General features: G+C 36.3%; 5 protein-coding genes and 1 long non-coding RNA gene across 7 annotated transcripts; 2 read left to right on the top strand and 4 right to left on the bottom strand.

Annotated features, from left to right (window-relative positions):
• Positions 1 to 39,106: 39,106 nt before the first annotated feature.
• Positions 39,107 to 41,128, top strand: LOC114533096. The gene is made up of 8 exons (XR_003688028.1): positions 39,107 to 39,215; positions 39,292 to 39,472; positions 39,575 to 39,664; positions 39,904 to 39,981; positions 40,127 to 40,193; positions 40,330 to 40,392; positions 40,513 to 40,700; positions 40,817 to 41,128. It is a non-coding gene; the product is annotated as an uncharacterized LOC114533096 (long non-coding RNA).
• Positions 41,129 to 43,825: 2,697 nt separating this feature from the next.
• LOC114533097 lies at positions 43,826 to 47,418 on the bottom strand. Its single transcript, XM_028554678.1, has 8 exons — positions 47,278 to 47,418; positions 46,252 to 46,393; positions 45,537 to 45,733; positions 45,102 to 45,252; positions 44,938 to 45,006; positions 44,766 to 44,810; positions 44,278 to 44,322; positions 43,826 to 44,082 (listed from the first exon to the last, which is right to left on the bottom strand). Exons 1-8 carry the CDS (start codon positions 47,416 to 47,418, stop codon positions 43,850 to 43,852), a joined length of 1,023 nt encoding a protein of 340 aa, XP_028410479.1. The 3' UTR covers positions 43,826 to 43,849.
• Positions 47,419 to 48,852: 1,434 nt separating this feature from the next.
• On the top strand, positions 48,853 to 64,514 carry LOC114533070 (heterogeneous nuclear ribonucleoprotein L-like). The gene is made up of 14 exons (XM_028554655.1): positions 48,853 to 49,172; positions 50,970 to 51,057; positions 51,578 to 51,645; positions 51,778 to 51,871; positions 52,634 to 52,722; positions 53,743 to 53,839; positions 55,332 to 55,395; positions 59,402 to 59,673; positions 60,282 to 60,403; positions 61,157 to 61,249; positions 61,830 to 61,861; positions 62,035 to 62,108; positions 63,815 to 63,869; positions 64,465 to 64,514. Exons 1-14 carry the CDS (start codon positions 48,985 to 48,987, stop codon positions 64,512 to 64,514), a joined length of 1,386 nt encoding a protein of 461 aa, XP_028410456.1. The 5' UTR covers positions 48,853 to 48,984.
• Positions 64,515 to 69,317: 4,803 nt separating this feature from the next.
• On the bottom strand, positions 69,318 to 87,910 carry LOC114533058 (ATP-dependent RNA helicase HAS1-like). 2 transcript variants are annotated; one of them, XM_028554644.1, is made up of 15 exons: positions 87,811 to 87,910; positions 87,043 to 87,099; positions 86,813 to 86,929; positions 86,690 to 86,740; positions 86,290 to 86,431; positions 83,816 to 83,916; positions 83,000 to 83,199; positions 80,894 to 81,008; positions 80,121 to 80,260; positions 79,434 to 79,595; positions 78,745 to 78,897; positions 72,943 to 73,056; positions 72,548 to 72,604; positions 72,010 to 72,187; positions 69,318 to 69,532 (listed from the first exon to the last, which is right to left on the bottom strand). In XM_028554644.1, exons 1-15 carry the CDS (start codon positions 87,866 to 87,868, stop codon positions 69,384 to 69,386), a joined length of 1,794 nt encoding a protein of 597 aa, XP_028410445.1. In that variant the 5' UTR covers positions 87,869 to 87,910; the 3' UTR covers positions 69,318 to 69,383. The 2 variants fall into 2 exon arrangements, with proteins under 2 accessions (XP_028410445.1, XP_028410446.1); XM_028554645.1 differs by lacking the exon at positions 86,690 to 86,740.
• Positions 87,911 to 92,425: 4,515 nt separating this feature from the next.
• On the bottom strand, positions 92,426 to 98,071 carry LOC114533057 (tax1-binding protein 1 homolog B-like). Its single transcript, XM_028554643.1, has 4 exons — positions 95,909 to 98,071; positions 94,081 to 94,307; positions 93,244 to 93,431; positions 92,426 to 92,614 (listed from the first exon to the last, which is right to left on the bottom strand). Exons 1-4 carry the CDS (start codon positions 98,054 to 98,056, stop codon positions 92,454 to 92,456), a joined length of 2,724 nt encoding a protein of 907 aa, XP_028410444.1. The 5' UTR covers positions 98,057 to 98,071; the 3' UTR covers positions 92,426 to 92,453.
• Positions 98,072 to 109,595: 11,524 nt separating this feature from the next.
• LOC114533068 (alpha-1,3/1,6-mannosyltransferase ALG2-like) lies at positions 109,596 to 135,427 on the bottom strand. The gene is given in 5 exon segments (XM_028554654.1): positions 109,596 to 109,706; positions 111,691 to 112,118; positions 133,009 to 133,026; positions 133,029 to 133,310; positions 134,964 to 135,427. Coding segments are annotated over 5 exon segments (1,296 nt in total). The 5' UTR covers positions 135,421 to 135,427.
• Between the last annotated feature and the right edge of the window lie 8,752 nt (positions 135,428 to 144,179).

Below are 144,179 nucleotides of genomic sequence, written 5' to 3'. Positions count from 1 at the left end.
TTCATCTCCTTTGTCACCATCTCCATAACTTCCTTTTTTTCTTACTGATTATTTTCAGTGATATACCTTCTAGACTTGTCCAACAATTTTTGCAATATACCTTACCTTCCCATACCCATCGGCTCCCATGTCGGAAAATTGAAGAGGTACTTCCGTCATTTCCACCATGTTGGCCAATTTCCATACCTGTGCAACAAATGACTCGTATATGTGGAAAAAAAGTTGTGCTCTTAGACATCATCGCTGATGTCTGACCAGTTCCTGATACCAAATGCTGCCACAATGTCACTTCTGTACTCATTCGTCAGGAATAACTAGTTCAAATTCGCTGTAATCTGAGTAAAATTTTTGCGTGTTATTTGCACTTCGTTCATATTCTCTGAAATGTAATCATCAAAGATATAAGCCACTCTGCTCCAAAGAGCTTTTGCCAATAACTCAAACATCGGCAAATTTTCAGATTTAAAGCTCGCTGTTTCTTTGATGTGTTTACTTACTTCGTTTTCACTTGAATTATTCTCCAATGACGTCAAAAAGGTAATGACAGAGAACTCAGGTGGGGGAGAAAGCAAACAATGATCACCGCAATTGCGAGTCATTAAATGCAAAACTCTATGTTAATTGACTGCGCTACCCTGGTTCTTCTCGAAACATTGCTTTATAAATTCTTCTTGACTTGCAATATTGTTATCAAGAAAAAACAAGTGTTCCTCATCAACAAACTCATCAGGATCTAACTTGTAATTCTCATTGCCCAAATCTTTCTTTGAACAGCACTTCAGAGTTTCAACTGGGTCGCCATGCTGATTAATGGAAACCTTTGTGATTTCTGGAGGTGGTGTCACAAGATATTGTTTGTTAAATCCAATCACCTGAAGATTCTTCTCAGACTTTACTCTTGATATCGCTAAGTAGGTCTGTCCAGAGTCGAATTCTTGACTGCCATGCATAACCACACTTTCCAACGTTGTACTTTGTCCTTTATGTACCGTGATTGCATAAGACAGACTAAGAGGAACTGGGTACGACTGGCTTGAATCTTACCACACTTATCATACTTATACCAAGTCTTGCATTGCAGGTGCACTTTTTCAAGGGTAAAGGTGAACAGAAATCACCTGTTTGCCTGCTGTAATACGTTGCAGTTTAAGTGAGTGTTAAACTTTTCTATAGCTAAACCTTCAAAACATCAAAACAGCACAAATAATTATAACCATACAAGCACTAAACGTCAAATGTTGTTTTTCGATTATTTATTTTATTCAATGATTTTAGCGACTAAACTATCTATGACTATGAGATATTGTTAATCACAACTCTTTGCCTTCTATTAGTTCAGGTCCTATCTAACTAATAGAAGGCAAAGAGTTGTGATTAACAATATCTCATCTGACTTTCTTACTGTAACTTCTGGGGTTCCCCAGGGGTCAATTCTAGGACCTCTGCTTTTCTTAATCTTTATCAACGATATGCCTTATGTAATATCAAAGGATACCTCTTTACCACTCTTTGCTGATGATTCAAAGTGTTTTCGCTTAATACTTGGTCAGAAAGATGGGGATGAATTACAAGATGATTTAAATAAATTATTGACGTGGTCATACACCTGGGGAATGGAGTTTAATACTAGTAAATGCAAGGTTCTTAGAGTTGCACGTATTAAATCTGTCTTTGAGAGGGAGTATTAGCTTGGAGGAATTAAGTTAGATCGAGTGGTTGTCGAAAAGGATCTTGGTGTTTTGATTAGACAGGATCTGAGCTGGAATGATCATGTTGATCTTATTACCAGTAAGGCCCAAAAGATGTTAAAACTCTTATATCGTTCTTGCAAAGATATATGTGATGTTAAAACAAAAAAATTACTATATATAACTTGGGTTAGGTCTCGCCTTGAGTATGCTTCTGTTGTGTGGTCTCCTCATACCAAGAGAAATATATCAAGTTTAGAGAAAGTGCAGAGGAGAGCCACCAGATTAATTATTGGCAGTGATTACTCTGAATATGAACGTTTAAGGAAGTTGAATTTACTTCCCTTACAATATCGAAGAGAAATAAATGACATCATTTTCTTCTTCAAATGCTTAAAGAATATCTATGCAGTTGATATATCTCAGTATGTTTCTTTTCGTTCCTGTTGCAAGCCACTTAGAAATGTGGACTATCTAACTCTTGTGGTCCCTTTTAGCAGGACCGGGCCTTTGAAAACTCATACTTTGTATGTATTTGCCGTCTTTGGAATGACTTACCCCTTGCGATAAGAGAATCTAATAACTTAGTCATCTTTCGTAATAGGTTATTTCAATTTTATAAGGATAAATTTTCTGAAACCCTCCTGTTGCAATAATAATTAATTAGTATATAAATAATGAATGTTAATAGTGACTGAGTAGGATGGAGTCGATTAGTAGTTAGGCTCCAAATATATTGTATTTAGATTATATATGCACTTTTAATATATATATATATGTATTCTATCATGTATTACTATTGTAGGCTAATAGGTTATTTATATTAGGTGGCTTATGTTAGGGAACGTCGAGTTCTGTTTTAAGCTCACCTCAAATTGCATTAGAATTATATGCAATTGGTAATATAATTTGATGTATATTTGGAATTTTGATTAAAGATTAAAGACTATATAAGCTGCAAAGTGATACTTGTTTTATCAAAACTCTGAAGTACACTTCTGAGAACTCTTTTTAAAGTTTAAGCGATGATGTAAAGCCTTAAATGGTTGGTTAGCGCCTTGTAAAACGACATACCAAGCTCGTACTTGTCAAAATAACAATGCATTCATACAGCAAACACTGAATAAGCAAAATATAGACACCTACCACTTCAAAGATTATAAACTACGAGTTGTTCCTATTTCACCAACTGTTTCTGTGCTGTGATGATCTTTAAATCTTTTATTATTGTTTTATTATTTGACTCTATGATTTCATTTTATATTTTTAAAAAATAGTTTGCAAAATGACGGTTAAAATCTGATGTCTCATGCATGCTCTCTTTTTGCCTTAGCCAATCAGCAAGTTGTAGACGACCGTTCTTTCTTCGTTCAAATTTCGCGCATGCGCACAACTACCATGACTATTGAACGTCCATGACATTTGGGCAACTTTGGATTTGCCTATGATCTGTCACAACACCCTGGTGTAATTCCTAATCTCCGGGCGAGAATGATTTACATAAAAGCATGACCTTACATGCTAGTTTTAGCACTAAAACTTCGGCGACAGTGTTGTGAAGTAGTTTTTTGTGGCCAGTGACAATGGTTTCGAATTTCAATGCTTGACTAGGGAGATTTGTCAGCATATACAAGTTATGGACAGCAAGGGGTAGCTTCGTGAAATATGTGTATGGGTGGTTTGTCGTCAAAGCTTGAACAACGTCTGGATAATCCCTGTAGATATATTTCAGTTTCATCATCACATTTACCCAATCTCAGAAGGTCAAGAGCATTCTTCAATTGCTGTTCTTCATCACCTTGCCTCATTATTTTCCTCAAAGCAATTCGATGCAGAAAGTCTTTGTCAAATATGATGGATTTGTAAGCGGAAGCACCAGTGTTATCACACTTGGAATTGCTTTTAACTGATAGAAATCTCCGCCAAGAATGACCTGAATTTCACCAAAAGGCAGCATGTTGTTATGGACACTTTGCTGGAGCAGATTTACAATGTTAAAAATTTTGCACATTAGTTACGTTTTTAAACATTTTATGTTAAAAATTTGCACTACTTGTTTACGTTTTTACGCGTTTTATGCAAATATCTTACTAATCTTAGGAGTTATGTCTGTGGGTAAATAACATGAGAGTGATTAAACTTTTTTTAACGCTATGTTTTGTTACACTGCATTTATAAGAACACATTGATTCAAAATTAGTCTTTAGTCACTTTTCGTCTTGTAATGATTACTGGCCCATTGAATAAAAGTCATCATTGCAAATATGCCTTTCTACCGTGTCTGTGTTGCAGCTAATTGCACCAACAAAGCAAGCTTAAAAGATGGAACAAGTCTGCACACTATTCCATACTAAGGTGATGATCGTCCAGAAGCAAGAAGACAACGCAAAGTATGGGCCGATTTTATAAGCGCAAATCGTTTGTTCACACCATCGCGAACGTAGACTATATGTTCTGAACATTTTACTGCTGACGATTATGAAAGGCGATTCTTCTCCTTACCTGGTCTCAGCAAGCCTAATTATCTCAAACTTAAAACTGACGAAATAGGTGTTTCTGTATTTCCCACCATTTATGTTTCATCAGCGAAGGAAACGGCAGGTGATCTCGCCCAGAAGAACAGCACACAAAGTAAGCGATTGGTAAGTATTGCACAGTAAACTTGTAAACATAATGGTATCAAATGACTAATCTATTACTATTTACAAGGTTATAAGAAATTCACTTGAAAAAGGCCTGCCAGATGATGAATTTGACGAACCAAGGACAAAAAAGCGCCAAAAGGCACCAACTTTGTCAGAACATCATCCAACACCAAAAACCAGTGAGGAGATACTCACACCTGTTGAAGAAACAACACAATGTGAGGAAATGTAAGTATTATGGTAATTGGGGTGTGCACAATTGCATTCAACAAATCAGTCAGGCATAATTGAGACATACCCTGAACTCATTATCAAATTTTCTAACAATTTATCGTATTTTTTTATCATAAATAGTTTCGCGATACCTATATCATGGAACGATCTATGCCTTTGGAAATTAGTGGTGAACCTAATGACAATGTGAGCTGATTGAAGCAAACAGATGGCTGAAAAATAAAGTTATATCAATTGAAGGCAGCAAGAAAAATAATAGAATAAAAATATAAAGTCCGAAACGTAAAGGTATATTCTGCATCTGTTCACCTTATAACAAACACAAGGATTATATAAACGCACCATTAGGACGGGTACACAAAATGGTAGTTTTGACACATGAGCCAGTACTTCGTAGGTATGAGTCAACTAGGAGTGTGCACTGCAAAAGTGTCCGCGTCCATCTAAATGTCCACATCTTTGGAAATCGTCGGATAAGTGAATCAGTGAAGTGAACAGATCACGAGTATGAACTATTACTGTTTGTTGACATCTTCGGTGATTGTCAAAACAAACTAACATGGATGCACACCACTAGCTAACAGTTGCACAACTTTTGGAATTGGGGAACATATTTATTGATTCGAAGTACTTTTGGCATGGGGAAACATATTTATTGATTTGTAAGTACTTTTGGCATGCTATTTATTATCCATATATAATTTTATATGATTTCCAAAGGTAACACAGCATAAGTATTAAAACTTGCTTATATCGCCCATTTCATTTGTTGATTAATTTCAAATAGTTAAATCATAGGTAGCCCAACACTCGTGTTCCGTGCACGTACACGCTACTCAGCGATTAGCATACATTAATTTATCCTAAGGTTGGCAACTTTATCACCAATTATCAATAATATATCACATACATACATGTCAAACTTCGATAAAAACTGAAAAACTAATACAAAATACTGCAAAATTAATAAATATAAATGAACTGATATATTTTCTAAATTTTGACATAGTTTTTTGCTTCAAAATGTGTTGGGAAATACGGAAATTTTTTCGTTTAAAGTAAAGTTTTTGAAAATATATTGTCGAAATTTTCTTGTCGATAAGCAGGATCCAATTTACTCTACATTACGTCACCTTCGAAGAAATCCTGAGTCAATCCTATTGGCTGCTGAAAAGTTGGAAAATTTCCGAAGATTGCTGCATGAGAGAGAGCAAATGGGGGGGGGTGCTAGTTAATGTATGCAACGGCAGGAAATTTCAAAAAGCCTCTTGCCTATATAGACAACAAATAGACATCCGGAAAAAAAATTGCATTAGAGCATTAAAAACCCCTTTTTTATGCAAAGTTCGGCATTCATCACGCAAAAATATCATTTAAAGAGAAAAGACATACGCGTATATTGCTCTGGTGAGTAAAAATGTAACGTTTTATAAAAAAAATTCACGCTTTGTATGCATTTAAATGTCCGTACAAAGATTAAGCAAACAGAGGACGCTTTATTCTCTAGCAGCAGACTGTCTTTGAAAATGGACAACAACGAAGAATTAGCACCAAGAAACTACTACGCTCTCCGTTTCGCTACATGGTAAGTAGTGAACCTATATAGGGTTCTTAAATTATATAAGCATACCGGCAGTCGACAATGTTTTCATTTGACGAGTTACGTCGTCTCAAACTATACATACTTAATTGTCGGGTATTACAACTAGAAATACATGCATGCAGCAACCCCTTCCAGGATTGTTTCTCATTACCAAGAGAGCACAGGAGATTTTGTCAGCACAAAAAGTATTTTAACACTTGGAGAAAGCTGTGGACTACAATTTAACAAAAATTTTCTTGGCCATACAATTTCTATTTTGTGGAAGGGAAAAGTCATTCCATCGCCATCGGGCTCGCTTTCCCCGGAGAAAGGACATTTAAACCTGAAAAAAAGTAAAACATCAGATGGTGACAAGCAATTAATAGAAATTCTTGATGATAACACGATAAATATACTCATAATCCTGTGTATTAAAAAGTCAAAATGGATTTTAAATTGCTCAGTCGGTCAAGACAAAATTTCAATTTTAAAGATTCCTGAAGCAACAGACGTCGTCCCGGTGAATTTTGAAGAGAGACCAATAATTTGCGAAGTTTCTGCTTCTCTGAATAATCATAGTGAAGGTGTAGCAGTGTCTGTACCCATGGCGACACGGTTCCTTTCCAAAATGTAGTTGATCAACTCGGACCATTCTATAACTCACTAAAGGATATTGAGACTGTTATTTGTGTGGTCGACGCTGCATCACTTTGTATGGGAAATGCTGTAGCAGATGAGTGAAGGCGAGCAGATTCTTCATCCCAATGTGCTTGGTTCGAAGTTGGTAACGGTGATACTCAACAACACCAGATTGAAAAAAAGGCTCATATCTACATCATGTTTGCTCCTAGTATTTGGCGTTAAAGCATGTAATAAATGTCAGTATGCTTTCAGGTTAGTTAAAAAGTCTTTACTTGACGCGTTCTCCGAGTTCGAGATTTAACTTTATCGGAGCTTCCTGATGTTTGTTTTCCCTGCATGTTGTTTGATCTTCCTCTATATACGTATCGATGCAAATAAAGTTATTGTATATATTGTCTTCAAAAATTTGACATAGATTGTGGAACACAAGGAGACGAAAGAGAATTAAAGCCAATGATACCAAAGCAGCCGAGAACAAAAAATTAATTAAAGAACGGTTCTTAACCAGGCATGGTTTGGAGACCAAGCTTGCCTGGCAGAAAAAGGAACGAAACAACGATGCTTTGAAAGCAAAATGATTGGACAGAAATAAGGATTTGATCGAATTGGTAGAGAAGGATAGCATGGATATGAAGCAGATATTAAATGGCATTAGTGCTGACAAAGTGCCATCGACCATGCAGTTACTCTGGGAGACACAAATTAAGCAGTTGTCCGCAAAGTTCGCAAAAGGCTATCGATGGAATCCCAGGTATAAACTTTTGATTGATGCCTAAATTAGATTATTTTTGTTGATATGAGGATATATAGTATACATTGTAGCACATATCTAGGAAATATTATTTTAAAATTTTAGAATTATTTGGTTGGCTCATGACATATACTGCAAAAGTCCAAAAGCCTTGGATGTTATGCGAGAGAGTGTCATTTTACCAAGCAACTGATTGCTCAGGTGACTAATATAAGCTCCGTATAGTAACTTTTCGTTTGCCAACATCAGCTATATTTTATATCTGATAACATGCAATTCACGATGTTTTGCATTTATGATTAGCTTTGTTTTCTATTTTTATATGCTCCAAAAAGGTATTATAAGAATTCATTATATCAAAAATCAGGGTGGAACCGAGATGTTATCGAGTGGTGCAGACAAGAAGCGCAGAGGTTAAACTTGAAAGAACAAGATTATTGGGAAGGCTTAGTTTTTGATGAAATGAAGATTCAAGTAAGAATACATATTGATTTACATAATTATAGCACTCCCTATCATAATGTGTACCGGTTTATAGGAAGATCTACAAATGACAGTAAGAGATGGCAAACATCAGCTAGTCGGAATGGTAGAACTTGGTCAATTTTATAACGATATGAAACAAATTGATACAGGTATGACAATGACAATTATAACATGTTAACAGGTAACATATGTTTAAATTTAAGCATGTTTTTTAATATATTTTATATGTATGTTGCATTTAGGTTCACAAGATACCCAAGTTGCGACATTCATTCTGCAGTTCATCTTTTTGAGTGATAGCGGCTTCAGGTTTCCAGTTGCACATTTTCCAACTGCCCAATGCCTCCGACTGCTCTGTTCTTCCAATTCTGGGAAGGAGTTTTACTTATGAAACAGGCTGGATTTACGTACGTTTTTAAGATATACAGTCTTAGCGGGTTCATAAATACAGCTTATAATTGGTAACTTAGAATTATAAATATATAGTTGGCAACGTCATAGATATGACCTTTTATTTTATTAGCATTTACCATTCAATATGTGATGGCGGAGATGCAAACCGACAATTGATAAAACTCCACTTCAGCAGTTGTAGCCCTATCGAAGCGCATTTTGCAGCAAAGAACATGATGACTGAAGATCCTCTTGTGTTTTTAATGGACTGTAAGGCACCACTAAGCCGTAATGTTTTTCATGCAAGCACTGCATCTAGCTGATTTGCTACACATTACTATTTATTTTTACGTGCTGCATGGGCACACACAGACTAGGTGGGACACTCACTGATATATTACCACACTGAATTTTCAGTTTCCGTCTTCAATTAATATTTTTTTCTTGTTTTTGATTATTCTAGCATAATTTCAAAAAGATTCAAAACAACCTCGAGAAAAGTTTGCTCAGCGGAACTGTCAGGTGTTTTACCAAAGCTGGCCAATTCATTTTGTGGGAATATTGGAGAAACGCCTATCAATGGGATCAAACCAACAACTCTTGCCCAATCCATGAGAAGCTTACCGAAGACCATTTCGCCTTGACACCCAGTTCACTAATGCGGAATAGTTTGGCTGAAGATTTGTTGGATAGGAAGATGTACCATTTGATGAAGGTATAGTTTTTGTAAATAGCAAAGTTCAGATCTGTCTTTGACTACCTTACCCCGACCATTCAATAGTAATAACGCGTTTAATTTGTATATATAAGATACATTTTCTTGTTTACACAAGTAGTTAATGTATGTGAAGCTGTACCGGAAATATAATTCAGATGTTTGCCGGCTGATAAACTTGAAATGAATATATCATGCATGATTTCGGCTAGCTACACTAATTATCGCTTTTTAATCTAAGGCATACCAAGCTCATCTTTGAACGACCTCAAATGGAAATCCATCTAAGCTTGACGAATCAATTTTGTTTTTAAAACATACAAGCTGCATGATTGAATTCTTTTCCAATAAATATGTCATCTACCAGTCGAATGATATCCGAATGCAGTACTTGAATGAAGCTCTGCAATTTTTTCGAGATTGGCACGAGGAAACCAAAGAGAGAAAGAGAAATTTCCTATCAGACAAGTTGTGGTTTGATCTCAACTCCATAGTGTTATGTTTCTGCTACTTGGTCCGCTTCAAACTAAAAAAATTTCCTGGAAGTGTGGTAAAGCCATCCATCATGAATCAAGACGTCCTAGAAAAGCATTTCTCCCATTTTAGGGGAGCTAATGGACAGAATGAAAACCCCACGTACCTTTTGGCCACATCTACTCAAAACTCAGTTATATTTTGCCAATCTACAATTAGCAAGAAATGCAACACTGGGGGTACTACAACCCATTCTTTTACTGAGTTCCCAAAAGAAAAACTGTTCAGCAAAAAAGATGACATTTCACCATAGATTTATACGCTAAATTCTTGAGATTTTAACAGCATTAATTATTTTATTACGATAGCAGGGCTGGTTGTTCGAAAGGCGCTTAGCTTAAATGGTGGATAAGTTCAAATTGGAAAACAATATTATCTATTTATTAAACAACTGAGCTGAAATATTTTGATGTAAATAGTTCAATTTTCAATGGAAGTACATATTTAGTGCATATAAGATGCAGTCATGCAGGTTTAGTCAATCACAAGATGTATAAGAGTATTTTTAAAATTTGGCTCATACATGCACCTTTTACGATAAACGCCTTTCGAACAACCGGCCCTACAGGTGCATTTGTACGTGTTATGCATTTATGTTATACATTTATGACGTGTTTACAATGGAACGTCATAACTAATATTAAATTGAACTTTCAAATAAAGCAGTAACTTTCTTGTTATTAATTGCTAAATAAAACAAAAATGCAATATTTAGGCATGTTCAACAAGTATATATACACAAAAACAGTCCAAGGAGCAAGTTTCCATTCTAACCAAATGTGTGTTGATCATTGCCACTGCATGAGAGGTCATGCTCAGTTCTCAAATGCGGTGCAATTTTAGAACTGGTATTGTTGTTTCACTGTTTTGTGCTTGGTGGAGACTAACAGTATACAACGATGTCACCTGGTGATGAGGCATACTCTGGCATTGGGTAATCTTCTCGGCTATCGACTTGGATAATTTTTCCTTGTTCCAACTTGAAGCGTAATCGATATCATATGCATCACAAAGTGTGCAGAGTTCTTTCTTCGTATATAAGCGCCTTAATCCTGTGTCACCAATTTCGTTGACAACCGCGAGCAAACGAGCATGAGATAATCGCTTCCCAACACTTCTGTCCTGTTCAATGTGTTTAAGAATGACCTTCATTTTTCTTTCCTTCGCTTTTTCTTTTCGTCCCGTCTGAAGTCGCAGAGGAATTGCCCCGCCCCCATCTTCATATATCGGGAAACAATCTCCGCAAAAATTTCTCGCACCAAAGGGATCTGAAACAATTTAGACACTTTACAATGAGTAAATTTTAAATTGTTGCTGTAAAATTGAGAATCCTTTTTCATTTTAAAGTGAAGTAGACTACACCATATGATTTCAAATAGGTGCATTTCTTTATAGCCATAATCATGGTAGTTAACTATACATCCAGTTACGTACAGTTATCTGATATTGCAAAATGCTATATGACTATTACCTGTAAACTTGAAAACTGTTATATAATATTATATGTACCTGTTCTTTCTCTTGATTAAATTCAAAACAATTGATGAATTGGGTCTCTAAATTCTTATCACTAGAAACTTCGTCAATCGAAACCTGTACCACTTCTGCTAACAAAGAATCTAACCTTCTCGTATTTATTTTTTCTACCCGTTTTTGCTCCAACAACATAAAGAATTCTTGCACTCTATCTGTTATGTGAAGCAAACCTCATTCTTGAAACTGTCTACTTTCAACAGCGAGTGTTTTCGGACATGTTGTTGATGATTCTAGAACTGACAAGGGAACTATAATGTTATCTTCCAGAAGTTGAGCTTTGGTTATCTCCTTCTTCACCTTGCTCAAGAGGTTGGATGAACCGCTGAATTTATGAGTTCTAGCATAGTTTCTCGATTTCTCTAGTGATTTTCGAACGGCCCATCCCCCGATATATCTTATTTTACCACGCCCTTCCGGTCCCATGTTAACCACCTGAAAAGAAATTGGTTCCACTTCTTCTTGATTTACCAACTTCGTTAGTAAACAGATTATGCAGGTGGAAAACCAGTTTCATGCCTAAGGTTCTCTGACCATCAGTGACCTCCTGCCATTTTCTGACATTAAACGCTTTTATCATATCGCAGCGATAGTAGCTGGTAAAAAACAATTCATTAATCTTCGTTGTTGTGAACATGAACTTGGCGTTTGTCATTCTTGTTTCCTCCAGGTTTTCTCCCTAATAGTTTAGGAATATTTCGGATATTCGACACCCAATTATACATGATAAGAGGCGGAACGTCTCCAAATTATCGAGCGCGAAACGTCCCGCACAAGTAATGAATTCACTCGTTGCGTCTGGTCGATCTTTACAATCTTCTACCAAAGACTCCAAAAACTCCTTAACTGAAAAGGGTGGAGAGGACAATTTACTGTTTACGTGCTCAATAATGCATAATAGAATGTCCTCTAGGGTTACTTCATCGCGTCATTTGAATTCTCTGACTCATTTTGATGTCGTTCTAGACGATGTTCGAAAAATGCATCGTTAACAGTTTTTTCATTTCAAAACACGTTTCGCATAGTTCATCTATTTCACATGGTGCCTCACCTAACTGTATTGCTTTACAGCAGTCAAACGACGGTATTAAAACCTCTGTCGGGCATGTGGTGATGTCAGTCAGGGATGCAGAAGGTGGTAACAAAAAGCGTTTCCGAAATCCAATAACTTCCAATGTCGCTTCACGCCTAACTCGAGAAAGAGCAACATAGGTTGGACCGGAAATAAATTCCTGGGAACAATGAACCATCAGGGTTTTATCAATGGTCAAACCTTGACACTTGTGCACAGTTATGGCGTAGCAAAGACATAAAGGGTACTGAGTTCGACTTCCTAAAATATTACCATTCTTGTCGTACTTGTACCATTGTACCATGTTTGACGATCTAGTTTAACGACTCCAACTCCAGGAAAATCTACAAGTAATCACAAACACACCACAACAACCATTCTTTAGATGGTCATTAATGTTGTACATTAGCATGATTCGACATCCAGGTTTTAAATCAAGTACTCATTCGTTGGTGTTATCTAAGAGCTTTGCTTTTCCCGTATCACGACTTTTGAACGAGATTTTTGAATCGTCGAGTGAAGTTAAAACTTCGGCGTTGTGTATATCAACAGGTAAACGCCTAAAATAAGTATGAAGGGCTACCTCGTTTGCAGGCAAACATTCGCAGGACAAGAGAGACAGATACGCTTCGGATTCTGGATCACATTGTCCTACTCTTAATTGGTCAAGGGCACGTTTCAAACGAACTTCAGATGCTCCTTAATTGTCAGAAGTCACCCACTAGGACCATTTGCATTCCACCAAACGCTAGACTTCATAATTTTTTGGTTGATGATGTTTACCAAGGTGAAGAGGCGTGCACTGGACATTGACACTTCATCCCAAATCAACACATCACAATCCTTTAAATCTTCCACAATGTTATTTCTTGCCAGACATCGTTCAACCAGTTTAGGCGCAGGCAGTTCCGCAGTTTGAAGACCATACTGAGAATAGATCTTTTTGGCTATGCCCCCATACGCTAAACACGCAATACCACTGGAACACTCTATTCTTGTTTTATATCCCTGTTTATCCAGTTGTTTCATTTACCACCGTCGACTTTCCAACTCCTGCTCGACCCAATATGCGAATGTTATGACTGCTGATCGTAATATCAAATATACAACGTTATCTTCTGTCAGTTTTGTTGACATTTTTTAAATAGTTGATTTATGTCGTCTGTGAAAGAAATTAAAGACAAAAAAAATTCTATTCACTATCTTAGAAATAGAATTTTTGATTAAAAACGACATGCAAATTTAACACACATGCATTTAGAATTTGTAACTGTACTTGAGGAAATTACATCACGCGCATAAAGCAGTCAAACCGGTTTTGTAAAGCAGTCAAACAGCTTACAGCATGCACAGTTCGCAGCATGGAATACAGCTCGTTGCATGTGTCTCCTTTATCGTTTGGAGTGCATTTTTTTCGCTTTTTCAGCTGATTTTTTACCAGATCAGATGCTGATTTGTTGAATCAAAGTGTGTGGACCAGTCGTGTGTATGAATAATGTATGTATAATACTTTTAAGCTTGTTAAAGTCATTGTGAAAATGACATGGTGTTTTTTTTAGAAAACGCATAGTTTTAGTAATTTCAAAGGGTGAAAATCAGTAAAATAGAGGACGGCAATTTCTCGTCTCATCTGTTTTGAGTTTGAAGTTGTTTGGTTTCATACTCTGAGTATTTTTAGTGACGAAAACGTCTTGTCTGGCAGTATCAAGATGAGTACGAAACGTCCAGACTTAGGGCAAGAGCGCTAGCACTGTAGCAACATAGTATGCCAACTAAGCTTTTTGTTATCAGATGATTTGTATCGCCACTCTGGAACCTTACTCTCTTTTTTGTTCTGTCCACCTATTCTGTTTTTTAAAAACCATGCATTTCCTATCTTTTGTAAATATGTTTTTATATATGTTATTATTCTGTCGTTAAAAATGTATTTAAATTAATACAATAAAAAATTTAAATATATTGTGCAAAAAAATCTATTTTGTGAATTCGACTGGCTAACATATGGCATTAGAAAGTAAAATTATAAGCATTAAGTTTATATTGACTCGCCACTATGGCAGCCTGTAGTTTGACATCGAATCAAACTTGAATTTGCCAAACCATAGCTTCATTGCAGCCAATGAGTATGCATTGCGTACCTATTTTTACGGCATTTAACAAATATTTAGTACTACATCTTGAAGAACAGCTACACGAAAAATTAGCAGACTCTAAGAGCACAAAACGACGGGAACTTATTTTCAAAAATATTGCTGCTGATGATGATGATGGTGTTAATGTTGGTGTTGATGATGAGACAGATAATGAACCATATATCATGGAGTCAGACGACTCTGTTTCAGATGACGAGGAAGAACTAAAAGATGAACAAGAAACTCAGTACAATTTGTGGTTTCTGTTGACATTTCCTTTCTGAATTGCAGTTAACTTAATATTATAATTTTTGTGATTAACAGGTTTCCAACAGGCTTTACAATAGATGGCAATATTTGTATGACGGGTGATCACCGCCAAAATTCGACAATGGCATTCGGCAACGCGAACACGGCATTCGGCAACGCGAACACGGCATTCGGCAACGCGAACATGACATTCGGCAACGCGAACACGGCATTCGGCAACGCGAACACGGCATTCGGCAACGCGAACATGGCATTCGGCAACGCGAACATGACATTCGAAATTAGCCATACGAACACGCAACTATAAGTACAGCGGAGTATCGCAAAAGGAATAATACGAACACACGATCTATTTGATCAGCGGTTAAAACAGTTTCCTCACTATACTTTATGTAATATTGTATATTAGCAATAGCAACATGGCGGCTAGTGAATAAATAAATAAATAAATAAGTGATTTGACATAAACGGAAAAAAACAAGAAAAGCTATTGTATATTGGAAATTTATTATGGTAAGATTCGCTAAAAAGTTTACTGTAAATTGTTTCTATGTGAAATTAGATTTAGGATTAAAAAAATAAAATATTAGTCCAAATAGGAATTTGAATGATACACTGCGACTGCGCGTCTGCGCGATGATCAATGATATTTTTATATCTTTTTCAGACTTCCCTTGTTTCAGGGTTAATACTGCTATTTGCAATCAAACGCGCCGCGAGCCGAATTTTTATCGTTTATTAGCAGTCAACGTTACAAGTTAAGTAGGGCATAAGGTAACGTTGATTGTTAGTTAAAACAACAATAAAAATCGGCGCGCGGCCGGTTTGAATCGGTTTGATTGCAAATAGCAGTAGATTTGCTGAGGATGTGATCATGTGCATCCCTTCCCCTTTCTGAGTCATCCTCTGCTTAGCTCCCCCTCTCTCTTTCATATCTGACTGCAAGTCTGCAACCATCCCTGTGGCTAGTAATTTAGAAAAATTGCTTTTATTATTATTATAACAGGGGGATGCTGTAAAGATTGTAATTGATCATCTGCAACACTCAATGAGGAGGATTGAACATATTTTAGAAAGCAACTCTCAGCAACCTCCTGATTACGATAGTCTAGCTTTCAGGGTTGATCATCTCCGTCATGTTTTAATTTACTGTTCTGATGTAATTACAATACCAGTAGAGGTTGATCAACTGCTAAGCAAAGCCTTTGATATATTGGAATTACTGGAAGGGAGTGATAATGGATATTTTGCTTCAACTGTGAGAACCGGTGCACCTGGCCACCCAGCATATCATATCACAGAGGATCAGTTGCATTTTTTGGTGTCTTCAGGGTTTAGTGTCCCTCAAATTGCATCACTGCTAAATGTTGGAAAACGAACAATTGAAAGGAGACTTTGTGACTTTAAAATTTCCATGAGCACTGCATTTTCATTAATAAATAATGATGAGTTAGATGCAGTCGTCAGAGACATTGTGAATGAGTTTCCAAATGTTGGCAACAGGAGACTTCAAGGATTTTTAAGGGCCAAAGGAGTCAATATCCAACAGCAAAGAGCTAGGGAATCATTACGAAGAGTGGATCCTGAAGGAGTGTTATTACGAGCGATGGATTTGAATGTGATAAAAAGGCAACAGTATCATGTCAATTCACCTTTATCACTTTGGCATATAGACGGCTACCACAAACTGATAAGGCTTGTAATTTTTTTACTTTTCAAGCTATTATAAATGTGAAGACATTTTAATGGTTTGATCTTTATTTTGTGTGATTCATAATTCACCTATGCCGGATTTTTGAGCTACAAAAATGAACTTGCTCTAGGGGGTCAGCTGCCAAACACCCTCCCCCCTGTGTACGGCCATGTAATTCATGTACACTGTACCAATATTTACCCAAGCAAAAATATCAAATTTTTTCAAAACTATTAGACTATTTTGTCATGTATATTGTCTTAATAATTGTATGTTTGTCCCTTAGTTATAAAACAACCATCAACGTCATGTAAACTTTTATAATTTTCCTTCTTGCACATTCCAGAAATTTATTCAAATACATATAGTACTTTTTGAATGATCAATAGAACTTCTGTAACCATTTCCTTTTTCATTTAGATGGAGGTTTGTTGTCCATGGGGGAATTGATGGCTACTCACGAAAAATTGTTTATTTGAACTGTAGCACAAACAATCGTGCAGAGACAGTTTTGAATGCCTTCCTTTCCGCTGTTCATAAACATGGACTCCCTTCACGTGTCAGATCAGACAAGGGAGGAGAGAATGTTGCTGTAGCGCAATACCTACTAGAGCATCCAGAACGAGGAGGTGGTCGAGGAAGTATGATAACTGGCAAGAGTGTACACAATCAGAGAATAGAGCGTCTTTGGAGAGATTTATTCTCTGGCTGTGTGCACATGTACTACAATTTGTTTTATAGCCTTGAAACATCAGGAATGTTGAATCCAGATGATGAAATTGACTTGTTTTGTTTACACTATGTATACTTACAAAGAATATCACATTCTTTGGAAAGATTTGTTGAAGGTTGGAATAATCATCCAATGAGCACAGAGAATAACCTAAAGTCCTAACCAGTTATGGATAAGAGGTCTTCTTCAAATTGCAAATAGCAATGACAGAATATCCCAAGATCTTTGGCAGTGTGCACCACCTAATGTATGTATTATGTAATTATACTGGCAACCGATTTTTTCGCAATATCCTGCAATTACATGGCAGCCATTATTAATGTAAAACACTTCATATGGCAGCACAAGAAATAGGTAATAGCTCACTTACATGTTAATTGTCTAATTGTATTTAGTATGGAGTTGACTGGGATGGTCCAATCTCAAGTGAGCCAGAAAATTGCATAGTTGATGTTCCTCAAACTAGAAATCCTCTCTCTGAAATTGAGTTCAGAAACATGAAGAATGCAATTGATCCCCTTCGTCAAAGTGTTACGTTTGGAACAGATATTTATGTGGAATGCAAGCAGTATGTACAAGACAAATTATAATGTTTTTTTACATCTATTTAACTCAAATTGAATGTTGAACAACATTAATCCATATTACTTTTAAAAATGGAAATGGCACAGCAATATTTATTGACGCATTTAAAGGAACCATGAAAGCTCGAAGATGTCTATTCAATTTATTTAGTTCAAATAATTCAGTTTTTTGGTGCTATATGTAGTGTTGCACAATGAGCTTCCAAATGTTGCAGATTGTCTATCGTGATATAGAAAATATTAAGGAAATATCAATGTGTTACTGACTGTTCTATGCATAATAGCATCAGAAAAACAATATAGTACCAATAGTAAAATACAGTAGCAATGGTATTTTACATGTAGGTTAATTTACATTTTCAGGGTTTCAAATACGTCAACAAATCCTGTATTGTGAACTTTAAACATGAATAAATCTATTATGTCTACTGCATATACAATGATGAACAGGCTTTTACAGCTAAAAAACATATGTAACTGTACTGTAGTAACTGTAGAATTTTTTTAGTTTTTCTGATTCCTACAGTACTTTTTTAACCTTTTAATATATACTGTAAAAAAGTTTTATCCGTTCAAAAAAAAACTCAAGAAATAGTTAGATCAATGTACAAACAATGTCAATTTCAGTAGAAAGGCACAGATAGAATTTTCCAGATCCTTTCATAAACATCCTAAAACTACCTTGAAGCTGCAAATGAGCATGACCCATGACGCAAACTTGCCATCATGACCTTCTGGAACTTTTCATAATCTTCATAAATTACTGGGAGTTTTAAGTGGTTGAAACAACTATCACCATCCACCATAGTGAGATCATTGTTGCCATACAGTACCATTATACATGATTTTAAACCGAGTGGAGGTATTTCAAGATTTGATGTGCAAAATTTTAGGAGAAGATTAAGAACAGGGATGTCACCACCAAGGACAGGGATGCATTCTAAAATGAGAAAGGATGTATACTGTACTTGAACGGAAATTGAAAGTATCACTCCAAAATCTTTCTAGCAATTTACTCTAGACGATCAGTGGCAGAATCAGGGAAGGAGGACTTTTATATTTAAAGACTGGTAAAAATTTATCAGTACAGAGACAAACAATATCTATATGTCAGGTCTCTGCCACTGTACAGTCTGTACATAAATTTACTTTAACACCAGATGATTTTAATTTCAGTAATCTCTTAGCCCCGTATAGTCTCTAAATCAGAGACAAAACATTTTGTTTCGTTAATCTTTTTACCTGACAGATTCTCAGACTCATTCACAAATTGAACAAAGTGAGTGTATGCCCTATTTTCTTCGTTAGTTTTTGGTTTCGATGTGAGCAAAGATAGGAATTTCTGTGCTGGTATACGTTGATTTCTGTCTTCCTTCACGAAAAAGGGTTTCCAGCCTTCAGGATTCGTTTGAAGAAATCTCAGCAATCCGAAATGATTGAGACCTTCCCTAAAACTTTGAAGACACCGCAGGCGTTTATCGTACAGCTCTTCTATGAGAATACAACTGACAAAATCAAATCGGCATTTCATGTTTATCACAGATTCCACCGGCCATCCTGAACGATCAATAATAGAACAAAACTTTGCTTCATCATATAGGGCGGAGATATCATCATCATTCTTGCAATCTTCAATCTTAACAAAAAGGCAGTCATTTGACCATCATATAGTATGCAAGAATAGCGGGCACTGCACAAGCTATATCTTGGCAGTCAGCAAAAGTATTACATTTGTCTGCAAAATGAGGTTGCATGTGGCTGTATCAAATGAGCATATCATTGATATCATGTCGTCAATTTGGCAGTTAGTGCTCTATTTGGCAGTTAGTGCTCTATCTACTTATTCTTAAGTAAAAATATACTGGATGCATGTTTACTAGCCAAACAAAGCAATGGCTTCCTTAACCTCAAACTTACCTTCCGAATAAATTCTATCAAATCCGCATTTTGAGGGATATCAGGAAGATCATCATATGTTATAGCAGCAACACACTTTTCTTTATCGTTGCTAACAATAAATTCATATACATACTTGGATAGTGTTGGCATACCAGGACCATCCTGGAGTATTGAATGAGCAACAATCAAGCCTGCCATTTGTAACAGGTGGATCTTGTCCCAGCTGTGTTTGGGGATGCGGTTGCCACGTTTTCCTTCAAAAAGAAGGTTATCTATGTTGCGAATCAAATCACCAAAGAACTCGACCCTTAAGCCACCTGCATCTACTGCTTCTTCATGTCCCTCAAATGAGATACATAAAAGACGAGATAGATCCTCACGAGGAGTGCTCTTGTAAAAAACAAGCGATCTTTGCCACAAACACGTCCTATCGACAATCAAAATCTTTACATTCTCTCTATCAACTCCCTTTGTATACATCAACAACTCCTCGTTAATTGTCATTTCTAATGAAAAAATAAACTAGAATAAAAGTTCTGCTTCCTTTTTTCAGTAGCTAAATACAAGTAGTTAACAACTGGAATAAACAAGGACAAGTTCATTATTCTTTAAACATTCCATAAGATGAAACTAAGGAGACTAAATAATTTAGAGGCTACAAATGGAAAAATAGAAATAGTAGAATAGCACCAAATTTCTTTTGAAATTTGACAGTGGAAAATATTCCATGGTTTTTACTTATATGAATATAGTGCAATATGACAGACTTGACCATTAATTGATCAGAATGCAAAGTTTATTTCACAATAAATTTTTTCATAGGTTCACAACTACATTTTGCCAGGTGAACAGTGAAGTGAATGTGGCTATAAATGTTTCCGCAAACTTAAGCATGCCAAGGCAATCAACTGACCTTTATTCCCTGTCCCCAAAAGGTCAGTAATAGCATCTACAGAGGAGTATTCATGAGTTCTCAGGGTTTCCAAAAGTTTTTGCTCTTCTACATCAGGAAACATTTCTCTTAGGTGTTTTATCTCTTCTATTAAAATAAACATTTGCAGTAGCTTATTATCATGAATTTGATTATCATTAAATATTATAATAATAATATAACATTAAGTAAAAATCTAAAAAAACTTCAACTCACGTGACAAAGTATCATTAGGTTCCAGTTTGTCTTCTAATAATTCTGATACATCCTCAATGACAATAGGATTCTTTTCAATATTGCTAGTTTCACTAGCCCTAAGCCACAAGCAAAAAGTGGATTTAATAAATAGTAAAATATTGGGTTTTAAAGTAAAGGTGCAATGCAGCAGTATACATGCATAGAAAAGAAAGAACACTATACTTGCACTTTTGTTGTTGTTCTTCCTCAGCGTGCAGGCGTTGATGAGTAAGCATGGATTCTTCATCAATCCTAATTTCCATTTTGCATTTCAAGCATGGAACAGTTGGGAGTTGCTCACTAATTCCACTATTTTCCTTGAAAGGTAAAATAAAGCAAAAGTTATAGTCTACGTACTGGCTGAGAGATGTTTTGAATATCACAGTATGATTCCCATGGAACCATAATGGAGGGTTTAAGTTGCACAGTTATTGAGTTATGCAATTGTCAATGGGAAACCCTATCTACCCTCCCTGGGGAAACATGGAATTAGACATAAGAATCTTGGTAAGAAAAAATGCAAAAATGCCCCACTACATGAGACCGGTGTTTAATTTAAACTGTAAACCCCTACAAACCCCACACTATTTTTTGCAATGAAATTTACAAAATTTATAAAATTTTCAAAGCATCACATTACATTGTTTAATTAGGAAGCATTGTTCCCAGATGTACACAAGTATCCCCTTGATGTCACTGTGATCTTGGTTATATTGTTATTTTGCACATGAAAGTTAAGGTTAGGGAGGAGCCAAATAGGATTAATTACTAATTAGGGACTGGGATCAAAGAGAAATATTTTTGTGCACAAAACATAACAATATTACCATGATCTTGCTAAACTATGCAAATCCCCTATTCACTCGGGTAGTTTGGCAAGTTTCCCTGGGGATGGGGATGGCGGAAACATTCATTTACCTGTATTTCTATTTGAGAGCTAGTTATATCAATAGACAGTTGAAGTGGCCGAATATAGGCCACTGCTTGCCTTAATGACGACTCGTCACGCAAGTAGGGAATGGAATAACCATTTTTTCCTGGGGGTATGACTTGAAGTCGTTGGCCTCCAGCTGTTCGACATAGTAGATAGCCTCCAGTTGTCTTTAATAATGGGAATTTCTCTTCGAGAATTTCCGTGAGGAACTGGTGATTTCCTTTTTTGTTTTCAAAAGTTATTTTTTGCTCCCCTAACCCAGCAGCTTTCAACTTTTCTTTCTCCGCCACTGTTGGAGCAACAGACGCGTTTTTATCGGCTAAAAGACAAAAACGGTGGGTCCAAGTTGGAGATGGGTTGAACATTGGAAACCAGCCGCTGGAACGTTGACGTTTGGCTGGCTTTGGGTTTTGAACAGTTTGACGAGGATTTTTCTTTTCAGCAGAGTAAGGCGCAAAGAGCTTCCTCAGTTCTTCCGTGGTAGAAACTTTTGCAGTTTCTACTTTCTTGTCAACTTCTGAACTTTCGAATTCTAGCAATTTAGCAGCTTCTCTCATTAACCTTGCGGCTTCAAGTTGTTTTTTTGATTCATCGGCCGCCATGTTGCTATTGCTAATATACAATATTACATAAAGTATAGTGAGGAAACTGTTTTAACCGCTGATCAAATAGATTGTGTGTTCGTATTATTCCTTTTGCGATACTCCGCTGTACTTATAGTTGCGTGCTCGTATGGCTAATTTCGAATGTCGTGTTCGCATTTCCGAATGCCATGTTCGCGTTGCCGAATGCCATGTTCGCGTTGCCGAATGCCGTGTTCGCGTTGCCGAATGCCGTGTTCGCGTTGCCGAATGCCGTGTTCGCGTTGCCGAATGCCATTGTCGAATTTTGGCGGTGATCACCCGTCATATATTTGAACAGAACCCAAGTTCATTGTTTTCAATCCAACATGCAAGCAGAAGGTCTCCACTTGGGAAAGTCAACCAGACTTGCCAAACATGAGAATTTCTGCCGGCAACTACCTTTTGTCCATGGCAACTCTATTTAGTGGTGCTTCAATGACTAAAGTACAACAAATATTTTCCCACATTGGTCTTTCATGCATTTCCTTACGTACTTATTTCTGTTATCAGAGAGTAAGTAATGTGTCTGACTTGCATGTTTAGTAGTTTCATGCCAAGCGTATAAACAATTTATTAATAGCAGTCTGATATCTTCAATGAAAACATGACAAATCTAACTTAGTTCATAAAAATATTCTTTGTAGAGGTTGTTATTTCCATCTATTGAGTTGCACTGGAAAAAATACCAAAAGGAATTACTTGAAAAGGCCAAGATAATAAAGGATGGTGTTGTGATCTCCAGGGATGGTCATCATGATAGCATGGGACATTCAGCAAAATACTGTGCTTTCACAATATTTTGCTGCACCTTTGGAAAAATCATTACAACAAGTAGTTAAAAAACCTACTAGAAAGTACGCAATACTTGACCTTATATTCACAGATATTATGAATCTCTATCAAACACCACACATCTTAGCTCCAATTGGAAACTCTTCCAATTGGAAATTGGAATCAATGGAATGGCCTGCCCCGCCATGTTGTAGAAGCGCAAACTTTTACAATGTTTAAGACTAAACTCAAGGCTCACATGAACTTGTTCTAGTGACTTATTTTAGTAATCGTTTTATAAAAATTTTTCATTAAGGGAATTTAATTATAGAGATAACCTCTAGGTTTTCCTGCAAGGACCTTAGCGTTTATGTGTGTTACTTATTTACTGTCATATAGATAAATTTATATTACGTTTGTGAATAAGGTTCCTTGAATAAATTATTTGATTGATTGATTGAACAAGTGCCAATATTTTCCTTGCGTGAACATTGCAAAAGTTGTAAGAATGATGACAATATTGTTACAATTCCAGATGATCTTGAAAGGATGAAATTGGTGGTGTTTTTGATAACAGCATTAATGCCAACTGTTAGTGAAAATACCTCTGCAGCAACCCCACATAATTCATCAGCCAGTCAACACGATTTCATCCCTCATCACAGCTTATGCATACCAAGCACTTCAAAGTCACAGCTTGAACTTGACATTTATTCACCAAATTTGCCAAGTACACCTGCTCAGTGTTGGCTGTCTAACCTTAAGCATGTATTTCCTGATGAGGATGATAAAAAGATGGAAGAAGTTGTATCCATTGCCATGTCAGTTGATGAAGCAGCATGTATGCTGCTTGACAAAACAAATGAAAATTTATCATTAGAAGAACTGGTAGATAAATTTGTTGAAATGAATCAATTACTTGAAGAAAACATTATTGTAGACAGGGACATTTTGCTTGAATGTTGTGAAGTTCTACAAAAAGGCACTGTCTAGACATGATATTCTTCATAAAGAATTTCTCCGGCACTGTCTAGACATCATACTCTGTATTATAAGTTGCATTTCAAGATGAAGGCCTGGATAGTGGGGTGGTGAAGGTTTAATTTTTCACCTTAACTCAAAATGAAATTAAAGCATGTTTATCTAAAGTGCTCCTGACACAAAATGCGGTACCAGTCATCAGTCTGATGACTCTGATATCAATTTTATACCTGGCGTCTTCAAAATAGAAGATGCTGAAATATACAAGCGCCCGAAGCGGGGCGTAAAGCGCGCATGCGAAGATGACGACGCGGAAAATGTGGCCAGTTTGGCATATTCCGAAGAACGTCTGGCTGACAAAGACATCCAACTACCAAAAATCACAGAAGGAACGTGTAGAGTTTGAGGAGAAACTGTGTGAACGGTTCCCAAACTCGATAGAAGTTAGCGAATGGTAAGAAAACATTGCAAATACGAGTGAGCTTTCGCGACATAACTATAAATTGGCATTGTGATCACCATGTGCTGTCACTTGTAAGCGAGCAAGTACTCGCGGATATTGGCGAAGACAATTTTAACCAAGTGTGTAACCAAGCACCCAGGTTTTAATCCTGTTTGCCTAAACAAGTGGAGTCTACGGATGGCAGCCGATAAGTACAAAACAAAAAATAAAACTAAATATAGTCAGTTGGACTCCGAAAACAAGTGAGTATGTATAGGGTGTTTTGTCTGTAATTGTGGTGTATCTATTTAATATAGTTCTAACTGGTATGTATCTGTTCCATGGCCATATATAAATACACCAATTATTTATTAAACAGATTCCTGCAAAGTATCTCATGTAGAGAATTCACTCGGTTGGTGTATGGTGTACTTGAAAATAGAAGAATACCATTGCCATCTTGTCGTTACTCATTAATAAGAGAATCACAGGATATGCAGACTTGGAGTGACAGGTATTTAGAGTATATATATATATATATATATATATATATATATATATATATTTAGAATGTATGTATATGGTGTTTATTAATTTTCAGTTGCCACATTTCCCTGTGTGTTATTTCATGGACAGTCAGTAACACATTTGTGGCCTTTCATGGGATGTTTGCATTGCTCGCAGTGAGGTTTTGGCTTTTGGGTAATTTCTGAGCCACTTGCTCTTCGAACTTCTGAAACTGGAGAAGAAAAAATTAGACACTACCAAATGGAATATTTGTTATATAACCCATTACCTGGAGTTGTGGGTGGAACATCTTGAGTCATCATGATTTTTCGTATATATATATATATATATATATATTTAGAATGTATGTATATGGTGTTTATTAATTTTCAGTTGCCACATTTCCCTGTGTGTTATTTCATGGACAGTCAGTAACACATTTGTGGCCTTTCATCGGATGTTTGCATTGCTCGCAGTGAGGTTTTGGCTTTTGGGTAATTTCTGAGCCACTTGCTCTTCGAACTTCTGAAACTGGAGAAGAAAAAATTAGACACTACCAAATGGAATATTTGTTATATAACCCATTACCTGGAGTTGTGGGTGGAACATCTTGAGTCATCATGATTTTTCGTCCTTTATATTTAGCGACTGCTTCAGCCTTTGTTAGCATGGTGTTCATAGGCTCTGGGGCTATATCTTTCAGCCTTTTCGCAGCATCTGCTAAATCCTTCTTTGTTGCTTTCAAGAATGTTTCATATATATCTTGAACATATCCTACCAACAGTTTGTGTTTTGTACCAGATTTTAGTAAAATCATATTAATGATATTCAATGATTATAAGGATTTTATATACCATAGTCTAATTATGTTATACAAACATATGTAAACCTATGTAAACAGTCGGACCTGCCTCACTGTTGCCTCGCCACTTTTAAATTTGGGGTAGGTTATTCTAATTTTTCCCTGGCTGTCTGCTTTCCTGATGTCCAAATCTCGTTGCAGGTTTAGATTGAAATGCGTGATAGCCAAAATATGTCTATAAGTTAAAGGCAACAATGTGTACATGTATATATAGTTATTCGTATCCAAGTATTGAATTATCTATACGCTAAATATGAAGCATTCCATTCCAAATGTGTACTGTAGGAGGTGTTTTCTAAATACTAACCTACAGTATTCTCCAACATAGCTATATGCTATCATTTTAGAAGCAAAATGGTTTAACACACTGTGAAAACCTTCTAAACAGCTAGTCTGATCCAATGGAGATGCTTTTTTAATTCCTTTAACAAGCCTTGCATTAGTTAGTCCAGCAGAAACTCTCTCATGCAGTGGTGAACCTGTAGAAAGACAGTTAGGAAATAAGTTCAGTAATTGCTAAAAGCATAGTAACCTTCAATGTTAAAGTCATCTGTAAAATTTCATATTATACAGCAAACAACCAAAATTGAAGGCATAAATTCTAAAATATTACCTTCTGTTAACCATTTCCTCAACACATCCTCAGTCTGGGATTACCAATAATAGGTATTTGTCAAACTGGCTGGCATTTACAATAGTAGATTTTTATTTAACTCTAGTACCCAGGACACATAAATTTATCAGGATGAGCAGTGAGCACATTTCGCGAGGAAGAAGTAGGGTCCTTTTCTATTGACTCAATTAGCGATGGGTATTCGATTAATTTGAGTGAAAATGAAGTTGCTGAATCAGATATTGTTAGTCTGAAGGTATTTATACCAGTATTAGACATAAAGAGAAATTTAATTTTTGCGAATGAAGCTGAGAAGTTCTAGTGTTGACCTTAAAATTTGCATAATATTTTATTATTTATCAATACAGTATGTTCTTTGTGTGTTGATATCGTACATAGGCTAATTTTAATACTTTTAAATTCCGTGTGATTTTGATAGACTAATCAACGATTGAAGTGGTGCTTATCATGCATAGTATAAGTTGCCCAAGAGGGAAAAAACAATGCCGTCCTTGTAAAAGGACAGAAGAGATGGAGCAAATTGCGAAAATGGGAATGACAAACCCATCAAAACAATTTGGTATGCTGACAAAACGGGTAAGAAGAACTCACTATCTATTCACTGCGGCACTGTCACAGTATTTTTAAATACTATATCAATTTATTAAAAATGTACAAGTAGTGTGAATATATTATAGATATTTAGGTTCAAATGTTGGTTTTTCTTCTAGTGTAAGCGTTATTGAGTGCATTCAAGATGTAGTAGACTTGCTACAAGTCGACTTGTATTATTTAGTTGCGCCATTGAGCTAAAATTTCTTGTGTTAAAGTTGGGATTTTAGCTATAGCGGGTTCGCCTGGTTGCTTTATTCACCCACTGGTTTTTAATACTCCTTACAATGTGAATCGACTTGTAACAAGTCTAAAGATATACATGAGAAGTGTAATTATAATGCCATGAAAAATGTAGAATCTATATTATGGTATGTATGTATGTATGTATGTATGTGTGTATGTGTATGTGTGTGTATGTTAATATTTACCTAATAACTTTAGATTGGAACAATGTGGAAAGAAATTGCCCTAATTATGTGTGAAAAAGTATACAGTGAAGATGATGCTGAAGCCATAGATGTTTTTCACCTGTAGGTCAGGTATGCTAAAAATGTATATATTGTATTGTTAAAATGTATACATTATACACAATGTATATCAATGACTTTGTGAACAGATATATTAAAAAATGAATATTAAGATTTTTTGAAAAAACAAAATGTTCTCGACCACCAAGACAACACCTGTTAAACCTTCAATATTGATTTTCCATGTATTAACATTTTCATGCAGTGTAAAGAATGGGGTCTAAACCTACGAGAAACATTTGGAACGCTCCTTATTACGATCATGGGCATCTTGTCATTGAGCATGCATCAATGCTAATAAAAACATTCAGATCATTGAGAGAATTTAGCATTATAGAAATCTTAAGTAAGATCTTATTAAGATCCTATTAAAATTCTAATTAAGATCCTAATAGGATTTTACTAGGATCTTAACATAGGATCCTGTAAGATCTTATAAGATCTTGTAAGATCTTATATAAGATCTTGTAAGATCTTATATAAGATCTTGTAAGATCCTATGTAAGATCCTATGGATCCTTTAAGATCTTTCAGGATCTTTAACCCTTTAAGCAGCAAATATTCAATATGAAAAGAAAAAAAGATTTTTTTCAAAAGTAACCTGAAAATTAATGTAGATTACCAATAAAAAAGCGAAAAAAAATTTTAACAAATTTTGGGGGGTCGAATAATTTGTTGCAGATATGCTACATTGCTACAAAAGGGTCGAAAAATGTTAAAATATAAAGAATCAATTTAATTGAAAACCTGGTGGTTTTTGTTGGTTTATTATACTACAACCCAAATATAACTTTCTATAAACTTCTGAACTTTGCTACTACTTACTATATGAAATTATTTACTACCTAATATATGAAATTATTTATAATACAAGTATAAAATAAAGCTATAATAAGAACAGTATAAAACAAGCACAGTATATGGATCATTAAAAATTATTTGCAATGATAGTCAACAAAACAGTTTTTCCCCTCTTTTAAACAAAGACAAATGTTACATTTGGCACAAAAGATTTTTAAATACCTGTCTTTGCAATGGCGACAATGACTGCGGTTATCCTTTGTGGGTTTGGGCCAATGTCCAAGTTGGTCAAAACATGAATCATTGTGCAGTGATGGTGTGTTGGCCTGGAGTAGGCATAGAGGAGTAGGCATATCAATAACTGCAGTCTGCAGAGATTTTTCTTGGATCTGCATAAACACCATCACCGGATAAAACATGTACGAGAAATGTAACTTGGGTAACACAGAATTTACATTTTTTCTGGTTCAATTTGAGACCTGAATCTTTAATTCTGGACAAAACCTTGTGTGGACGTTGATTGTGCACTTCTTTTGTGTCTCCCCATACTATTATATCAACTCCTTCGATTGATTGCAACTCCTTCGATACCTTCAATGACGTCTGCAATATCCATTTGAAAAATCTCCAATGCATATGAGATACCGAAAGTTAATCTGTTAAATTTATAATGTTCAAAGGGGCTATTAAAGCATAACAACCTTGAACTCTCCTCATCAAGCTTGGTTTGCCAATATCCTGTTGAGGCATCAAGTTTTGAGAAATATTGAGCACCAGTCATCTTTGAGATAGTGTCCTCTGCAGTAGGTAATTGTGGATGAGATCTTTTAACAGCTTGATTTAGATCCTTTGGATTCAAACACACACAAATGCTTCCATCTGGCTTTTTAACAACCACTAGGCTTGAGACCCAATCTGTTGGTTCAAATACTTTAGATATAACCCCAAGTTTCTCCATTCTATCAGGTTCTTCTTTACGTTTTGGCTGGATAGTTATGGGAACATGACGTGGAGGATGGATAACTGGTGGAACACTAGGGTCAGTAACAATCTTATGGACTTTAGGCAGAGTACCAAGCTCTTCAAAGCAACATTCAAAATCAGAAATGAAGCTAGGCAATTGTTCCTCTTTTGACTTTACTGGCATCACACGTTTGATTAAGTTTAAGTTCTCCCATGTAGAAAGACCCAATATTGGTGGTGAAGTCATTTCTGCTACGATAAACAATGCAGGAACATAGGCACTACAATTCCCACTCCACACTAAATTCACACTCAGCACTTCGTTTTTTTAATTCTGTGACAAAATCATCAAAAGATTGACCATCCCTTTGCTTACATGTGAAGAATTTGTGATGCATAAATGTAATATTCATTCTTGGACTACAGTAATCTTGAAACCTTTTTAACAACAACCTTAAATTTCATCTCCTCACCCTCCTCAAACTGAAATGCATTATAGATTTCTCTACCTTGCTTTCCGATGCATGTGAGAAGTATCGATGTTTTTATTTTGTCAGATTTTCCATCCTTCTCAGTAGCAGTGAGATAAAGTTCTAACTCTTGACGCCACTTCTGCCAATTTTCACTGAGGTTGCCTTCTAACCATAAGCAAGATGGCGGCTCAAATTTGTCCATTTGGCTTTGAATTTAAGCCTTCAGAATTCAGATATAACCAAATGCAGAACTTAATAACAACTATATCACTTGGACCACACCTGACACCATGTTGTGATCATGAGAGATAATATAGAAAGTTTTAGATACAAAGTATAACTGAAAAAAATGAAAGACAACCAAAGGCTGACATGCATATTTATAGTCTCAGGCTTTAGGAGTACTAAAGTGTATTTCCAGGCATGCAGGTAATATGAATTAACATAATCATTACATACTGCATATTGAAGTTTTTTCGAGTTGTTTTATTTTTGGAAAATTAAACAATTTCAAGTTGTTCTATTTAATTTAAAAGTTGGGAGATTTTGTATTACTACTGTTTATTATTGTTGCATGGCATATTATTTTTTTTTTTAAATTTCGGAAATTTAAAGCAGGAAATCAACAATATTGATGAACAATGAACAATGTTGGAATGAATTTTAATTAAATTGATTTGATTAGCATTCAAACAATAATAGAGCAGGTAGAATTTGGGAGTGGTTGGAATTTTGGGGTACAGTAATTTTTTGGAAAGAAGCCCTTAGGAGCAGCATACTATGAAGCAGAATTATTCAACAATTCAGTGAGACCACAACAATTCAGTGAGACCAGGCCTATTAATCATATCAATTGTATTTTTATTTTATTCCAGGCATTTAATGACCAAAATACATCAGAAGAAGAGAAAGCACACTTTGCATATACAATGGAATATAAATATGAGTTCTCCACAAACGTGTCCCAGAATGCTGGAACAGGCGTGGCAATTAGTCCCTCCACCTCAGATGAAAAATAAACAATCTTATGGTAAGAGTGCCAATTTATTTAAACTCTCTTTGATTCTTTTTAGCCGCTCAAAAGCTGTGAACGTTGCCGACTAACTTTGTTTTGTCATTTCTTTTTTGTCTGTTAGAGTGGCAATTCAGAGTAATGAATTCAACAATGTATCAGTGGATGTGAGGGTGTGCACAAAAAATTTTCTTCTCAATTACACATATCATTTGATTTCAAATTTTTATTTTTGAAATTTCCTGGCTAGTGGAGTTTCCTGTTGTAGTCCACCCGATCCGAACGTTGTATACAGTAAATTACTATGTATTATAAATTTATTATATCCAGTAAGTTACTGGGAATTGTTAGAAATTTACGGGAGCTCCCCCCCCCGGGGGGAAGTACATTGTACTTTCGCATTCAAGATGGCGAACATTAGAGGAGTGTAGCAATTCTGTATAATCATGTATTTTCAAAAAGGTAAAAGAAAAGGTAATTCTAGCTTTCAAATTGTTGATGCAGGAAGTACCTGGTCACGATTTTGTGTTCCTGCTCCAATTTTCTCTGAAATTGGAGAGGATTGTGTGTATGAAGGAGAAACAAACGACAATGCCGGTATGAATATTTTCGCCGATGACACATCGGAATACGATAGTGATGTGGAGCTAAGGGGCCAACGGCCGTACAAAAGACTAAGAGAAAAACTTGGATCAAATTGGGGAAAAGTTCGTCTCCAGTTACTGAAGAAATCGGCAGAACTTGATGGATTTTTGCCAAAAAAATGTTGCAGTTCTGACTGTTCACAACCAGCAAAAACTCGATGCAGAGATTGTGGATATTCTGCATACTATTGCACAGAATGCTGTGAAATTATGCACAAATGTTTGGGAGATACTTGAAGTAAGTAAAAAGCATTTGAGTTTGATCACTTTGATGTTATATGATTCTTATTGATTCACATACCGGTAACATTAAATATCCCTGCATTGTAAGACTGCTGCTGGTATTCCTATAATATGAATACCTGGATCAGGCTTACAATACAGGGACCATTAGCTATACTGTTAATATATGGTTTACCCTCTAGAGTGGTATGTACAGCATACATGTATGTACAGTATGTATAGTATGGTATGTACATAACACTGTGACATCTGTGAGTTTCCACAAATAAGCATGTTTAATCAATGGAGCATGTTTAACCAATGAATTGAAAGAAAAAAGACTCGGTGATTTAATCCACTTAAATATACAATTTCTTAGTATTTTATATGTCAACCAACCTTATATATGCTAATTCAAATTTTTAACAATAATTACTGCATGTCTTGATATCCATCTTTAAATGTAAAGAGAAGAGTAAATTAATATCAATTTGTGTTTAAACAAGCTGTATATAGCTGATCATGAAAGCTTCAAGCTATAATGACAGTATATATTGTTTAATTATAACCATTATTGGTACCTAAAATTATTGGGGTTTTGTAGGCTGGGTGTAGGAATCATTATTGTATACCAGGTCGAGTCCTAACAAATGAGAGACATCAATGTTCAGGGAAATTCTTGAAGTCTGTTACTGTGATTGACTTGAATGGTACATATAGTACTACTGGTGTTGTTGCTCTATATATTATTTCTCTTTATGGCATTATAAATTATTTCTGGGTAATGTGCAGCTCAAAACTCAAACCGTTTTCTACTTTTAAATTTAATCCTTGAATCCTTCTAGGTCTTCATCATGATATATTATTGGAATATTGTAATTGTTTTGGTGCTGCAGAAAGTTTGCTTCAGTGTGGTGTTTGGCCTGCTACTCCTGTAGAACCTGATTTGGCTTTCACATTGCAGTTGATGGAAATGACCTTGCGGTTCCTGATGGAGTGTCAGGTTTCAATTCACAATATGCTAAAAGCATTAGACTTTTTCAAGAATCCAATTCTCAAGGTAGAAATTAATAGTTTCATTAAGAAAGATCAGGTTATAGAAAATTTTGACAATTAGCAATATTTCTTCAATTGGTCTATACATTTGGTACATTTTAGAGCAAAAAATTTTATGAACAGTTCATTGATAATTTTCTTGTATGATTGCATGGCGACTTTAGTAATTATAATAACTTGTAGGTACACCACGTAAGTATTAAATACTGCAAAGCTTTCGGTCCGTTAACCCGGACCTTCATCAGTGCAATTACTTGAATACACGTTTGCGCGTCACTTAAATATCATGTTAGTCGTGATTAGTTTGCTCGCGCTATTAATTAAACGGTTTCATTTAATTAAGTTCTAATTAATGCGCGCGCCCTAGACAAGTATTTGACTAAGAGACACCGAAAAGAGCACGCCACGTACTATTAAGTGGCTTTCCCTCTTGGACGATAGTTTGATTATAAATTTCAATATTCTCTCATTTTACGAGAGACAGTAAACTTATCGTTTGCTAAAATGGTAGCATCGTTCCATTTAATGCGATGATCATAAGTCCATGCATGGTGAGCTACTGCAGACTTATCCAGTTTACCTTTCTCGCAGTTCGTCTTATGTTCTTTAAGACGTATTGAGAGATTTCTACCGGTCTCTCCAATGTAAACCAAACCACATTCACATGGAATGCGGTACACACCAGGTTTCTGTTGTTCATCGACGCCATCCTTGTGTGTGTAAAGAGCGCGAAACAATTTGTTATTGCTAGAATGGTAAACTTGTATTCCAACTTCTTTTAAAATCCTAACGATTTTATATGAAGCTGGGCCAATATATGGTAAACAGACAGAGGATAGATATTCCGTGTCTTGCCTCTGTCTTTGCTGTTCATTCATAGCATGTTCTATGAATTTCTTAGGATAACCATTCATGTGCAGAACATCCTTCAAATGCTTTAACTCTGAGTCAATGCTATTTGAATCACAAATTGTTTTGGCACGGTTGATTAATGTTTTGCATACTGATCTTTTAATGCTAGGATGGTGAAATGAACTATAATTCAGATATCTGTCAGTGTGTGTTGGTTTTCTATAAACTTTATGGCCCAAAGTCCCGTTCTCTTTTACTTAAAATAAGATATCTAAGAAAGATATAGAGTTATCTTTCTGTATTTCTAATGTGAATTTAATTGAAGGGTGTATACTATTAATGTGATCTAAAAATTTATTCAAATTTTCTAAACCATGCGACCAACTACTTAATGTGTCATCTACATATCTAAACCAGAAACCAGGTTTTAAACATGCTGTAGCTATAGCTTTCTTTTCAAATTCTTCCATGAATAAATTAGCCATAACTGGTGATAAGGGACTACCCATAGGAGCACCATGAGTTTGCTCGTAGTATTTCTCCCGCCACTGAAAACTAGTTGTATTCAGGCACAATTTCAGTAGTTCATATATACTCTCAGGAGAAAGGCTAGTCCTTTTAGAGAGGGTATCATCTGAAAGCAGCCTGTCTTTCGCAATGTTACACGCCTCATCTACTGGTACATTAGTAAATAAACTAACTACGTCGAAACTGACAAGAATTTCATTTTTACCTAATCTAACATCTTGCATATTCGTAACAAATTCTTTAGAATTAACTACATGATGTTCAGTTTGACCAACAACTGGTTTTAAAATTCTAGCAAGATATTTAGCTAAATTATAAGTCGGTGAACCTTGGGATGCAACTATAGGCCTAAGAGGTACACCTGATTTATGTATTTTGGGTAAACCATAAAATTTTGGGCACACACTACATGAAGGTCTCAAATAATCATGAAGGTTTTGAGACAAAATACCTGATTTCCTAAGTTCAGATAGTTTAGAACATACTTTACGTTCAATATTGGCTGTAGGATCACGTTTTAGCTCTTTATATGTTGGAGTTTCAAGAAGAGCATGGATTTTACTTTCGTACTCTGCACGATTTAATAAAACCGTAGCATTACCCTTATCAGCCTTTAAAATATGTATAGACTTATCTGCCCTTAGGTTCCTCACTGCATCCTTCTGCTCCTTGGAAAGATTAGACTTGGGTAAAGTTGTACGTCGCAAGACCTCAGTTACTTTAACACGAATGTTGGATGCTATATCATCTCTGAGATGATTCAACTTTGGTTCCAGATGTTGAACGATTTCTTCTTTAGGAATCTTGTGTGGTACAACAGCGAAATTTAAACCCAATGCCAAGACTTCTTCTTCAACCGGCATAAGTTTTCGCGCACTTTGGTTAACAACAGTGCGTCTTAGAGTGTCAACAGCCAAATCTTCTTGTCTTCTTTTATCTTTTGATCTTTCGGACGTCAATCTTGTGTATTTGGCGATCTGTGTTGAGCGAGCTTTATTAAAGGTTCGTTGAATCTAGGGTAACCGGGCGCGGCTCATGTAAACAGCCCCTTAAGCAACTTCTGTCACATTACAAATACACAAGATTGACGTCCGAAAGATCAAAAGATAAAAGAAGACAAGAAGATTTGGCTGTTGACACTCTAAGACGCACTGTTGTTAACCAAAGTGCGCGAAAACTTATGCCGGTTGAAGAAGAAGTCTTGGCATTGGGTTTAAATTTCGCTGTTGTACCACACAAGATTCCTAAAGAAGAAATCGTTCAACATCTGGAACCAAAGTTGAATCATCTCAGAGATGATATAGCATCCAACATTCGTGTTAAAGTAACTGAGGTCTTGCGACGTACAACTTTACCCAAGTCTAATCTTTCCAAGGAGCAGAAGGATGCAGTGAGGAACCTAAGGGCAGATAAGTCTATACATATTTTAAAGGCTGATAAGGGTAATGCTACGGTTTTATTAAATCGTGCAGAGTACGAAAGTAAAATCCATGCTCTTCTTGAAACTCCAACATATAAAGAGCTAAAACGTGATCCTACAGCCAATATTGAACGTAAAGTATGTTCTAAACTATCTGAACTTAGGAAATCAGGTATTTTGTCTCAAAACCTTCATGATTATTTGAGACCTTCATGTAGTGTGTGCCCAAAATTTTATGGTTTACCCAAAATACATAAATCAGGTGTACCTCTTAGGCCTATAGTTGCATCCCAAGGTTCACCGACTTATAATTTAGCTAAATATCTTGCTAGAATTTTAAAACCAGTTGTTGGTCAAACTGAACATCATTTGGCGATCTGTGTTGAGCGAGCTTTATTAAAGGTTCGTTGAATCTAGGGTAACCGGGCGCGGCTCATGTAAACAGCCCCTTAAGCAACTTCTGTCACATTACAAATACACAAGATTGACGTCCGAAAGATCAAAAGATAAAAGAAGACAAGAAGATTTGGCTGTTGACACTCTAAGACGCACTGTTGTTAACCAAAGTGCGCGAAAACTTATGCCGGTTGAAGAAGAAGTCTTGGCATTGGGTTTAAATTTCGCTGTTGTACCACACAAGATTCCTAAAGAAGAAATCGTTCAACATCTGGAACCAAAGTTGAATCATCTCAGAGATGATATAGCATCCAACATTCGTGTTAAAGTAACTGAGGTCTTGCGACGTACAACTTTACCCAAGTCTAATCTTTCCAAGGAGCAGAAGGATGCAGTGAGGAACCTAAGGGCAGATAAGTCTATACATATTTTAAAGGCTGATAAGGGTAATGCTACGGTTTTATTAAATCGTGCAGAGTACGAAAGTAAAATCCATGCTCTTCTTGAAACTCCAACATATAAAGAGCTAAAACGTGATCCTACAGCCAATATTGAACGTAAAGTATGTTCTAAACTATCTGAACTTAGGAAATCAGGTATTTTGTCTCAAAACCTTCATGATTATTTGAGACCTTCATGTAGTGTGTGCCCAAAATTTTATGGTTTACCCAAAATACATAAATCAGGTGTACCTCTTAGGCCTATAGTTGCATCCCAAGGTTCACCGACTTATAATTTAGCTAAATATCTTGCTAGAATTTTAAAACCAGTTGTTGGTCAAACTGAACATCATGTAGTTAATTCTAAAGAATTTGTTACAAATATGCAAGATGTTAGATTAGGTAAAAATGAAATTCTTGTCAGTTTCGACGTAGTTAGTTTATTTACTAATGTACCAGTAGATGAGGCGTGTAACATTGCGAAAGACAGGCTGCTTTCAGATGATACCCTCTCTAAAAGGACTAGCCTTTCTCCTGAGAGTATATATGAACTACTGAAATTGTGCCTGAATACAACTAGTTTTCAGTGGCGGGAGAAATACTACGAGCAAACTCATGGTGCTCCTATGGGTAGTCCCTTATCACCAGTTATGGCTAATTTATTCATGGAAGAATTTGAAAAGAAAGCTATAGCTACAGCATGTTTAAAACCTGGTTTCTGGTTTAGATATGTAGATGACACATTAAGTAGTTGGTCGCATGGTTTAGAAAATTTGAATAAATTTTTAGATCACATTAATAGTATACACCCTTCAATTAAATTCACATTAGAAATACAGAAAGATAACTCTATATCTTTCTTAGATATCTTATTTTATGTAAAAGAGAACGGGACTTTGGGCCATAAAGTTTATAGAAAACCAACACACACTGACAGATATCTGAATTATAGTTCATTTCACCATCCTAGCATTAAAAGATCAGTATGCAAAACATTAATCAACCGTGCCAAAACAATTTGTGATTCAAATAGCATTGACTCAGAGTTAAAGCATTTGAAGGATGTTCTGCACATGAATGGTTATCCTAAGAAATTCATAGAACATGCTATGAATGAACAGCAAAGACAGAGGCAAGACACGGAATATCTATCCTCTGTCTGTTTACCATATATTGGCCCAGCTTCATATAAAATCGTTAGGATTTTAAAAGAAGTTGGAATACAAGTTTACCATTCTAGCAATAACAAATTGTTTCGCGCTCTTTACACACACAAGGATGGCGTCGATGAACAACAGAAACCTGGTGTGTACCGCATTCCATGTGAATGTGGTTTGGTTTACATTGGAGAGACCGGTAGAAATCTCTCAATACGTCTTAAAGAACATAAGACGAACTGCGAGAAAGGTAAACTGGATAAGTCTGCAGTAGCTCACCATGCATGGACTTATGATCATCGCATTAAATGGAACGATGCTACCATTTTAGCAAACGATAAGTTTACTGTCTCTCGTAAAATGAGAGAATCTATTGAAATTTATAAACATCAAACTATCGTCCAAGAGGGAAAGCCACTTAATAGTACGTGGCGTGCTCTTTTCGGTGTCTCTTAGTCAAATACTTGTCTAGGGCGCGCGCATTAATTAGAACTTAATTAAATGAAACCGTTTAATTAATAGCGCGAGCAAACTAATCACGACTAACATGATATTTAAGTGACGAGCAAACGTGTATTCAAGTAATTGCACTGATGAAGGTCCGGGTTAACGGACCGAAAGCTTTGCAGTATTTAATACTTACGTGGTGTACCTACAAGTTATTATAATTAAGTTCATTGATAGTTTTGAGGAATACAGGTACCTACATTCCATTATTCCATACATCAAAAGAGATTGCATCCCGCAATATTGGATCATGTGAACAGACTTGTATGTGTATTTGCTAACTGTTTGCATCTGTAACGATCTTTACACTATTTCAAGATACCATTCAAGGGCAAAGATAGACTACAGCTATGATGTTGACAATATCTGCTGTGCTGCCATTGAATGTCCTGCTATAATAGAAAAATAGGATATATTCTATCGCAATATTAAAAAGCATTGTTTACGACCATAATGATTCCCAGCGGCAGCAAGTGCATCTATCACATTTTTTGTAAGGATTGCAATGATTTTCAAGCCGGGTCAGAAATACGGTCTAGGGAGCGTTACGAGGCATTAGATGAAACAGCGGTATCTGGCATGTGCTGTAAACATGGTATGCCTTTGAAGTTTCTGAACCTAAAAGGTGGAGAGAGGTAAGAACTGATTTGTTTTGTACGACTACGAGTGTTAACTTGAATGGTAATATGGGGTGCATCGTGTGGGAAAGCTGGATAAAGCACCCATAGTTACATGGTTTAATTATATGAAAGCAATTTTGTATTTTAAGTTTGCCTATGCGGTTTACATGTTAAAAGATCTAGTTGAAAGGAAAGGCGATAATGTTGACATCCATTTTATGTATGACATATGCTGCATCTTCAAAAAACATGTTGAAGTATGCTTAATGCTTTTACTATATTAGTAACTCAATGACTATTTAAATTTCTTTTGTTGCTATAGTAGGTGATATTTTTACCTACGCTTGTACGCCGGTACATAGTTTTGAAATGATCCTTAGTTAAATAACTTTTCTGCGATATTTTTGATAGAAACAGAATTGATTTGACCTTTTGAACAGCGTAAAGCTTGCTTGTCCGCAATTTCATGTATACGGCCATGGTGTGACTTGCCAGGTAGGTTACTATCTCAAAATGTATCATTTTAGAAAATGTCTCGTATCAATTTTAAATTTCTCCAATATCTGTATAGTTAATGTACAGTCCAAGACGTCTAGAAGGGCGGGGGATGGTCGACGGTGAAGTTCTCGAAAGGCTTTGGTCTTACCTATGTTTATTCAGGAAAATGACGAAAGAAATGACTGCAAGCCATCGGGAGGACATACTGTCGGACGCATTGTATTTTTACGCGAAGAAGAAAAAATCGAGAATCAGTACGAGTAAATTAATTATTTTTATATTTCTGGTATCACATGCTGAGATAACCTGACATATCAGAAATTATCATTATATTTAGGGTATTTTTTTTAATTTAGTACTCTTACTTAAAGCCCAAAAGCAGCGTTGCGCAGAGCTTCGTGTGATGGTAAATGAAGAGATTAACCAGCTACAAATGAATTCGTCAGGTAAATATGTTATAGAAGATATTATAGATTCCTTCTTGAAAGAAATTTTTTAAATTAAATAGTAACATAAGGTAGTATATAAACCAGATGTTACGCAGCCAAATACTATTACATGCAATTTTATTTTATGGCTCTTCTAAACACTTTGTTACTGTAAACCTTGCCCTTGATATTTTTCTTGAAAGTTTGTTTTACATTTGGACTGTTACTTGTATGAAATCTTTCAATTTCGACTATAGTTCCAATTACAAATGCAATGATTGATTAGTGGAAACAGCAGGAAAGTGATCTTATTAGAAAATCCAAGCCTGATGAAGGTTAATGATCAAAAAGATTTTTTTTCTTTTCACTTCAATAATATTCCTTTCTAGATAATTTGTATACGGTATATTAATAATAACTATATTAATTTGCTGTTTCTACTGGTAAAAACAGACATATGCATGATTTTCGTTTCTTTAGTTGATTTAGGCACACACGGTTAGATTTTAAAATATTTTTCAGTATTACGTCAATACTACTCTCTAAGGTAAACAATGGAGTCAATTTTCTCTTTAAATGAAAGCCTATAAAAAGGATTAAGCATAAGTTTGTGCAAGATGAGAGATTTTGCATTTTTCAATATAAATGCTATACCAAAATCAAACTCATGCTTCTTTCTTTAGAAACAAACTTGCTGATAGTGGTTGGAATGATCAGTCACCCAATGATGACACTCTCATGAACAGGTTGTTTACAAATTACGAGCGTAATCACACTTCTATTTGACAAAAAATCATGAAAAAAGTCTGCCATAAACTCATAATTGACTTAAATAGCTACGTTATGTTTACCGGTATTTGTTATAGTCTAAATTCTCGTTTAACAAAAATGGAGCGAGAGTATCAGGTAAATAAACGCTGGGGCCTGACGGATCCGCAGTATATTTCGTCGTTTGTTATGCAAGAAGCGGTGAAAGCCAAACAAACAAAGGAGATGCTTTTGGTTTCTGGCAGAAGAAGATGGTTTCTCTTGTTGCTTAAAAGAAAGTATTCTGGTATTTCTCTGTTTATTGAGTTATGATGATTTGAATGATGAGTTATGACGTTGCAATCGTTATTGTGGAAATTTGTAGTTGCAGCCATGACAAACTGTATGTGTATTTCGTTTCAGAGGGGCAAAAACAAGCAAAAAGACTTGCGAGAAGCGTAACAACAGAAAGCGCAAATCTGCGAAAACTTTTAAAGCAATACAATTCATCGGTGGAAATATTGCGTCAGCATGGCCGGGCAGAATTGGCTGTGTTAACTTGGGAAACTGCAAGTGATGTCAGTAGTTCCATTTACAGCATCAATTTTTCCAACGCTGACAACATACCGCTTTCTATTAAAAGGAATGCCGTCGACGCAATGAACATGATAGCAAGGGTTTCAGAGGAAGAACAGCACTTGTTGGTCGAAATGGAAAACAGCATCAAATCATTGCACACTTCATGCGTTAAACGAAGGGATATACAAATTGCAATTTACTGATGATCTGGACGTTAATATTATAGACGGAAATAAAGGAATTTATTCTCTTCAGTCCAAAGCGCTTCATGAAGACCAAGTAAACTTAGGTGTTGCATGTAATCTTTTTAAAAATTTCATTGTGTTACCAAGTGAAATTGTGAACTATAGGGAACAGCATATTGATGTGAAAGATGATTACATTATTGATATCGACAGTGATGATGACGATGCTGAAACTGAAGATGTCGATGCTGAGACTGACGATGAGAGTGAACTTCTGGTTTAAATTTCTTGCTGAACTTAAAACTGTATTATATATATAACAACGACAATTGTAATTATGAAAATAGGAACTCGTTATATGTAAACTCATTTATCTGTCGATTTTACTTGGTAGATTGTCGCTGTTGATATATACCTGGAGAACTTAATTTTGACGTCACATAATAAAATAGGCAATAGTTAGTATAATAGTTACTACAGTAACAAAATAAACCATGACTGGAAGTTAACGGCTGGTTCGATTCCAGCCCATGGTATTGTGGTAAGATTGGGATACGTTTTTGCTTTCAAGTCCAATATATAAGATTATATTAGAGGCATCAGGCATTTTGGCCATGACTGAGACCAAAGTAAGAAGAATAAAATATCTCATTCTAATAATTCAATCACAAGTTTTTATCACCGAAATAAACTGTTTTACAAATTTTCAGCCAATTTCATAAAGTTTTTCCTATGTTGGTAAAATACGTTTTTGCTTTCAAGTCCAATATAAGATTATATTAGAGGCATCAGGCATTTTGGCCATGACTGAGACCAAAGTAAGAAGAATAAAATATCTCATTCTAATAATTCAATCACAAGTTTTTATCACCGAAATAAACTGTTTTACAAATTTTCAGCCAATTTCATAAAGTTTTTCCTATGTTGGTAAAATACGTTTTTGCTTTCAAGTCCAATATAAGATTATATTAGAGGCATCAGGCAGTTTGGCCATGACTGAGACCAAAGTAAGAAGAATAAAATATCTCATTCTAATAATTCAATCACAAGTTTTTATCACCGAAATAAACTGTTTTACAAATTTTCAGCCAATTTCATAAAGTTTTTCCTATGTTGGAAAATACGTTTTTGCTTTCAAGTCCAATATAAGATTATATTAGAGGCATCAGGCAGTTTGGCCATGACTGAGACCAAAGTAAGAAGAATAAAATATCTCATTCTAATAATTCAATCACAAGTTTTTATCACCGAAATAAACTGTTTTACAAATTTTCAGCCAATTTCATAAAGTTTTTCCTATGTTGGTAAAATACGTTTTTGCTTTCAAGTCCAATATAAGATTATATTAGAGGCATCAGGCATTTTGGCCATGACTGAGACCAAAGTAAGAAGAATAAAATATCTCATTCTAATAATTCAATCACAAGTTTTTATCACCGAAATAAACTGTTTTACAAATTTTCAGCCAATTTCATAAAGTTTTTCCTATGTTGGTAAAATACGTTTTTGCTTTCAAGTCCAATATAAGATTATATTAGAGGCATCAGGCATTTTGGCCATGACTGAGACCAAAGTAAGAAGAATAAAATATCTCATTCTAATAATTCAATCACAAGTTTTTATCACCGAAATAAACTGTTTTACAAATTTTCAGCCAATTTCATAAAGTTTTTCCTATGTTGGTAAAATACGTTTTTGCTTTCAAGTCCAATATAAGATTATATTAGAGGCATCAGGCAGTTTGGCCATGACTGAGACCAAAGTAAGAAGAATAAAATATCTCATTCTAATAATTCAATCACAAGTTTTTATCACCGAAATAAACTGTTTTACAAATTTTCAGCCAATTTCATAAAGTTTTTTCTATGTTGGAAAATACGTTTTTGCTTTCAAGTCCAATATAAGATTATATTAGAGGCATCAGGCAGTTTGGCCATGACTGAGACCAAAGTAGGTTTAAGTTTTATCTGTTGCTAAATGTTCCTAAATGTTTTTAGGTTGGTATAAAATGGTAGAAACAATTGGTAACTTAAACTTCGGGGCTGGACTGAAAAAGTCGAAATTCAAAAACTTTTTTTCTTAAACATTTTTAGTCTTACATGTGCATGAACATTGAAAAGGCAAATATCATGTCTGCAAAAGATGAGGCATGCACCTTTCTTAGTTATGATGTAGGGCTTCTATATTTGTTGTGTTTTTTTTGAAACCAAATCACGGAAAGAACAGTATAAGAAACTCAAAAGACTGGGCCTAGCATTGGCGCCGCCCACAGGGAACTAACAGGCATCCGATTAGAATTCGACCTGTATGGACAGACTTTCGCGATACTTTGAGTTTTTGTCCAATTTTTTCCTAAAGCCCACGCTCCGGAGGGAAATATCTGTATTCCCCAACCTCTGTACTTGATTGTGGCTGCCAAATCTATTTGGTCATTTAAATGTATATTTACAGGAAATGAACCGTGTGTTGGACTCGAACCAACACTAAGTCAACCTGACACAGTATATTAACTTTCCCCTCAAATATACATTTAAAAAATGACAAATAATTTTTGGAAACTGGATAATTGATATTAAAGGATTGAAAAAATAGAAAATGCGATTGTGGAACAAAAAATCAATTTATATCTACTAGTATTGAAGCAATTTTAAAATCTAAATATTTACACATCACAATATTCTGATTGTCAACGTTAATTCTTAACAGGCTTTAAAAAGGCCTTTGGCCAAGCGACAAAACTTCCATTCTCTACTAAATTGGAGTGGGTCGGAAAGTCGGACCACGGCTTGATATCCGGAGCAATATCTTGCACCATAATTGGCACCCACCCATAGGTAAGCTGGCGGCCATGAACCTCTTCTTGAGCCGTAACAACACCTTTTCCCACCGTTTTTCCATCCGCACTGACGATTTCAACTGCTTTACCTACAATGGTAAAATTTTAGTTTATATATAAACGATTAAACTTATGTTGCTGTCAAGGTGAATACACGTGACTCCTGCTACTTTTGATTAAATTGTTATACCGTGGCAATGAATTTTTTCCCTAACCAAAATTTACATAAAATAAAGCATTTAGTTATAAGCATTTAGACAACTTTAATCTAAGCTCAGACATACCAATCTCCACACTCGTTTCAGGAGCATGGGCCGATTTATCCGGGTCTAGGAATATCAAAAATTAAATTATTTAAATAAAAAAGGTCGCGACACATGCATGGCCAATCATTCTTGATTCAGTAAAAAAGTTTGTGGAATTAAAACAATATAGATGCTTATTTACATCTATGCATGTACATATACACTCAAAACTATGATCTACTTCACCCAGTCTTAACCCAGTTACAACTTCAATACAGTATCACTCAAGTTGTAGAAACTCGTAATTGGAGACTTATCCCTGATGGTGATACGGGCCATTGTGTTCATTTATATGCACTTGTTTATCATGGCATATTTATAAAATAAAATAAATAAATAAAATGAAACTGCGCGAGTGAGATACTATCTAAAGATAAACCTTAAAATCCATTAAGATATAGCTAGCTCAACAACTACAGCTAGCTAGAAAAAAAGCGATAGGAAAAAAGCTCGTTCGTACAAATTACCAGAAATCTCAGGACAACTTGGCTGTGTCTGTGACTTGGTTACATCTGAAAAATAATTTAGATTTTAGTAAGTGATTTACTCACAAAAATATAATATTTGTTCCAGCTCTTGCTTTCAGATATTATTAGCTGTACATTAAAAAGCTTTACAGAGCCGCACTATTAATTTTACCAACGGTTTCTCTCTTTTGTTTGTAACGTCGTTTCTGTCCACCAGTTACTGCCTGCATTTGTGATCGAGCTATAATAACCAAAATTAAAGGCATCAGATTGTCACACCCTAATATAATGATAAGATCTCTTTTGACTGAACGTTGTATAAGAAATGGAGGTTACCTATTTTGTTTACCATCTTCGACACGACATAATTAGTGAAAACACCGTCGTCAGCAAGATCAACCATCTGTGGCGAATAAAGGCGCTCTGGAACTTTCCCTCCATATCCCAACCAGATAGATGGGCAACCCAACTCATCAAGCTGTTTCATCTAATATGATTAATTATCACCGTAAATGATCGTATAATTTTAAGAATTGTTAATTTGGTGTAGTCAAAAAAGTTGCTTGCTTGTTAATTCACTAAAGGTTACTTGTGTACAATGGTGTTGATCTGATTATTTTTGATATAATTTGTACTGTAGCCAGTCCTTTAAACTTTTTTTTAACACGGTGGTTCATTCAGCTGGCCATACTATCACGTTTTTTGCTTTAACCAGATATTATTGAAACAAACTGAAAAACCACCCAAAATATATGATATATATAATCTTACATTTGTTTCTATATTTGCTATGATTCTCTTAACCATTCTTTCCTTGCTAATTGAACCCGAGGTCAAAAGGTTTTCATTTGCATTTGCAGCAAGTCCCTCAAATTCAAGTCTTTCATCTTGACTTAGATTTTGGTATGCCTCATTTCCTCGCCTTTGAATTTCAGCATAACTAACACCTTCATTTCTCAGTTTCCTAACTAACAGTAAGATTGGATATATAAAATTAAACTATAAATAGCCATTTCCCGTGTGATGAAAATCCTGACAAAGTCTGAACTTATGTTATAACATTAAGTGGTTTTTGTGGCTACATGTACCTACTTTAGGCATGCAGTATAGCCGAAGCAATGTTTTGTTTTATCAAAAACACTGCCACATTGCAACAATGTTATCTTAAGCCGCATTTACACTTCAGGCCAAGACCTGGCCTGGACCATGTTCACACTGTCTTCCTTGAGTTGAAAATTTGTCAGGACTAGGTAATTAAACCCTGTTCACATTACCAAAATCTTACCCCAGGTCAGGTCCAGGCCTGGTCAAGGCCACCTTCTGCTGTTGGCCCGGATAAACAACGTTCACATCTAAGCCTATAGGCCTGGTCCAGGCCAGGTCAAAGCACCTAGTGTAAACGCGGCTTTAGATGGTCTACAGTACATAAGTGTATAATGGAGGTTTAGACCTAGTTACCGAGGCTATTTCTAATATTTACATGTACCTTCTTCACTTGCAAGAAATTTACTTTTGAACACGCTGTATGCTGACTTCCTGCGAATTTTGCTGGGGAGATTTTCCTTAGGCTCTCTTTCGCCTCTTTTTATTGCCATTCCCCTGGCATGCTTTTGATTTCCAATCCAATTCTAAAAATTTCAAATACACCTCCACCTTAATGAACTTTTGAATTAACTTGAATAACTTTATTAAACCACCTATGTTAACCTGAATGAAACCAAATCAATTGTTCTAGAGAAACATGTGTATTGCGATATTATCAAAACTCTGGTGTATAATTAAATACAATATAAAAAATTTTTTTGGAGCAAGTCTTGAACATAAGGGTTTTTATGTCAGTAAGTAAGGTAGAACACCTATATAAGGATTAAAATCTCATGCATGAAATTCTCACTGTATTACTAGCTGTTTTCACTGCTGACCTTATATGATATATAGTCAGTAGAGCAGCCAATGAGATTGCAATTACAGCTCATATACTGTGAGTTGCTATATATCATATACATATCATATTGCTATATATCATATGGATGATATATATCATATTATATATCTCATTATATATTGTATATGAAATGATGAGATATATAATGTATATGATATAGCATGGTACATGGGTTGTAATGCAATCTGATTGGCTGATATATTATATATCACATATAAAGTCAGCAATGAAAGCAGCTATTAATACAGTGAGAATTTCAGAGATGATACTTTGATCTTTATATATAGGTATTTTACCTTAATTACAATTTAAATATACTCACATAAAAACCCTTATGTTCAAGATGTGCTCCCAAAATTATCTTTTTTATATGGTATTTTAGAATTACACCAGAGTCCTGACAATGGCAATATACACTTACATCAACATGTTTCTCATAGAACCATTCATTCAGTTTTTTTTGGCCTTAAAAAATGAAGAAAAATAAATTTAAATAAAACAACTTTTAGCATTCCACTGGAAATAACCTACATCATAATCTTAGAATATTAGCAATTAATATTTGACCTTAATCACTTGCTCATCAAGACCAGTCATGTCTACTGCCTTTTTTAAAAGGTCCTTCCTTTTCAATGTTGTCATTCCTTCCTCCCACAAATTTGATAACTTCTCTTTTTGTTCACTGCTTAAATAACACCGAGAAGACATCTAGAAAAGAAAATATTACATATTTATTATCATCACACCTGATCAAGTACCTGAGACCATTTAGCATCACAATAAAATGTTTTTGCATTTTTCAATTGACAACTGTTTTCTCTGCTAATTCCCAAAACTACTTACTTTCACTTACAAAATACTTCCCATCCTATGCCTGAGTGCAAAGTTACAAAATCACAGTATGTGATTCTACATGAATTTTGTGAAATTGTGGATATAGGTGGTTTGCCGCAATTATTTTTTCATTGTTGCTGTGTATTTTAATACCCACCCAATAATACGGCAAAGATGATAAGCAATTACAAAATAAACAAGAAAAAAGTAAATCAATGCAGTTTGTCCTCTTGAGAAGCAGAAGTAAACTTTGTAGAATCAACCAAGATGGTGCCTAATGACTGATTATGATGTCATATGCAAACCAAGAATATTAATAAAATAATTGTCCTTTTTTTTGTAAGTATTCTAGTATGCACAACCATATGATACAACCATATGATACAACCAATCAATACAGGTATAGCAGCCAAAAATGTGTGTATGCCATCAATGTTTATCATCCTATATTGGGCTGCCTATGATACAATACAGCTCACAGTCCTAAAAAAACAGGGACTGAATGATATCCCAGCTAAAAGCACAAAGTTTGTAACCTTGGTTTTACTTGTCACATAATTTTAAAGCTGTACAGTACATGTACATATTAACAGTTAACTTGAGTTCTCCACTATATATAGTTCAAACAAAACATGTGTGGACATTATTACCAATCTGCATGATTAGATTCATCTTAATGTCTGTGTTGCTTTTGTGTGTTCTTTCGATATTGTATAAATTACTCCACACACCATACACAGCACACAGTAGCCAACGTTCCATATTTTTAGTCGGCGTTCTTGAGAATTTTAAATTAAAATACACTAATTTATAACAGTAGATTTATTCCAAATGAAGGACAAAAACTGTTTAGTCGATATAACTATACATATAGCTTTAAAAAGTTTATCCATACTGCCTGTATTTCAAAATAAACGCAACAAATATTAGAGTGGTATTAAAATGAATAATTCATTAGCGCCTAAAAATAGCCCTCTTGAGGGCTAAAATGAATTATTCATTTATTAAACTTGGACGGGCATATAACGCTACTCATCTCACTTTTTCTCACCTTTATTTCTCCAAATTTTGCGTATATTGTAAAAACAGAATCCTATAGAATTTTATCGTTTTCAAGTTTCGTGTTTTCAGATCCTACGCGTACGCAATAATGGATATACAAGTGTACCGTGGTGTATACACCTGTGGTACACACATGTATCAAATTGTACCTACAATAGCTTAACAATTCCCAGTAACTTACTGGATATAATGTATTTATAATATATAGTAATTTACTGTATACAACGTTCGGATTGGGTGTTGTTCCAGACTTCCAGCTGTTCCAAAAACAGTGTTCCAAACCACTCCATACTACAAATCTTCGGTGCATTTTTCCACTGATTTGTTCTATTGAAGGATACTTAAAATTTTGGGCAAAGCAGAAAATAAAATTTCGGAATGTCGAACGAAACGGATGGCCAATCGTCAAAACGTATAAAACTTGAGGATGGTTCTTCAATGCCAGTAACAAATCCAGAGAATCCACATTATTCGCCGCCATCGAAAGTTGTCCATGTTCGCGGAGTAGCCGAGGGTGCAAGAGATATGGATATCGTTCAATCTCTTAAAGAATTTGGTAGAATAACGTGAGTAACCCCTTGCTAATTACCTTACTACCATGTTTATGTACGATTTACATGTATGTTGGTGACCAAGAGAGACCGGTTCAATTGTTCAAAGATTGATTAGCGCTATATTTATAAAACATGTGTTTGTCTATTTGAGAAGATTATTCTATCCAGGGTTAAATTTCGACCTGCTGTTTTTGTTTATGTATTTGTGGATGTCTATTCAGACTTTTGATAACAAAATCTCTATTGAATCAGGAAATATTTTCAAGAACTTGTTGAACTTGAGAAATATACTGTTAAAAAGGTTAGGCCAAGCTTTTCCTGAGTTTTGAACAATAGACCACTATATCAATCAATTTTGATCAATAAAGGAAGATGGCCCGATCCTGAAAGTAGGGTAATTGTCACTAGATTGTTGATTATAATCTTGATCAATATTTTTATCCCTGATATAAATTTCGCTTGCTTCAAATATTTAATTGCAGGGGTTTCATTATTTTTGAAAGTAGCAGGCGCATTTAGGAAAGTAGGCGGCAGGGCTAGCAGCGCCATTTGTTAGGGGGGGGGGAGAGGAGGTCATTGTCCGCAATTTTCAGATAAACATTGTAATTAATATTTACTTTCACTATTTCAAGATGGCGGACAAGTGAAAAAATTGTCATCCTACGTGAATAACAAGGCAATTTTAAAACACTAAATAATCTTCACAACTTTGAATTGACCACGTATTTGATATGGTAATTGCTATCTAAATACACCAATTTAAAACTTTCTATTAAAACTGAAAATTTTAATACACGATACAAGGTAGCCTGCGGTGATATTGAAAGTAGCCGGCGAAAATCGCCGGTTGCTGGCTTCTAATGAAACCCCTGTTAATTGCATCTTTGTAACAAGGATTGTTAACAAACTTGCTGTATTTGAAAGAATTACAAATTGTGGATTTGAGACCATATTTCTAAGAAATTTCTGAAAAATGTAATGAACTTTATAAATATGATACAAAATTAACAAGGATTGTTAACAAACTTGCTATGTTTAAAAGAATTACAAATTGTGGATTTGAGACCATATGTCTAAGAAATTTCTGAAAAATGTTATGAACTTTATAAATATGATACAAAATTTAAAAAAAAAATGTAGGTATACTATTAATTCTCCATACTGCATGTTCTTACTCTGTTATGTCAAACCTAAATCTGTAGCCCATCTAAATGTCCCGAAATTTACAAAACAAGTTAAAAGAACTTTTTTTTAACACGATTGTGCACATTATTAGCCAACTCATTTGTAAACATTTCATCATCACACCGGCTATATTTATTGTGATTTATGCAATATATTAGTTTGCAATAATTCACTATCATTCAATAAAGATACAAAATGGGTTAGCTGCACAGCTATATGTAGTGTTCAAATTTCTAGCTATATCCTCTAGCTAGCAGTATTTGAGGTGCCACATAAAGCATCCTGTAGTGAGCGATGAGGTTATGTGTGTTCAAAAAGTTGCTGCAGATACAAGATTTATTTGGCCTGCACCAGGGATTTCAACCAATACAGATTGATAAAAGAAAATAACAGTGAATAATAAAATGTATATTAATATCTTAAACATGGAAAATTGACAGCCTTATTTTAAATAAAAGGTATCAGACTCCATTGTGTAATATAAAAGTGTACAAAATTTGCTATCTTCATTAATAGGCTATAATTGCCACATTTTATAATATTTTGCTTCCTAACATTTTGTGTTTACTAAAATGTTGGACTCTGCTTCCATTTAATTGTTGCTATATATATAAATCACTTTAGTTGTATAAAGCTGATTCAAAAAAAGAGGCAAGCACTGGTTGAATTTGATGACATTGAAAGTGCTAAAAATCTGGTAGAACATTCACAGGTATTTTAATAATGCTTTTGTTGCTTCATTAATGAAAGATGGCTCTTTTCTAGAAGCCTTTTTTCTTAAACTCTTTATACTTTTAATCCATATTTTTGAAAATAAATGGTAAAGTTGGCTTTAACATGGAAGTAAGATCCCCACTGTAAATCATGTCCCTTAAGCTTTGTTTTTATCGTAAAGTTTTATATTTAAAAAGACATTAGATAGGGAAACCTGTATATTATACACACACCCATTTTGGGCAGATATCATGCAGGTCGAACTATTTCATGTCAGTCTTTCTAATTTTAATTTTGTTATTATAATTGTTAACCAAAGTCTGTAGATCAAATTTATATTTAATTTTTCCTTACCAGTTAAGGACTGATTACTGGAAACTGAAAGCTCATGTCTCAATAACCTTATTGATGAAATCATGGTTACACATTTTTTTTTTTATACACTCTGTTATTTGTTCCTATAGCGTTATTAATTTTCTAAGCTCCTTTTTTTAAAATTTTTAAATTGTTTTGCACAGACAGAAAAAGTGAGTATTTGTGGAAGGTTTGCTTTTTTCAATTTCTCAAAGAGCCAGGAAATTACCAGGTATGAAGTTGTTGTCCTGCTTCTTGGCTGATAGTTATATTGGAAGAACCCCTTTTTCTCCTTAAGTGCATAATAATGAACTTTGTTTTGATGTCTACTGTTTTTTCTTGAATACCTATATTTATAATTTAGGCATGGGAATGAACCAAATTATGATGAAATGTTAAATTCTGCTGGCAATATTCTACTTCTGACTATTCTCAATGCTCAATATGGAGTCACAACTGTTAGTATGATTTCAGTCACTTTTGAATCTAGAAATGTGAAATTCAACCATTTTTCTTAAAGCTTGATTCAGCTGTCCCAACCAGTACCCTGCTTTTTTCCCATTTTGCTCATGAAATCTGTTGTGTAGATTTCCTGGTTTTCAGGCGAAACCTTATTTCCTTTTGACCTATTTACTACTATCCATCCCTGCATCAGAGAAAATGTAGTAGGCACCATGTTTTAACTATTGCCGCAGTAAGATCAATTGCAAATACATTTCTTTAAGATATTTAAATATTTTTCATGTTTGTGCTTGCATCTTGTATTGATATAGCATGCAAAATATAAGACAATAGATCACTCACCTGATCAGGGAAAATGGATCGTTAATAAGCTAGCTAGCCCAGCTGGTTATCAGGGTCGAAACTAGCGCGATAATTGGGGGGGAGTGGAATATTCATATATTCTATTTTCCCCCTACGGATATCTTTTGTATGCATACTTGTTTTCTGGCAAAAGAAATTCGTTGGGCAGAACGGAATATATGAATATTCAACCCCCCACCCCACCCCCCACCCGAACTATCTCGCTAGTTTGCCCCTGGAGATCATTGCAAGAATAATGCACAAAATGTAAGTCATTTGGAATTTGTGGGTCTAGCCAAAGGCTGAAGGCACTAGCGTCAATGCCTTTGTTTTCCTCCCTTTAGTGGTTTGCAAAACGACCTTGCATCCATAACAGCAAGATTTAATAACAAGCTGAATAACACTTTTTTCTTTAGAGCAACTTACATGAAGTGTTTCAGGGATACGGTTTCATTCAAAGGATTGTAATATTTCAAAAATATGGTCAGTTACAGGCTATGGTTGAGTATCCTTTGAAGTGCTTAGGGTGATCAGTGTATTTTAAAAATCTCAAAAATAACTTCGGAACAGTGGCGTAGCCAGCCTGACGATTTTGTCCCGCTATGTAAATTTCCAGTTATCATAATTACTCATGTCTTTAGAAATTTATTGTTTTCACAGTCAGTGAACACTAAAATATTAACATAGCGGGACAAATCGACAGGCTGGCTACGCTACTGCTTCGGAACTATTGGTATTTACTGAAAACATACGGTATTGTCGATGTAAATTTCAAACATAGCGTGCTGTGTTTGCTTCTAACACAGCAAGAAAGAGCAAATGTTTACTGTTTGTAGGATATCATTTTTGAGGATCTCGTGACATCACGATTGACGGGGCTTCTTAGACTTAGTGGTTCACACACACGGAGCCAAATACATTTTGCTTCGTTTTATATTTACTTAAAGAAGCCTAATATAATGCTGGCAACCAATTTTCATTTTATATGTATTGGATGGTTCTTGCTAAATTAAGAATGATTTGACAGCCAAATAAATTCAAATGAGTACTCGCGTGTTGCTTGCAACAATGAAATCGTGGAATGCTACGTATATATTAGGAAGGACGGTCTATTGAAGTTGGATTACATTGTTTATAGATGTACATAAAATGATAGTTTGCCAAGTCTATAAATAAGAGTAGCTCTTCGTTTAAAGGAATAAAGGTACACCTTAACACGTTTATGCCTGGTTTTCATGTCGTAATTCATCAGCGATGTTCTACGATTGCTTGTTCATGCATGATAACTAGTAAAATAGATAATTTTTTCGATAGGCAAAGCATTTTCTGCATCGATGACCACCGAATAGCCCCGTCGCTTATGAATCACAATAAAATTATATGAAAACCAGGCTTTAACACGATTTATAGTGAACGTAGCGGGAGAAAGTTTGGTCCACCAAAAAATACTTTTGGCAACAAGAAATAGAAGTGGGAAAAAAGCATGTAAAATTAGTTTTATTGATCCTTAAGTATCTATACTAAGATTTGATAACCCAACATCTGCACAACAAGCAAAAGATGCTCTGGATGGTTGGGATCTTTATGAGGGATTTAACACTCTGAAAATTGAATATTCAAATGTAAGTAATGTGTAATCTGGCCTGACCTGCATGGTGTGGTACGAGTTTTGTACGTATTTTTACGAGCGCCGGAAAGGTCGAGTTATAAGTTTCGAGGAACGAATGAAACTCTAGGCCGGACTACACGGTAACCCATTCAAAAAGGTTTTTACTATTATTTTCTGCAATTTTGAAGCAACAAAAATGTTTTTCTTTGCCTGAACCATGGCAACCCAAAATTGATAATTTTAGATCAATTATAGACATAATACAATTATTATAGACTTTGCGAAAGATAAACAGGATTTCCACCCTTAATTATAAATGGCGTTGCTGTTGAACGTGAATCATCAGCCCAGATCCTGGTTCAGCATATAGGAAATATGAATTGGAACGAACTTGTAAACAATATTGTTAAAAAAGAAGGAAAAAGGTTCTATATGTTGAGAGTGCTGAAACGATCAAACGCAGATACGAACGCGTTAATCACAGTGTACACTACTATTATAAGACCCTGTCCTTGAATACGCTTGTCAAGTTTTGGCACTTTAATATCCAGGAGTATTTGAATGAAGACGTTGAAAAAACTCAGCGGCGCGCTTTGCGAATCATGTTGCCATCAATGAGTTATAGAGAAGCCCGTAATTTTACTGGTATTCCTTTACTAAAAGTAAGGAGAGAAATATTATGTGAACAATTCTTCCAAAAGAATGAGAACAATGATAAATTGAGCGAACTTTTGCACTATAAAGCTCTAACAGACTATGATATGCCACCAAGATGTAAGTATTAAAATTTTCTATGTAGAACTGAACGTTTCAGTAAATTATTTTCTCCTCAAATGATTTCTAAAGAGAACTGTAAATAATCGTTTTGGACTTTGATAATCCCTGTACTTTTTATACTTTTGATAATTTTTTTATAATGATAAATTAGTATTTTTAAATTGTAAAAATAGACTTATATGAATAAAAATAGACTGACATGTAATTTCACCTACCAGTTACAAAATCAGTTCTCTATACTATTAAACTATAATTAATAATCCTTTCATACGTTACTCTATTTGTCGCGCGATTGCTTGATTCCGCAGAGGTAAAAAATATTACTCACCCTAAATTTCATATTCAAAACACCTTAGTAAAAATACGATAATGTTTTTTTATTTCTAAAGAATTGTTTTACATAAAAATCTACCAATATATGATTCCAAGTTAGAGCTGTATAGTAATTTCCTCTGGCTTACTCTGGATCCGCCACTGTATATCGCAAAGGTTTGAAACACTAACAAACATTCAGTTCATAATTTTTGGACAAGAATATGACGAAACGTTGTCACTTAGGAAGGAATGTTGCCAACCATTGCATGTTTTGATGCTTACTAGTTTGCACAGAGCTTATGCAAGAGTTCACCGCACTTTATTTACACGCGGTGCCGTCAAGATGTTTGTTGTTATTTCGTCTTAATTTCCTTTTGTTTGAATGCATGGTTACTATTAATTTGTTTCTTTAGGTACCTAAATTGAATGTTTTCAAGAATGATCATGAAACATGGGATTACACACGGCCAGCAATGGGTATGTTAAAATATCTATATCAGCGTATCAAATTAATTGAATAACTAATCAACCTTTTTTATATCACGTTCGCATATATATGATGTCAACTAAAACTTGTTTTGTTGTCGATTTGCTGACGCCACTCGGAGTTCGGGCCTTGCATGCACGTCTCAACGCATCTCAACGGTTTTCAAGTTCCATATAAAGTTGCCAATCACATTCTATATATCGACGTTTCCGGCTGGACTTCGTTTCCAACTTTCTATATGTTCAATTTGGATTTCATATATAGATTTATATATTTATTATTTATTTTATGAATTATTATACTCATGCAGTCCCTTTAATTACTAAAGAAAGGGAACACAAAGACGACCCTAAATAATTGGCGCGCGTAGTCCTATCGTTGGCAAATATTTCATACGTTTTATATGCATGCACTATATACAATTCTGCACGTTTTTTATACCCATTCGTTTTTATGAACCTTTCGCTTTAGAAAATCATTTTTATGCTAACAATTTTTAATCTTTAGATGGGGCTTGATTGTAGGTTTCTTGTGAAGTATGGGCTCACCGATACGTTTTAGTCTAGTGCGAACGTTTGCCAACTTTTAGCATTGTACTGAGGTGTTGTGTGGAGTTTCTGTCCATTGGCAAACTATGGAAATGGAACGTTTTCGTTCTCCAAGGTATCTGTAAGTTTGTAAACTGTTCGTAGCTGCAAGAACAAGACATTGAACATGGCTAATCCTCATACACACAGAACAGCAGTGCATTTCAAGGATCATGGTTCAATCAAGGATTATTATTGCAGACTACAATGCCAGAACACTTCACAAGCTCAAACACAAAAAAGAATAAGCACAACATGCCTGTTCCACGTCGTTTCCGTCGACATACACATTTGGAGATTCTGCGCATGAAGATTGCATTATTCAATTTCTCCGCACAAGCCACCTACGTTTTAGATCCTGACACGTGCAAATCATTATCTATCAAAATTCTCACAGTGAATTTTACCGGTGGATTGAGCACGCATCGGTGCATACAAAGCATGTCACTTTGATATGTATACATCTTTGCTTACATTTCGCAAACTTTTTTTCTTATATCAACGTTGAAAATAGCTCTATTCCCAAGTTTTGACAGGAAAAGATGCAACAAAATACCGCGTAACAGCCATCTATTATATATGTTAATAAAAGAAAAGAAGAAAGCATTCTGATCATTACAGTTGGCAATAATTCCCCTTACAAGCTATAGAGGAACACCGATGCAACAAACTATATGCTTATCACACAAGTTACAAACGTGTCATTCTGATCAATGTTATTGGTAATTGGTAACACAATTCCATTGATAACCTTTAGAAGAACACCGATGCATTAAAATACAGTGCAACAGCATATTACACATGTTCAAAAAGTACCTACCATTCTGGAGAACATCATTGGCAATAATCCAAGTCACAAGCTATACATAAAGGAACGCACCGGTGTAAAATGCAGCACCTCAATGCACACGTAATATTCTGATCAACCAAAATGGCAGTAGTTCTGTTCACAACCTAGAAAGCAACACTATTCCATGCAACAAAGTACAAATGCAACATCTTATTAAACTTGAAACGTCATTGGCATAAAATTACGTATCGCTGTGGCGATAATTCTGTTTGAAACGTAAGAGAGCACAGATGTCAAAAAGTGCTTATACAGTGCAACACGTGTCCGAATGTAAAGGACGTGGTATGATTCCAATCACTCTTATATGAATCATTTTGTGATCACGACCCAAAAATTTTTGTAGCTCTCATTATTACCGCAAACATTCGTTATATCCACTGGACTGGTCCACAGTCCGCACTTGACGGTTTATAGCTACTTGTCTGTATTATGCACGATGATCTCATGGAAACCATAAAATACCATCACAGGTCGCATAGCAATGCTCATCACACTATGCATTACCCTATAAACATAACCAAACTACAAACTAACAAGACGAATTTTCAACTCCGTCGCTGACGCCGGAGTAATAAAAGAATTAAAGTAGCGCTTGCGTTGTATAGACCCAAAATAATCCCTAGCACGTCAAATACACGTGTATACAGCCACTATACAATGTCAGATCAGTTAACTAGATTTGTTGGAAGGGTTATCTTAAGGTAAACAGCCACAGCCTACCTGAAGCTAAGACGTAGTTCATACGTCGCATTTTGATCGCGTCTAATGCAATTCAAAGAAGAGAAAATGAGATTGAGCATAAATATTGTAACTCATTATCTATTGTTTAAATTGCATTCGACGCGACCAATATGTGACGTATGCCTAGGCCTATACAGGGTGTATCAAAAAAACTGCAAATACCATAATTTGTATGCACTTTAGAATTTCAATGACTGTGCAACTAATTACGCTTCTGGGATCTTAGTTCTGTTCTTAACTGAGCCATTCGTAATCGAACTCATAAGTTTAAAGGCCGTTTTCCACTTCAACCGTATCGTAGCCAAACGTAGCGTATCTCATTGTTTTAAAGTCATTAGTTCTGGTCGAATACTTCGGAAACAAAGAAATACGCTACGTTACGTTACGATACGGTTGAAGTGGAAAACGGCCTTATTTCACTTTGTGTGTGCTGGTTTTGATAACCCTGGGAAACGTATTTTCAAATCCCAGAAGCGTAATTAGTTGCACAGTCATTGAAATTCTAATGTATAATCTCGTGCATACAAATTATGGTATTTGCAGTTTTTTTTATACACCCTGTACAGGGTGTCCCAAAAAAAACGCAACCACTTAAATATGCAAGAATATTAATATTGTTCGGGTTTGCACCATAGTTCAGCTAAAATGCCTTTTAGCATTGTAAATGAAGGATTAAGAGCCATTTTCAATTCCCAGAGGTGCTTATCTACAGGGTGTCCCAAAAAAAACGAAAACTATTGAAATCACTCATTGTTAAAATTTGAATGCCGTGTTCACGAATTTCAGCCCGTGGGGATTTAATGCAACTTATAAAATGCTAAATGCTTTGTGTTGCTAGAGAAAGGGGACATATCGAAGGTCATGGTCCTTGAGATGCACATTTAAATAATGTTATCCATATTTGTAAATTGTAAATATTGTTAATAAATATAATTTTTGCGAACAAGCAAATTTGATTGCATCATACGCATGCATAAAAATGCTTATGGCAACCCCGATTTATACACTTGTGGGCCCAACAGAGTGCTTGGGCATTCAAACTCTAACAATGGCATTGTTATGGGTGATTTCAATAGTTTTCGTTTTTTTTGGGACACCCTGTATTGCGCTTTAGAGCTGTATTAATGTTCTGCATATTTAAGTGTTGCTTTTTTTTTGGGACACCCTGTAGATCTGACCATGATTGATCTGACCAACTGGATGTCAATAGGGAGTTTATAATCTACAACACGGTCAGTTCGACGTCGCTAGTCAAATATTTTTCATGAAATAAGCTTCGGGAAGTTAATTATGCTGCCAGGACTTTGGAATAATCATACAAACGTTGATATTGTGCTTGGAACTCCGATGTCTAGCTGATATTGCAGTTCCATATAAGGTATCAAACAGCTATCACGTTGCAGAGTGGCCAATGTGGCTCTTGCAAACTGATGGCCAATTCGGCTATACGTTCATGATGTTAATGTTTAAATTAAAGGCGGGCTTACACCCGGTCCCTCTCTGGAAAATCCAAAGGAGCATCACATATATTACAGACATTGCACGTTCAATTTCGCACAACACAAGAAACTTCTATGCAAAGATATCAAAGCATATCAGTGGCGGAAATGCGTTACAAGGGGATATATTCCTCATATTTTGAGGACAGCAGCAGCAAGAGTCATGCCACATTTTTCACACAACTATAACCTTTCGTTTCGATATGGCCAGAAACAAACTGCCACGAGACACTTATGCAGGAGATGCAAAACCCTTTTGAAAGTTTAGCTTAGAGGTTGTCGAATGATTTTATTTTAATTATTTTAATTAATTTTTTAGACCAAATGCGAGGCCCAACAGGCCGTGGACGCGGCCTTCTTAGCCGTCCCTCTTACAACCCACCAGGTATGAATCCTGGTCCTCGAGGTCCTGGAATGATCTCAAGTCCTCGTCCAGGTTTTGGCCAAAGATCAGATTTCATGCATGGACCACGCGGTCCGATGGGTTCAGGGCCCGGGCCTACCGTCCTTATGGCGTATGGCTTCGATCCTGACAAGTTATCGTGTGAAGGAATCTTCAATTTGTTGTGTCCTTTTGGTAATGTAATGAAGGTAGGAATGGAGTATGCTCTCTGTTAATCGCTGATATTGAAATAAGCGATCGCATTAATAAGTTTGATAATGTTGTAATATATATAACGTATTAATATTGCGGAGTTGGAATAATTACCTAATTTTTGGTCAGTTAATTAACAAAACTTTACATGCATGTGTTCATCGTAGAATAGGCAGGGTATCAAAGTCTAGTTGGAACGGTGCAACTTGATAAATATTTCAGGGCCGGTTGTTCAAAAGCCGGTTAGCTTAACCCAGGGTTAATTCCAGTTTGCACGTCTATCTTTTTTAATTACTCGTTTATGAAGTTGAACATGTTTTTTCACAAATATTTTAAGGACTAATAGAAGTCTTATTTTGTAAAGTCTTAAAACAAACAGCGGTGTAGAAGCATATAAACCAAAACAGCGAAGTAAAATTTAACCCAGGGTTAGCGCTAACCTGGCTTTGAACAACCGGCCCCAGTTATTGTGAAAAGAAGCCAGGAAAGAATAACTTTTTTAGATAGAAAAGTCACATTAGTGAAATCCTGTGGCTAATCCAAAATCTGAGGAAAATGGACCACCCAATAAGGTGCATTGGTTCTTTGTTTTACCTTCGTATAGGTAAAGTTGATGTCAAGTAAACCAGGTTGTGCTATGGTGGAAATGGGTGACCATTCATCGTGTAACAACATCATCGAAAATTTAACTGGTTGTAAAGTGCTTGATAGCGAACTGAAATTCAGGTAAATCATCAGTGTGTTGCATATTAGTCATGCACATGGAGTAATTTTGTATAATACCTAACTATTCCAAACTATTTCTTTTGATATTTTTTTGCTAAAATAATATCGAAATATCGATAAGCCGATGTTTAAGAAAAACCGATACTGATCGATATTTAGATAGATATACTGCAAGTGCGCAACCGCCTATTTATATTCTGTGTGTAAGTGTAATTCCTATTCAAATTGTGCTTTGCTTCTCGATTCCTTCAAAATGTGTTTTTAAATAAAACCTAGTCAGATTTTACAAGCAAAATTAGATCCCAACTCTAATCGACAAAAATTTGTATTTTCATCACAAAATGTCGAATTTGAAGGTTGGGGAGTTGAAAAAATTTTGGTGGTGTTTGAGGAGCTAAGCCAAGCCATTGCTTTTGGTTAGTTGGGCAAAGTTGTATTGTACTTCCATCGAGTCTCCAAACCATGTATATTCTAATAACTGTGATTACACTCGATGGGCGTTACACTCTAACTGTGATTACACTCGATGGAAAACTAATTTAGCATTCAATATGTAATGTTTACAACACGAGCGGCCGTGTTGTATTGAATATACAATCAACAGCGCGCAAACAACTTGTGAAATAAATTTGTAATAAATAAGATTTAAATAAGATGCACTTGCAGTTACAAACACTAGTGGTTGTATTTTTATTTCAATTAGGATAATACCGTGATACAAAGCTAATTTTAAACCCTTCCGTTTTTTTCAAGTTTTTCAAAACAAACAAGCTTGACTTGTCCAGCAAATTATAACCCAAGTGTGGAGACCAGTTTTAAAGATTTCTACGACTCAAAACTACACAGGTATCATTACTGGTCGTCATACATATAGGCACTTGTAATGGCGGATGTGCATTCTCCGGAATGCATGCACAGAAAAACGCCAAATGATCATGAATTTGCTTGAACAGGTGCAACAAGGAAAAAACCTTTTGTTTTCATGATCTTCAAATGACGTCAATTTCCGATTGCTTTCATTCTGGTAAAGTGTACGTCGCCATAATTTCCCTAGAGGCATGAAAATTTGGCTAAAAATAATTCGAGTTAAAAACTACCTTACAGAATTCTGCCAAACTTTATTTCACACCAAGCAGCGTCTTAAACTTCCATACAACATCTTTTTGTTTGGAAAAAATGTATTTTCTACAACAGATTAGTTTTCTCAATTAATCATTTACTGAAATATTTATGCATTTCGACTTACTCTCGGTTATAATCCAGCAATTTCGTCAATCGCCTTCGGCAAATAAAGAAATACTATTAAATTATGAATAAATTCAAAATGAAAGTAAAGGCTCCACTACACTAGAGATTGAAAGATGCGTGGTTGGCCATGATTATAATTTCTTCCGACATACTTGCCCATTGTGTTTTTTCTACATAGATTCACAACAGCCGAAGCAATCAGTAAGAACAGTATCCTTTTGTTTTTTTTTAATGCAAATAACTTTGTGCATTTATGATTTATGTGAGTTCTGCGTCCGCGGCAGGCTTTGGGCACTCTGGATTACGTTTTTTGTCGTCAGCCATGCACCGGGTCAAAGGCGGATTTATGTTTGTTGCAACGATGTTTCCTTAATTAGCGACAGGAGTTTTTACCCCAACAAGAGTTCTTCATTTCTACAACGCTCCCCCTGATAGCACCGAGGGATCCCTTCTCGAGGTATGGATTTACATAGGTACGAATTGTTTGCGTAAACACTGCCATCGCAATATATAAATTATTTTGATTACTTTTGGTCTGTGGCTATAGGAAATGATATTAGGTCAATCAGATAATGTTTTAAAAACACAATGGAGAACGTTGGCGTACACACTTTATAAGATAAATGCAAACTATAGCAATATAAAAATTGTGAATTTTCATGATGAATAGGCTCATTGATGCTTTTTTTTTATCAATTTCGAAACAACAAATTAAGTAGATTTGTTGTTTTAATTAAGTAGATTTGTTGTTTTTCTATTATTATAAGTTTAAGGTGGCTCCCTACAGCTTCTTGAAATAGTTAAATGCACAATCATTCTAAACAGGGATATTAACTAAATGTTTGGCTAGAAGACTAAAAAATAAAATGACTTTTATAGGAACTTGTGACAGGCATGCGTTACCATGGCAAAAGAGACGTTTTAAAAATGTTTGCGATATAAACGCGATTAAACCTTGTTTGGCGGCCATTTTGAAACGCCTCTGTTACCATAGAACATTAGCCAGACCCAGTTCTAAAAAGGTTTTAGCAGTTTAAATATGTTGCCTGTTAGATATATGCAATTTTGAACTTCTGGCAAAACATCAGCCTCGTACCCAGGCGCTTTAATAGTAAAAAATAATGTTGCATTTAGTTATTAAATAGAGGTCGGCTAAAAAAACGCGAGCGCGCGGGGGTGCTTGGGGTGGTTTTGCCAAATTTAGCGTCTGGCAGAAAATGAATTCAACATGGAAACAATCAAATGAATAAACAATATAATACAATACAATATAATTATATACTATAATTACTTGAATTAGATCCAGGTTTTTACAGATACACCGGTTTTTAAAAATGTTATAGGTTGATTAATATTGAACATTTCATGTTACAAATTATATCCGATAAGTATCACGTATGGAATCAATTTACTTTTAAACTCAAGTTGTTGCCATATCGCGTTGAATACATCATCGAATTATTAAACCTGTAAACAAATGAATATAAGTTTATCTTTTATGTCATGGACAGAAACCTCTTAATATGTTGAAATGCGCTTGCTTTTCCCAATAGTGAATATGTAAATACGGCAGGCGATTATTCGAGTACTCTACGATATAGTCACTCCGACGGAAAATATATTGAAATAAAAGTACCTTCAGATGATTCTTCGCCAAAGGAAACGTTCATAATACTTGGCTAGCCTGTCGACAGTCGATCCAGTAAAAAAAATATAAATAATGAAAATAAAAACTGCAAAATACAAGCGTTTCCAGAAATCGGTCACGATTTGCCAGAAATCGGTCATTTTCTACCAGGCGCTTCCTCGCTAAAACAAACCACCCCAAACACCCTTGCGCGCTTGCTTTTTTCAGCTGAACTCTATACAATACCTTGATGCAATGTTATATATATTACTATTAAAGCGCCTGGGTACGAGGCTTGCAAAGCATTTTAACGCCTGATTTCCCGGTTTGAAATGTGCATTTAATTATTTCAAGAAACTGTTCATGTATATACGGAGAGCCACCTTAGCGTTTCTTGTATATTGGTGATGTTCATTACTTCTGCTTTTCGGACTTGTATATCATCTTTTGGATTTCTGAATAAAATACTCGCAACAGTAAATTAGTATTATGTATTATTATTAAAGGGCAATTTACAGCTTCTTTCTCCGTTGCAGATTTTCACAGACAATGATGTGACGGCGCCGTCAAAAATCAAGATTTTCCCTAATGGTAAGTCAAACGGATTCCCTGCGCTATCGGCCATGCACAGCGACTCGTGTACGTGTTATTTTATATGGCGTGATCGTGCATGCAGTTTCCTGCTTTTGGTTCGCACGACCCGAGTTCGAATCCCGGCGAACGTAAAAAAACACGAAAAAAAAAAGAAAAAAAAACAAAACACCGACGGCAATTTTAGACTGCGTTCGCGCAGTGTGCGACGCAGTAATGAAGTGCCTTGTTATTTTGAATAAATTTTCGTCGTCATCGGCCACAAAACAATACATCGCTGACTGTCGATGACATATGGGGACTAGGGACTAGGCTTTAAGCCTAGTTCTTATATGTCACCGATGGTCGGTGAGATAAATGTTATTATCGTGACCGGGCACATACAATACATCGCTGATTGTCGGTGACATATGAGGACCAGGAGTCATAAATCATTCTAATCTGTGATTTGAGTGCATGCATGGGGAGATGTTTCAACTACATGTGATGCAGCACAGAAATAGAGTAACTGTACAAATAATTCACCCTGAATACAGCGTCTCCATTCCCAATTAACAAGGCATGCAGCACTGCGCATCCATCACATGAATTTCAGGCGCAATTGACCGTATCGAAAAAGATGGCGGCATGTATGTTTTACCATAATGCATTGCGGGCATTAAGAATGATTTACTGAAAAAAGATGGCAAGAAAAACTCCTAATGACGTGAAATTTTAACACAGCGAAGAAAATAACTTCCTTTTTTTATGTCTGTCCTTTAAAAGACGTCATTTCACTTTTTTAAACGATTTCCGACCACAATGCATTCTGGTAAAATGTACATCCGCCATCTTTTTTGTTATGGTCAATTAGGCCAGGTTTTCCTGTGTCAATCGAAAAAAATCATCTATCGAAAAAAATCATCTATCGTTGGTCACCGAGAATCGATCGTAAAACATCGCCGATTAATTACGACGACGATTAATGAAAACCAGGCTTAATAATAGTAATTGTTTTCTACAGGGTGTCTCAAAAAAACGAAAACTACAGGGTGTCCCAAAAAAAACGAAAACTATTGAAATCACTCATTGTTAAAATTTGAATGCCGTGTTCACAAATTTCAGCCCGTGGGGATTTAATGCAACTTGCTAAACTTGATAAAATGCTAAATGCTTTGTGTTGCTAGACAAAGGGGACATGTCGAAGGACATGGTCCTTGAGATGCACATTTAAATAATGTTATCCATATTTGTAAATTGTAAATATTGTTAATAAATATCATTTTTGCGAACAAGCGAATTTGACTGCATCATATGCATGCATAAAAATGCTTATGGCAACCCCGATTTATACACTTGTGGGCCCAACAGAGTGCTTAGGCATTCAAACTATAACAATAGCATTGTTATGGGGGATTTCAATAGTTTTCGTTTTTTTGGGACACCCTGTATTGAAATCTCCTATAACAATACAATTGTTAGAGTTTGAATGCCTAAGCACTCTGTTGGGACCCACAGGTGTATAAATGTTTGCCATACGCATGTTTATGCATGCATATGATGCAGTAAAATTTGCGTGTACGCAAAAAATGATATTTTTTAACAATATTTACAATTTACAAAATATGGATAACAATATTTAAATGTGCATCTCAAGGACCATGACATTCGACATATTTCCCTTTCTCTAGCAACACAAAGCATTTAGCATTTTATAAGTTGCATTAAATCCCCACGGGCTGAAATTCGTGAACACGGCATTAAAATTTTAACAATGAGTGATTTCAATAGTTTTCGGTTTTTTTGAGACACCCTGTAATCGCAACAAAGCGTAGTGTGTCGCATTGTTTCAAGCTCGTTAGTTCCACCCAAATGCCCAAAATAATTTACGCTGCGTTTCGAATTTGTTTTCGTTGCGTTTTGAATTGACATAATCCACTAACATAATAGATTATGCCTTGTCACCATTTAGTTGTGATCAAGTCTGCTTATTTTCACTGATGAGATTTATTCGGATGAAATTTATCTTTATTTATGTATTCAAATCGGTCATTGTTCACTGTACACACATTGAATGATTAAGCTATCACATTGTCCACCTTGACATGTCTACGACACACACGATTAAAACGGAAGCATTAAAATGCCTAGTGAAACCAACCAATTAAAGACAAATTAAGATTTTAGAAATATTTCACATTCTCCATATCAACTGTTAGAAACATTTAGAAGCCCTTTAGGCATCGCAAATTATAATATCCAGTGATATAATCAGTTTGAAACCCGTGCCTTATACCAGTATATATTCAACACTCTCTCGTACATTATTTCGCCATTTAGCCACGAAGAGTGCAACAGGCTTAATGGAATGGGATGATGTAAGCACTGCGCTTAGTTCATTGATGTTGATAAATCATGCTGTTGTACGGAATGAAGGTATACTGATTGAGGATATTCGTTATCTTAAAATTATTAACAAATAAAACTATTGAAATAATCTATTGTAAGGATTTGACTAGTCGTGATTAGGGGTTCTTACGAAAGATCAAGAAAAGAAAAAGGTGTGAAGAGGAAATAAAATGCAGTATCACGTGTCATTGGATTTTCTCTTTTTTTTAATGTAGAGGCGCGAACTATCTTCACCATCAAACTGGCATTTTCCTCAGCAAATGAAATCAACTAGAGAGGCAAACGGATTTCTTTCCCATAGATTTGTACATCTGGAACAGTTGCTGTATAATATTGTGTTTGCATAAAATTCGTGGGATTGAACGCTAATATTTTACGCATTTGCATTCCAAAACAGTTAATGTGCATCTATTTACTAGAATAGAGAATATCTTGTAGTTTTAGATTATACCAGTTGTGTGTAGTCATATATGTAGTTGTGTTTATTCAATGCAAAGTTTCTTTAAAATTGTCAGTATGTTATATCATACTTGGTCATATCAGAAGGCTTGACTATCGATCTCTGCTTCACTGTCGACCCAACTGAACACAACATATCTGGTTTATTTTTTGCCGCCTCCTCCTTTCCTTTGAAACACTTCGGCGGTCCTTGTAAAAACACTTGGTGTTGATCCTGTCCTCACTTTTTTGGAAAACATCTACCCAACCTCGTACCTAGACCATGTAGCGGCGTCGCCAGCAGCGGTAAGTGGGGTGGACATTGAAAAGAAATGAATATTGTAAAACACGAAAATATGAATATGTCCACCCCACTTACAAAGCTGGTGTGACCTAGACTCTGGGTACGAGGTTGCGGTGTACCAGAGTTTCCACAAAATTCTTACATACATTTGGCACAATTTTTATGTATTTACTCAAATTAAGTGGCCGGTCATTCGAAAGGCGTTCAGGAAAATGTAAAATGAAATTATTATTGAAATTATTGAACAACTGCATGATATAATTGTTTCGATGTAATTAAGTCAACTATAGGTCCTCTGGCAGGAATCGAACCTACGCTTTTGCGATGCCGGTGCAATGCTCTTGCCAGCATCGCAAAAGCGTAGGTTCGATTCCTGCCAGAGGACCTAAAGTTGACTAATTTTTCATCAGCTGTTCCTGGCTTGAATCTGAAGTGTGTATAATACCACTCGAAATTAAGACCCTTTAAACCTCTAGAATATTCCTACATCGAGTGAAGTGCCAAAATCATAATTGTTTCGATGTAATTAGTTTAATTTTCAATGGAAGTACTACACACAAGATGTATGACAATATTTTTAAACTTCGGCTCAACGCATTTCGAACAAGCGGCGGGGTTGTGACCCCCCACATAATTTTATAGACCACTCTGTTCAACGCCAACCCACTGTCCTGAAATAACTAAAATTGAAATGAAAAAATTGAAATTATTATTTCGTATCAGTATAATAAAAGTGGTGAAGACAATGCTCTCCCGAGGCAAGGCGGAGGTTCGAGACCCTGAAAGGAATGTTTTTCTCGTTGAAATTATTATTAATCCGGCGACGGAGTTGAAAATTTGCGTAGGTTTTGTTTATTTCTTTATTATTTTTCGTCGTCGAATGTCTGTTTTGGCGCGAAATATACTAGTATTTGAAAAGTGTATGTCACTTACCTGAGTCATTTATCTGAGTCAGTTTTGTCTCCCATGAGTTGTGGTGCACAGCTCGAACTCTTTGGCTACTTTTTCTGGGGAGAGCTGAAGGTAACTTAGAATTGCAAAATTACCGAATACAACCCCCCCCCCTAGCAACATACACACCGAATATGGCCGGGCGTCAATTTAGGGGGGATCTAGATCTGATGGAAATCGGAGCAGTTCATCGGAACAGATTCCAACAAAACAGTGAATAAAACAACATTTGTAGTTGTATTATGTATTAATGTAAATAAATCGTATATATCATAATAATCGATTAATCATAATTATATAATCGATTGCGAATCGATCGAAATATAATACAAACCAATAGTTTGTTAAAATATAGCTGCATGTAGTATTATGTTATCTAGAACTGTACGTAGCCCTCTATACTGAATATACATTTAAATATTACGTACGGGTTGGAGTAAGATCACGTGTGTTCTATGGGATATAGAGTCCCTCAAATAAAATATATGGTCACTACTGCATGGAGGCCCCTCGCGATCTTTTATCTTGTTCGAGGGACTCTATGTCCCATAGAACAAACGTAATCAAGCTTTAACCGTCTTAGAGAATAGCTACTTTACAAGGGATTAGTTCATTAGTGACCCTATAGTCTATATAGAGTTGTTAATTAATTAAAAAAAATCACTCGTAATTCAATAGAATTTGTGAATCTCAGACCCTATGAGATAGAGCATGGATATACTGGAAGCTGATTGTTCCGAATGGAGGGAGACTAGATATAACGTCTCGATATTCACATCGGAATTGTTTACGAATTTCAAGAAAACTGCAATGATTGAATTTTTCGTGTGTAAAGGACTTTGGTAAGAACGAAAAAATCCGCCATGTTTCGTGCTTCACTTTTTGGTCGCGAGAACTCCCTGAAAAAGCGAAGTGAAAAAACATGACGAATTTTTTCGTGCTGATGCCAGATATGGGCCCTGATCACAGAATACCTATCAGAAGGACAACTCAAAAATCACACTTACGCAAAAAACAATGGAGTTGTCCTTCTGATAGGTATTCTGTGCCCTAAAAGCGTTTTTTCTAAAAATAATTTTCTATTTTTTGAGAATATTCCTCGGTGACTTCGTATCAAATTGTTTCATTGATCAGGGATGATAGCTTACTGAACAAATGAGCCTAAAAGTTTTATAAGCGGCCCTTTGAACTGAAGTTTACCATAATAATATTTTTATAATATTTTTACATAATAACATGCAGGCCTTATGCGTGTTCATGGTCGTCTATAAAGTATTGAAACTCAGGGGAAAATGTTCTGTCATTACGTATAGGTTCTGTCATCAAAAATAGAGGACCGGTAACTGTTTATATGAATTGTTTATGATTAAAAAAGTGACCACCCAATGCATCTTGCTCACGATAAAACCGTGCAGTCAGACACGTTGAACATTCTATCTACTAAACTGTCTGGTATCTTTGTTAACCTTCTTATGTTTGAAAGTCTTAATTTTTTTCATCGTTTTAGAGTTTCTGTAACCAATACCAAATCCGCCACCACCTCCACGCTTTCGAGGTCGCTCTCCTTTACTGCTGTGGACAGCTATTTCTTTTGTCAAGGGTACTTTTTCTACGATTGAATATTACATACAGATATTCATATGTCTCGTGACAAGTGCATGGAGACTAATATCACACCAGAAAGCGGATCTATAGACTATAATAACTAGGGATCCAAGGATAGTGCAAAATTTGAGTGCCCTCCCGATACCAAGGCAACCAGGCGTCTGTCGCAACATACAGGATTTTGACTTCTGCCAATAAAAATCTAAAGAAGCAGGTTAAACATACCCGGATCAAACGTGGTCAAGCGGCTAATATTACAATTGCTCAATACAGCACCACACACGAATATGGCAAAATTTGTATGCATGCTTCTTATAGCAGCGTTGAAGTTGATTGTATTTTCAATAAATATTTGTTTATAGCTATAGATGTGAATTAAAGAGTTGATATTGTAGATGGTAGATCCAAAGATACAATTTACTACCAAAGCTTGGAGAAATCATACTCTAAAGTACTCAAATTACGTTCGCCGCGATATTGCCATTTAGTCAAGGACCTGTATACGAGTTTGCATGCATTTCATTTAGAACAGGTAAACTGAACCATTTTAGGGTAAATTGACCATGGCGGACAACATGGTAACGCTGCCCGAAGAATAACGCAGGGCGAAACATCCCAAAACTGACCACATCCAAAAACGGCACATTCACTATAGTGCTATCTGCCAAACCAAAAAGTTTTGACTAATCTGAGCTGTCTTTATGGTTCGGAGATGTTTATATGGTCAGTAGAAAATGCCTAACGCTTTATACTTTACAAGAAAATGACCATGCACCAGTAACGGGACAGAGCTCTGACAGGGGGGGTGAATATCTTCACAGATGGCAGAAAGCCGCATCTGAAATACACAAAACATTGAACGCTTTGGCACTATCCAGTAAATAACTACAGTTATTGGGCCTTTGTTTTTGCATGCAGCTTTTTTTTTCTTTGTGTGAAAAGAGGTCAATCCATCTGGCAGGTTCTCCTTATCACGTTCCTCGCGTGAAAATCTATACGGATTGTTCCGAACGATTCGTGTGCATATATTCATGCTAAAATGCTGCTATTTCTCATATTTTATTCATTTTTAAAGTCGGACTCCTTTGTAAAGGTCATATTTGTTAATGCTGAAATTAAAAGGCCTTGAATGTAAGAATAACAATGCGGAATTGTTTATAACCGACAGGGGATGACACAATGGTGCCGTATTCGTCAAAGTTGGGGTTTTACGTTGTCCATGGTTAATCTGTTTAAATCTCCTTCAAAACTTCTGGAAACTTGTTAAAAACGTGAATGTTTGGTCTCGACCGACTTTCATATTTGGAAGGATTCGAACGATTTTCGCTGATGGATGGGAATTTTCAAATTAATATTTCAGTCACAAAATATTAACTTTTTTACACCAAACAGTGAGAATATATTTAAAAATGTACGAAATGTGAATATGTTTATTTGAAGTTGTAAGCCACAATTTGACACTTGTGCATGAGTAATGCATGGTCATTTTCTTGTAAAGTATTAGTGTTATTGGCATTTTCTACTTACCAATGACCACCCCTAAAAGCACCATCTCTGAACCATATAAGCAGCTCAGATTAGTCAAAGCTTTTTTGGTTTGGCAGATAGCACTATAGTGAATGTGCCGTTTTTGGGTGTGGTCAGTTTCGAATGTTTCGCCCTGCATTATGTTTCGGCAGCGTTACCATGTTGACCGCCATGGTCAATTTACCCTAAAACAGTTGAGTTTACCTCTCCTAAATGAAATGCATACAAACTCATATACCTTGACTATTATTGAATTCTATTTTAGTTGCCTAGACTATGTAAACATTCTGTAATGCCTGCACGTTAATCAATATAAACATCTGAATTGTTTCAAAATTTCAAAATAACATTGCTACGGTCTCGTTCCTTCTCTGTATATATAATAGATGCTGTACTGCCTGTACACGGCTAAAATTATTTCAGTACTGCGTCGGATGTTCGGGCTTTATAGTATAAAGGAGATGTCTATAAATAAACAGCACAGCGTTGTTTCTTCGTAGCTCTCTGTTTAATGAATTTACCGTCCTAATGATATCTGTGTCTTACTGAATGCTCCTAATGCATAACACAAATCTATAAATTGCGTAGAATTTCTAGAATTTACTCGATTTTTGCGTTACAACACTCTGTCGCTCCTTGTGTTTTCCATTGTGATTATTGATCAAGGCCCGATGGCACATGCACATTTGCGAAGTTCGAGAAAAAATCGGGCCATGCACAAAATATCGCTAAAAACACATATCAAGTTCACCCCCCGGAAAGTTTATACTATGACTGACTGACTCAATGACTCGCTGACTGACTGACTGATTTAAATTTTCGCCACTCATCACAATACTGCAAAGTTTCTGTGAACTTTTGTGTGTTTATGCCTTTAAATGCGAAACCCTCATTAAAACAGGCCCTTTCAAGCCCTAAAAAGGATACCTAAATTTACAGCAGGGGGAACTTGAAAACCGAAAGCCTTTGCAACTTTCTGCAGATCTAACGTATTCACGCTGAATATATCTCTGTGTTGATGCGAGGCGTACGCCTGAAGATACGACCTATAGCCCTCCTTCGCAGACTTGTGTAGGTAGTAGTTCTTTGCGATCAATTTCTCAAGCTGGAATGAAAATCAAAGATTACAATCACGAATAGAAGAAATTCAATTAGTTTCCAGAAAAGGTCCAAAAGAAATTTGTCAATCGTATTTGCCAAAACGTCACCAACTGACCACGTCCAACCGGACTGGTTTGTTCGTGTGATAAGAATCGTATGTTGATGGCATAATTATTGACTGGTATATTATACTTCAGTTTTTCTTAGAATATTAAGTGCTTATGTAAAAGCATGCAATAATATACCGAAGAGAAATTTCAAGTTTTAGGCTAGCTTTATTGTTGCATTCAAATGGTCTATTTCAAAAAAAGATTTCAGAAAATAGTCAAAAATATTTGGTTTACGATTCATTTGTACGGTTTACCTGGGATTGAATGTTGGCAATCTTGGACGACGACACGTCATACTCGTTAAGAGGAACCTAAACAAGGAAACAGACAAGTTTAGGGAATAAACGGTTGAAAACAATAGTTTCTCGTAGGCTAATTGACCCTCGCGATCATGAGGAAAGATAGGCAAGTGAACTTCATCCTCACTATCTTTTACTCATGGCCGAACAATTATTTCGTAGATAAGTGAGTTTGACGTTGTCGTATCTCGTTATGAGAGCTTTTGAGCACCCGTTATCTCCTTAATTCCGACATCCCTAAGTTTATTGTTGACAGCTTCCAAACCACACGCCAGGACGATTTCACACCTTACGTGGATGAAGGGTTTATTGCCAATCGTAATAAACCTATTTTTCTGTACAACATTTACCTTTGCGTGTTTTAAGTAGCGAAGGAAAGCCAGTTCCTCAGGAAGTAAGAATAAAAGAGCATGTCCTTTTCCGTGTGCACCGCGCGCTGTTCGCCCAACTCTGTGAATATATTCCTGATAAAGGAAAGATATATTCAATATGTCATTATTTCTCATCATATCTATAATTCGTACAACTACATAGGTTACGTCTGTCCTGTATGGTGTACTTAAGATGATTAACCAATCACTAACCAATCACTAACCAATCACTTGAGATAATTAACCAATCACTTAAAGAGATCCATCGAGGCGTAAAAAAAAGCGTAACTCCCTTACACTATATACACTCGATTTATTGGCATGCACGGCTAAAATGGGTATCTCTGCCAATTTTAACTATGCCCGCGACCTTTGTACGTCTGAGCCGAAATAAATTTTTTTTATAAGATTTTTTTAAAATAGAATTCAGCCGTGCCGTGCCAATAAACAAAATGTAGTGTAAGGGGGGTCACACTGGGGCACAACGGGTTTTATTTTGAGTACTTCAAAGTCACTATTGTAAGTAATTTATTGTACGACTACATGTAGCTATGTACTATTGTAAAATTCTAATAGTCTGTAAATTAGAGTAGATTTTATGATTTGTACGGAGCCACGCACGTTTTGGGTTATTTTAGTAAAGGCTCAAATTCTTAGGAGGGTGAAAATTTCTGCGTGGACAAAAATTAATAAACAAATGTCAAATGGGAATTGTGTGCCTTTTTAGATCAGTGCATGGGAATATATTAATAAATGGATTCGATTTCGGTGTGTTCAAAGCCAACATATACATGATGTACAAAATGATGCAGGACGGTTATAAGATAGAAAGATAGATAGATAAACCGTTTAATAATACTCATATGGCAGCCAATCGGCTGAATTGCATGAGGCTATACAACAATTTAAAAACATTATAAAAACTATACTGTACACTACTAGTAAAAAACATCTATATAATTTACTATTCATTTAAGAGACTGGATATTATAAACGTGTCCCTATATCTGTTTGTACGATAGTTAGGAATGTAAAATTGTTTCGAACTTCTAAGATTGTACATATCCAGAACTTTCATAGGTAAAAGATGATGGAGTTTATGGTTTTCATCGTTAACTATTAATTTAAAAAGTTTTTTGCACAAGTCTTCTCTTCTCACCCACAAATGCTTCATATCAAGAGTAGCCAAAGCATCTTCATACGATAGATCAGGAAAAATGATACGCATTGCTCTTTTTTGGATTCTTTCGATTATGCCTGAGAGGTATTTTGTCAGGCCGTAATGAAAGACCTGACAAGCATACTCGAGAATCGACCTGATCGATGCAATGTAAAAACATTTTAAATCGTTACTGTCAAGACCAGACTTCTTGAGTTGCTTTGATAGATAAAGACGCTTGGTAACTTTCGTCGTTATTTTATCAACATGTCCATTCCATTTTAGATCTTGGCTTATCAAAACGCCCAGTATTGTTGCCTCTTCTACTCGAGCAGTGATTTGTTCTTGCATCAAAATAGGGGCAAAATCAGGCTCACTCTGTTGGAAATTAATTACCATTTCCTTGCATTTAGACGGATTAAGTTCAAACTTGTTGCGTTGGGACCAATCCACAATAGAATCTGTCACTTCTTGGATAGAGTTGGTATTAACTTGATAAGTGAGATTCTCCCAAATGCTGGTGTCATCAGCATATTTAATCATGTCACCCATGAACTGGTCATCTGAGATCGAGAGGTCATTAATCATTACTATAGAAATAATCACGGACCAAGCTTCGTCCCTTGTGGTACCCCAGCATTAACTGGTTTCCACGTAGAAAAACAGTTTGAATTAAGTTTCACTCTTTGGAATCTTCCACGTAGAAAATCGACAATCCAATTTAAAACCGATGGTTTCAAATCAAGTCGTCGTAACTTCTCATAAAGTATATTATGATCTATAAGATCAAACGCTTTACGATAGTCCGTTAGAGGTGTTCGCACAGACCCACCCGCCTTGTCCACTGTCTCTGACCAACGATGGATCAAAGAAATCAATGCAAGGGTGGTACTTGATCATGGTATAAACCCGTATTGCTTAGGATAAATACATTTCATTAACGTCGGTTGAAGATCCCTCGTGATTACAAAATCCTCTGCAATTTTACACAAAGTTGAGGTCAATGAGATGGGCCTAAGATCTTTGTTAATGTCAAACACTTGTTTACTTTTGGGGATCGGACAAACATTTGCCAATTTTCAAACCAAAGGCAACCGGCCATCTTTAAAAGAACCATTCAAGATTGTTGCAATAGGAGATGCCAATACAGTTGCAAATTTCCGCAGAACCCAGTTTGGTAAGTTATCAGGACCACTTGATTTACCCGATTTGATGCTGTGTACGTGTGTCCACACTTCCGTTTCAGTCACAACAATCGTAGCGTTATTCTCTGTCATGGGTGAGATATTATTAAAGGGAGATATCCTTGCATGGGTTCCAAGAAAGTACTGTTAATCGTATTACTTAGTGTGACAGGATCCTGAATATCGTGTTCTAAGTTTGAAAATATGGAATTACATCCTGATCCTGACGGAAGACCACACAAACGTTTCACCTCGTACTACCAATCTTTAGGCTTACTTTGCTTTATATCCTTTACTTTAGCTTCGTAATATGCTTTCCGACACTTTTTCCTCATTCTATTAACTTTATTTCGCAACTGTTTGTATAAAATATCGTTATTCTGTGCAAAAGCTCTTTGCCTTTTATCGATCAGCGATTTGAGATTACAATTCGGTCATTTTCCCGTATCTTAACAGTTTTTAGTGGCGCCAGAGTGTCTAATCCATAGTTGATAATGTTGGTTAGAGTATCTAGGTTTTCTCCACAACTGAATTCAGGAGTGATCACAAGATCCCATGGAGCTTCACAGAAAAACCGACCGAGACGTCGTACAGTGCTAGGTCTTTTATCACGTACATGGCATACTTGTGTCGTTTGAATGTCTTTCGACCTGAGCTTAGGTAAGGCAAGAACAGTTACATGATCTGACAGACCCAGTGGTGGAGCACAAAAAGGTGTATCATAAAAATCAGCAAGGTTTGTCATAACTAAATCCAATTTACTTGAGCCTCTTGTTGGAAAGTTAACAATTTTTTTGAGTTGGAATTGTCGAGAAATATGCCCAACAGGCAATTTATTAAAGTCGCCTGCGATAATCAGTCCGCAGTTCGGGTATTTCGCTTCAGCAAACTCCAGAGATGACTGCAAATATTCTAACATGTATGTTTTTCTTTCACATATATGCACACTCCACCGTGTTCTCTTTCGGTTCTATCAAGTCTGAGCAAGCTATAGTTATCAATGTTAATTACACTGCCCGGAATGTTAGATTTCAACCAGGTTTCCGTTATAAAAACAAGGTCAGGATTATGTTTATCAATTACATACGCTAGCTCATCAATCTTGAAAACCAGGGACATGACGTTGGCCAACATAATGGGGGGAACATAAGTGAAACATCGTGACTCCTTTCCTGTCAGAGGTGGCTGGGAGGGCGGAATGGAATTTATATGAGTATCTTTTCCGGGAGATCGTGGTGTAATCGTGCGTAATCGGGATGTAATCGGTGAGACATACTCGGGTGATCGGGATGCAAACTTGTGTGAACGAAGTCCAAATAAGCATTCCATTTCTCTTTCCATCCGGGGGGGCGGCTGTGGTTTCTCGTATGTCGAAAAAAACGGGTATGGTTTTTCTTTTTGTAACCATGTTTCTTCCTTCCTTTACATTCTCGGTTGCTGTAAATATTACGCTTATCGCAGCGACTGGTGATTCGGATCGGGATTGTGTTTGTAGATATTACTTGACTAATTGTGGGATCTTCTTGCACACTATTAGAGTTAAATTTTGCACTGTTGACAGGAATATAATCGCAATTGGGTGCGTTTATAAATAAATAAGCAAGACACTTGGTAAATAAGCAAGACACTTGCGAGATTTAAAATCTAGTCTTGGATCACAGGTTAATACCTTCCTTTTACTAATAGGCGATGATTGTTCCGTAACTTTTTGCTCTGGGTCACAACAATGTGCTTTCTGGTTGATCATTGGTTGCAATTTTTCTGGTATACAATTTGAGATCCTTTTGAATGATCATTTGAATTTAAATCATTACTAATATGTAGCTCGGGTGCCATTTGGGGGACAAGTTCCTTGGTTATGACAATTGATGCGGGTGGTTGATTTAGGATTTCGACTGAGCAGTTAGGATGTAAAGGCTCGTTAAGCGGTACGGGCTTTGTTTCCGCACAGATATTTCTCGCATTGCTAATTTTGTTATTGAGGGTTTCATACATTTGTTCCTTTGATTTCAAATATGAAATTTCTTGTTTAAAAAACAGAATATCAGATTCTAATTTTCGACCTTTCTCCTTTTCGTCCCCGAGCTCAACCCTAAGGCGACTTATTTCGGAACAGTCAATTGAGTAATACATTCCAAACTCTGCAAAGAGTCGACCCTTGACTAAAGACTTCAATATCGAACTTAATGTTTTCTAGCAAGTCCGCCGAATCACACGGACGCCTTTCTGCGATGCATTGATCAGTTTGACTCTCCCGATCTATAGTAATTTTTTTGTCATAATCTGCTGGATTTTTCAATGCATTAACGTGAGAGGGATCAGCAGATGATATTATATTCGGGTCATCAGAGGAGTTTATACCGTTAGCATTGTACCTTTTTTTGCAAACTTTGATTAAATCGTCTCTTAACATGATGCCAGCTTTCCCTTGCAGTAATAACGTGTTTTGTTTTCCGCGATACCAAGTCAAAGTTAGGTCCACATCAGAACTTGTTAACTTTCGTGCGGTGCCACCAGGTGAGGACCATTTGCCAGATATTTTGAGAATGTCTTCAACGAATTTCACTAGCTCCTCAAGGTTATGTGACCATTTAATTCGCTAGCCATCATAATTTAAGTACGAATTGTAATCACTTGACGAAATATCTTCGAATTCCCACATTTTGAGAGCTCAAATAGGTGATAAAATTTTAAAAATTACGGAGCACAATTTACACGTCAACTATGTTGATCCTTATTGATTCCTACAATCTAAAGCGAACTAAATAAAAGGCACTTAATAAAATTGGGTCAGGCTACCCTAGCAATCGGAATATCTTCTTTTTTAAAAATATGTGAATATCTTAATTATGTAATAAATATCGCCCAATTCACTAAAACACATTAATTCGATTGTTATCAAAGACACATACGACGCTTAACGAAGATATTTCAATTTAAAATTATTACTAGGTAAAAACTGTTGGAGTGTGGTTGGAACGGTGCTTATAAGTTAAAACTCTATTTCGCGTAAAACATTATTTTGTTATTTGTTTTGCGTAATTAATATGTATTTTCTACAATAGATTGTTTTATAGTAACATATAGGTCTTGTATGTTTGCATGGTGACATCAATAAGTAAATTAGCTTGTAGGTACACCACGTAAGTATTTAACACTTGTACCTACACGCTAATTAATTACAGATTGTTTTATCTTTAAATAATCGCTTAAATTTAGTAGTGGATGAAACTACAGCGGAGGCTAATGAAAGTACGCGGCAAAAATCGTTGTTTGCCGGTTTCCAACGATGCGCAAGATTTATATATATTTCTCGATAAAATCTTTATTCCTTCGCGCGTGTGAAAAACCAAAGTTATATATATATATATATATATATAATTATATATATATATATATATATATATATATATATATATATATAACTTGCAACTTTACCTTAGGATCATCAGGGGGGTCAAACTGCACGATCCAGTCTACCTCAGGGATATCAAGGCCACGAGCTGCGACGTCAGTACATAGTAAGATACCAGATTTTGCTTGGCTGAATTGAAAAAATGTCGTTGTACGCTTCTGTTGCTTTTGTTTGCCCTATGAAAAAAACAACCTCCAATTCTTTCTAATCCTTGTCCATTACTATTACCGTTAAGCGAGAATAATTCCATGGAGGATTTCAAAAGTTTTTTTTTCATAATATAGCACCTCTTCAGACAGTTTTCTATTCATCTTAATTCAGGTTAATTACACTTTTATCAGAGCTAGCGTTCACGATTCATCTAAGTGACATGACAATTTCAGATGAGTCTGTTTGCAGTGGCTGAGTTACCAAGAGGTTGACTTCTTGATCTTGCTATTCTTGTTCCTCGTATACATACGAAATCAGCTTTGGCAAAGCAATTGCACTTGACGTCAACGTGAACATCCTCCGTTATTGACGTCAACGTGACAATTCTCATGCACATGCACATCGGTGTGATGATGATTAATTGCTATTGAATATATCGGGGCGTGATACATGGTACCAGGAAGTTTGAAATTCATGCAGTTATAATTGATAAATTCATAAACCCCACTCCCATTTCGAAGGCCTGTATGACTTAAAAAAACGATGCATAATCCATACTCACGTGTATGTCAAGCACCTCCAGATCAATGTAGTTAAGAAGTTCAGAATGATATTTCACAGAATGACAAGATGAAAAAAACACCATTACTTTCTTATCCCGATTCTTCTTCAAAAACGTAAATAAGACCAAGAAACGTTTGTCTGACGGCACAACTAAATAACCCTAGAAATAACAAAAATAAGTCTTCGCGTTATGTCACGGACGTCATACATTTGAGTAGGCTATACCTTAAATTTCATAGTCATAACTTGAAGACACTAAAACTCTATAAATGCCACAACGAATAATGGTCTCAATTGAAGCATTTCGATTGACTTACTGCGTATCATTAAATGACATTCTAATCAAGGCTAGTCTCGAAATTAATTTTACCATTGTTGGAATGAGTATGCATGCAGAAGTAGTAAAGATAGTGGAAATTCCCCGATTTACCCATTCATTAAAGTTCAAAATACTGGTCTAATTTGAATGATAGACGTGGCTTAAGAAATTAATGTGTATTATAAGGGCCTGTTTAAATGTAGGTTTACATGGAGCGAGTTATTCCGGCCAGGCGAGGTGAGAACTACATATAATGAAGGACTAATGATGTGATGCGCTTTTTACCTCGCCTAGCCGGGATAACTCACGCCATGTAAACCGGCCCTGAGGCGGCTAATAAGATGGTTCCTAGTTAATTATACCAACCTGCTCTAAGCCTTCAACTGTTGCTGTTTCTTTATTGTCATCAACGCCCACATACAATGGAGCTTTTTTTAATGATATTCTCGCTAAATCTTCAACATTTTTCGTTTGTGTTGCAGAAAATAATACCGTCATTCGACGACCTAGTTTGAATCGAAATAGATTATTTGTTCATACATACACGAAACCTCGACAAGTGCATGCGAAACAATTCCCTTTTGCATGCACGAACAGTCGAATCAACATCTAAAGACAGGCGTACAGCCTCGTACCCAGGCACTTTAGTAGTAAAATATATAACGCACCCCAAGCATCCCCGCGCGCTCGATAATTTTCAGCTGACCTCTATATAACAGCTGAATGCAACGTTATATCTTTTTTCCACTAAAGCGCCTGGGTACGAGGCTGCCAGGCGCACATGACACGTTTTTTGTTTTACAAAAATGACATCGCACCCGCAAATATTTAGTCGACCGACTAAAATCGTTTTCCTATCCTTCTCACAAAGTGTATTGCTGCTATCTTTTCACATTTTTTACTTTAGGCTAAGTAAGGGTAGCATTTAAGAGGATATGCCACTCAAACTGCGTTTACACCAGACACAATTTTTTGGCACGGCACGGCTAAAATTGGTACCCGTACCCAATTTTATTAGTGTTCAAAGTTAGTGCTAAACAATTTATTAGTGTTAAACAAAGGACGAGCACAGATGAAATGGGCACGGGTACCCATTTTAGCCGTGCTGGGCCAAAAAATCGAGTGTAGTGATATGATACCTGGTAAAATTCGAATAATCTGTTTCATTTCTTCTTCGAAGCCAATCTGCAATATTCGATCAGCTTCATCAATTATGAGACATTGCAAATTCTTGAATTTAAACCCATGCGTGTTCTGCAAGGAAGAATTATGCATTTTAATGCATTAGCTTTCAGCGTGCATTTCGAGTTATTTAAATATTTAAACCCTCTATCAAATACAACGAACTCGAGCTATCAAATTCAACTATAAATGTGCTGCTATTCAACTATAAATAGCTTTATAAACTTAAATTTTTAGCGAAATCTCAACTCTTTTTGAACCAGATTAACCTTTAAAGTTAGTTTGAAATAACTACATTTTCTTAATTCCAATTAATTTAAATAAATTTAAGGAAAAACTTCAAAAGAGTCGTCATACATTTGTTGATAAATGTTTGTGATATTGCACGAGTACCGGAAGTGGAATTAGTGTCCTGGAGAAGGACGTCCTAAGGGCGGTTTTCCACTAGGCTAGGCGGAATTTTTCGAGCGAATGAAATTTTTCGTCTGACATTCTTTTCCACAGGTGGTTTGCAATTGCCGCCATCTTGGTTGATTTTTCAAAACATTGCACAAATAATTTTTTCGTCGTTGCTATATTTTATTCCCACCCAATATATGACAGAGATGATAAGCAGTTACAAAATAAACAAGGAAAAAGTAAATCAACGCAGTTTGTTCTCTTGAAAAGCAGAACTTTGTAGAATCAACCAAGATGGCGCCTAATCACTGATGACCAGTGAACTCTAATAAGACTGGAACGATAACTTGGCCGCCATCTTTGAAGCCAGCACTGATAGCCGCCATGAAGGCCAAGAGTTGAAATTACACCACCAAAACAACGCCGGTTTTTATACACAAATCCATCTCATCTGATCATGAATAAAAGCTTAAAACAAGCATTGACACTTAGATTTTACTAAAAAACAAGTTTTATGAACGTGAAAAGGTGCAAACCTATTTTTTTGCGAGTTGAAGGCGAAGTTTTTTTTCGGCCCGTTCTGCTGGTACCTCGCCGGTTTTTACAATAAGATGATGCAGATTACTTAGGTCTATCCAAAAAGGGTAAATTCGTTGTTTAAAGTTGAAGTGGTCAAATAAAAAGTGCACTTTTCTGGCAATTTTTTGCCAAAAAATACGATTTTTACGGAATTCTCACTCTCCATGCACAGTTCTTTTGAAGACTTGATTTGCTCGCGCGGCTGCCGCCTTAATCAGCAAATTATATTCAAATCGGCTTCATCCAATGACTAGTCTTTATTGTTAAGTTATCGTTCCAGTCTTATTAGAGTTCACTGCTGATGACTGATTATGACGTCATATGCAAACATTATGACGTCAAATGCAAACCAAGAATTATGATAATTCGAGCGTAGCGGATTTCCTTCACCGGTCACAATTGAAAAGAGAATCGAGTGAAAAATTTAGTTCGATCGAAAAACTCCGCCTAGTGGAAAACCGCCTTTTTAAGGCCCGTTTACAGTTAATGCGGGTACCGCATACTTTCTTATGTATATAATTATCCTAAGGCTGGCAACTCTCACAAATATTTTTTTAAAATGCATACATTAATACCAACGCTGGAAACACAAAAATTACCCTAGTTTCTTGAAAAAAAAAATAGATACCAAACACCTTGGATATATTTACCACATTTATCTGTAATTTTTAGACTTGAAAACAACTTAAAAATGCTTAAATTTTGCAAATAAAAAGTGTATTTTCATCGAAATTTTGTTAAACAGAGGCGGGATGCCATTTACTCCACAAACGTCATCATCGGAAAAATCGTCGGCAAATTTCTGATTGGCTGTTGAAAGTTCGGAAAATCACGAAGACATTTTTTCTTCATTGATTTGGCCTTCGTAATAAAATCGCACCTAAAATTGCAGGTGTAAACGGGCCTTTAGGAGAGGCCAAAAGAACTCCGTTAAATTCATCAAACCTAACATTAAATATCTATAGTATAATATCAATATAATGTTTATCATGAACATGATACTAATGATGAACAAAAATTATCAACATGAAAAACACGCTGACAGTGTATTACATAGCCTTAGCTATCTTAAAAAATCCGTTCACCTGTAAATGGTCTAAGAGTCGTCCTGGCGTTGCAACTAACAGGTTGACGCCCTTCTGAAGCTTTTCAGCCTCATTCTTTCTATTGGCTCCACCCATAATGATGCCATACGTGTGATTGTGGTGTTTTATCAAGTCTGTAACCACGCCAAATGTTTGTAGGGAAAGTTCTCGTGTTGGGGAAATTATGATTACCCCTGTGCCTGAGAAAAAATATTGCTAACATCGTTATATGATAAGAAAGATAGCGGCATGCGGATCTACTGTATGTCAAAGAATACCTTAATGCGCGCTTTAAACGATAGCAAATTTGATTTTGTGATATCTTACATCGTTAAAGGCGAGGGTAACCCTATAGGCTATACTAAACTTCCGATGAACCTTAGATGAACTTTGGATAACCTTAAAAATTCTAGTTAATTTCTCCAGTAAAAATTATGATCTTAAAAAATAAGCAATATAATTATATGAACCAAAATCGTTTTCGGCTGATAATTTAAGCAAATAGAGAATATAGCTACTGTACGGTTAAATCGAATCGAATCGGAATGGGCAAAATACGTTCGATCATTTTTTATATGCTACGATTGACATGGAGTTGAACAAAACATAAGCACATGGAGCATGCAGATATACGCAAACCATGCAAATGAACATTAGGTGCCAAGGGAGTCCTCCCCAGGCCTTATATTCCTTGTTTATGCGAGGGAAGGTTTAGTCGCCACCTGCAGCGCAATAGACGATTTTCATAGCTAAATATGATCTAATTATATTAATTTAAAGTATAACAAAACGTTTTGAGCATAGAAATTATCTTACCGTTCCTGGGCTTAAACTGAAGTTTGTAAAGTAGCTCAATCGCTGGGATTAAAAATGCCAAAGTCTTTCCGCTTCCAGTTTTGGCTGCACCCAGTAAATCTCTACATAATAAATATATTGTGAAACAAATGCAGATTGATCTTTACACAACAAATGTTTAGGTAAAAAGCTAGAGAAATCATGCAAACTTAAGCACATGCACGTATTTGAAACTAGGGATCCAAGGATAGTGCAAAGTTTTCATGCCCTGTAATACCTAAGCAACACGTTTTCCCAACATAAACATTTTGACTTATGCCAGTAAAAATATAATGAACTAGGTTAAACATTAATCAAAAGGAAATTATTCAAAGTACTCAAGTTACGTTAGCCGCGGATATTGTCACTATTAAATTATAATTTTAGTTGCCCATGTAAACCGGACGCGATTTTCTCAGTTTAGTCTCTTTTCTTCGTCAAACAATTGTGACTACATTCACTACATTTATATGATGGCAACAATTTATCGTCATTTCATAAGAATAGCCAAAATAGTTGCGTTGTAAATAATGTAAATAAACCGCGGTATTATGTCTATGATGTGGATACTTCGACGCGTAGCTAAATCGATACAAAACAATATACATATAATCAATACTGTATACCGCCAAAATGATTTGATTACTGCACAAAATGTCCGTTTTGTATACTATCATTTATGTACTGTATGCAGAATACCAGGTATCGACTTGCTATATATCGACATAATATATATTCGTCATTCGTGTAAGAGATCTATCAATACATAAACAACACAGCGTCGTTTCTTCCTAACCTATTAGCTCTATTTATGGAATAAACCTTCCAAATTATATTTGTGTCGAATTGAATGCTCTTAATTCATAACATAAGTTGATAAATTGCGTAGATTCTCAAAGAATTGCACGATTTTTACGCTCGGAATGTTTTGAAGCAATGCTCGTCGCTCCTCGTTTCTTTACATCGTGAATAATGTTGAAGCCTGAAGGCTCGACGGCACATGCGCAGTTGCGACGTATAGGAAAAAATCGGGTGTTCCGGGGGTAAATCTGCGCAAATCCCTTTGAAACAAAACCCAAACCGCGGAAAAGCAATGCTTTAAAATTTACAGTAACCGTCAAAATTCCTCAAAATTTTGGTGAACTTAGCAAAAGGGATGTAGAGAATTAATAAATAAAGCAAGTTAAACTGATTTGAAAACTTTAAATTACTGATTATATACAAAAAGCTACTATACGCATAAAAACACTCCGCCCCCCGGAGTTTACACTATGACTGACTGACTGTCTGACTGTCTGATGTGAATTTTCGCCACTCACCACAATACTGCAAAGTTTCACAGAAACTTTGCACTAAAAACCACTATCTACAGACTAGATGTGGTATTATGGGATAACGCTGCGTGGGACGTGGAGCGTAGGTAATAAAACCCTGGGTATGAGGTTGGGGTAATAACCTCGGATTAACATAATCCAACTACATAGAATGCAAATGTTGGACTAAATTTGCCCCCTCCTGAAAAAAAAATTGAACATAAAATGTTGAAGCAAACAGCATAAAATATGTGGTTATTTCGTAAAAGGCCTTTCCTTACATGATTATGGCTAATTACACATAAACAGCATGTAATTCATGTAACCACTGCTATGGCAAAATTTTTAAAGACACAAATTTTCTGACAGTTTATCGCTATAAGCCCGGAAAGCACAAGCTTCTTCTAAAACCAACATCAGAAAGGTTTTTCCAGTGTTTTTCTTTATGCAGCTAGTATTACCTAGAGCTGCACATTATATATATGGAAAGTGGAATGTTTGGAATTTCCTTATGAAATTTTGCAGGAAATTTGAACTGAGGACAAATGTTATGTTAAATTAAGTATATCCCATGCTGTGTTGTGTAGCAGTTATTATTATAGACACATGCACACCACATGTTTTAGTCAAGAAATTTTTACTAAGCCTTCTAATGCTTTAGGGAACATTTATCATTATGTAATATAATATAAAGCATGTGTAGTTTAGTTTAAATTGGAAGGATTACTAAGGTAAAAACACTGACAAAATACAGTAATGTCATCCGCCTTTACACTAAAAAATCCAATATAATCCTTAAAACTTTGCTTATCTGAACAAGCACAAACAACTAGTATGTTCCCACAAGTGAAAGCATTTGCATTGAATTGTCAATTTTCTTGTTTTGAATTTTCATTTAGTCAAACTGTTTCAGAGATGGCTAGAACTAAACAACCCTCATCCGTGTATGTAGTTTTAGCCTTTAGGGATGTATTTCTCTAGATAGTAATTCTCCCTGCTGAGACAATTAAAGAAATGTTCAGAGGACCTCGTATTATTAATGGGTATATATTATATACCCAGCTTTGCTTAGTTTATTAAACAAAACACTTCTGAAGTCATAATACCTGCACCACAGCAATATAAATTATACTTATTACAAACCTTCCATTGAGCAATGGCACTATACTCTTATGTTGGATTTCAGTCATATTTATAAAGCCCATATCTGAAATAGCCCTTAGCGTTTTTTCCGACACACTTTCTCTCAAAGACTCAAAGGATGTGTCATCATTTGTTGACAATGCTGAAAAAGAGTAAGAACCTAGTTCACATATCACACATACTTCTATTTTCTATGTATATAATAATATGTGTGCAACATTTATAACAATTTGGTACCAGTACTACCGATTTTTTAAACATTTAGCAAAAAAAATTGGATGAAATAATGGGGCAATTGAATTTATCATTTTATCAGTGATAAAACTAGTCTGACAACAGTTTTAAGGAAAAAAAATTGAACAGTAAAACGCTTGTTAGATTATTGATGCTACTACTGTACCTGTTGGGTTAAAGGAAGTGTGTTCTTCATATTCATTCTCTTCTGTATTGTCTGACAACAGTTTTAAGGAAAAAAAATTGAACAGTAGAACTCTTGTTAGATTATTGATCACTACTACTGTACCTGTTGGGTTAAAGGAAGTGTGTTCTTCATATTCATTCTCTTCTGTATTGTCTATGCCCTCAATGACACGAGACTCATTCATTTCATTGGGTTTAATATTTTGTTCAACACTTTCAACTGAAAATGTAGGAGAAAACAATTAGTAAAAGGATACAAAATACGTATACGATGTGCTAGCCATATTTGATGCATCAATTTGCATATGAGAAAAGATGACAAAATAATAATACCTTTCTCTTCCTCTACAGGGTTTGAGAATTTCTTCTTCAATTTCCTTACCTTTTTACCTACAAATAACAACAAACATATTCATCTGCACTTAATTGAATGAATCTGGTTTAATTGTCCTAAAGGGCATGTGCTAAGTTAAATTTTAATACTTACATTCCCAATAATCTCACAGATTTGTTAATGTTACACAATGTAGTTGTAAACAATCTGTTAGGTTAAAACATTTGGTGAATCTATGTAGACTTTTACAGTAGCCCTGTCAAGTGGCAACCATGATAGACAACTGGCACATTATTTTATTTTCATAATTATAAATGTCATGTACACATGCATTGGCAATATATTGATGATATGTTACAATTTCTGTAGTTGCCTGTATTCTACTTCATTTCACAATTGAAAAGTGGAAAAGTTTCACCAGCAGACATTTTGAATTTTAGTGTACCTGTATTGGCTGTATAATATACTGTATGTTGACTGCAAGAAAGGAGACTACCTAACAGGTTACCTACTAAATAATAAAATATACTGAATTTCTAAGCTCTCTCTAAGTATTTATTATTTCTTTTTTTCATAATTCATTCTACTTTGAAACCTCTACTTTCTCTTTTTATTTAAGGATTTAAAGGATTTTATTTTGGCAACTCTCTTTCTATTTTCAGACTTAAAATTTAATTCCAGTAAGCATTGAAACTCAACGGAATTATGTCTATTCATACGCGACTAGGGTCCAGATCTTATTCAATACTCTACTATACCAACTATACCTGAAGGGCCACCAGTGGAAGTTTTTTTTCGCTTCTTTCTGAACTCTTTATCTTCCATAATTTTGCTTTTTAAAAATACACGTGCATTTTATCTTTATTATCTCTGAAGCAAACACGCACTGATACTGATCTGAGCACGCAAATTATGATGTACACCCCATACTTTATGTAAATATATATATTTAAATTTAAACATGGCCGGCAGCAAAAGGGAAAGAGCTCTTGCGGAAAGAACATTAATCGCGTTATTACAAGCTTGCGAGGGACATAGAACTATTGTTGAACTACGAAACGAATCTTATGCAGAGGGTAAAATATCACAAGTAGATGGATATATGAATGTTAACATGATTAATGTTGAATTTACGAACCAGAGATCGGAAACGGTTCGTTTAGAACAAATGTGTGTTCAGGCGAAACAGGTCCGATTTGTACATATTCCTGATAAAATTAATATGAGGGAAGCAATAGAACGACAATTGAAAATACTGAAGAACTCTCGAGTTCCCATGACTCAAAAATCACGAAAGAGATAGTAAGGTCGAATTCTGTTTAAAATGTGTGGGATATTATTATTATAAAACTTGGAGTCCCCATCATGGGGGTTACTATATAATTTTGATATATTATGTCCATTCTTTTCAGAAATATTGTTATAAACTAAAGAACTGTGTTTAACCGTGTGATATTCCCTGTTTTGACATATGTGAAATATCGATTTGTAATTTTAATTTACAATAATTTAAAATGATGGTCAAATGATGATTTTGACAATTAATGATGGTCCTGTTTAAATTTTTTATATTTGTTACCTAAAGATGGGATAAAGGTGATCAACTGATTTTTGAGTGAAATAGATTAACAGCTAGGGATAGAAATGGTGGCTTTATATGAGATTGTAGTTTACTAAAAGTATTGGGTAAGTCTTTGAACAGTCTTATGCTCCCTCATTTAGTGATCTATTATCTCATATCTATCTATCTTATTTAATTTGCACCTTAAACACAGCAAATTAACATCCAGTGGGACTTCTCTACACTATTGATTTTTAATCTTACCTCAGCTGCCATATAGTAATAAGACTGCATGTGATATGTTCTCGTATGGTGTTGTACGTGTTAAAAAATAGTTTGGGTTTTCAGACCCAGATTCACTTGCTGAATCAGAATGAGCTAGGAAGATTGATATGTTAGAGTACTGCTATGAGTGTGTGCAGTCAATAATTCACACCTGGACTACTTCACATTGGCAAAACTGACTTGTTAAGGACAGCTATGAGAAAATGAAAATGAGCCCTAAGGCTTAGGTGTCAGACATTCCATTTCCCAGATGCCCATATAGATAAATTGATAAGCTATAAATTACAACACATGAGGAGTGCAACATTTAATCTGACCCTAACACAAGGATAGTACAACAAAAAAATGTTGAAAGAAGATATGGAAATCAATATTTATGGTCTGGACATAACATATCCAAACTATGACAACGCCTTGAGTGAATATTGGGGTGAAATCACTGTCCAGGGTGATGCTACATGGAACAACTTTTAAGGGACAACATGCAATTGAAAAAGGTAAATATAAGATAGTTGCAACCTCATCCACTAGGTATTGTAAGAATGAATAAATAGGACGAAAGAACAGAGTGTTTAAAGAAAGGACCAAGACGTCGAAAGGGGAACATATAAACAGGGGATTTTGTTGTTCCCTTTTCTCGAATGAAGACAGGACACGACGACTACCCAATGAGATGTGATAATTTAGAATCTCGGAGGGTGTGGGAAAGGATGAAAGTACAAGATAATTAAGTAAATAAAGAGGCAATGCAAAATTTATCACTGAATGATTTTGCGAATGTGAATGAATAATTCTGAAGCCTATAATGCATCGTCAATCTCGCTATTAACATTCTTCTTTGGACTTTGATTCGGCATAAAGATTTATTCGATTCATTGTCTTATAGAAATACCTCAAAAGGACACCAAAGAACATCCGCCTGACCATCAGTGGCGATACGCACGTATGATACGGTTTAGACAACGCAAGCGCCCCGGATCACACCAGTATGAGTATCCCCATATTGAGGACAGGCACCCATTGGTTTAGCCTCAATCGTAAAAACGCACAAGTTGTAATTGAGTCTGCAAACAAGTTGTTACCAGTTTGTTTACAAGCCAACAACAAAATGTGTTCGCACTACTCACTCCAAGTAACCAAGTTGCTGTGGCAAGTCCGATGGTATTATCAGGACCCGCTGTCCTGTCTTGTTAAATCAGGTACCCGTGCCCAGTTTTATTGATTTTATTTAGTTTATTAGTTCAGGCTACCAATAGAAAAGCCAAGCATGGATGAAATTGGTACGGGTACTCATTTTAGCCTTGCCGATAAATTGACTGTAGTATGGCCCAATATTTTCTCCCAGCTCGTTATCGCGATACAGATAAATCGGTTAACAATATCGTTTCAAATCAACATCACGCTATTCAACACGTTTATACGATGACAGCGGAGTTACAAACAGTTTTTAAATTCTATAGCCCTGTTGCAGTCAATCCAATTTTTAAAATCCTCGACAAGGTCTAATGTACAAATCTCAGGGTTGCAGTTTTTATGCACAATCTTAATCAACTTTGAAATATTCCTGAACCAGCCCAAAGCTATTTTTTAAAGTATACGATGCAGTAGAATACCATACAGAGAAAGTAAGGATCATAAAAACATGACTAAATCAAATAATCACCAGGCATAAATTTATATGTATTTGATTACATGAAAAACTGACCAAAAATTATTCAGCTCGTGCAGTCTATAGTGACAATATTCTTTTCTTAAGGTGGCTCCCTACAGTTTTATTTTTCAAAATCATTAACAAATGAAATTATGGTATTGTTTATATTAGTAATATTTTGGAGCATCAATTCCAACCCGTGTTCCAACAAATATATTTTTGCGAAAAAACGTGGTGATATACACGCGTCCAACGTAAACGAACATAAAAATAATCGTATGATTCTCGATTGTGTTTCTTCCGGTAAATATTTTTAAAACCTCTCTGACTTCCCTCTAATATTGAAATGAATAATATAGAAATGTGTAGAAGTTAATAAAACCGTACGAGCGAAAGATAAAAAAATTACCTCAAAAAGTGCTCGTACGATTATTTTTTCAGCACAACGGTTTGCCATCATTTAAACTAAATATAGGTAATATTCCTGTGTGCAAAGAATTAGGAAACTTTTACCGGAGAAAATTTATTTATTTTAAAATTGCCCTGTTGTCATAAAAACAGAGATAATGGACCTTTTGCATAATAGACCAGCTTATGATCTACATAGCAAGAAGGAAATAAATCACCACAGCTAAAAAGAGCATACCGAAATTAGTATATTTGCCAAGTTTGGCAGCGAAATGTTGTAAAGTATGGAAAATATATACTACATTATACTACGGTCGGGAGCGTGTAACTAGTTTAGTTACACACTTCGGCCGTAGTAAAAAAGTATACAAATTGCCAACTTCGCCTGGCTATTTTTTTCCATACTTTGCAACATTTCGCAGCCAAACTTTTAGGAAATTTCCTTTTTGTTGCCCGAATAAAAAATTGGTTTATTATATGCAAAAGGTCCATTAACGAAATTGTTAATTGTTCGTAATATGCATTGATGTAGCAGTTACCTAGCCGAGTTTCGTGATCAAACCTGGCAACATGATAAAATAAGCACAACGGTGTGCAACCTAATTAAAACTGTAGGGAGCCACCTTAGTGGAGTACTGTAATTATATATTTAGCTCTTATAATTATATGTTATTTCAGTCAGGTGAACGTGGAGACAAAAACGTGGGAACTAGACAGACCATTATATGATTTGCTGGAATTATGGATTTTTTAGTGGAAACGCCAGATGAATTTAGCTTTGCAATAATTTAATTTTTTAACAATTAATTAAGTTTTGCAAAACTTAACTCACGTGGTGCTTACACGAACAAACGTGTAAAGAACTTATTAAAAAGTTACTATTTCAAAAGCATTCCACATGGTTTTAGTAGTAAAATAATGTCTTTAAACATAGTGGATATATAATCTATGCGCACTCCAATGGGGGTATTGACATAAGTTGCACGAGCCAAGTATACAAAACTCTATATTAATCGGATATATATGGGTATAGAATTACTTAACCATTTCAGCTCTAACAACTTGCTCTTGCAGTACTATTAATGCCTGTTTTTACGCCAAATGTTTTAGCCCATTTTCGATCTAAATTATCATACTTTGTATTACAAATTTCCCTCTCTTTCTACGATATATAACTTATGAAGTACGTGTACTATATCTTAGACGAAATCCTAAATTTATTGATTCGGCTATTTTTCGCTTCAGATGTCCACCTGAGACTCAGGACAGGGGAGATTATAGCTCCCTCGAAGTAAATGTTGGGGGCTTAGCATAGATAATTTTTTTTGACTGCCTAAAATTGTCTGCATTTCAGACTATTGGTCTGACGGTTTATTCAAACCAAAGGAATTCTTTGAATGCTGATTTCCGCGTCTATAGTACACACACTTACAATGTGTCGATTTTAGGCTAATTAATTATAAATGCAGTACAAATTTTTTTATTCCATTCTTACGTACCTATCACTAATCATCAAAATGTGAACGAACGTGTTCTTCAAAGTCCTTCTGCGCGCAGTGGGGTGGATAAAAAATTTCACAGATAGGACACTGATGCTCAGGTTGAATCGAGGTCGAAGGGGGTCCTCGGCTAGTCTTCTCCACTATGGTCGACTCAAATACATTGTCTATATTAAAAACAAACCACAAAACAAATATATAGGTTTACTTTTCTTTTCATTTTTTACACTTGACGTTGTGGCAAAGTTAACATATATTGAGATAGCTTTACTTTTTTTATTAATTAATTCCAGTATAATGTGATTTAAATATTTGACGCATATTCGAACCTAATCGTTATACGTCCATATAAATTAACCCCGTGGTTAATTTCATTATTGCGCATTTCAGAGCCGAAGGCAAAGTTGTTCCCTAGGACACCGTAAATTTTCACACGTTATATTGCCGCTAGCTTAATAATCTCTATGATGAAATCCACGAGAAGATTAATTTTAGGTATTAAAAGGACCCTGGGAACGAAGTTGGAGCAAGTTATATAAAAGACCAGTTAACTGTTAGCTGTAGTTAAGGACAGAAATGGCCAATCAGAGTCGCCCTGCATGTATAACCCAGGCCTCAAAGTTATTTCACCGCTTCGTTTAATCTCGGGTTACAGGAATTTGCCTCGATTGGCTTAGCCTTCGTTTTCGCTTCCCTGATGTTCTAACGGAAATGGTGCCAAAAAAGTAACGTTCAGATCTTCTCTTCTAGTTAAACCAAAAACGTCAAAAACTAACGAAGAAAAATGAAAACTCACCTTTGTTTGCGTCGTCTTGCGAAGCAACACAATCAACACCAATTTTTCTTTTCAGTTCTTCTATAAGTGCATTCTGCTTCTCCATCTGCTGTTTCCATTTAATTCTCTCAGCTTGCATCTCCATCACTATCGAATCATTTTGATTGGATGCATCTTCAAGGGCACGCTGAAGTTTTTCATTCTCGTCACTTAAAGTAAAGAGACATGAAATCGTGTAAAACTTTTATGCATGGGGTTTTTAAAATGGGATAAAATTGTCCGGTCAAAGTTTGCGAATAAATAATGTTCTACATTATCAATGGGTGTGCGTCATTTTTTAACGTAGCTATTACACCAGGTTTTGTTTGAAACTATTATATTATTACGTAATTTAGCTTGTAGGTATACCACGTTAAATACTGCAAAGCTTTCGGTCCGTTAACCCGGGCCTTCATCAGTGCAATTACCTGAATATACATTTATAAGCGAAATTACTTATTGACTGTCACCATGCGAACATACAAGAATATTATTATATTATTGTTTGACTGATTAATATTCATTTAATTACACTTTTTTGTCTCTTGGGATCTGTCGCAAAAGAGGAATACATTACAAACATTGTACATGGTGTATAAAAAAGGCAAGCACTTAACATGCATTCGTATTGTTATAAGGCCCAATAGTACAATAGTACTTCTAAGTGTATTTTTAATAATAAGTGTGGCTGCTTTCTTAAGACACCCTCCATGTTTATATTTACAAAACAAGAGCATTAATATGGTAGAGGTGCCAGCCTCCCCACAAACAACGTAAAAAACCAAAGAAATTAATCAAATATCATTTTCAATTACATACCTTAATGGTGCAATCACACCTTCGTTGTTCTCAGTTAATGCCTTGTACTTCTCTTCAATATCAATTAGGGCATTGCACTTTGCCTCCAACTGATTGTGGAGACATTCAATGTGGGATTGGAGCTCTTTATCTTCAACCAGACGCTTTTGTGTTTCTTCATTGCCGATGCAAACTTCTTTTTCGAGAGTGGCGACTTGTCGTTGCAAGAATTCTTTTTCTTTTTTAATCTACATAATATGTATATGAAACAATATAAAGTAGCAGGTACAGTACCTTAATATGTTGCCTGTAGTTAATATGACTGTAGTTAATAGTGTGCATATATATGCTATAAAATTTTAGAATATGTGGTTGTTAAAAGAAGTAGCTACAGTGAACTCTTTGATAATGTGTCCTAAAGTAAGATGAGCACAAGTTTAGCAAAAACATTTAGCAAACCAAGGGCCTGTTTACATGGAGTGAGTTATCCCTGCTAGGCGAGGTGAAAACTGCATATAATGAAAGACTAGTAAGGTTAAGCCTTTGATCTGATGCGCTTTTTACCTCGCCTAGCCGGGATAACTCGCTCCATGTAAACAGGCCCGAAGTACTTTAATAATAGGGTGATTTAGCACGAGGACGTGAGCGTCAAAGACGACGTGAAAATGGCGAATAAATGGCGTGATGCGCCCAAATATGGACATGCCACGCCATTTACTCGCCATTTTCACGTCGTCTTTGACGTTCACGTCCTCATGCTAAATCACCCTAATATCTGGGATGGCTAGCGTGCACGGGAGAACCTAGACTCATTTAGTTGGGGGGTTTCTCGCAGATTTGCCCTGCTAAAATGATTGATGTTCTGCTTTTGTCTGGTAAGCAAGCACTATAACTACATGCCTACATAATACGTGGTGTCCATGCATAAATAAACCAATGCGAATGTAGCTACATACGCGCAGTAATAATTCTTTATTCTTTGATACACAGTGTGTCCCAAAAAAGTGAAACTATAGAAATTATCTCATTGTTTTTAACAGTGCTCTTAACGCACGTGATTACGCACAAGAATATTTAATGAAATTATACTGTGTTATACTACAAAGACTCTGTTTTGTCAGTTGAGCCATGAAGTGGACTTGTAATAGGAGTTATTCAAAATTCAAGAAGCTGATGTCTACAGTATGCATCTGTTGATTTAGCGTAGCGCTCAGGCGTACAAATTAAAACAGTAGGATAATTTCTATAGGGTCACTTCTTTTTCGGACACACTGTAGTTCACTTATTTAACTTAATTGGAAATTTTCGCAGTTTCACTTTAGCCCAAGTGTTCATAACGATGTCAAAATCAATGTTGTCAGTGAGATCTCATTCGCAAGTGAGAGTGATTAAATCGTTTGAATGATTTATCAATATCATACTTCAGTAATTCAATATCGGATATCAATATTGGATATGAATATTGGATATTAGACAAGACAATGAGCTTGTTAGGCATCAATATGGGGGGAGGGGCTATGAGCTATCAAAATTTGAAGAAATTTAATGCAGTCACATTGAAATTTGGTGCAGGATTTTCTGCTGGGTTTTTTTTTCATTTTTTTCCTGGGACCAGTGCTGTAAAACTCGTAGTTCTACCAAGCCTGTTAAAAACACACTTTTTTCCCATCTCATTAGAGCATTGCATGGACTGATGTATAGTAATGTGGTGAGGAATGCCATCCTCAAGAAAATGCTACATTTTAGAAATTAATGAAACACCTGCAAAATGTGTGTATAGGACTTAGCTGAATATAGTGGCATATTACTATAAAGCTTAAAATTATAGTGATAAATTAAAGCTGTTTACCGTTGACAATTCTTCTCTTGCATTGTGTGTTTCCTCCTTATAGTTTTCCAAAGATTTCTTCAGGGTGGCTGCAGTTGTCTTTTCGTTCTCAAGTGTCTGTTTAAGATTTTGAATCTCAAACTCTGCCATCGATGATGGACTTTGTGTTGTTTTCTGACAACTGGGGACTTTTTGAACTTTCTTGAGTTGCTTTTCATACTTCTGACACTCTTTAAACTTTGTCTTGTATGCTTCAGCTCCCATATTCAGTCGTATACGAAGGTCTTCAATTTGCTTTTTTAGGTTAGCCATTTGGAATCGCAGGTCAGATTCAGGCATTTCAGATTGAATAGTAGCAAGCTGTCGCTTCAAATCAGCTTTTTGACGCCAGACATTTTCCATATCTTTCTTGGCCTGTATGTACTGCTTTCTCAGTTGCTCATGGGCTGTTTTTAAAGCAAAGTATGATCCCTCCAAAGCGATATTTCCTTCAGCCTTGCTGGCATCTGCATTTAACTGCGAACTTCCGTTTTCCAGCTTTTTAATAGATTCCAATTCCTGTGCATAGTTCTCCATTTCAAGTTTCATTCTTTCAATTTCATTCTCTTTTACAGTTATTTTCTCTTCTAGATGTTTAATTTCTTGAGTTTGCTTTTCAGTCTGCTTCAAAGCTGAAGAATTCAATTGCAATTGAACATTCAATTGTTCTTGAAGTTCACCAACTTGGCGATCAGATGCAGAACACAATGAGTTGTTGAAAGCTCTCTCTTGGTCCAGCTGATTTTGTATCTTCAAAATGGACCCCTCATATTCTTGGACTTGTTCTTGATTAACTTTTCGCTCCTTTTCTAGGACTGAAAGGGCATCATCAAGTTTCTCCTTGGTGGCAGACAACTCTTTCTGGGAGCCTTCTAACTGTGATGTAACCAATTCAATTTGGGTTTCATACTTACAAAGTTCTTGAGCAATGGATGATTGTTTATTGCCAAATGATTGGGACATATCCTCCAGCTCTTTCTGAGTGGCAGCCAATTCATCTTTCATCACCAAATTCTCAGCTTGTAATTGATAAACTTGTTCACATTGTTCAGCCACAGATTTTTCCAAGGCTGCATGTGCTTGATTTGATTTGACCAGAGAATCATTGGTCTTGATGTTTTCAACAACAAGCTTATCGTAATCTTCCAGCACAGCTTCTTTCTCACTTTTTATTTTCTGAATTTCACATTCCAAAGTTGCAGCCTTGCAACTATTTTCCTCAATACTGTCCAAAAAGTTTTGGATTGTGCCATCTCTTTGGGAAATTACATGTAGGAGCTGTGATCTTTCTTCTTCAAACTTCTGCTGCTCTGAAGTTGTTTGGACATGGCATAGTCGTTCATGATCCAGCTGCTTTTGAACTTCTTCCGTTTTTTCGTTTGCCAACTTCAAAGCACTCTGAGAACTCTTCAGCTGCTCGACTGTCTCCTTAAACGATTCCTCAAAAAAAGTTTTCTCAGAGTTCACTTTTTCCAGCAACTTTTTCTGTTTTTCATTTTGAGAAACCAGATCGCTTTTTCTTGCCTCCAACTGCAGAATCATATCCTGAAACTTGAGACAATCATCTTCGAATTTTTCTTTCGAAGCTTTCAATCTAGAATTTTCGTCGTAAGCTTTTGCAAGCGAATCTTCGAGCAAAGTTGTGCGATTTTTAACAATCAATAATGTTTCGCCGCTTTCGTCTTCTTCCTCGCTGCACTCTAGTTCGCCTGGCTTAGAAAAACTGATCTGAAACGGATAGCTGGCCCCGCGAATCTCCCCGCTGCTTGTAACATAACAAAACTGATAGAATTCACATTCTTCTGAGGGCAGCTTGCTGCCGAGAAACACTACTGAATTTTGTGTCGACAAAGATGCACTGGACGAAATAGACGAAGTACGTTCGGCACTCTTTTCGATGACTGGGGAGTATTCGTAGCATAAATATTCCTTTGGAGACTGCCAGCCGACTTTGTAGAGCCCTATCCAGTCGTTTGCTGTCGCCAAGACAGACGGTTTGATGGAATAACAACAACGTATATCTTTTCCGGGTAGATATATTTCTTGAATATTGTGGAAAACAACACCAGCAAATTTTGATTCTTCTATCGATTCACTTGTAACCGAACTGTCGTTTACAGCGCCTTCCATTTACGATTTTGGTGGGTTTTTAGTTATAGTATATTACTCAGCAAAAGAAGAGAGTACTTCGACAACAATTTTTGGCTATTTCAATTACGACATGAACCATATTCCGCAATGACGACACCACAGCCTCGTACCCAGGCGCTTTATTGGAAAACATAAAGGTTGCATTCAGCGTAATTCAGCGTAATATAGAGATCTTTGTAAGATGTGCGAGCGCGCGGGGGTGCTTGGGGAGGAGTATGGGGAGGAGGTGTCGGGATCCGACGAAGGGTCGGCGTTAGACATGACGTCATAAATTTTGCAATAACGGAAGTATAATAACAGAAGTCTTACATGAAGTCTTTCTAGAGCTGGTTCATAAAAATGAAAAAATAAAAATGGCGATGAGAGATGATACATTTATACATTTATAAATGTACACGAAAGTGTAAATGTCTGTTACCCTCATACCCAGTATAGGAGTGATCATATACTTATGTAATAGTATCTCTGACTTCACCTTAATTACGGTTAGGGTTAGGGTTATTGAAAATTTTATGACGTTAGGTACGTTAGTTCGATATGATCTAACGCCGACCAGCGAAGGCGGTGAAGGCCACTGAGCTATATAATAATAATTCCTGCAGGACCGGCTCCCAATGTTTTTTTCCAGAGAACCGGTCCTCCAGGAATTTCAGATTATGCGAGGGCCGCTCGCGGCCTGAAGTGTAATATGAATAATATGAAGATAAAGGAGACGAGATATAACAATGTAATACCACTTTATTTCACTCAAAATAGCGATACAAAGTAAAACTTTAACTAATTAACATAATATTAACAGCAAACCCCCAAACTCCTTCGCGCGCCCAGCTCCTTCGCCATTTTATTTAGACACCTGAAAAAAACAGAAAAACAGCAAACAATTATAAACTCCAAACCAATAGTTCATGAGCCCGAATCTCTGAAAACTGGGCGGGGGGAGGGACATTGTTATATCTCGTCTCCTTTATCTTCATATAATTCATATTACACTTCAGGCCGCAAGCGGCCCTCGCATAATCTGAAATTATATTTCAGAACAGTCGTCTCGATATAACAATGTAAGTTCAAAGCTTCTCATGAACTGTTGGGGTTGTACTTAAAACATTACGCATAACTGGTTGATTGTAAACTGGTCTATAATAAAAACGTTTAAACGTGGAGTCCGTAGACCAATCAGCTAAGGCTAAAATATCCTTTAAGCAACAGTTGTTTCTGACGGCTGCTGAACTGCAGCTGAAGACGTAGCACTTCAGGTTGAATGGGCTTTAAAAATACTGGTATCTACTCCTCCTTAATTGTTTTAAAAATTCTACTATCCAACGATACGAAGAGTATCCGAAGTAATAGGTTTATGAGGACGAATATAAGATAGCAACAATCGATTTGGATCTGATCGACCTATTTGTGTTCGAAATTCTTTCGTGCGTTTTTCATGTTCTTGAAGACAATTTACTACACAAAGATATTAACATTTTCTGGAAAACTCGCATGGAACGATTTCTTAAACCCATGAAGGAAGCGAGACTTTTTGACCAAGTCCGGTAGCTCAAACACGACTCCTTCTGGAGTGACGCGTCTAAATCGAAGGTCATGAGCTACGACTTCTGAAACACGTTCTAGTGAAGTTATGGCTAGCAGTGTTCCCAACTTTAAAGACAAGGTTTTGAGAGGTAATGCGGTTAATGCCTCATTACTCCCAAGACATTTTATATAGTCGATAACCATTTGATAATCCCACGTTACCGAATAACGTGGCAATGGTGGTCTAGAATTGAACATTCCTTTCAACAATTGAGTTACTAAAGGATGTTCGCCAACTCTTAACACGTGATATGGTCGTACAGCAGTACGTTATCGCAATTGCTTAGGCTTTTACTCGTACAAGAATGGAGGGATGATACGTCACAAGAATATGGTAGATTTATTCCTGAAATTATAGTACATAGTATGATACAGTATGATCAAGTATGATATGGTATATGATATAGTACGATACTATATGATGCAATATGATACAGTATGATACTGTATGATATACCGGGTGGCGCAAAAAAGGTTAATTAACCTGTTTGATTGAGTAATTAACCTGTTTAACTTCAAAACTAAAACGTCTGTTACACTGAAATAACTTTTTTTAGATTCGTGAATATCTAACTTAAAATTTGGTATATACCATGCGTATTTTGATACAATATTTCCCGAGATATCAGCGTTTTACTTTTAATACGTATTTTTGAAAAGTACAAAAATTAGTCAAAAATGCCATATTAAATAAGAAAAGATAATCTTCGTTTTCAGTCAACGTTTTTCCTGATATGACATATAAAAAATATATATTACACTGCATGTATATTGGTTTTATATTTCTTGAAAATGTCAGCTGGAACAGGATATGCACACATAAAAATATATTATACATAAATCCATTTTAATAGTTCCGACTCATGCTGATAAGTATATGCTGATATCAAAAATGACAAATAATCAACAAACGTTCTGATTGGCTAAGACAGAAAGTTTGAATTTCAATGAGAACGTCAGCAATTTAACTGTCATTTCGTAAACCTTTTTGTAAAAGCGTTTCATAAACTTTGTGCATAGGTAGCCCAATGCGCTGCATTACGTACGTCACTTGGGTCACGTTACGTATATAGTATATAATAACATAAGGTTGGCAAGAATATTTTATTTCCAATATACATCGTTTAAATATGATCAAAATATTAACATCTATTCTATAAAATACGCCAAAAAAATAACAGCCCCTAAGTGTAGGGTAGTTTTACTAAATTTGTACGTCGTTTTTTTGCAATGAAACGCGATTAAAAAATGAAAATATGCCAAAAGTTTGTTGAAATTTGCCGTGTCCCGATGCGGGATGCCTGTTGCCGTGCAAAAACATCGATTTGAAAACTCGTATACGCGATCCTATTGGTCATCACAAAACGGTCAAAGCTGCATGACCAATAGGATCGCGTATACGAGTTTTCAAATCGATGTTTTTGCACGGCAACAGGCATCCCGCATCGGGACACGGCAAATTTCAACAAACTTTTGGCATATTTTCATTTTTTAATCGCGTTTCATTGCAAAAAAACGACGTACAAATTTAGTAAAACTACCCTACACTTAGGGGCTGTTATTTTTTTGGCGTATTTTATAGAATAGATGTTAATATTTTGATCATATTTAAACGATGTATATTGAAAATAAAATATTCTTGCCAACCTTATGTTATTATATACTATATACGTGACCCAAGTGACGTACGTAATGCAGCGCATTGGGCTACCTAGGTGCTTTGTGCAAAGTAAAACGGGAAGAAACAAGATATGTGAAGCACAACAGATAGCAAAGATGAACAGGGATACAATCAAGACCGAAAGCCGTGTAAGAGAAATAATTCATAATCTGCAAGCTTATAAGTGTTTTCAAAGGGTGCGTGTTTACTTTCTTTCTTTCGTATTTGCTTCGCAGTAAGGATGAGCTGTATTTGTATAATTTTCAGCTTTGTATGCCGTTTATTTGTTTAATTTTCAGCTTTTTATGCAAACGGATAAACCTGTGAAAGGCTATTACACCTTTGCTATAACTTCAAAAAGTGTTTTTGAAAGTGTAGTTTGAATTTTGATATAAAAAATACACACTATGTCTATGAAGTATAAAACGTTTAGCCGTCGACTGTAATTACAGAATAAAACAAGGTAGGAAGCTCTTTTCTACGTTACGAAACTTACCACTTAGACTATGACAAAATACATCAATTAAATTGACCGAAACTAATAAAAAAATATAGTAAACTAATCTCTGATAATTTTCCTCGCTTCTTACATGCGAATTACGATTTAAAACTACTTTTAACATGACAAAATACGGCAATATTTTTATAGTTTTTGATGAAAAATATTTCGTACGATGCGGGATGACAGTGGTCTCTGTATTCGTCATTGTTTTGAAATGTTTTACATGATCCTATTGGTTGAAAAAAGTTCGTTCAAATACTTTACAGTTTGTTTCTTTTTCAACCAATAGGATCATGTAAAATATTCCAGGTGATCTCGCGCTCATATTTCAGCCAATCAGCGCCCAGAAAGTTTGTGAAAATAGAAATCCATTCTGGAGTGTTTTATCGATTATATCTTTTGTTATTCTTGATGGAATCATTCGAAATTTTGTGATTATGTTTAGTTACTAGAACTATAGCTCTGATATAAATTTGACACCAAAATAAAGTATATTTCACGAGATATTAAGTTGTTTCAACCGAGAAATGGATTTTTATATGACAACTAGTCCTAGTCCTTTCTCGCCATTTCAGATCAACTGGTTTCAAAACCATGACGAATACAGAGACCACTGTCATCCCGCATCGTACGAAATATTTTTGATCAAAAACTATATAAATATTGCCGTATTTTGTCATGTTAAAAGTAGTTTTAAATCGTAATTCGCACGTAAGAAGCGAGGAAAATTATCAGAGATTAGTTTACTATATTTTTTATTAGTTTCGGTCAACATAATTGATGTATTTTGTCATAGTCTAAGTGGTAAGTTTCGTAACGTAAAAAAGAGCTTCCTACCTTATGTAATTATACATTATACATTACATTGACAAATTGCCGAAAAATTTTTCGGCCGCCAATTTTGGGTCGCCTATGATAAAACAACATTGGAGGCTTTTTCTTTGTCTCTGAAGTTTTGTACTGTTTTAATCGTTTGAAACTTCGATTTTAAACCATTACTTTATTAATTGCTGCTAACATGTGGCCATTTACCATATTTTAATTTCAAAAATGTATATCCAACCCATTTTTTAAAGACACCGGACATTTGACAGATGGCCTGTTGGCCGATATTTTAAAGCCTGCATGCTTATATATAGATATTTATTATATATAATTTCTCTTCAAAGAAACATATTTGCGGGATGCATGTATGGTATGCTGTAATACTCACTGCATATACATTATTAAACATCGTTTACTCTAACTCTGCTTTTGTATTATATGCAAGCTTCATGAAACTAATATTGGTGTACAGTACTATAGTGAAATTGATACCACAGAATAGTCGTAATGACCTCAAATAAGAGTAAAATCGATGTCAAAAAGGAGTGGAAATGACTCCAAATAAGAGCAAAAACGATGCTAAAGAAGAGTTCAAATGACCCCAAATAAGAGTACATTGATGCCAAGGAAGAGTTGAAATGACTCCAAATAAGAGAAAAATCGATGTCAAAAAGGAGTCAAAATGACTCCAAATGAGAGTAAAATCGATGCTAAAGAAGAGTCGAATGACTCCAACTAAGAGTAATATTGATGCCACAGAATAGCCGTAATGACCCCAAATAAGAGTAAAATCGATGCTAAAGAAGAGTCGAATGACTACATATAAGAGTAATATTGATGCCACAGAATAGTCGTAATGACCCGAAATAAGAGTAAAATCGATGACAAAAAGGAGTCGAAATGATTCCAAATAAGAGTAAAATTGATGCCAAAGGAGAGTCAAAAATCAAAATGACTCTTTTAAAACCACACTTTTGAGGAGTTAATTTGCATTTTAACTGTTGCAAGAGTCATTTTGAAACGACTCCATGGGTAGTCAAAATGACTCTAGTTAAAGCGTTAAAATGACTCTTTACAGGTGTCAACCTAAAATGAGTCAAAATGACTCTCTTCAAGGAGTCGTCCTGGGGTCAAGAAAACGACTCCTTTGAAGGAGTCAAAATGACTCTTTTGAATTAACAGTGTATATATATATATATATATATATATATATATATATATTATATAATAATAATTATATATATATATATGAATAATATAATATACAATGATATATAATTATATATATATATATATATATATATATATATATATATATATATATATAAAATAAAATCAATGAAATATTACAAAATTTTGAATATACTGTTCGCTTCACTATTCACGTTTCTTCTGAAACGATCATCAGGCGAATGATTACTCTACAGCAGTTTACCGACGTAGCGATTGCAAGGCGATACGACCTGGAGTTAAGAGAGCCAGCTGCCGTCGATCATGACTACTGTGATGTGTCTAACGCAATTGAACTGTCTGAGTACAAAGAGGCAGCAATATCGTATATTGCTGGGTACACAGCCAGAAACGCCACAGATTTGCTGCAAGTTGCGGGTTTTACCGGCCTGCTGCAATTTGTCAACAAGTTGCAGCAAGTTTGTTGACGTCATCAACTTGCAGCAAGCCGGTAAAATCAGGCTTGCTGCAAGTTCACATTTGCAGACTTGCAATTGATGCAGGTTGATGAAACAAGTTGCATCAAGTCTGAAAATGTCAACTTGCAGCAAGCCTGATGGAACAACTTGCATCAAGTCTGATGAACGCATCAATGCTGATGCAAGTTGAAAAAACCAGGCTTGCTGCAAGCTGTCACTTGCAGACTTGATGCAACTTGTTTTATCAACTTGAATCAAGTCTGTCGATATCACGTTTTAACAAGTCTGATGGAACAACTTGCAGCAAGTCTGTAAGCACATCAATGTTGATGCAAGTTGAGAAAATCAGACTCGCGGCAAGTTGTTATCTACAGGCTTGCTGCAAGTTGTTCAAACAATTTGCAGCATGGTTGTGGCTAACAAGGTTAGTCCTGACAAGATAACAGCTTGCAGCAAGTCGTTAAAATCAGGCCGCTTGTTGGTACTTGATATTTGCCGTTTGCTATAGCAACTTGATAACAAGTTTATTTGATTTATTCACAACGAGGTCCACAGTTTATAACAGGTTTGTTTATTGTTCGCTTCGCCTTCGGCCGTGAAATGCAGTTTCCTCGATTATTTTATTGTTCTACACATGAATATTGGATTATTGTCAATGGAGATTTTTGTATTTTAAATCAAAAAGATTATTTTGCTTTATTTAGCCATACAGCTTTTTCTAATCAATAAAATTAGGCCGTGTTCATATGAGCCGGGCTGGCCCGCTTTGCCGGGCTAGTTTATTTTCTTCACATGAGGCGGGCTAGCCCGGTAGCGTTACATAATTTGTTGATGCTACACAAATCGAAAAATGTTGCTTGCATCGATTACAGCGGTTTGGGCCAGATATATTTCGTTAATTTTTGAAATGTATCGTGTTCTTTTGGTTTGCAAATACATATAAAATGGCGAAATGATGCTATGAAGGTATATTTGTAGGGAAAGCGATCGACGATTTTCAGCCCGGTTTACCGGGCTAGCCCGCCTAGTGCGTTCATATGAGCCCGTTTTGCCGAGATCTCGCCTCGCTCAAGCGAGATCTCGCCAAAGCGGGCTGGCCCGCTTTCCATGTGAATCAAATTTCAAAAACATATAGAAACAACTTAGGAAGCGGGATCTCGCCTCTAGCGAGTCAGCCCGGCAAAGCGGGCCAGCCCGGCTCATATGAACAGGGCCTTAGATGAGTTGAAATGGACAGCTGTAGAAAAATTCTCGCAAGTCGCAATAATTATAAATCTTATAAAAATTGAAATTTAGGAACAACTTGCTGACGTATACTATCGTTACGTTTCTTTAATTTGACTGGATAAGCGGGTATGCACTCGCCATCAATCCTCGTTGCAATTGGACGAAATATTACAAAGATATTAAACACGTAATCAAGTTCGGTTGTTTTTGTCTCATTTTGAGTCAACAAAATTTCAAGTTTTTAACAAGTGCGAAGTGCAAACTAAAATCATCGCTAAAATCAAATAAAGCGAAGAAGAAAGAAATTTCAAAAGAAGAAAGCTCAAAGCTGGTTTGATTTTTGAAAAAGTGGCAACGAAAATACATGATTTAAAGCTTAACAAATGAAAATACATGAACGACTGAGTAAAGTTCATCGACATCGTTGATATGAACATAGGCAGCCCAATGGCGAATGGTTTTATTTGATTTGAAAATGTACACTTTGATGAAATTCACACATATGTTGTTATTCACATGGACACATGCAAACAATCCGAAAATACTTCAATTTATCCCTAAAACTAAGCTAAAATAACAAAAGAAATTAAATCTACGATAATTTTACCATACACTGACTATATTTTAATAATTAGAATAAGTTATGGAAGCGAGAAAAATGCGAAATGTTTTTGATATTTTACTCAATTTTTGCCAAATGGGCCGATGCTGGAGGTTAGGTGGAAAACGCGGGCATGCGGACAAGCGAACATGCGGACAAAAATCCTAAAAAATCATACTCACATTCGAATTAGAATATACAATCTCAGCGATTTCCGTAAAAATAAGAAACGTGAAAAACGAGAAACCCTTTCCTTCCCCATTCCTCAATTCCTCAATTAAGCTCGTCGCTCCAAAAAATATAGACAGTCTTGGAGTAAGTCGTCAAATCATCATAAAAATTAACTTCGGCTCGTACGATTTTTTTAAAACTTGTATATTTTACGCATATCAAGATTACAGGAAGGTGAGTGAGTGAAGTTTTAAAAAAAATACCAAAGAAAACATGAGAAAAATTCATTTATCTTTATGCATGTGATGTCACAAAAATCAGGATCTCAATTTTCTCGCATGTATTCGCTGGAACCACTGTTGTATATAAACATTGCTAAAATACACAAGAATAGGACTTCATTTTGATTGATTTTATTATAACTGTATTTGCATGTGTTAAATTATCACGCTGTAATTTGAACGGTATCTTTAAAATGCGTACAGATCATTGCAAAAATTTGATTAATACCGCCTGAGGATTAAGGTTGGCAACTTTATCACGAATATTTAATAATATATGAATACACAAATATCAAACTTCGCTTGAAACTAAAAAAGTTCCTCAAAATACTGCAAAGTAACTAAATATAAAAGACTTGGATATATTTTCTATCTGCCGTACGCAGATGGCTTATAATATTTTCCTCAATTCATATTGATGAAAATAGATTGCTGAGTTGAAATGCCACACGGTGTTAAAAAAACAATTGCCATCTCCCTGTTCTCCAAGTCCAAATCCCTGCATGCAAATGTCCTGCAAGAGTAATTTTATGCGACGCCACATCACCATGTCCATGATTTGAACTTGTAAATAAAGAACTAAATTCTTGGAATTGATTATTAAGACCAATAGACCGTGAAATGTTATGGATCGTGTAAATTTGAAAAAAAATTTAAGGCTTAATAAGCCTCTGCAACTTTTGTTTTGTTGTCACTTAAGGGGTCTTTATGATACGCATGGTTGTTGACTTCATCATCTACGTGAGAAAGAAAAGATGTGATTTATTTCTACTTAATATGCATATGCGGGTAGTTTATTCAGAAGCAAAATTCTTCAATTAAGTCCCAAAGGAAGTTAATTTTCAATGATTTTAGTCCCAACTCTCAGTGGTGAAAATATGCGATTTTGACTAACACTTTTTATCAGTCTCTTATTTGCTCATTTTTTCACCATTTGGTATCAAAAACATGTCATCGAACAACATAGTTAAAAGCTTAACCTTTCCGAATGTGAAAAAAGTTCGTTAATAGAATGAGTAGTTCACGTACAATAGCGCGCCAAAGTTGGATTACTTTTTTTGATACACCCTGAGTGTATAATATTTTTTATCTTCTTTATATCTTCTGTTGCCAGTTCATTGATTGTCTTGTGACTAATGACCGCTTTATCTTGTGAAACAATTTCATCATCATTTCCAGCAAAATCCTCAAAGCCAAAATGCCATGGCATTGAAAAGGCAGCGACCATATCACCGGAATCCTGTGTATTAAGCTTATAAAAAGCTTAGTACATCTTATATAAGCTGTATCCATGCCGATTTTGTTTGTCTGGAAAATATAGTTTAAGTATCTATGAACCCGTTCATTCCCCGAAGTAGACACTTTGCTGGAATTTGACTTAAACAACCATTAGTTATGTGCACTTTGATCAGGCATTATAATACGGAATTTTTACAAGGACACACATTGTCTTTAGGTTCAATAATCACTTAGTCTTAGAAATTACAACGTGAAATTACAACGCAAGCATATAAAAAAGAGCATAGCCATGCAAAGCACGGTCTGTCAGTCTCTAGCCTTTTTTAATATATAGTATATTCAATAATGTCAATTTTATAATAGAAACAATAATTATTTTAAATAGTCAAATTAAAATTATATTAGACATTTTTGTCCATGAGGCATGATTTTTAACTACACACTTTTCCATTTACAAGGACACATTCGCCTTTTACAAGGACACAAAGTGTGTCAAAAACACGCGTATTATAATGCCTGACTTTGATGTTATGTATAGCATTCTTGCTTCGTTGCCTCTTTATTGAGAATACAACTTCCATTCCACATAACAACAATTGGAAACTGTCAATTGGAAAGCATAGTTGTTGGGTCGCACAATGGCGAATACTGCCACGATCATTAGGAGCACGAAAAAATAAACCGTACGCTTCTAATTTCATCTGCATGGAAATCTGTTTAAATAACCCTTTCCATTTACAACAGTTATCTATGATTAAACCAGCCCGATTTGTGAGAAGGAACGGTACATATACTGAAGATGGTATTGCCGAGACAACTGATGGATGATATGCTGGAATTTGGTAATTGCTCGGACATGTATAAGTGTGGGAAACCAATACCAAAGAGTCGCTACAGTCGTATATTCGGGGATGATATGCGCTTGAGACCACGTATTATCTGCATACATTCCCGATCGCCGTAAACTGCAAACTAAACTAGAAACCAAACAGAAAGGACATCGAAGAAGATCACTCATTTCGGGATAGTGACGAAGAATATCCCAAATCAATATTGCAGACTACGTAAAGCATTCTATCAACTGACAGTCTGACAGTCGAGTGCATGCTTATTAATTTCTGCTGACCTGGCTTCTAAAAGCCTTATTGCTTTCTTGATTTTTTCTTTTTCAACTGGATATATGAATACATTCACATATAATGTATTTCAAAATAAATCCAAAGAAAATGCCCCACTTTAAACGTACCATGACTGCATATGAGATATTGTACTAATAAATGAACTGTACTAATACGTCTGAAAAAATATTTCAGTCTGGATTAGGCAAGTTTTACTAGATTTTAGTGGTATAATTTCGTGTTTATACATATTACAAATTAAGTGCATCTAGTTGCAATTCCAGACGAAACTTTTTTAGCAATCACATTGATATATCCCAAGATAAAATTAACCGCAACGTAAAAGTTATTTGAACTTTTTTTCACAGAAAAATATCTTGCATTTGGATAATTTTTCTCCGAACACTTTCCTTAAGACGAGGCAGCAATTTATTGAAAACTTCTTAATTGAGAATCTCCTTCCTGTTTATTAGATAGATGAGATAGATAGATGATTTTGGTTTATTGACCAATAAGATCAGTGGATCAAGAAACAAATTCAAATTTGACGAGTGAATATGAAATGCCCGGTGTAAGCTTCAATTGCCGCGACCGTAAACATGCATTCTCCAACAATTCATATATAATCTAGATCTATTGAAAAGCACAAACTGATGCCAATAAATTATGATGAAAAAAACAGTAAAATGAAGGCACTAATACCAAAAAGAATAAGCATGCATAATACAGTAAAGAAAGGCATGGGACCGCCATCGTGCTTCTGCAAACTCATCACCTGAAAAAAAAATGAAAACGTTATTCAAGCATATTTCTGACCTCCCCTACCCTTCTTCATCCAAAGAACTGGTTTTAACGACGTATGCACGAAAAAAGTGATAAAACCAATCTCAACCACGCAGCCTCGTACCTATATCTATTAGGGTTTCCATTCCCAAATAACACACCTTTTGATGTGAACTGGGCTAACCTGGTCAACAGAGTCTTTTTATACGTCACACGCGAGTCTAGAGCCTGCTGTTGTAGTAAAGAAAAATGGATTATGACTATATGCACACGGTTACGTTTTCGAGCGTTTTCACGTTCGTTTTCATACGAAAACCATAGAAATTGAAACTAATTTAACACATTATGTATAGTTTTCCTTGGGTCGCGTGAAAACGCTCGAACGACGCTAATTAACGGGTTAGCCCAGCTCATGCATATATATAAACAGTTAATCTTATGTCTAAGCAACATCTATCTGCTTTAATTTTAAAGGAGGCAGCATTTGTCTCATTTGCAATCTATGACTTGTTTCGATATATTTTTTAAAAATAATATGCGTGTAAATAAAATACGCGCGTTCTGATTGGTCGAGAAGCCTGTTTCTATATACTCGAAATAACGTGGAAAAACTTGCCTTAAGCCGGTTTTCCACTAGCGATATTTTTCGCGCGAAGCGACATTTTACTTTTGTTTCAGAGCTCTCAACTGCAACCATCTGGAACAAATTGCTCAAATACAAAGGAATAAAGTCGCTTCGCGCGAAAAATATCGCTAGTGAAAAACCGGCTTTACGGGCTCGTTTTCCCAAACTCCCACGCGTGTTATTATAACTCTATAACTCTATAGAAACACGGCTAACAAACATTAGACTAAAAACATAAAACCTGTAACCGGTTGAATGTTGTGCAAAAACTCTTATTTAAAATATTTTTGTAAAGATGCCAACTAGCGTCGGCATATTCCTATACTAAAGCTATAAACATTGTTGGCACATCTTAGTTTAGTTTTAAAAAGCCGAAGTTCAAATAAGAAGACAAAAGACGAAAATCACACCGGAAACCGCCTTTGATGACATTTACATTGGTATAGCCTATACATTGAATAAATGTTTTAGCATTTCAACCAAAATCAATAAGAATAAATATTAAGAGGATATACAAAGTGAAGAAGTAACTTCACCATGCAATGCAATTGATCCATGCATGACTGAGTTTCAAAAGCTAAGTGCGGGTATAAGGACCGAAAGTAGTTCGCGCTACTGATTTTATTTTGCCAAAATATAACGAGCCATTAACCCAACTCTTGATTTTAGACAAAGGCATACTATCACAAGAAGGCTATTGTTACATATTCACTGCTCCATTACTATGTTAAGCCCAATGGAGTGGTGCGTATAAAAGCATGCACAATCGAATCAAATTTCATGTAGAACAAATTATTTTAACACGTTTTCTTTCGTCAAACATATAATATATGATATAGATTAATTTGTAATGGTCTTCCTTTTTTGAAACACCCTGTACAGGGTATAAAACGACGCAACACTAAATATTCATGAATATATTCTATTGAATCACAAAGTCAAAAGATCAATTATTCTTGAATATTCATTTTCGTTTTTTTATGATGCACCCTGTATATTGCTGTAAATCGTCGGCTATTTACAAATTTTGTAATCTTAGTCCAAAAAGAGACATTTCAGTTTAATTGTATTTCAATAACTCAGTGTAGTTTCTGTTATACTTAGTGTATAGAACAGTGAAACATTTCGAAAAAAGAGCAATTGAAGATCTAAAGACTAAACCGAAATCTTCACACATTGATAGTAAATTGATACTCCTTTTAACGTGTATGTTTCCTAAAATTCCCATTCGAACATTCCCGGAAATTAGGATTCAAGTAACTTCATTCAGTAATATAGGGCATTTCAGTGGAATTATCGTTCACACTAATATCAAAATATCAAAGTCGTAAAAGAAATGTAACCGACATACTATATTATCCAGGTTTCTGCTGAATGCATCAAAGGAGAAGTTACCAATAACATGGTCACGCCCTTTTTCCCCAAGCGCTTTAGCTAAATCTAACTTCTCCATGACAGTTTGCATAGCGTCAGAGAATGCTTTTTTGTTTGGTTCGCACAAGAACCCGGTTCCTCCGTGAATAACAGTCTCTAGAGGGCCTCCTGTGTTGACGGCAATCACAGGACGGCGCATGTACATTGCTTCAATAGGAACAATACCAAAGTGTTCGTTTGTCGGGGTGTAAATTAGGCACAAGCACCGTACAAACAGCGTTAACTTCTCCTGATCGCTGAATGATCTGATAAATGTCACATGGTCGGTGAGGTTGTTTTCTTTGGAGAAATTGACCAGCTCAATAAAATGCTCTTTATTCTCTGCAATACGCTCGTCATAACCACCTGTGAATTGACAATAGAGAAAGCTGTACGGATGAATATTCCCTATAGTTTTACATTTAGTTTAATAGGGAAATTGTTAATTAATTTCTTGAACGTTTTGTATATGCACGGACTAAAATTATTCAAAGACATGGGTGCGTGTATGAAATTCATTATTTAGAATTAATATATGTATAATATTCTTGTATGTTTGCATGGTGACATCAATAAGTAAATTAGCTTGTAGGTACACCACGTATAAGTATTTAATACTGCAAACCCGGGCCTTTATCAGTGCAATTACCTGAAAACAAAATTACACGTCACTTAAACCATTTAATCATTAGAGACCTTTAGTTTGACGGCAAACGCCAAACCGATAACAAAGTTTGTGTTTTAACTCCTGTATCTTTAAGTGTGCGACAATTTCGCTAAATTACAAACGTTCTGCATAGAACTTGATGTTCATGCAGCAGTAATGTGAGAAAGCAATTGGCTATTCCTGATGTATTTAGAAAAGCAGCAAATTCAGCTTTGCCGTATGTGTCTCACGTTCGCCGTATAAAATTTAATGCCTGAACGGCTAAGGGTGTTTGCAGTCAATTTGCTGCTTTTCTAAATACATCAGCAATAGCTTATTGCTTTCTCACATTACTGCTGAACATCACAAGTTTTATGCAGAACGTTTGTAATTTAGCAAAATTGCCACTGTAACATTGTTTTCATGTTATGGCTACGCAAACTATAATCTCATCCCCCCGTATCAGATGACAAGTTTTGTGCAACCGGGGATCTCGTTCTTTGAGACATGAAGTGTCCGCACCTCTGGTGCCGATGGACATACAACTGTCTGAACATATTGCAAACATTTAATATATTCTATCATATGTATTTATCAATTTCAATTTTACCAACCTAGCCCTTTTATTTCTCGGCTTATTAATTGCACTGATGAAGGCCGAAAGCTTTGCAGTATTTAATATACTTACGTGGTGTACCTACAAGCTAAATTACATGTATACTCATACGTATATAGCGATTTTATATATACTTTTTCAAGGTGGTGTAGTTCGTTCAAGGTTGCCAGCAACTCCGGCTCGTGCGAAATCTGCCTATATATAGTCATAGAGTGGAAGACAGACTTTACTGCATGGCCTTGTCCATCGGATCCATTGGATATAGAATGTCTATTAGACATTTTGCCTATTGTATCGCCGAACGGAAAAATCACCACAAGCTACTGATCGGCATTTTCGATCAACAAAGCTATATGAAGTTTCTCCGCGATGAGAACCCATGCATGTGGGTATAAGAATGCTAATGATGCTGTTTTGGTGATCCAATGGACGGACATTTCACTTGAATCACTTCTCAGATGGATCTGTACGAAATTGCCACGTATCCTATATTGCATTAAGGCCTGTTTTCCACTTCAACCGTATCGTAGCGTAACGTAGCGTATTTCTTTGTTTCCGATGTATTCAACCAGAACTAATGACTTTAAAACAATAAGATACGCTACGTTTCGCTACGATTGAAGTGGAAAACGGCCTTAATTTTTTCGCAACTTGTATATATATATATATATATATATATATATATATATATATATATATATATATATATATATATATATATATATATATATATATATATATACCCAAAATCTAATTAGAATTGCATATGTTGTGTAATATGATTGAAATCCCATGCAAATGTAATCATATGCAATTCTATCTGCGGCCAACGTTTTTGCAAATGGGTGTATATATATATAAATATATATATATATATATATATATATATATATATATATATATATATATATATATATATATATATATATATATATATATACCAGGTGGCGCAAAAAAATGTTTCCCCTCTTAGACTTATCGTAATTGAAAAACTAATACAGATATCTTATTCAAATAAAGTTGGTTGAATGCAGTAATGTCTAACTTAATTTTTTATATATGACTTGAACATTTTTGTACAATATTGGTCGAGATCGAGCCGTTTAAAATAAAGGTGCAGCTTTTGACGAAGCGAATGACATGACCAAATATCGCGACTCGACTTATTTTCAACATCCACGACAGGCGTTTTTTAAAGCGCTTTTTTTTTCATGTATATTGTCTTTGCATGTTTAAAGATTCTTAGATTAAGGTATTCCAAGTATCTTTTAAGTGTATTTGATGTTAAAATAATACTGTTCATCGTTCGAACAAATTGGGTCCCTAAGGAGTTGCAATGCACAAGGGAACGAAAGGAAAGGAGCTTGCCCGCTTTGTTATAAGTTTGGATTTGTTTGGAATACGCGAGGACTAATAATGCAAGAGAAGTTTAATTTACGTCGATGGCAAAATCATTGGAATAATATTCCATCTCCGAGCATAAAAACAGTGAGGATTTGCCAGACGAAGCTAATCAATATTTGTTCTTACTGTTGCGTGCTGTTTTCATTCTATGCTGTTTTCAAAACATTTTTTGCTTCTCCCAGAAACGCTACTTTGAGTTTAAACGCCTATATCTTGGCTAATATTGTATAGAAATTTACAAGGCTAAAAATAAAATTTAAGTTAAACGCCACAAGTTCACAAATTTCTGCACCATCAAAGCTTCCCATGGTCATTACCATCATCCATGGTTTTGAGGAATTGAATAAAACAGATTTACGGGCGTGTTTGATAATTGAGATCTGTTCGTCAGTGATGTTAACGATTGTTTTAGCTCAAGCAATGGATTTATCAAAGAGTTCTTCGCTGATTGAAGGGTAGTAGTCGACGATATCAAAGGAAACGAAATTGTATTCTGATTTGTGTTCGATATTTTTGAACCAGTCAATCACAGATTGGGAGTTTCTACATTGATTTACTTTAATGGTTGATCGGATTTCCTGATTGATGGTGTCTAGAATGACTTTGCTGACTTTTCCGAGCTCGCTTTTTGCTGGATTTATTAATCGGCATTTGGGGTTCGATTCAAAGTTTTCTTTATGGTCTTTCAGGGTAATATAGGCTTCCGTTTCAGCCATAACATCGATTCGGTTGCTAATGTTCAGTTTAGAGGAAATTTCGCGTAGTTCACTGTTGATATCATCTGTTATCTCGCTGTATGATAGTTTATAGGATTTTGTTATATTCTCGGTTAACACCTTATTGTATTCATTGGGTGAAATTTCGTAGATGTTCTTTGTTTTGTCGGCGAATACGTATACGTTTTTTGAGGATTTGATGTTTCTTAAATCTTTTTCTATCGTGTTGAGGAATGGTTCGTTGACTTTTCGGAAGGATATGTTTTGAACCAGCTTCACCAGATCATCTTCAAAGGGTCTTAACTCACTCACGGCTGGAGCATTTTTATTTGATGGTAGATCGTAAAAGTTCTTGTCCGTTATTTTCTCACCTTTCAAGAAAGAATGTGCTCTCCATCGTATTCTTTGTGCGACACTTTCCACTTTATGTATCAACGTTCTTCGACACTGATTTTGCGTCGGCAATCCGATGTTCTTTAACGAGTAGTTGAACCGTATCTTATTCATTTAACGAATTATAATTTATTCTCGTTACGAAGAGTGCACAACTGTTTCCAGGTGCTTTTTAATAGAAATTATAATGTAGTATTGTCGTCCGATCAAGAACGGAAAGTGCTCACTACAAGGCAATTTTGTAGAGCATTTAATTTAATGTTTTCATTACAATTTTTTAAAATGAATAAGTTGCTACTCCACGTTTCATGCAACAAGCTATCATCAGGCATTAATTTATACGGTTAAGATGTAGTAATGTAGTCGGTTCAATTACTCATTAAAGAACATCGGATTGCCGACGCAAAATCAACAATCCCCTGAAGCAAAGTAATTACACCTCCAAACTACATTTTTCAACCCAAGAAACCAAACCTTCAACCGAAAGCCAGTCCAAACGTAAACGAGCCAGAAAGGTCATTTGGTTCAACCCGCCGTATAGTATAAGACCGTACAAACCAATGTCGCTCGGGAGTTCTTGAAGTTGATTGACAAACATTTTCCCAAATCGTCACCCCTCCATAAGATCTTAAACAGAAACACCGTCAAAGTTAGCTATAGCTGTATGAACAACATTAAAAGCGTCATATCAAAACACAATAAGCGCGTGTTGAAAGAAAATCATTCCCAACAACCCAACAACGCTAACAAAAATAAAAACCTATGTAACTGCAGGAACATGAACGAGTGCCCACTAAACAATATGTGCTTGACGAAAGATCTAGTTTACAAAGCCGAAGTGGAAACCGAAGACTCCAAGGATACCAAAACGTACATTGGTATGACAGCGACAACATTTAAGAAAGATACAGAAATCACAATAATAATAATAATAATAATTTTCCATTTATATAGCGCGCATGTCCTAAAAAGTCCAAGGCGCTTTACAAGTATAAAAATAACTAAGATGCTAAATAGGTTAGCTATATAATAGCATGCATTTACTACCATTTACAAGGTTATAAAATATTAAAATGTACAGAACTATGTATAACGGAACTAAAAACTATAAAGTCTTATTATTATCCAGGAAAATTTTAAAAAGATATGTTTTTAAATTCTTTTTAAAAGATGATACAGTGGATGACTTGCGTAGATCATAAGGCAATCTATTCCAAAGTTTCGGTGCACAAACAGAAAACGATCTGTCACCATAGGTTTTATAGTTGGAAGGAGGCACGAATAGAAGTTCATTTGAAACAAAACGCAGAGATCGACTTGATTTTCTGTATTCCAAACAGCAAGACAGATAAGGTGGGCAGAATCCATTCAACAGTTTAAACAATGAGGAGGATTTTGAAAACAATACGATAATGTATAGGGAGCCAGTGTAGTTGGATCAGGACTGGTGTAATATGATCGTATTTACGAGACATTGTAACAACTCGAGCAGCTGAGTTTTGGACTGATTGTAACTTCGAAATTAGACGTTTATAGGTAGACCATACAGGAGGGAGTTACAGTAATCCAACTTTGCTGTTATTAAGGCATGGATTATAATATAATCTCAACTGAGTCTTTCGTCAAATATTTCCGGATTCTTGAAACGTTCCGCAAATGAAAGAACGATGATTTGCAAATTTGTTTGATATGCTCATCAAAAGAGAATGTTTCATCTAGCATAACACCAAGACTAGTAGCAGTAGCAACATAGGGAATCAATTCATCTCCAAATTTGATTTGATCAAGTAGAGGGCGAGGACGAAACTTAGAGTGCACAACAAGCGAGAGTGTTTCATCTTCATTCAGTTTTAATCCATTGAAGAGGATCCATTTGCGTATATCAGCTATGCAGTTCTCAATACGTGTCTTCGCAGAATCGGCATGACTATCAGCTTCAAAAGACACATATAGTTGAGTATCATCAGCAAATATGTGATATTTAAGATGATGACGTTTAATAATATCTGCTATAGGAGCTGTATACAACAAATAGAGAACGGGTCCAAGGAATGAGCCTTGCGGAACTCCAGTTTTCAAATCACGAGTAGAGGAAAATGTTCCATTGATATTTACAAATTGACGGCGGGAAGATAAATAAGATCTAAACCAGAGGAGAACAGTCCCAGTGATTCCGAAACGATTTTCCAGTCTAGACAGTAAGATATCATGACTTATGGTGTCGAATGCAGCCGATAAATCAAGAAGAACCAAGATAACCGGCTCTTTCCTGTCCAATGACTGCAAGATATCATTCTGCACCCGTAGTAGAGCCGTCTCTGTGCTGTGAAATGCCTTATAGAAGGATTGGAAAGCTTCATGCAAATTGTTTTGTGTGAGGTATTCATTAAGTTGAACGAACACTGCTTTTTCAATCACCTTCGACAAAAATTTGAGATTGGAAACAGGCCGGAAGTTAGAAAATATTTCATAGTCAGCAGTGATCTTCTTTAGTAGTGGATTTAACATTGCAACCTTCAAGAGCTCCGGCATTGTCCCATTTTCCAATGAGAGATTTATTATCCTAGTATATACAGGAAGTAAGGTTTGATAACATTCTTTCAACACTGCCACCGGAATGGGATCAAGTAGGCAGGATTTCATCTTAGAATGGATCAAAAGTTCCCTGACGTCTAAGACCGTTAGTTGTTTAAACGCACAAAATGAGGACATGGGCTTCTCGTCAACAACACAAGGTGGATTAAGAGCACTTCTTGCATGACATATTTCAACTTGAATTTTTTCAATTTTAGCAGTAAAGTAGTCCGCAAAAGAATTTGCCAGACTTTGATCGTTAAAAGCTTTTGGATATCTTAGATATTTTTCGGAGGCAATCTATTTACTGTTTTGAATAATAATTTGGAATTGGTGGCATTTTCCGTTATCAATTTGTTGTAATATGCTTGCTTAGACTCATAAATCAATTTGTTAACAGCTTTACATTGATTAACATAAGCTGTCCTATCACTCAGAGTTTTAGACAAGAGCCATTTTCTTTCAAGTTGTCGACGAAGCCTTTTTCCTTCAGTAATCTATAATCGTACCATGGTGCCTTCGGACGAATGGTAATCGTGCGTTGCTTTATGGGTGCATGCTTTTCCTGAAGATAGTGTAAGACTTCCTCATACTGATTACAAATAGATAATATGTCATTCGTGTCATTCAAGAGATTTGATTCATGAATATCTGCATTAAAAGCATTAAAATTAACACCTTTAAGTTTGCGGCAAGTAATTTTCTTTCTCTGACACGGTGGTCTGGACATATCCAAACAGAAACTAATTGCCGAGTGATCAGATATTTCCTGATCATAAACGTACAGATCACTAAGAAATGAATCATCAATATCAGTTCTAACCAAGACCAAATCCAACAAATGTCCACGTATATGCGTCGCTTGGTTCACTAGTTGCTTACAGTTGAACTCAATCACATCTAGAAATTGTTTTGCTTGAATGTCGTTTTGATCATCAATACGGAAATTGAAATAGATCCTCCAAGAAGTAAAAATTCCGAAGCGGATAAAACAATCTCTTCGAGAAAACTTGAGAATTCCTCATAAAACAAATTGACTGTCAAACCATTATTTGACGAAGGCGGTGGACGATAAATAACAAGGACTCTGATGGACTTCGTACTCACAAAGGAAATATCCAGGCATTCAAATGATCTAAATTCTTTGTTATCTGAAGAATTACTAATGCAAATACTTTCTTTGTATGGGAAACCCACACCACCCCCGCAGCCTGTGGTTCTTGGTTTATGGACAAATTTATATCCTCTGGGACATAACTCGCGAATAATTAGTTCATCACCAGATTTATGAAGCCAAGTTTCAGTTATAGCCATTATATCAACGTCGTGTTCAACAACAAAGTCCTTGATAATCAAAGTCTTTTTACAGATTGATCTTGCGTTAAGTGTAGCAAACTTTATAGGATGCTTAATACAAGATGTAGAAACATTGACCACTGGAAGATTATTCAAATTTCGAGTCCCCAATCGAGTCCACGATTGTTGACAACACTACGCCTACGCTTGTCTGCTTGAAGCGACCGATTTACAGTTATTCGCGTAGGAATCTCATGAAGGATTGGTCCAGGATTGATTGAAATATCCTTAAAAATCGTTATATCCGTAGGAGGATCATGCCCAGGGATAGCCAAAGTTATTTGTCCATGTTTAGTCCAACATGAGATCACAGTTGATGTTCGATTAAACCCCGACATTGCCAAATTCAGCCGCATAGGTTTCACACCAACTATACAAACTCACATTCAAATCTGTCAACAGCAATAACCATGTCATCGCGATTATAATCTGCATACACATTCTCGTCATTTACAGCATAGAATACTGTGTTAAATACTTTAAATCTCCCAACAAACAGCAGAAAAATCACAACATTTGACAGAGCACGAAAATCCATGCCTCTCGATCAATAGATGTTCCTGTCACTGGGGTCATTCCACTAGAGGTCATTCCACGACATACGAAGAGCAAACGAAACTTTTTAAGCATGATTGGAGATTGAAGATAAAAGGAAAAACAATATAATATTAAGTGGTCCATCGTATCCGTAGCAAATTCAATCAAGGCTGGAGGAAAACCCTGTAATTTATGTTTAGAAGAGAAATTGCAAATGCTACGTAATTGTAATTCTAAGTCGATCTTAAACAAAAAAAGTGAACTTTTCACGAGATGTGTGCACGTGCGCAAGTTCCACGCTGGACAGTTTAAACGAACACGCGTGAGCAAATATAGCGCGAGTAGTAATACGTGACATCTTAACCGTATAAATTAGTTGCCTGATGATTGCTTGTTGCATGAAACTTGAAGTAGCAACTTATTCATTTTAAAAAATTGTAATGAAAACATTAAATTAAATGCTCTACAAAATTGTCTTGTATTGAGCACTTTCCGAGTACATTATAATTCGATGATAATTCGATGATATATATATATATATATATATATATATATATATATATATATATATATATATATATATATATATATATATAAGTATAATCTTGTATATATATATAAGTATAATCTTGTTGTTCGAAAAGACAAAAGAGTGCTCAATACTATAAGATGTTATAGTAGAGCGAATTAAGTAGATGAAATTAAGTCTTAAAATGAATTTATTTAGCTATCGCTACTCTGAGTTTCACGATTATCTCGATCTTCAGGCGATTAAATTCAGTTCGTTGGATTGCGTGATTAACGGTCGGCTCACGCGCACTGTTAATGTTTGCGCGTGCGTTTGAAATTTCCAGCATAAAATTTATCGCGATGGCGGCATTTAGCATATAGTTCTGATCTTTTGTTTAAAAGTATATGCTCATCAGCTTTCATTAGGCAAAGTTTTTCTTCAATGCAGAGATTACAACGCTTTCCACCAGGTTCGTGAGGATAAGCATGACGCAGAATTGACCACTTCAACTCGAACTCCGTATTGTCTCTTTTCAATCCCCAGATATACTTTGAGAGCTCCGTCTCCTTTTCATACTTCTCGTTGTTAATCGACTTCTTGTGGTTACGGAATCTTTCTTTGAACGAATTTGCAGTCATTCCAATATATTCCTTAATTTGCCCGTCGACTGATGCCACCCTTGCCTTATACACAATGCTTTTAGTTAAGCAGTTCTTATTCAAAGGGCATTCTTTCGGATTTCTACAGTTGCAATTATCTTGAGTTGGAGCGACTATGGGTTTGGATAAAACTTGCTTGTTATGGCGAGATATTAAACTTTTAACGTTGGGCATGCAGCTATAGCTAACTTTTACTGTATTTCAGTTGAATAATTTGTGCAAAGGAGTTGTAGAGGGGAAGTGTTTATCGATAAGTTGTAGGAATATCCGAGCGATGTTTGTTTTCACTGATTTGCTAAATGGGGGGTTAAACCAGATGACGTTTCTTTGACGCTTACGTTTCGTGGATGGTGGAGAGGGCGGACAGCTGGACGAATATTGAAGGGGAACGTTGTAATTGCTCAACCCAAGTGCGTTTTCGTAGAAAGGTTTACATTCATCAAAGGATTGCTTGTCGGAAGAAAGTGCTGAGATACGTTTGTTGATGGATTTGGGAATTTGCTTTATGATTGATGGTGGATGGTTTGATCGGCTGTTGAGATACAATGGTTCGTTGTTTGGTTTCCTGTAGGGTGTGTATTTCCCATTGGTTAAATTCAGTGTAATGTCCAAAAAGTTGACAACTTGATGGTTAACTTCGGCCGTTATTTTTAGACCAAATTGCTGGAACATGTCATGCAGGATCTTCCTTGCATTGTCTGCACTCCTGCCGTTTACGCCTTTGATTACTGCAAGGCCATCGTCTCGGTAAAGCCCAACATATTCTTTGCCGAATTCATCCGCAAGTCTGTTTAGGACAAATAGACCAATCAACTCACAAATCTCGGCACCATCATAACTGCCCATGGTTACATCAAACAATGAATCGTTGCTTCGTTTTCTCCAAGCGTTACCGTTGTGGAATAAGAGGGATTTACGAGCGTGTTTGATTATAGAGATATCTTTGCCTGGGATGGAAATAAAGGATTGGGCCCAAACAATTGCTTGGTTGAGAAGATCTTCAGTGATAGAAGGGTAAAATTCAACTATGTCAAAAGACAAAAAGGTGTAGTTGGACTTATCTTCGATATTCTGGAACCAGTTGATGACAGATTTAGAATTTTTCCATTGGTTGACTTTTGTCGCACCTCTAATTTTTGAGTTGATGTTGTCTAGGATGACTTTGCTAATTTTTCCTAGTTCACTTTTAGATGGATTTATAAGTCGGCATTTCATGCTGGATGGAAAGTTTGGTTTGTGATCTTTAATTGTGATAAAGGCGTCGTGTTCAGCCATGGTATCGATGCGGTTTCCGATGGACAGATCATTAGTAATATCTCTAAGTTCTTCATTAATACTGTCTGCTTCGTGAAGTAAAAGAAATGAAGGAATTTGAGGACGATCTTATTGGGTTAGTGTCGAATATCAGGTTCCGGAATGTGAATGAATCATTTCTTAATCGAGTTAATGATGATATTAAGAAAGTTAATTCGTCCAACAACGTATTTTTATTCGCTGACAAGACAACAAACGTTTATGAAACAGACCCAAAAACCTATAAGAAACTGTTGACCGAAAATGTTACGAAATCGTACAAAATCGATTGTTCTAACGAAGCAGACAGTATTAATGAAGAACTTAGAGATATTACTAATGATCTGTCCATCGGAAACCGCATCGATACCATGGCTGAACACGACGCCTTTATCACAATTAAAGATCACAAACCAAACTTTCCATCCAGCATGAAATGCCGACTTATAAATCCATCTAAAAGTGAACTAGGAAAAATTAGCAAAGTCATCCTAGACAACATCAACTCAAAAATTAGAGGTGCGACAAAAGTCAACCAATGGAAAAATTCTAAATCTGTCATCAACTGGTTCCAGAATATCGAAGATAAGTCCAACTACACCTTTTTGTCTTTTGACATAGTTGAATTTTACCCTTCTATCACTGAAGATCTTCTCAACCAAGCAATTGTTTGGGCCCAATCCTTTATTTCCATCCCAGGCAAAGATATCTCTATAATCAAACACGCTCGTAAATCCCTCTTATTCCACAACGGTAACGCTTGGAGAAAACGAAGCAACGATTCATTGTTTGATGTAACCATGGGCAGTTATGATGGTGCCGAGATTTGTGAGTTGATTGGTCTATTTGTCCTAAACAGACTTGCGGATGAATTCGGCAAATAATATTTGGGCTTTACCGAGACGATGGCCTTGCAGTAATCAAAGGCGTAAACGGCAGGAGTGCAGACAATGCAAGGAAGATCCTGCATGACATGTTCCAGCAATTTGGTCTAAAAATAACGGCCGAAGTTAACCATCAAGTTGTCAACTTTTTGGACATTACACTGAATTTAACCAATGGGAAATACACACCCTACAGGAAACCAAACAACGAACCATTGTATCTCAACAGCCGATCAAACCATCCACCATCAATCATAAAGCAAATTCCCAAATCCATCAACAAACGTATCTCAGCACTTTCTTCCGACAAGCAATCCTTTGATGAATGTAAACCTTTCTACGAAAACGCACTTGGGTTGAGCAATTACAACGTTCCCCTTCAATATTCGTCCAGCTGTCCGCCCTCTCCACCATCCACGAAACGTAAGCGTCAAAGAAACGTCATCTGGTTTAACCCCCCATTTAGCAAATCAGTGAAAACAAACATCGCTCGGATATTCCTACAACTTATCGATAAACACTTCCCCTCTACAACTCCTTTGCACAAATTATTCAACCGAAATACAGTAAAAGTTAGCTATAGCTGCATGCCCAACGTTAAAAGTTTAATATCTCGCCATAACAAGCAAGTTTTATCCAAACCCATAGTCGCTCCAACTCAAGATAATTGCAACTGTAGAAATCCGAAAGAATGCCCTTTGAATAAGAACTGCTTAACTAAAAGCATTGTGTATAAGGCAAGGGTGGCATCAGTCGACGGGCAAATTAAGGAAATATTGGAATGACTGCAAATTCGTTCAAAGAAAGATTCCGTAACCACAAGAAGTCGATTAACAACGAGAAGTATGAAAAGGAGACGGAGCTCTCAAAGTATATCTGGGGATTGAAAAGAGACAATACGGAGTTCGAGTTGAAGTGGTCAATTCTGCGTCATGCTTATCCTCACGAACCTGGTGGAAAGCGTTGTAATCTCTGCATTGAAGAAAAACTTTGCCTAATGAAAGCTGATGAGCATATACTTTTAAACAAAAGATCAGAACTATATGCTAAATGCCGCCATCGCGATAAATTTTATGCTGGAAATTTCAAACGCACGCGCAAACATTAACAGTGCGCGTGAGCCGACCGTTAATCACGCAATCCAACGAACTGAATTTAATCGCCTGAAGATCGAGATAATCGTGAAACTCAGAGTAGCGATAGCTAAATAAATTCATTTTAAGACTTAATTTCATCTACTATATATATATATATATATATATATATATATATATATATATATATATATATATATATATATATAAATATATACAGCCGCTGTCATTAATGTTGTCCAAATCAGGTATTATCGAGTTAAGAAAAGCTCGCAAAACACTCGCCTTCGGCTCGTGTTTCGCGCGCTTTTCTTAACTCTCGCAACATTCCCGCGTGTTTGGATCAGGCCATCCAAACACGGAAACCATTAAGTAATTGTTTTATAAAATAACAAACCATAATAAATTTGTTTTTAAATTACCGCGAAATTTCCGTGTTTGGATGGCCTGATCCAAACACGGGCTTCAACCAATCAGAACACGCGTTATATACATGTTATTTTATAAATCAATATACCTGTCATGTGACTTATTGGTATGCACCAACTCGAGTGTGCTTGCTATGTAAATGTATCTGCTATGCGGGTGCTTCATACATTTACATAGCAAGCACACTCGAGCTGGTGCATACCAATAAGTCACATGACAGGTATATTGATATACTTGATTTGGACAACATTAATGACAGCGGCATGACATATATATATATATATTATAATATATATATATATATATATATATATATATATATAATATATATAAATATATAATATATATATATATATATATATATATATATATATATATATATATATATATATATATACACACAATACAATTGAAGATAAAGAAGTTAAAAACCGTTCGCTCGGTTACTCGAGTTTCACGCCTTTAAAAAGCGATCATCAGACTAACATTCCTTATATTTACAAAGCATTTATACCTAGAAAACATCCTTAAAATATTTACATAAGGCCAACAATTAAGTTGAATGCAAATTGCATAAGAGTTGAATAAAAAATAAAAATTGAATAAAAATTAGCATAAAAATTTGTTTTTGTGCCTACATGATGAAATTAGTTCTGACTTTTTGTTTAATAAATTGTTGTTGAGCATGACTGTTTGTGGAGCCCAGACTTGCGACGCGTAACAGATGGTACGAAGTCACTGATGGTTCGAAGACATCGAACGAGTTCAACGTCGAGCGACCAAGTTTATTTTATCTCTCCCGTTTAGAACCCCAATCAGCTACAAAGACGGCCTCTTAAAAACCGGACTCCTACCACTAACATACTGGCACGAATATTTGGACCTCCTCCACCTATTCAAACACCTTCAGAACTCCACCGATCCCAATATCTCTGTCAAACAACCTGGTCGTGCTACGAGAAGCAATCCAGCTGAAAATCCTAACCTTATCAACTTGAACATCCCTAAAGCGAACACTCTAACATTCCAAAACAGCTACCACTGCAGAACTCCAAGAATATTCAACTCTCTACCAACTCATCTTCGTAACTCTCAACTATCTGTTCACCGATTCAAAACTGGACTTCTGTCACATTATAGACACCTAACCGAACATATATATGACGTAGACACTCCTCAAACTTTTAAAACAGTATGTATTAAATGTCATCTGTGTCGTTCATTATTAAGTCTTAGTGTTAAACTGTGTTGTTAAGTCACTATTTGTATAGTTCAATTCTAATAATTGTTGTAGTGACTTGTATCGTCTGTATTCTGCTCAGGCTAAAACCTTACGTCGTGTCCATCAGCTCGAAATGGAGGAGCTCACCCTGCAACAACGAAAGAAAGAGTTACAGCTGAGCGGAGAAATAGCCGCTGCCGAAGCTGAAAGAGACGTGTACGAGCAAGCCGAGGTCCAAGAGCTTAAGCAATCCGACCCTTCCCTGCTATTAGACGCTCGTACCGGAAGGTCAAAGAATCCCTTCGCAACCGAACCCACAGTGGACAATCAACATCAAAGTATGGAAAATACCCCCAAGATCAATTCGAGGCAGGACTTCGCCAGCAACTTAACATCTACTCCACACGACGGATCGTTCCGACGAATTGTTGAAATACAAGACCAACAAAGCAACGCTCTCCAACAACTTATCCGCCAACAGCAACAGGGTGTCTTGGCTTTGACTCTGCCCCAACCAAGTATGCCAGTCTTCAGCGGAAACCCTGTCGACTATTGCGATTTCATCCGCTCCTTCGAGCATCAGATCGAGTCGAAAACCACAAGCCCAAGAGCACGACTCTACTACCTTGTTCAAAACACTAGCGGTTCTGTACAGGAACTCATGAAAAGCTGTTTTTCGATGAAAGAGGACGAAGGATAGGCAGAAGCTAGAAAACGCCTCAAAGAACGTTATGGAAAGGAGTACCGGATCGCCGCTGCCCACCTTCAACGGCTGGTCGACGGTCCATCAATCAAGAGCGAAGACACGAACGCCCTTCAGCAATTCTCGATACAACTAACCAGTTGCACAAACACGCTGGAGAAGATTGGATACCTACATAAGCTAAATAACTCGGAAAATCTGAGAAGGATAGTCGAACGCCTACCCTACGCGATGAGAGTCAAATGGCGAGACACAGTAGATCGGATCGTTGAAATAGAAGAGCGCGATGTCACAATAAAGGACATTAACAAATTTGTAACTGCCAAGGCAAGAGCTGCAAATCATCCAGTCTTCGGAAAGATCGCCATAGAGAAACCCAAACCGCTTAAGCAGAATCAGAGGACATCACAATATGGAAAAGCTACAGGCTTCGCAACCCAATCAACCTCACAATCACCCAAATGTCCACAGTGTGGCTCCAAACATTGGCTGTCTCGCTGTGATAAGTTTAAAAAACAGTCTCTAAAAGAGAGAAGTTCGTCCGGGAAAAGAAACTTTGTATTAACTGCCTGTCAACTGGTCACTTCGTCCGCTCGTGCGAGAAAGAAAGTTTTTGTAAAGTTGATGGATGTGTCGGCAAGCATTCAACCTTTCTTCACCCGAAATTGTAACAACCCCTGAACACCAAGAAAATTGACTCCAAGCAGGAAGAGAAAATTCCGGAGGATCGTCGCTCTGAAGATAATCATTCCGAAACACAAGGTAACAACGCCAACAATGGTTACGTCAAGTCTAAGCCCGGTGGTAGTTCTCCAATCACAGGACTCGCAATCGTACCTATCGAAATGAAAGCTAAAGGAAGCTCGAAGACGGTAAAAACTTACGCGTTCCTCGATTCAGGCTCGAATACCACCTTCTGCACCGAAAAATTGCTTGAAGAACTCGAGATCCACGGTACAAAGACGAAGCTGTCATTGACGACGATGCAAGCCGAAAATGTTCCGGAAGAATGTACAATGGTTAGCCTGGAGATCTCGGACCTCGCGGGCAATTCTGAAGTCAACCTCCCTACGGTGTATTCAAGGCCGAACTTGCCAATTCCGAAAAAGGCCATTGGAAGAGTAAATTCAATCGATGCAGACATTGGACCGTGGAAAAACTACCCACCAGACCTACCTCACAATAAAACCCAAGCCGAACATCGCTTACAATTGCTGAAAAAACGACTAAACAACAATCCCGAACTTCTTCGGAAATACCGAGATTTCATGGATAAACTATTCGAGAAAGACTACGCGAGCGAAGCAATCAACAACGAAGAAGGATCGTTAGGTACGCGCTGGTACCTCCACATCATCCTGTCTTCCATCCACAAAAACCAGATAAAGTCAGAGTTGTTTTCGACTGTTCTGCGAAATACGGCAACACTCCCTTAACGACCGGCTCTTACAGGGGCCGGACCTAACCAACTCACTCGTCGGGGTGTTAACACGGTTCCGCAAAGAACCCATTGCGTTCATGTCCGACATCGAAGAAATGTTTCATCAAGTCCGCGTTCGACCAAGCGACAGAGATGCTCTACGATTTCTGTGGTGGCCGAACGGCAATCTCGAGAACCCTCCCGAAGAGTATCAAATGAACGTCCATTTGTTCGGCGGTACTTCTAGCCAAGTTGTGCGAATTACGCACTGAAGAAAACGGCGATGGACAATGCATCGAACTTCCACGACAAAACCATCGAGACCGTCAAACGCAATTTTTATGTCGACGATTGTTTGAAATCAGTTCGCGACGAAGAAGAAGCAATCAAACTTTCGAAGGAATTACGCGAATTATTATCACTAGGAGGATTTAATCTCACGACGAAGTGGTGTCCAATTCTCGAAAGGTTATTGAATCCTTGCCGGAAGCAGAAAGAGCAGCTCAAGTCAAAGATTTGGATTTCGACAAGATTCCAATAGAAAGAGCGCTAGGCGTCAGGTGGAACGTGTCTTCAGCACGTTCGGTTCGCAATCGTGATTAAGGATCGACCGGCAACAAGAAGAGGAATACTTTCGATCGTCAGTTCTATTTACGACCCCTCGGATTCGTTGCTCCTTATATTCTCTCGGCAAAATTGATCTTACAAGAACTTTGTCGATTAAAGCTCGACTGGGACGATAAGATTCCTGATGAAATCTTAAACACTGGCAAGCATGCTACACGATCTACCTCAACTTGAAAATTTAGCTGTCGAACGTTGCTTCAAACCAGCTACAATGAATGAGATCAAATCACACAACTTCACCACGATGCCTCGCAGCAAGGTTACGGAGCTGTGTCCTATATTCGCATCGAAGACATATCGGGAAATGTCAAATGTTTGTTCGTGATGGGAAAATCCCGACTTGCGCCTATGAAGCCAGTAACGATACCCCGAATGGAGTTATCAGCGGCTGTAGTGTCTACGAAGCTCGACAAGATGTCAAGAAATGAATTGAGCTTGCCTACCGATCAATCTTTCTTTTTGACTGACAGCACTTGCGTTTTGCGCTACATTGAAAACACGACCAAGCGATTTCAGACGTTTGTCGCAAATCGAATAGCGACAATACATGATGCATCGACCCCCAAGCAATAGAATTACGTGGACACTCGTTCAAATCCTGCGGATGACACATCAAGAGGCGTGCCGGCAGACTCTCTTCTGCGATGGATCAAGGGTCCGATTTCCTTACTAAGCCACCCGGAGAATGGCCAAAGAGACCTGAAGATCTGGGATCAACCACGACGGTCCTAGACGACGACCCCGAAATAAAGCACGGTTCGTTTGTTTGCGCTGCTAGTATAGCGCACGTTTCTAAGAAACAGTTTACGGATCAACTAATTGAAAGGTTTTCATCGGGGAGCAGATTAAGAAGAGTATTCGCCCTTATACTACGCTATATAAGAAATCTGCGTTCGCGTACCCAATCTCAACAGAAAGATCGGGGAGAATTCCTACCATCAGCAGATATCCCACCAATCAGTTTGACAGATCAATGCCGAACGTGAAGTTTTGAAACTCGTACAGCAGGGCTGCTTTGAGGAAGAGTTTCGACATCTTCAAAGTAAAAGATACAACAACTCGGTTAGCAATGCTAGCAGTATTGCAAAACTCGACCCTATCCTAGTCGACGCCCTCATTCTAGTCGGAGGTCGCATCCAACGAGCACAGATCAGCGATGACGCTCGTCACCCAATTACCCTTCCTAAAACCCACCACGTAGTCACCCTAATCACCAAATATTACCACCACGTCTCTGGTCACTCTGGCATAGAATACACGTTATCTTTGATAAGAGAGCGATTTTGGATAATCAAAGCACGGGCTACAGTTCGAAAGATATTGAATGCGTGTGTTAGCTGCAGAAAAAGACAGTCTCCTGTCGTCGAACAAAAGATGGCAGGCCTCCCGGCAGATCGCGTAACTTACGGAAAACCCCCATTTTCCTTTACTGGCGTATATTGCTTCGGCCCGTTCTCTGTACGCCGTGGAAGAACGAGTGCGAAACGATATGGTATTATCTTCACCTGTTTAACAACTCGAGCAATCCATGTAGAAGTAGCAAATTCTTTGGATACGGAATCCTTCATAAATGCTTTACGAAGATTCATCGCAAGACGGGGCCAACCTGAGGAAATGCGGTCGGACAACGGAGGTAATTTCGTAAAAGGCGAAAAAGAACTTCGGCAAGAAATCGAAAAATGGAACCAAAATCAAATCCATGACTTCCTCGTGCAACGTAGCATTAAATGGACATTTAATCCACCTGCAGGCTCACACCACGGCGGGGTGTGGGAGCGATGTATAAGAACAGTTCGAAAGGTAATGAGAGCTATTACCAAGGAACAGTTACTCGATGACGAAGGCCTCAACACATTGATGTGCGAGGTCGAAGCTATTGTCAATGGACGGCCATTGACAAAGTTGTCAGATGACCCCAACGATCTGAAACCTCTAACCCCCAACCATCTCCTATTGCTCCGAAGCGGAACAAATTTACTACCTGGAAATTTCTCAAAGGACGACTGCTGCAGCACGAGGCGATGGCGACAAGTACAGTATCTGGCTAATGTATTTTGGAGGCGATGGATTAGAGAGTATTTACCATCATTGCAAGAACGGCAGAAATGGCTTAAGAAACGACGGAATCTAGAAGTTGGTGATATTGTCTTAATCCTCGATGAGAAAATTCCACGCTGCAGCTGGCCAATGGGACGCGTCCTTGACGTCTACACCAACCGTCGGGATGGTCTCGTGCGTTCTGTGAAAGTGAAGACAAGCTTATCGGTGTTGGTTCGACCAGTGGACAAGATTATCTTCCTGGAATCTGAAATTGCTCCAACAGACGATAAGTAGAAAATAATTAAGATTTAATAGACGGCGATAGCCAGGAGCAATATATACAAATATACACATATTAGATTAAATGCTAGTTTAGATTTATCATAAAGTTTCGAACCCATATAATTTTTAGGTAAAGGCTTCAATATCGCCTTTAAGGGGCCGAAATGTTGGTTTCGAAACGGACGGTCTTTCAAGTTGTTATTTTGTAAAAGACCTTCTGGCAAAAACAAGTTGTTATTTTCCGTTTCAGCGCAAAGATTTACATCAAATGCGTAAATTTGGTTAGCAAATGCGGTTGCCTTGCCTAGCCACACTATGTATCGACAACCCTCTCCACCAACTGTTAAACCGATCGAACATGAAGGTCAGTTACAGCTGTATGAGCAATATGGCAAATATTAAGAGCCATAATACAAAGATCCAACGTGAAACACGCGACGCCAACGACGAGTCCCCAGCTAATAAGTGCTAATTGCCGTGTCAAATCCGATTGCCCGATTAATGGAGAATGTAAGACCAGTAATATAGTATACGAGGCAACAGTAACAGCCGAAGATCAAACCACAAGAAACTATATTGGTATGACAGAGCACACTTTCAAAAAAAGAAGAAATACGCAACAAAAACATCGCTGTCGAAGTACCTCTGGAAATTAAAGAAATCAGGAATAAAGTATTCAATCAAGTGGTCAGTTATACAGCGAGACCGTGCTTACCGTGGTGGATCAAGACAATGCAACCTCTGCCTGGCGGAGAAACTTTGCATTTTAAATGCCGACAAGCGTTTCTTATTGAACAAAAAGTCAGAACTAATTTCATCATGTAGGCACAAAAACAAATTCAACTCTTATGCAATTTGCATTCAACTTAATTGTTGGCCTTATGTAAATACTTTAAGGATGTTTTCTAGGTATAAATGCTTTGTAAATATAAGGAATATTAGTCTGATGATCGCTTTTTACAGGGGTGACACTCGAGTAACCAAGCGAATGGTTTTTAACTTTTTTATCTTCAATTGTATTGTGTGTATATATATATATATATATATATATATATATATATATATATATATATATATATATATATATATATATATATATATAAGATTGTAATTTGTTGATTTATTTGCTCTACTATTGTATTGGTATTGAGCACTCTGATTCACTACGCACAGATCCAAATTTGTATAATATATAATATATATATAATATATAACATAATATATATATATATATATATATATATATATATATATACAGATACATAAAGCTGGGCTCTCATGTGCTTTTGAACAAGGCTCCTTTTCAAGGAAAACTGCATGCATGCCCGTCTATACGTGTCTTTATTCGTCTCTTAATTTTGAATGGACGAATATGAGATTCCTATATTTTAGGGACCCAGCGGTGGTAAACTTATTCATATTATTAAACACAGGCTATATTGGGAAGGACAAACGATTTACTGTTAAAATTCTAATACCCTACAACTGAACTATACGCGGTGTGACTTTTTTTCTCAGACCCATTCCACGGGGAATAAATTCAAACTGCAATAAGTAACTCCAAAAATAGAGAAAATTGGGCCGGTTGTTCAAAAGCCGGTTAGCTTAACCCAGGGTTAACTCCAATTTGCACGTCTATCTTTTTTAATTACTCGTTTATGAAGTTGAACATGTTTTTTCACAAATATTTTGAGGACTAATAGAAGTCTTATTTTGTAAAGACTTGAAACAAACAGCGGTGTAGAAGCATATAAACCAAAACAGCGAAGTAAAATTTAACCCAGGGTTAGCGCTAACCTGGCTTTGAACAACCGACCCATTTTTTTTCCAAATAAGCAGACGTTCCATACCTGCCATAACCAAGTGATTTTTTTCCATTTTTCCAACGATATTTTATCTTTTAAGATCGCGAAGGCTTCCAGTGCCAATTGCAGATTCTTTTTTCTTTCAAAACGATTTATTGATAGAAAAATATGCTTGGCAGTTGCTGGAACTCCTTCTATATTGTCCTCCGAATCAATTCCTTGGTTGTATGCTTTGAAATTTAATGAAGGATACAGAACTCTTGGATTCGTATTTGTCAAAGATGTGAATGTTCTGAAGAAGGTTCGTGCTGTAAAGTTACTGTTAACAAGTATGCAATTTGCCATGCCTATAATGAAAAAAATTAATCTATTAGACAAATGACGGTGATTATAATTAGTATGGTAGCAGATGTCATAACAATGATTCAATAAGAAGTGATTTGAAGATATTTTAAACCCCATTAGCCTGTATTTGCATTTGTATAAATACATGTTTCATCATATTGATGTGGATCACTTTGTTCAGCGCTGACAGCGCAGGATGAAATTTCACATCCAAATATAAATGCTGAATGATTAAAGTTTTAGAATCAATTTCAGAATGAGAATTAGAAAAAGAAAGCTGTATAATATAAATATATTACACAGAAATTATATAAAAAATATCATACTAAATTATCATTCTTAATATCATACCAAAAATGATTGTCAAAAATCTGATCCAAATGGTCTATCAGACAATTTATCTTATCTGATTAACCATTGAAAACTGTACCATAGTATTCAATGGTTAGGTTGAACCATGCAACCGAAGATGAATTCCAACCATCTTTTTTAGAATTTTGTATCTGCGAAACGCAGATATATTGTCATCTCAAACATACCATATGTTAACACATAACCATTCAGCGATGGGTTTATATAATTAGCCAATCAGCGATTAGTTTATAATGCGCTCACACCACAACCTAGTTTAGTATAAAAGTTTTTCTGAACATGGAACTTATTCTCATGAGGTAAATAGTCAATCCCTTCGGAGATCAAAACAATTTTGCTGTCCAAACTAGATTGTTGTGAGCAGATACACATAGGCTTAGCATACCTATTTTTTTTATTAATGTTTTAATCAAGTCCCAACTTAGATAATAAAGATTAGTGAACCTAGCTGTTATGCCAAGCATTAAGAGGAAACATTTGCTCTGTCACTGCTTGTTCCAAGATCAGGCCCTTCAAACATGGAAACCACAACATAATGGATAAAAGACCAATTAACTTACAATCTAGGTACGTACACCTTACTTATAATCTAAATCACTACAGCTAAAAAGAGCATACCAAAATTAGTATAATTGCCAAAATGTCAAGTATTACAAAAAATACAGCCATGCAAAGTAGCCAATTTTGTATACTTTTTAACTGTCGTAGGCCGGAATCGTTTAACTAATTTAGTCACACACTTCCTGCCTAGTAAAAAAGTAAACAAAATTGCCAAATTAACATGGCTATATTTTCTGTACTTTTTGCTGCCAAACTTGGTAATTTTACTAAATTAGGATGCACATTTCGTAAATTTCTGTGAGGTCATTCTGTATGTCTGTCCTCTTTTAGATCATGGCTCTCGACCAATGAATTTGCTTGAATTCTTAACATTATTATATAAATACCAGTACATGTTATTTTATTACAGATCTATCACATTGTTGTTTGACAGGCGTGGTATCTTGCCATGATACATATTGACAAGGATGTCCTAATTATAGGATAACAACAATACTTGTATTCAATCTTTTGGAATGTTCAGCCTTGCGACAAGTTGCATGACTGAACAAGATGCCCCACAATTGGCGGCATTTTAAGATGAAAATACCTCTGACTCCCTAAATGTTGCTCAGCCAGGACTGCCAGGGTGACCTATATACGTACATTTGAGTGACTTGACAGTTTACATGTTTGTAGTACCTGCCTAGTCCCTCCAGGCTCAGTCCTGCAAAACACCATACCTGTAGTTTTTTCTTCAAGCCAATCCAACGGGGCACGGTATAATTTCTTCGCAAAACTTTGTCTTTTTGTCAAAAGCTGATCAGGAAAGTGGCAGTAAAACACAATTTTCGCCTTCGACAGTTTAAGCACTGGGATACACGCCGATATTTGGTCGCAAAATACAACATCCGCCTGATATTTGGAAAACATAACCAAATAGAAAGCGACATAGATCATCCGTATATATGCAAACAATGCATAAAAATATCCAAAAAGATGACGAGGCAACCAATCGCCAATACAAGTCACAGGAATTGAGCCGTCTTTCGTCTCGTGAAAACAGTGAGATGGATCATAATGAGCGGTGAATATATGCACTTTGTGACTGCGGGTTTTTAAAGCTAAAGCAGCATCGACAACAAGTCTTTCCGCTCCTCCAATTCCCAAATCAGGATGAACAAAAGCAACGACAACCATTTTGCCTTCACGGTCACCATTTAAATATCTCTTACATGAAGTTCTTACGTCTTTCGACCAAACCCAGGAATTACTTGGCGTGCGCCAAATTTGCATTTTGGCAATGGAATATTATGTTGCCTAAATCGCGAAAGAGCTGCCTGCAATCGTTCGCAATGCTCATCAAATGTCTTGGAGAAAATTATTACATCGTCTAAAAAACAAAGGCACATTTCAAAACTAAGGTGAGAGAGTACAATTTCCATCATACGTTGAAACGTTGAAGGTGCGGAGGCTAAACCAAAGGGCATGCGCAAGAATTCATATACACGCCCGAAAATTGATCAGGTTGTTGCATCAGAGGTGAACAATGTTGTGCTGCACCCCATAAACAGTATTGTTAGCAATGTTGTTGAGCCTTGCTGAATCATCAGTGTTGATGCAATGTTGTTGTAACAAGTTGCAACAGCATTGATAGTTCAACAAGTTTCAACAACATTGTTAGCAATACTGTTTGCAGGGTGCGGCACAACATTGTTCACTCCTGTTTTTAACAACTTGCATCAACATGATGATTTTTACGCGTGTACACGGCCAAAAATTGATCAGGTTGTCGTATCAGGCGTGAACAATGTTGTGCTGCACCCTGGGAACAGTATTGTTAACAATGTTGTTGAAGGCTTGTTGAATCATCAATGTTGATGCAATGTTGTTGTAACAAGTTGCAACAGTATTGATAGTTCAACAAGCTTCAACAACATTGTCAACAATACTGTTCACAGGGTGCAGCACAACATTGCTCCATCCTGTTTTTAACAACTTGCATCAACATGTTGATTTTTACGCGTGTAGGCCATTCTGCGTTGTGAAAGCGGTTATTTCGCGGTCATCGGGATCCATAGGAACCTGCCAGTAGGCACTATTCGAGTCTAATGTGCTGAAACACTTTGCATCTATGAGCGAATCTAGTAGGTCGGAAGTATTTGGCAACGGAAATGCCTCACATTTTGAAACCTGATTTAATTTGCGATAGTAAACACAGAAGCGTAGTTGACCGTCCTTCTTGCGGAATAAACAACAGGCGAAGCCCATGCACTAGTACTTGGTTGAATCACGTTTTGATCAAGCATTTCTTTAACATGTCTACTTGCCTCCTCTCTATAAGTATATGGTAAGCGGCGAGGACGTTGCTTGATGGGATGGGGTGTGGGTGCCCGTAGCAATCTGGTGACTAATTACGTCGAGATGTCCGAGTTTGTCCGAAATTAAACACGTCCGTATAATCCAAAAGTAACTGTTCGAGTTTCTTTTTTTCATGCGCACTTAATGAAGGATCGATGGCTTCAGCTAACTTACTGCGAAGAGCGTCTGAAGCATTAACTGCCCTGCATGAAAACGTTTTTGTGTCGCGCGAATTGTGGTGAATATAACTAGAGGTACTGGGAGTGACTGATGAAACTAAAGGCGAAAATTGGGTGACGGTTACAATTAATCGCGGTTACAATCAGCGTAGACACGAACGGGAAATACTGTCCATTACGAGAACAAGAAAAAAACATGTCCCAAACAGACTCGGACAGTCAAGAAAGAGATTTCCGTGACGATGTCTCAACAACTTCTTCTCAGCAGTCTGGAAGTTCGACGGCGACTGACTCAGAATTTAATGTGGAGAAGAAATGGATCCCTGGATACCACTAATAGAAGAAGCAAAACAAAGAAGTAACACAACTTTCGCGGAAATGAAAGAAAGCCTCATAAACAGAGGTTTCGATGAGGAAAGCATGGCAAACGAGCAAAAAAAATAATAAAACGTTTTAGAAGAAATTATTATTTGTTGCTGTAACTAATTGCAAGACAAATAAATGTTTAAATCTTTAATCCATGTCTGAAATTTTCTTCTTTCCGGCCGCTAGTTCATAGCTACATTTTCATTTTATCAACAAAAATTTCAAGTGGGTATGAAATATCTCATTGAGCAGATGAGCACCTGCTCATGAGCAGTTACGGAGGTTACGAGCATCTGCTCATCGCACAAAATTTGTAACCGATGTTCCACCTCATGTTCCATGCAAGTACACAGATGAAACAACAATAGAACCCTTTACAAGTAACGAGAACAGTTTATCACAAAGCATATATAGAATATTTAATATTTTGGAGTAACTCGATAATATAAAAATTGATGTATGAAAATGATTCGTGTGTCCCGATGTCCGATGACAAGCTTAGATGTCTCCTCAGACGTCCGACCTTAAATATACTATTTAACTAAACTCAATAATAATAATTTTACCATATACAATCCAATCCGTGGACAGCCATCATCATATTCTCATGGAAGGACGAACTTGTACAGCGTATCGACATGTGTCTCACCAGTCTTGAAAAAATAAAATTCTAAAAGAACTGGCAAAAGAAAAGGCAAAAGAAAAATGGATACCGATTTTGGATGTCAACGGCATATTAACATTATGATATGAGGACAATTAAATCAAGGTTAACCGTTAACGTATGAACTCAACTGTATCACAAAGCGTGCATGGAAAACGAATCTTTAAAATGAACATTAGTCTAAGGGGCTGTTTACATGAGCCCGGTTACCCGAGATTCAACGAGGTATTTTGAGGTATTAAAATGAACAGATAACATGAGCTTGGCAGTCGAATAATCACCATAACAATAGCATGTGCTTGTTTGGTGTCATAAAGACTTATTTCAATACCTGGAAGTCCTGTCATGCTTCGTTGAATCTCGGGTAACCGGGCTCATGTAAACAGCCCCTAATGGTACTAAATATTGACATACAAATGTGTAACCCTAGTAAAATAAAATATACTCTTCGCAAATTCTTACGGTGTGATAAATAAACCAGCATTTGTGTAATTTGAGTAAATTGGTGTCAAACAAACATATCGTGCGTATTTACGCTTCATTGTTTATCCCATTCCTCGCGCCCGCGCGTTATTCTACTCGCGCGTGGAGACTACGCACATCTTCGGAAAAATTCGATAGTTTCCGACGTTCCGTGCTGGGAGCCTGGGTCCACGCTATATGGGGCCGGGGGGTAACCTACACAAATTCTACAGCAATATTGGGCAGAATATCTGCGATGGAGGAGAAATTAAATAATAGAATTGATGAAGTTGCCTTCAAGTATGCAAATCTAGGAAAGCCGATGATTGTAATTTAGAGCTGTCAAGCGATTATACAGTATAACTAGCATAAATAATTAAATGACAGGCTAAAAACCGAGAACATTACCCTTAAGGCTAATTTCCACTCAGGAAAAATCTCCTTTGGATCGGAACAGACAGGAAAATTTCCTTTGTCGGTGAGTTCTCAGGTGGCGTTTATACAAAGGAAACTTTCCTTGTCCTGTCCGATCCAAAGGAGAATTTTCCTGAGTGGAAACTAGCCTTTAGGCAGAAGTTTGAGTACTCTACAATAGTATTTTCAGACCTAAATACAAAAATTAAACAAAAGGACGAAGAGAAGCAGAGTTTGGTTGTGGCGTTAAGGATTTTACATAAGAAAGAGATCTCAAAAGAAAGTGGGAATAAAAATAAGCCTTTACTGAGGTGGCTAAAAATTGGAAACAACACATTATTCCAGCTGGAATAATGAAACTTTTACATTCAACACGACGGATAGGATAGATAGCAGGACCTTTTTTAATGCAATTTCATGGGCCATGGAAATGGTTGGTAATTTTACTCTGTAATCACCATCAATTTTGACTCTGTAATCCGCACCATCTTCAGAAGCCATCAAACAAAACTCGTTAATATTACGATTGAGAATAACTTTTAGGTCTACAAAGCTTAACAGGAGACGTTCTGAAAACAACACATCACTAAATATAGGTACAGCCATCTCAATCGTTTTATTCTCGCTGCTGAATTCGTACCTCTTTTTAAGACCAGAGTTGGTGTTAGCAGCGAGCAATACTGCAGGATTAGCCACATCGAATTTTCTTGCTGTATCTTTATAAAACAAAGCTGCAGTGTGCTGGGATTATTTAGCATCACTACCATAATTAAGGAGGGTTTCCAAATACGAACGGTATGCATACGTCCCCGAAGCTTGTGTCACTACCACAGAAGGTGGTAATTCGCATTCCCTGTTGTCGGCAAGGAGAGCCAAAGCCCAAAGGTGACAAAGTGGGCCCACAGGGTCGATAACACGAGCAGCCAAGTTAAGCTGGCGTCGGTCCATGATGGGATTGAAATTTGTGCCTTTTCGCTTCAGGTACTTTTTAATAAATGCATCGACCTTTTTCGGCTGCAGATCAGTAAGCACAGGCACGGGAGTTTCCTTTAGTAAATTTTTCCTGGTTGGTTTCGATAAACCAGAAAAAACAGCTTCAGTTGCGAAGTCGAGAATTTCGGCTGGAAAGTTCTCGCCGGTCTCGCTTTCGCCGTCTGAAACCCACACCTGCTTTTCACTAGCGCTCGAGGAAGACTCGCTATCCGAGACAGAGGTTGAACTCTCGCTGCTGCTAGAGTCACTCGTATGACTGGAAGAGTCCTTGTAGGTCTTGGAGCGTTTGCTCTTTTTAGACTTACGGCTGCGTTTAGATTTCGCATGTTTACGTTTCGGGATTTTGAACTCGCCGAAGGATTCGCGAGACGTTTGTGCCTTGGGCGGCGTGTTTTTACTTGACTCGTGGTCAGAATGTTCTCCTCCGTCGCTTTCTGACGGGTTTTCGTGTATAATCTCCTTTCGAAGGGTTTTAGTAGTGACTTTTGACATAGTTGTAGTCAACGAAGAAGCGGGAGAACGGGGAACTACAATCGTCCACATAATATCTGAGACAAAAACAACCCCTCCCCCTATTTCAATGTTGTTTCTAATATAACCTGTTCAACCTTAAAGTAACGTATTGGGAATCAATGGCTACACATGCCCGCGTCATTTTAGGGCAAATTCACACTTCGTTAGCGTTAGTACATGTCCCACAACATTGAAATAGGGGGAAGGGGGGCATAATTTGAAAAGTCTCAATATATTTTGTGGACGATTGTAGGTCCTAGTTTTTTACCTTATAAGGCTATTACTGTAAATTAGCTGTATTTGCGAGTTTATGAGGAATAAAGCATTGTTATATCGAAACTTCTGTGTTTAAAATATAATTCGTGTTTAACAAAATATGTCTTTTACACGAGTTGTTCCTTAGGTAAAATAAACGGGTAAAATTAACGCGATAACTATTCTCTTTTTTTTCTTGCGGTCCGAATTCATATTTTAGCGTTTCCTGCAATCTGATTGGCTACGCGAGCGGTCCGTATGAGCTCGTACGGACCGCGCGAGATTTAGAAGCACGCACGCATGGAGGACGGTTAATAAAAAAATAAATCCATTATTTACCAGTTTAGTCGGTCCGTATAAGGAAATATTTCCCTCGGTCTCAAAAACATCCCTCGGCCTTTGCCTCGGGCTGTTTTTGAGACCTTGGGAAATATTTCCCTATACGGACCACCAATTTGGTAAATAACATATTATATACAGTACTGTGCAAAAGTTTTAGGCCCCCAGTCAAATTGTCACTTGTTAGTAAAATTTATGGTATTGCAAGACATGCTAGGTAGAAAGACTTGTAGTGGTCTTGCGCTTGGTACAGCCACCATGAGAGACCATTATTGCAGCACAATGCCCAGTCATTGACCTAACAAGCTTGTTTGTTACATCTGGATCAACAGCCTCATGTGATGCGAAAATGGTCTCTTTGATTCTTCCACATGTCGGCATGGTCTTCTATCTAGCCTCTTCCTCACTTATTCCCAAAAATGTTCAATGAGGTCTACGTCAGCTATCTCTTATAGCCCTGGGCTGGTCAATATCACTTTCTTTCAGGCTCTTTTCTGTATGACATGGTACCCCATCTTACTGGAAGATATAATCTCCACCAGAAAGCCATCTCATCTATTAGGAAAGTTCTAGATACAAGCCAAACATACCATTTTCCGTATCTAGTCGAAAATTTACGATCTTGGGATTTTCTAAAAGGTGGAGAGAGCTTTGCAAGTTGAGACTTTATCTTTGAAAAAGATAGGGCACCATGCGACAGAGAAAAAAGCCCCATGCACAGAAAGAAATATCAATCAGTACAGGGCAACGAAAGAATTCTGACCTGAACCTGTTTGAATATCTTTGGTGAGGAAGTGATGAAGAGGTCAGATAAAAGACCATCTCGACATCTGGAAGAATCAAAGAGACCATTTTCGAATCATGTGAGGCTGTTGATCCAGATGTAACAAACAAGCTTGTTGGGTCAATGACTGGGCATTGTGCCCCAATAATGGTCTTTCATGGTGGCTGTACCAAGCCTAAGACCACTACAAGTCTTTCTACCTAGCATGTCTTGCAATACCATGAATTTTACTAACAAGTGACAATTTGGCCTAAAACTTTTGCACCAAAAAAAAGGAAGAACTTTTGCGCGTGTTCATGCATAAAAATGTCACGTGATCGATATATGCATATACTTGCTCAGGACAACCTTTTTATATATATATATATATATATATATATATATATATATATATATATATATATATATATATACTGTCGTTGTCAAAAAGGTTGTCCTGAGCAAGTATATGCATATATCGATCACGTGACATCAACACGCGTGGGATTGTACAAGCGTGTTAATTGCGAGTTCGTGTATAGCAAGGTGAACGATTAGAAAATGCCAAGACAATATTCGGATGATTTAAGGTGGAGAATGGTTTATCAACGACTGTTCTACGAAAGAATCATCGACGAAATTGCAGCACAGCTATTTGTTTGTTCAAAAACCGTCTATCGTACTCTCAGCACCTTTTGGAACACGGGTGATGTGAAGCCTTGCCGTATGGGTCGCCCAACAGCGAGCGTATCTTTATTCCCACACGAAGAATATATTATCATGGACTGTTTACTGCGAACGCCGCAAATACAGTTGAATGAGATAGCAGGCTATATCATTAATGCTACTGGCTCTGCATTTGGCCAGGAGACACTGTGCCGAGCTCTCTATAGGCTTGGAATAACACGCAAAAAGGTACGAACATTATGACATTATTTAAGTTGGAATATATACTTAATACCGCACGCTGGAAATCATATAACTATATTTATAAGACGCAAGCCATTCCACCTTTTTCCAATTAATTACAAGATTCTAGTTGTTCTTTATCAACTCTTCAAGCCAGATTTTCTTTTTCAGATAAAGGGAATTGCCCTTCAGCGAAGAAACGATATTGGGCTACAATTCATGGCCGAAATCCGCCTTTTTGACCCAAACCTGCTCGTTTTCCTCGATGAAACAGGCATTGTATGTACTAAATAATACCTTACTGTAACTGGATTGCACAAACTAGTAGATTTCTTATTTATTTGGTTCTATGTTTTAAGGATAAACGAATTGCTCGGCAAACTGGATATAGTGCTCGTGGGATACCGCCTGTTGTGAGCGACTATATAGCTATGCACGGTGGACACCGCGCTTTTCCATTATTTCGGCAATATCGTGTGATGGACTTCTTGCGAACTGTTTGTTGAAGAATCCCGAAGAAAGATTTGAAACACGGCTTTATCTATTTTCTTGATGAACAGCTTTTGCCAGCTATGAATCGATTTGATGGGGAAAACCCGCGATCCGTTCTCGTTATGGGTGAGATTTGAATATAATTAATGCAAATTCGCTGTTCCAACATATGTCTCAAGGGATGACTGAATTTGTGATCATGTTTTGATCTATTAATATCTGTTTAAACAAAACTTGTTGATGCACAAAGATGCAACTGCTAAAACTAGTAATATGCATATTTTTAACAGATAACCACCCAACACATCATGTACAAGAAGTTGTAGAACGAGTGTACGACAGACCTGATTTGAATCCTATTGAAGAGGTTTACATATAGCTTGCTATCTCATTCAACTGTATTTGCGGCGTTCGCAGTAAACAGTCCATGATAATATATTCTTCGTGTGGGAATAAAGATACGCTCGCTGTTGGGCGACCCATACGGCAAGACTTCACATCACCCGTGTTCCAAAAGGTGCTGAGAGTACGATAGACGGTTTTTGAACAAACAAATAGCTGTGCTGCAATTTCGTCGATGATTCTTTCGTAGAACAGTCGTTGATAAACCACTGTCCACCTTAAATCATCCGAATATGGTCTTGGCATTTTCTAATCGTTCACCTTGCTATACACGAACTCGCAATTAACACGCTTGTACAATCCCACGCTTGTTGACGCATAATAATGTCACGTGATCGATATATACATATACTTGCTCAGGACAACCTTTTTGACAACGACAGTATATATATATAATATAATATATATATATATATATATATATATATATATATATATATATATATATATATATATATATATAATATATATATATTATATATAATATATAATATATATATATATATATATATATATATATATATATATATATATATCTTTAACGGTCTACCAGAATCCGCAGTATTACCAGTATAATTATGCTATTTATTCCATAGTAACCTACGTCTTCGCATGTCTTTACAAGTGTTGAGAATAGTTTTGTAAATAAAGGATGAGACTGTAAAACCACATGATTAAAGAGTCGACTTGTACGAGAAATATATTTGCTTTCAATGTTACAAACCATGCGATTGCAGTTTACATATTTAATATTAATTCCATTTATAGTTTATATAAAATATGCATGTGTTCATTTAAAGTCCAAGCTACACGGTAAGAACGTCAATAACAACAACATTCAATAACA

This window comes from Dendronephthya gigantea, unplaced genomic scaffold (genome assembly GCF_004324835.1).
Source record: "Dendronephthya gigantea isolate DGI-Jeju-01 unplaced genomic scaffold, DenGig_1.0 000085F, whole genome shotgun sequence".
Taxonomy (NCBI): Eukaryota; Metazoa; Cnidaria; class Anthozoa; order Malacalcyonacea; family Nephtheidae; genus Dendronephthya; species Dendronephthya gigantea.
Note: the sequence above shows the minus strand (reverse complement) of the source record. Positions and strands in the feature narration are given on the sequence as shown.

Excerpts from the sequence above, each read along its gene's own strand:
- LOC114533097 (XM_028554678.1), bottom strand. The coding sequence starts at position 47,418 with ATGTCTTCTCGGTGTTATTTAAGCAGTGAACAAAAAGAGAAGTTATCA. Across the intron at positions 44,323-44,765 it reads AAGTTGTCCTGAGATTTCTG|ACCCGGATAAATCGGCCCAT; the intron begins GTAATTTGTACG and ends TGATATTCCTAG. Across the intron at positions 44,083-44,277 it reads TGAAACGAGTGTGGAGATTG|GTAAAGCAGTTGAAATCGTC; the intron begins GTATGTCTGAGC and ends TTACCATTGTAG.
- LOC114533070 (XM_028554655.1), top strand. The coding sequence starts at position 48,985 with ATGTCGAACGAAACGGATGGCCAATCGTCAAAACGTATAAAACTTGAG. Across the intron at positions 49,173-50,969 it reads AAAGAATTTGGTAGAATAAC|TTGTATAAAGCTGATTCAAA; the intron begins GTGAGTAACCCC and ends AAATCACTTTAG. Across the intron at positions 52,723-53,742 it reads CAGTTACAGGCTATGGTTGA|ATTTGATAACCCAACATCTG; the intron begins GTATCCTTTGAA and ends ATCTATACTAAG.
- LOC114533058 (XM_028554644.1), bottom strand. The coding sequence starts at position 87,868 with ATGGAAGATAAAGAGTTCAGAAAGAAGCGAAAAAAAACTTCCACTGGT. Across the intron at positions 86,432-86,689 it reads CACTTCCTTTAACCCAACAG|CATTGTCAACAAATGATGAC; the intron begins GTACAGTAGTAG and ends ACTCTTTTTCAG. Across the intron at positions 69,533-72,009 it reads TCCCCCTGCTGTAAATTTAG|CTGTCCACAGCAGTAAAGGA; the intron begins GTATCCTTTTTA and ends CAAAAGAAATAG.
- LOC114533057 (XM_028554643.1), bottom strand. The coding sequence starts at position 98,056 with ATGGAAGGCGCTGTAAACGACAGTTCGGTTACAAGTGAATCGATAGAA. Across the intron at positions 94,308-95,908 it reads CAAGAGAAGAATTGTCAACG|ATTAAAAAAGAAAAAGAATT; the intron begins GTAAACAGCTTT and ends CATATTATGTAG. Across the intron at positions 93,432-94,080 it reads GGTGTGATTGCACCATTAAG|TGACGAGAATGAAAAACTTC; the intron begins GTATGTAATTGA and ends CTTTACTTTAAG.